This window comes from Zosterops lateralis (assembly GCF_965231275.1).
Source record: "Zosterops lateralis genome assembly, chromosome: 29".
Taxonomy (NCBI): Eukaryota; Metazoa; Chordata; class Aves; order Passeriformes; family Zosteropidae; genus Zosterops; species Zosterops lateralis.
The window spans coordinates 3213430-3346734 of record NC_139789.1 but is presented as its reverse complement, the minus strand read 5'-3'; the positions used below and the strand labels follow the sequence as shown (position 1 = coordinate 3346734).

Genomic DNA, 133305 nt, shown 5'->3' with positions numbered 1-133305 from the left:
GCCGGACAGGCGGGACAGTGATGAGGTCCCTCCCCGGGGTCCCCAAAGGCCGCAGGGCCGGTGTGGCGGAGGGGAGTGGCGCCCCTGTCCCAGCATCTCCCGGTCCTCAGGAGCTCGGCCCGGCCCCCCCGGTGTCCCCCCCGCCCGGTGACGGAGCCGCTCTCGGGATGACTCACGAGCGTCACCCGTCGCGCTCCGGCGACACCCACGCCACGAGCTGTGGGGCGGCCACCTGCCCCCCGTCCCTGCCGGGAGCCCCCGGCGCGGCTCCCCCGGAGCTTCCGCGGGCAGGGGGGCCCGGGCGGCGGGGCTGGGGCGGCGCTCGGTGCCCGGTGTCACCCCGGAGCCGGGGCAGGGACTTCACCCCCCCGGGCCGGCTCTGGCCGCCAGTACCAGCCACCGTTTGGGGGCTCCGGCCCCAGCCGGGCGTGGGGATTGTGGCCGCTCTTCGCGGGGCCGGGGGCTGGGGCTGTGCCCCCGCGAGTCCGGGGGCCGGGCTGGGGTGAGGGGCTCCCTGGGGAGGGGCAGCGGCTCTGCCCCCTCCTCCCCATCCCTCCATCCGTCCATCCCTGCTTCCCTCCTGACCACACCCTCCATCCCTTCATCCTTCCCCTGAGCACACCCTCCCTTCATCTCTCCATCCCGGTCCCTCCCTCCATCTCTCCATCCCGGTCCCTCCCTCCCGGTCCCTCCCGGCAGCTCCGCACCGCGGTGCCGGGCAGGGGCCGGGCAGGAGCCGCCGCCGCCGCCCCCGGCCCGGCCCTGCCGCCCCGGCCGGTGCCTCCCTCTGTCTCCCCCCGCCCCAGGACGCGCTCGGGCCGGGACAGACCATGAGCGATGACCCGACACCCTGGGACAACGCGACCGAGAGCGCCACGGTGAGTCCTGCCTGTCCCTGCCTGTCCCTGCCTGTCCCCGCCTGTCCCCGCCGCCCCTCCCCAGCCGCCAGCCTCGGGGTCCCGCGGGAGGGGGGCGCACGTTGGGAGCTGTGGGGTTCTTGTGGCCGCCGTGGGGCTGGGTGTCTGTGCTCGGGGGGGGGGACGGCAGCAGCGCCGCTGTCACCCCCTGCTCTGCCGGTGCTGGGAGAGGGTGACAGCTCTCAGTGCCCTGTGCAGGGATGCTCTGGGGGCTCAGGGGCTGCTGCCGGATCAGCCCCTCTCCGCCGGGCAGGGGGAGCGAGCACCGACGGCCGCGGTGGGGCAGGGCTGGGGCAGGGCTGGGGGTCCTGTTGCCAAGCCCGTTCCCACTCCCGTTGGGCGCGGGGGCCGCGGGCGGCTCAGCCCCCCCGGCTGCCGTTGCCTTGGTGCAGGCAGGGCCCGGGGGCGGCGGCTCTGGGGAGCAGCGCTGGCGTCAGCGCGGCGGGGGCAGCTTTGGGGTGGGCCGGGGTTCCCCAGCACGGCCCCGCGGCTCAGCTCCTCGGGCCCGGGCAGGCGGTGCCCGGCGAGGTGTCCCCTCAGGATGGGTACGTGCTGCTCCTGGCCCTGCTCTCCATCTTCATCGGGGGCACCCTGGTCCTGCTCTCGGGCATCCTGATCATCTGCCGCCGCTGCTGCGAGGCCGACCGCCGGCACTCCAGGTGGGCGAGGGGTGATGCCGCTGCCCCCGGGGTGTGTGGGGGCAGGGGGCGGGCCCAGGCGGCACCTCTGACCCTCCTCCCTCCGCAGAGCCAGCGATGACCCCGAGAAAACCAACACCACGTACCTGGATGACTCGCAGCAGGCGCAGGGTGAGTGACCCGAGTGCTGCACTGACCCTGCCCCGGTCCCACCCCAAGTTCCGGGGAGGGAGGAGGGTGAGGCAGCTCCTGGGCCCTCCCCTCCCAAGGTGCAACCCCCAGCCCTGAGCAGTGACCACCGCACACCCCCTGTGCCCTCCACTGTCCATCCCTGCCTGTGGAGCGGGACTGGCAGCTGGGAGCAGGGAATTCCAGGCTGGCATTGAGGCCATGAGTGCCGCGAGTTTGCCAAGCCTCAGCTGGCGAAGCTGGGCTGCAGCACAGTGAGGGGAGCTGGTTGCTGACCCCCTTCTCTGCAGATATCACGGGCAAAGCTGAGGACCCCGAGTGCCTGTCGTCCTCCAGCTACCGGGATGCGGAGAGCGAGCGGTTCCTGTCCTCCAGCTCCTCCACCGCCCGGCGCGTCTCCTTCAACGAGGCCGCGCTCTTTGACCAGGGAAAGAAGACCCAGGAGAAGGGGAGGAGGTGAAGCTCTGGCCTGGGGAGGGGACAGGGGGTTGGGGCTGCCCCTCCTGACCCGGCTGTCCCACAGGTACACACTGACAGAGGGGGACTTCCACCACCTGAAGAACGCCCGCCTGACTCACCTGCACCTCCCTCCGCCTGCCCTCAAGATTGTCACCATCCACGAGTGTGAGTCCAGTGAGAACAGCCTGGCCATGACCCCCCGCCTGCCCCCGCCCAAGCCTGGTCTTGCCATCTTCCAGGTGAGCCCCCTGCACCCGAGGGACAGGTGGGACATGAGGCATCCTGCAGCACCCCAGGGAGGCACCGCTGGGCCCAGGGTGGGAGTCTCAGGGCATTGCTGCGAGTAGAGACAGGAGGTCCTGGGGTGCAGGGCCCCTCCTGGTCCCCTCCTCTTGCAGACCCCTGACCATGCTCTGCCTTGCAGCCCCCCGCGGGGGCCCTGCCCCGGCCAGTGATGCCCAGCCACGCCGTGGGCCCCAGCTCTGCCCTGCCCGGGGACACCTACAATTCCACCGTGGACACCAGCTTCACTGAGGCCAGCCCGTCTGCCTCCTCCGACTCCGGGGAGGGCCCCTCGGTGAGTGCTGGGGCAGGGGGCAGGACTGGGCAGGGGAAGGGGCTCCCAGCCTGCACAGCCCAAGGGTCCTATCCTGCTCCCTCCCTGTTCCCCCAGACCCCATCCCTGCCCCCCTGCTCCGTGCCAGGGCTCAGGGAGACTTGTGGGCATCCAGCTAGAAACGGGCTCTGTGCCCCCCCGCCTCGTCCCTGCCCCGGGGGACATTTGTGCATCTGCTGCAGCCCAGCTCTGCGGAGAGGACAAAGGAGCCGAGTGGGATGGGGGGACTGGGGGGGCACGCTGGGGTCTGAGCGGGCACTGACAGCTCCCCCTTACCCCCAGTTCACAGCAACACCCAGGAGCGGGAAGGCAGCTGGGGCGGGCAGTGCCGGCCCCGGGGAGCCCCCCCCGACCCCTCCCCAGGGCACCGTCCTGCAGTTCTTCACCCGCCTGCGTCGCCACGCCAGCCTGGACGGGGCCAGCCCCTACTTCAGGATCAAGAAGTGGAAGCTGGAGAGCACCCAGCGGGCGTCCAGCCTGGACACCAGAGGTGGGGGTCAGCGGGGGCCCCGGGGGCCGGGCAGGGTGGGTGGGGATGTGTGGGTGGGGGGCTGGTGGTGCCGGTTGGGTTTGCCCCCCCAGCCCTGCCCTGCGCCCCCCAGGGTCCCCCAAGCGCCGGCAGTTCCAGAGGCAGCGGGCGGCCAGCGAGAGCATGGACCAGGAGGACCGGGACCCCCACCAGACCGACATCATCCAGTACATTGCCCACACGGATGACGTGGCCTTCCACCCCGCGGGGGGCCCCTTCCTGCCCTCCCCCGCCAGCCCCCCACCCTCTCTCGGCAGGTATTTTTCAGTAGATAAGAGGGGACGGGGCTGGGTGAGCCGGGCGCCGGGAAAGCACCGAGGGACCCCGCGCTGCCCTGGGCATGGGGGGCTCGCACCTCTGCGGCTCCGGTGGGACAACCGGGTCTGGAGTGAGGGGTCTGGGGGGGGGCTGGTGATGGGGAGGTTGGGCTGGGACATGGGCACGGTGGTGGGGACAGCATGGGGGACCGTGTGGAGCCTGCGGGGGCCGGGCCGGCACATCCCCGCCCGCTGCCCGCGGGGTGTGCCCGGTCCCTGCGGTGACACCGGGGGGTGCCCGCAGGCTAGAGCCGGGCGAGGGGGGCGCGGGCAGCCCCGGCGAGTCCGGCGTGGCCGAGCAGCCCAGCGCCTACCACGACATCTGGAGCCTGCGCGCCTCGCTGGAGCAGTACGCGGCCTCCGAGCGCAGCAACGACCAGGACTCGGTGCGCAGCGACGGCGGGGACAGCGTCTCCTCCGCCAGCGGGGTCCCTCCCTGCCCCTCCCCGTCCCTGGACGATGCCGAAGGCCCCGAGGAGAAGTTCTGGGCTCGGCCCAAGCCCGAGGAGTCGGAGCCCGGCACACGGAAGCTGCTGCAGATGGACAGCGGCTACGCCTCCATCGAGGCGCCCAGCCGGGGGGGCGAGGAGGGGCCCCCCAAGGACCAAACGGCCTCCGAGAAGCGAATTTGCTTCACCAGCGCCGGGCGGAAAGGAACCATCTTCGAGAGCTTCGAGGGCCGGGAGCCGGAGGAGGAGGAGGAGGAAGATGAGGAAGAGGAGGAGGGGGGGAGCACAAGCCTGGGCGCCGCGGGTGGGGGGCACCTCCGTCCCCACAGCCCCCTGGCCTGGTCCCCGTACGGGCAGATGTTCCCGGGCCGGGAGGGGCTGCCCCGGCGGGATTACAGCATCGACGAGAAGACGGACGCGCTGTTCAACGCCTTCGTGCGCCACGACCCGCAGTTCGACGAGTCTCCGCTGCGGGGGAAGCACCGCTCCCGCACCCACCTGCGCAAGCAGTGGCAGCACACGAAGCAGTTCAGCGACCCCGGCGTGCGGTACCCGGCGCTGGAGCGGCACCGGACGCCGCTGCGCCGCGGCGACAGCGCCAACTACCCCCTGGACTCGCGGTTCCACAGCCCCCTGCCCCGCATCGTCAGCGCCGGCGACGAGGAGGCGGCCGAGGCGGCCGAGGGGGTCCCGCCTCCCCCGGCGCTGCCTGACCCCGAGATCCAGGTGATCGTGGAGGAGCCCGGAGAGGCGGCCCCCGAGGCCAAGGCTGGCTCCGAGCCCCCTGAGGACGATGACTGCCCCGGCTCCGGGCGGTGCTTGGGGCTGGGCTCCGGCTCGGAGCTGATGGACAAGATCGCGGGCGGCCTGGAGGAGCGGCTCTACGGGCACCTGAGGAAAGCGGCAGAGAGAGACACCCCCGAGTGCAAGGTGGCCGTGGCTGCCAGTGATGCCCCCCCTGACCACAGCACGGTCTAGGCCCAGTGTGAGGGGGAGAGACCCCGGCACGGGGGTCTCAGCCCCCACAGGGTTCGGGACTCCATCCCCTTCTGCTGCCGGCACGGGGTGCCCGGTGCAGGAAGGGTGTCCTGGCCCGTGCAAGGCCAGGAGGGCATTGGGGGCCCCTGGCTGTACCCCCAGAATGGGGGGGGCCGGTAGCGTGGGGTGGCCGAGCCCCCCGGCTCCCGGGAGCGAGGGCCTGGGCTGGGGGAGCCCCGGGGGTCGGGGCACGGAGGAGAAGCCGAGCTTTGGCCGGGGGTCAGCGCTGAGGGACTTTGCTGAAGCCCCCGCCCCGCTGAGCCCCCGCGGCACCTCCGCTGTCCCCTCTCTCTGTGGTTTTACAAGCAATAAGCCTCTCGTCCGGCCGGGGATGTCCCGCCAGGAAGGGGCCGGAGCTGGGGGTCCCCGCGCCGGGGGACGCTGCGGTGCCACCCTGGCCAAGGGGCAGTTTGGGGAGGGGGAGTCTCCTCCTCAATCCCAAATCCCCCCCAAGATCTGCAGGGAGCCTGGGATCTAAACTGGAAACAGGGGGCCTGGAGGAGTCTTAAGAGGCTCAAACACCTCCTGGGGGCCCCAGAGTGGCAGCCTAAGGGCTGGTGGGGCAGGATCGGCCACGGGGACCCCAAAAATACCCCCTGGAGGGGTGGGGGCTGCTCGGTGCCTGCCCCTGGTGCTGCCCCCTGGCCCAGGGTACAGGGTGAGAGCAGAGTGGGGCATCCCCAGCGTGTGCTGTGGGTGACCCCCAGTGTCCCCCACCACCCCAGGAGCTCAGTGGGGGCTCGAGGATATTTATTGATTTTTACAGAGGCGGCTGCTGCTCCAGGAGTTGGGAGGGGGGGTGGTGGTGTTTGCTTTTTATTGGGTTTTTATTTGTGTTTCAAAGGATGGGTGAAAAAGAGAAAAAAAAAGAAACTGCCCCAGCCCAGCCCTGGCTGTGGCTCCTGGACTCGGCAGCGGGGGGGGGACAGGCAGGGCCCCCCCAAACCCCCATTGCATGCGAGTAGAGGCCGGGTTGCCCCTTCCCTCTGCGCAGGCTCTGCCCAAAGCCCTCCCTCCATCACCTCTGCGTTTTTAAGTCTATAAACAAAGGAGAAAAACCAAAACCAACCAACTGTGACGTCTCTGAGCTCTTTTCTTACCTTCTGCTCCCCGGGATGGTGTCTGCTGTGGGGTGGGGGGGTCGGGGCCTGGCATTGCCCCACAAGTGTAGAGTTTGCCTGGGGGGCCGTGCCCTTCCAAAAGGAAAAGGAGGAGGAAGGGCTGGGGCTGGTCGTGCCCCCAACCCCACCTGCTGCAGGAGGAAGGACATGAAAGCCACCTGCTGTTTTCACTTTATTTTTTCTTTAAAAAAGGAAAAAGAAGAAAAAAAAAAAAAAAAAAAAAGGAAAAAAAGGGGGGAAAAAAGGAAAAAAAAATCAGAAAAAAAAGCCAAGTGGCTGCCAGTGCCCCGATCCCTTCGGAGCCCAGATTCCTCCCAAGCTCTGAGCCCTTCCTGGGCCCTTGTTCCCTTCCGAGCCCCTCCGAGCCCCCGTGCAGCATGCAGGTGTAATAGAGTTCTGCTTTGTCTTAATACCTGTTTTTGGTTTTTTTTTTCCTCATCTGGTTTATTTTAACACATCACGATGTGTAGGAATCTCTAAATATACCGCAAATATAAACAAAACAAAAAAAAAAAAGAAAAAAAAAGAGGAAAATATATAATATATAACAGTAGTCTAAAACATAAAGTGCACGGCAATGGCTTTGCACGACTCTACACAGCCGGGGGGGGCCCGGCAGGGGGGGAGGGTCCCACTCCCCCCAGACCCCTCATCCCACCCTTCCCATCGCAAAATTAAAAACAGAATCAGTGTCTTGATTGGCAAAGAGTGATCAGGGGGAGGGGAGGGGGGGCAGCGTCCTGTCAGCTGCAGAGTTCAACCTCCAGGTGTCCGGGGGGGAAGGTCTGGTCACTGCAGCTTCGTGTCCTGGCGCTGGCCGGAGCGGGGGGTGCGGGAGGGAGGGAAGGGGGGCTCCTTGGTTGGTTTCCTCTGGTTTCCTTTTGGATCGCAAGCACAGTCCAGTCCCAGGAGAGAGGCAGAGCTGGGGTGAGGAGGGGGACGCAGGCTGGCCCAGGGATGCTGTGGGGAGAACAGAGAGAAGGGGGTTAGGGAGGGTGTGGGGTGCCCAGTTTGGGGTGCTGGCTCTGCTCCTCCACCCTGCCCCGGGGTTCCCTCTGGCACCCTGGGATGGGAGAGAGGAGCCTGAGATCCCTGTGCTATCCCTGGAAGGTTTTGGGGGCTCCCAAAGCACATGCTCCTCTCAGCCAGGCAATCCCAGACCTGCCCAAAGCAAAACCCCGAGGAGAAAACAGCGCCAAGGAATGTCATTTATGCCAAGGAAGGGAGAATTCCCTTCTTTCCAAAGGTTTCTAGGCTAAGGGGGGGGGAGTGACCCAGCTAAGCTCGGGCAGCCCTCGTGGAGCTTCCCCTTCCAGCAGCGGCTGAGCAGGAAGGGGCAGGAGCAGCAGCAGGTCCAGGGGAGCCCCATCCCAGGCTCTGGCTGCACTGACTCCCCGCAGGTGACTCACTGCCCCCATGAATTAAAGATGGAGCTGCCACGGGCCTCTGACAGCTGCAGGGGGAGGATCCGGCTTTTATTTCGGGCTTTTTTCACACCACAAAGCTGGTCGTGATCCAGGAGATAACAGAGCTCAGCCCCAGCAGCGCTGTGACGAGCATGAGGCCGGGGGCGGATGAGGCTGAACATGAGTCACTGCTGGCTCCGTTATGAATGAGGGGTGGGAAGGAGGGGACAGGGCCTGGAGCTGGGGAGGAAGGAGCAGGAAGGAGGGGGGGAAGCAGGGAGTGGGCTCAGCTTCCTCTGGAAGTGGCTTGGGCACAGCAGTGGCCCAGCCATGGGTGACAGGGCCGGGGGCAGGTCCCATGGGGGTCTCTCTGGGGACACCCTGGAGCTCTGTGCTCCCCAAATCCAGGTGGGTGGTGAGGCTGGGAGCAGGGCAGAGGGGCCCTGGTGCCAGGGAAAGGGGGTGTCACGGCACAGCCTGGCCACAGCCCAGGAAGGGAGAGGGATCAGCTCTCACAGGACAGGGCAGAATAGAGCAGAGCCAGGTGGGCAGAGCAGGGCATGGGGGGTCTCCCCTGGGCTCTGCACCCCCCAGCACCACAGGGATCCAGGCCTTGGGTACCAGGGACTCTACAGAGGGATGCTCAGGACCCAGACTACAGAACACCCCTCAACTCCCTCCCTCCCCCTGCCCATGGCTGGGGCAGGCTCGGATGTCCCCCAGCTCCCTCGGGCAGACCCCGGCGTGCCCCTGCAGTACCTGGGCAGAGCTCACTGCTGCTTGCAGGTGGAGAGCTTGCGGATCTTGCTGCTGGCGGAGCAGGCCTTGCGGGAGGGGTTGGAGGAGGCGCTGGCCCGGCGCTCGCCCTTGGCCCTGGCGCTCAGCTGCCCCGGCTCCGTCCCGTTCATGCACACGGCCTTGGGCAGCCCCTTGCCGCGGCTCTGCCCGTTCTGCCCGGCCTCCTCCTCAGGCACCTGTCCTGCAAGGGAACGGCCACAGTGAGGGGTGGCAGCAGACCCTCAAGGAGCAGCCCCTTCCCAGTGATCCGGGATGGATCCTGCTCCTGCGGGAAATCTGAACCTGTTCCTGCAAAGAGGGCAGAGGAGGGATCCCCAGCTTGGGATGTGCAAGGCTGGGAGCCTGAGACTGCACCTCCCTCCCTGCTCCCCTCGAGGACTGGTTTGGCCCCTGTTGCCCCCAGCACAAAGACACAGTGTCCACTCCTCTCTGGACTGTCCGTGTGTCCTGCCTCAGACCTCAGGCAGCAGCCCAGCTCCTCTGGGGAGCTCGAGGTCACTCCTCTTCCTCCTGCCTTCTCTGCAGGTCCCAGACCCAGGTACCAGCTGTGGAATCCCCAGGGGCTGGGTGTGTTTGCAGAACGGGGCAGTGTAGCCTCTCCTGGCAGGGCTTGGGTTCAGGTGTGTCACTGTTCCCCGAGGGAACATCCAATGGGTGTCATCAGCCCCTCTCCCTCCTCAGCTCCCTGTGACTCAGCAGAGCAGGTGAAGAGCCATTTCCAGAGGCATCTCCTGCTGCCACAGCCGGGGCTTGAGTCCCATCTCCTGGCTTGGGGAGTGACAGAAGATGTGGCTGCATCCTGGGGTGCTCCCACTGGGAACACGGCGCAGCCCCCAGCCCAGTGCAGGGCTGAGGAGAGGCTTCATCAGGGCCCTGGCTCCCCCCCACCGGATCCAGCCAAGGCAATTTCCTTCCAGCAGGAACGTCACGCTCCAGGGCCCTTCAGTTATGACTCAGAGGTTTGAGTGGAAGCAAAGGCTGTAAGACGATTATGTATAATTTTCTTTAAAGGATGCTCAATCCTTTCTCCGCCAAGGCCGGGCGGGACGTCAGCTCCGCTTGCGCCAACGATCACCCCACTGCTGGGAGCTGGGGGGACACAGGGGTGGTGGGAGAGCTGCTTCTCCTCTGGGGGAGCACAGTGGGGGTCCCACCTTGGACCCCTGAGCTGTGCTACATCATCCCTGGCAACTGCTGGAGATGGGGAGGGAGAGGTGGATGTATATCCTGGGTTACGCGTGCAATCGATTCCCTCCTGGACCTCCCCCTGTATCCCTCCCAATGGCTCCCAGTGCTGCCACAGCTCCCAATAACTGGCTTGTGGCTGCTTACCTGAGCACTCCTGTCACAAGAACAGACAGGGACTGACTGGCCAGGGCCAGCTCCTGGTTCTGGGCACCCAACCCTGGCACTGCTGGAGCCGGTGGCACCTGCAGTGTCCAGCCTAGCACTTTGGAGCAGCACAGCTCCTGGCCCAGGTTACCACATGGATTGTAGTGATGGGGGTGTTCTGGCCCCCCCTCAGGGTATGTGCCAGTGCCTCTGGCAGTGACTGGTACAGCAGGAGGCTCAGGAGCATGAAGCTCATGGATTCCTCCAGTGCCTGACCCCTCTGGAGCAGTGATGGCTGGCAAGGGCTCAGGGGTCCAAGTTAGAAGAGGGGGACACACTGGCCCCAGAGCCCCCAGGCATGGGGCTCCTTCGGGGGCCCATGTGGGTCAGGCTGCAGCCCCAGCACAGCCCAGCCTGGCTGCAGCACCCCAGAGCTCCAGGTTTTTCCTCCCATCCCTCCATCCCACTGGCAGGACTGCAGAGCCTCAAACAACCTCATTCAGAGCAAAGCTGAACACTTCTCCTTCCCCTCCCTCGGCTGAACTCGGGCCAAGTCAATTAACATTTCTGACTGGGGAGGGAAAAAAGAATCTATCCAAACAGCTCATTTGTCTTTTGTGTGACTCTTCCCTCCTCCCCTCCTTCCCTGCTTCAAAAGCACAGTCCCGGGAGTCTATTATGGATACCAAGGAGGGAGGTGAATCGTGAGCTAATTTTACCTCCTTCACCAATGACAGTTGCTGACGTTCAAATTAATGAAAATAAAAATTCAGCACGGGCTGAAGTCTTGGCAACTGCTGCCCCCGCGGAACCGCTGACCCAGCGCTGTGTCTGCCCGAGCAGCTCCTGCCCACCTCACCCTTACCACGAGCAGGGCTAAAAATAAAATAAATAAAGGGAGGGCTGAGAGAGGAACCAGAAATGTGGCTGCTCATCCCTGCCACCCCTCACATTCTTAATGGCTCCGCATCCAGCTCATTCAGGCACCAAAAAAGGTTTCAAAACAACACTGCAAAGAGCTTTTGAATCGCTGTTTGTCAGACTGAGCACACAGGCATCATGAGCAGCCAGGAATGCACCTTCCTGACAACCAGGCTTGGCTCAGAAGCTTCAGTCCTGGCTGTATTTTCAAGCCTCAGACTGAAAAATGCAGGAGCAGGTGCTGCAGGATGGGGCTGCAGCAGAGGAGGGGTTAATGTAGGACAGGAAAGAGCAGAGCTCAGCCTCCAGACCTGAGGCAGCACAAAAGCACCAAGCAGGACCATCACATCCCTTCACTGCACAAGAGTGGGGAGAGGATTCTGCCTCTTGGCCACAGCCATCCTCTCCTCCATCCTCTGCTAGCACTTCCCTGGATGGGATGTTTAACACCGATTGAACCAGGGGCTTGGAACATTTACATCTCCCCACAGAGCTGCATGAATCTTTAAATAACCCTTTAAAAATGAAAGCACTTCCTCAAAGCCCCTTCTTCCTCTGAAGAACACAGGATTTAATGAGGTTTCCTCTTTCTTCCCCCTCAAACCCAACACCCACCCCCACCCATGAGTCACTCCACACTCCTGCTCTGGCTGCCCAACAGAGCCACAGCTGAACTGATCCCCCATGTACAAGGGGGCTTTTAATTTATATTTTAATATGGGATCACTACTAGAAATGCAGCACTGGGCAGGTTCAAAGGGATGCTGAAGGAAGACTTTGGTGGAAAAATTAACATTTATTCCCTCTGCAGCTGCCCCCACCTCTGCAATGCCTCACAAACCCACTGAGGGTCTGTGCTGGGACCCTCTTCATGCTGCTCCTCCCATGACTGTGTTCCCAGTGTTGAGGGGATTCCTGCCCACCACAAACACTGCACATCCCACTTCACCACCCCCTTCTTCTTTTAGGTCCCTAATCCCTCTGAAACAGCACAAATGACATAGAGAACATGGAAGATCTTCCAATAATCTGCCTGTCATCTGCCATGACAGCTCTGATTTGGGTTTAAACGCAGCAGTTTGTTTGAGGAGGGTGAAATTCCTGGTGTCACTGCTCCCAGTGTGATCCTTAACCTCAGACACCTGCCTGCACAGGGCTCACCCTGCTCAGCTGGGATGGATATGGAGCTGAGGAACACTGGTGGTGGCCAGGCTGGGATGGACATGGAGCTGGGGAAGGCAAGGGCCAGGCTGGGACCACTCTCCCAGCCTTCAAGGGATTCCCCAGGTGTGCCACATACCCTGAAGACAGAGTCATTTCAGGGCTCTGCTCACGAATAACTAATTCTAGCAAAACTGATCCAAAGAATTAACTGTGCTCAACAGCAGAGTCCAGCAGCAGCTGTTCCTGGGAGAAGGGAAGAAGCTGGCACAGGGCTAACACTGGGAGGGGCACCCTGGTTGATCAAATCAAGGACTGAGGAGACTGGAGCATCATGGCTCACTCACACCATTCCACAACCAAGAACCTCCTCCTCTGCTGAAAAGATTATTCAGACCTCGAGGCCTCTCCTAAAAAAAAAGTTCTAAACACAGAAAAATCCCCCACAACCACTTCTCCCCTACCTGGTACTGTGAAGTCCTGAGTGTAGATGATATCATCTTCAATGTCATACAAGTCATCATCCTCTTCCTCATTGTAGCCATGCAGATCCTCCAGGTAAGGCACCGCCGTCATGCTCCTCCACCTGTCCTTCGTCTCGGGGCTGGGAGGGATGGGCACCAGCGCCTCTGCCTGAGCGTGTTTCTTCCTAAACCAGCTGCAGAGAGCCGCAGGGCAGAGCTGGGTCAGTGCACAAGGCATGCAGGAGCCCTCCAATGAGGCTGGCCCCAGCCCACCCCAATATTCCGAGCTGGGAGCTCCACCCACGGCAGGTCAGGAGGAACCAAAAGGTCTGGCCAGGTGTCAGTACTGGAGTGTGCTGAAGGACACAGTGGGAACAGGACAGGAACAGAGGGACAGGCACAGAAGGCAGCTCAGGGCCTGGACATGCAGCTCAGGACCATTCTCTCCATCACCAACTCCAGCCCAAACTACCTGTAAGTCAAAACCTATCAGCAGAGCTGCCAGAGCTCCTGAGTTTTATTATCCAAGCAAGCAGAACAGAAGGAACTTCCCCTATCCTGAAGCTAAGGCTGATCCAGCCCTACAGACACAAGTTTGCAGGATCTCAGCCTGAGGAGAGGGGCAGTTACTGCAGCAGTTTCCTCTAAAAGCCAGTTTGCACTAAGGCCACAGCAGAAACGCTTCTACTTTATCTTTTTATCCCCCCCTGTCCCAAGGGACCCCTATCACCACCAAACCCTGTGCTGCCATCTGGCCAGGAAAGGATATCAGCTCCGAAAGCTGTTCTTAATCAGATCAGGAATCCAGCAGGCTGCTTCCCAACAGCATCCCAGAGCCAGATGGGATAAACCCCTTAGGTTTTCATCGTACTCCCATAGCAGAGCTCTGACTCCAGACTGTCTGGGACATCTCCCACTGCTGCATGTGGGCACCCAAAGTTTCCTGGAAGTGCTGCTGGAGCCTCCACACTCCCAGTGACCCCCTAAATGTGGACTGGAGCAGAGGTTCCTCCAGACCCAGGTACCTCTAACACACCTTTCCAGCCCACACAAGCCTGAGGGACACAAGTGCTCCTACCCTGCAGTTGGCATCCAGTAACTCCTGGCCTCCAACCACAGAGGAGGGCCTGAGCCAGCCCAAGAACTCTCACCAACCTGAGCCATCTGGTTTTTATCACCCCAGTTCCAAATTCCTTTCAGGAAGGAAGGCTGAAGGCACCTCCTGCGCAGAGCTGTAATTATCATTTTGTTCTAGTCTTACACTGCTTTGACAGTCGGCCTAAAAAAAAAGTGGGATTCTAACAAAACTATCAGGAAAAGCGAGGAGTGAGGAGATAAACAAATGGAAATGCAGCTACTGGGACAAATCAGGCAGGATTCAAGGGAGGGGTGAACTCTCATCCAGAAACTGCTTCATCGTCAACATCTTTAAACTGTTTTCTCTGCAGCAATGGAGTTTTGGAGCCAGGCAGCCCCTTGTCTGCAGGGAGGAAAGTGCTGTTTGGGGAGAGGGACAGGAACTGCTGCAGATCTCAGCTGGCAGTTGTCACCTCTGGTCTCTAAAGGAGCACTACAGGAGTTAAACAAAGCCCATCCCAGCTGCTGGAGTGGCAGGAAGGGACCAGGACCAGCATAACTCAATTCTGGCCCAGGGCTCTTCACAGATCCCATGGATGGCTTCCTTGGTGACGTGCATGGCACACTGCTCTCCTAATCAGATCAATCTATTTCCCTTCCTTGGAGACTGTGTTCATGGAGGAAGCGACTGCCAAGACAGCAAATCCAGCCTGGGCTGATCCAGCCTGGCAGGATCAGCAGCACAGGGGCAGAGGAGCCACCAGCTGGTTTTGCCAGGGGCTCTGGGGCTTGAGGGATCCAAATTCAACATCAGAGATCCTGGGAGAAGGGAATATCCAGGACAAATGAGATCAGAGTGACTGCTGTTAAAAGGAGAATTTTAAAGGGAAAAAGCCTGGAAGTCTATGGCAACTGGTGTTTTTATTTTGCTGTATTTCAGCTCTGCCTCACTCTTCCCTCCTGTCCTACTTACCAGGAGAGTAAAAATAGGTTTTTATTAGCAGCAGAAACCTGAATCACTGTACTCCAGTCATTATGCTTCCATCCTCCGGGAGGTGATTTCAAACACTTGCATATGCATATATGGTAATGAGGACAGAGAGTGAGAAGAGAAATCCATTGAAGTTCTAAGAAAAATCAAAGACCTCTTGGAAGGAGCCTCGAGCAATTCTGTATGGAGTAGTGGAGTATTTTCTGGCAAGGATTTTCCAGCAGGGACAGACATTCCGCTTTCTGTGCTGGTGCTGGAGGTTGTCACTGAAGATTTGCTCTTCAGCTGAGGACCACTGGCTCTTGGAACACCCTCATCTGCCTCAGGAAACCACTGCCTGAGCCAGAAAGCAGCACCTCCTGGTCAGCAATGGCCATGAGATAAAGCTCCTCTTCAACCCTGCCCTCAGCACCACCCAAAACACAGGCTGGGTCAGAGCCCTGCTGATGAGTGCCCTGTTCCACCAGTTATTCTCGGTTTCAGGGATGGTTTCTGAGCCAAGTGCACTGGCACACACAGAGTTACCTGGTACTTGTGGCAGCTGCTTTAACCCTGAGGGCGAAGAAAAGATTTTGGCTATCTCAGAAGCAGCCCCTTGTGCAGAACATCCCTCTGCAAGAGGCAGATTCCTCTCTGGTCTCTGTTTCAAAGGGCTGGGAGTGGCTTAGAAACGCTTCAGAGTGAAAGCAGTAGTAAGGGATTATTTCTTCCTATTCCCCAAGCTCATTGAGGCGCCTGCAAAGCTCAGAACCCCCGGCCAGCAGCGACACAAGCGTTAATTGTGATCCTGCCAGGCAGAAGTGGTGCCCAGACAGCTGCTGTCAGCCACAGGGAGATAAGACAGCAAGGGTCAAGGACTGAAGGAAAAGAGGAATCTGGGTTGCCCAGTGCTTAATGAGCTCGTTTGGTTTGCAGCTCCCAAGCTCAGATCTCCTATCACAAGTCCTCCCTCTGCTCTTTTCAAGTCCTGGTATAAGCAAGGTTAAAATAAGAATCTTGTAAGCACAGCTGCAGCTTTCCAACACTCCCAGCTATTCACTTCCCATTTGGGTCACAAACATTGCAGTTGGCTTGGTTTGCACAGGGATGATTTTCTCTGAGAGCAGATGCCAAGCTGCAGATCCCTGCCCTGCCAGCCAGGGTCAGGACGAGCAATTCTCCACCTCCTGTGATGCCATGTAAGGGCCTCAAGCTCCCTGGAAGGTCACTGTCACCACAAGCAGCAATGAACAGGGTTCCAGTTTAGCTCAGCTCCCTCACAGGCAATCGTGGAAGGCACACAATGTCCCAGGGAAAGGCAACACACGCCAGCAGTGTCCCTGCAATCACCACTCCAGCTCTTGTTGGATCAAGAGATGTCCAAGCTCCTCAGGCAGGTTCAGAACAAACAGAAGTATGAAAACAGCAGTTTCTCCCACCTGGTGGCACGACCAAAGGTGGCAGGGATGGCTCAGACTCCTACAAGGAGTTCTGGAGATCCAGTCCTTTAACATACCACGTTACAAAACCGATTTGCAGAATGTGGGTAAAAGAAGCAAAGATCCCTTCCATGTGCTGCCAGAGGGCAGGAAGACTGAGCCAGGTGCCTCAGGAAGGAGAAGGAATGCTTCTTTGTGTCCTGCCGAGGGGAGATCACTGCCTGGCACTACAGAGAAGAGATGGGGAAAGCCCACAAGTGCACAGGCAGCAGCAGAGGCTCAGAGAAGCGCCTCTCCCTCCCTCAAATGCAGCTCAGGAGCACAGTCAGCTCCTGCAAAGGAGCACTCAGCAGCACCACACAGACTTCCAAGGGGTTTGGTACTCAGGCTTGAACAGCACAGCATCCCAGAGCCATACTCCAAACCCTGCAGGTGCTGGGGAAGGCAGCACAGCAGCTCCAGAAGGGCAGGAGAAGACCCCAGCCCTGCAGGTTAATTTGCACCTCCACTAATAAAAGGTGGAAGTGCCTCCCTTCTCGTGCTATGAACTCCTGCAATCGGATCTGCGCCTGAACAAATTAAGTGTGACACTTGTGGAGAGGGAAGGGAAGATGGTTGCCTTGGAAACAAGGGACAGAGGTAGAATTCTGCATCCACTTCATCACTTTAAGTGCTGCAGCAGGTCAGTGAATTAGTAACAAAACGCAGTGTACAAGCAGGAAGCCCTTCAGCAAAAGCACGGGGCAGAGGGGAGGTGGTGGATAATCCATAGGGAGGAGGTTGGAACTCCCTAGCTCTTGGCAGCTTTTCCTCCCTGCCTTACAATCCCCATTCCAGGAGCACCAAATATTCATGAAGTTGAGCTGTGAGCACTGGTTTTCCAGTGAACATCATCCCACTCAGATCCTTCCAGGGAAAGCAGGTTTTCAGGCTCTTCCACTGCTATTCAGGGGTCAGCTTCTGGCAGTTCCTAAGCTCTGAGATGACAGGCTGGGAGAAGTTTAACTCATTTCCATTTCTAGCTCCAGGTTTGCTCTGCATTGACTGGGTTGAACAGAGCAGCATTTTGCTTTGTCCCGCTCCAGTAAAAGTGCAGAGACAGGAGTTTAATGCAGTTCAGCTGCAGGAGTGAGGAAGGCAGCTGGCAGGGATGAAACTCAGCAGACTCTTCCTCCAGCATTCCTCTGCTGCTGCAGGGCAAAAGCATTTGGAATAGCTGACAGGAATAATGGGAGGAATGGCTGGATTATCATTGCTGGGCTGCCTGGATGCCTTCCCTGCCTCCTGCAGCTCTGCTCCCTATGGGATAACACTTTGTGCTCCCTTGGTGCTTTCTCAGTGCCCTGAGCTACTGATTTTATCCCTGATCCCACTGCAAGGGCCTTCACACTTTAGGGAAGGGGAAGTGGGGAAGGATCGATCCTGAGCCTCAACTCTGTGGCTGCAGGACTTGCCCTGTGATGCTTCCCTTGGGATCACTCTTCCCACAGGGCAGGGGAACATTGCCCCTTCCCACCATCCTGAGTGCAAAACTGCTGCCCAGGGGCTGCTCCTGCTGATTTCAGAGCACTTTGATGATCCTGACTGTCCATATGAGTGAGTCCCCGGGAAGAGCAGCTCAAAGACATAAAAGGAGACTTCCAGCAGCATGGAAAGGCACGGGGTGATTCTGGTTTGAGACAGGATCCATCGCAGCAGGGCAGCCTGGGGAAGTCGCTTGATGTTTCTCTGTTTTAGTTCCTGCCCTTAGCACATGCTTTTGAGGGGAGGAGTGTATAGAAAGCCACAATCATTAATGATTTACTCCCTCCAATACATGAAATCTAAGGGTTCTAGAAATCAAACCTCTTCTTACTAAAGTGCTTTCCCAAACCCCTCTGCCAATACCCGAACGGCTGCCTGCTGTGTTCCATTTACAAAAAAAAAACAGGGTCAGGTTAAGCATCAGGGCTAAGCTTCTATTTAAAGAAAAGGCAGGAGAACCAAGCTCTGGATTCTTTAGCACAAAAAGAAGCTGGACAGACACATCCAAGGCCCAGGCCACAAGCTCTGCTGTGCTTGATGTAATTACTAGATGCCACAGCAGGAGGAAGGAGGCAATTACTAATAGGGGAGAAAAGCCTATTAAGAAGCACTGGCTAAGCTCACACAAAACTAATAAGAGCCTAAGCCTTGGAAATGCTCCTGGGTTTGCAGGTAGAGCCTTTCCTCAGCCCCTTTGAGTGCTGTGGGATGAAAAGCATCAGCACAGCAGCTGAGGAGCTCGGTGGCTGCCCTGTGCCAGAGGTGTGCTCCAGTTTCTCCAGCTTTCTAACTACAGGCAGTGTCTCTGGAGACCCCTCTGTGCTTCCAGCTGGGCAACGCTGACACAAAAAATCACTACCACATGGGAGGAGGGCAAAATGGAGTATCTGGAGTTGGGGAACCAGCTCAGTCACCTGGCAGTGACCCATGGAGGGCCCAGGGCAGTTCCTGAGCTCAGGGGTGGCCACTGCAGCCACAGGAAGGGAAGTGCTTTTAGTGCTTTTCTCAACACCTACTGATGACTCCATAGACTTAATTCCTGCTTCTCTGCAGTGCTTCCTGACAGAGCATGGCAAACTGATCCCCTCTGGTCATTGCCACTGGTGCTGGGAGGCACGTGCAGGGAAAGGCAGCTGCAAATAGAAGATGCCTGTGCCCATCAGCACCCAGAGCTCCTGAAACAACCCAGGCACGGGGGCATGACTACTACAAAAGAGTCATCCTTACATTTAATTAATCGCCTGGGCAGCTCCATAAACCCTGCCCCCCCAGCCCTGCTTGCACTCTGGTCCCTCCAAGCCCTGTTGGAGCTGGTTCCATTTGCTTCCTGCAGAGCCCCAGTGCACTTCAAGCCTCTCAGGCTCTCCCTGTGCCTGCTTGGGCACCTCCCAAGGACCATCATCTGACAGCACATGGCTTTTCCAAAGACACAAGTGGAAAGCAGCACTGTTCCTGCAGCATGGAGTGGGCTCAGCACCACCCTGGACCACATCCTTGTTTTTACAGCTCCCAGAAGGATCTGGGCAGGCTCACAGGCCAAGCAGCTGCAGTCCAGAGGCAGCTCTGCCTGTCCTCAGAAGCACTTCCCATTCCAAGAGGAGATAAGCTAATGCAGCCTCCGCAGTGAAGCAGCCTCATGATGCTTTTTGTTCTTGTACTTTTATCCGCCCAGGAAATCTCTGCTCGGAGCCAGCATGTTCAAACAGATCCTTAAAAAAAATCCTCAGTGATAACGGGGCATTTCCCCCCCCGCCCCGTGACTATGGCATGGAAAATGGGGGAGGATATGGGGGAGGGAGGACTGTGATATTAAAGGGAAAGAAAGAAAAAAAAATTTCCTATTGTCCTGGAATGCTTTTCCACATACTGACTCCATATGGAGCAAATACCAGGGGATATTTCTGTCCCTAGACTGGCCAGAACTAACACACGTTACTGAACAGCCCTACTTCAATAACACAGCCTTCAGGACCTCCTGTTCTGCTCCATTAGTACTTGCTGGCCTCTGGAAAAAATTATCCAGAACCCTTAATTATCCAGAAGCAGGCACACCACAAACAGACTTCCAACATATTCCTTATTTACTGGTTAGCAATTCCAGTGCTTCACCGGATGCTCTAATAGGAGGAAAAAAAGCCAAGTGGAGGTTGCCAGAGCCCCAGCAGAGCTGGAGGAAGGAGATCTAGTGACTTCCATGTGTCTGCTGTCAAAAGGAAACAGAAGGTGAGAGCAGGAGCACAGGTACAGGAGGAGCAGGAAGAGAAGGACTGGTAACACTCACTTGTGCTGCCTTATCTGCTGTATTGAGAACCTCTTGGCTGGGTCGTATTCAAGCATCCCTGAAAAGAAGGAAAAAAGTCCAGGTGTGATCACAGACACTCTCAGCTGAGTCAAAGCCAGGAAGCACAAAGCTCTGCCCTTCCCTCCCCCTCCCTCCCCGACAGCCATGCTGTGTCCAGTCCTGGCAGCTCCAGGCAGGATTTGCTCCACTGGCCACAGGAAACTCAGCATCAAGTCCCAATTCCATTGCTGACCTGTTCCAGTCTGTTCCTCAGCTTCCCACCAGCAAAGTGGGTACAGCCCTTCCCTCCCTCCCAGTGCAGGATTGAGGCTTGTCCAGCCCTTGATCACAGCTCCAAGGAAGTCTCCAAGCAAAGAACATCAAGATTTTGCATTTCAGAGATAATTCCACTGAACCTCCTCCATGGACAAGCTAAAGCCTCAGGCACAGCATATGTCCACTTGCTCAGTGTCCCAGATCCTCTGGTCTAGTGGAATTCTATTCTGAGGTGCAGCCAGGGAGAACTGACAACAACAACAAAAAAAAAACCCATCCTGCTGCCCATCCCTGTGCCCTGGCCAGCACTTGGATTTCTGAGATCATCTGCTGAGGTAGCTGGGGTGGGTGGTGAGCAGAGTGGGGAGAGGAAAAGCAGCTCATCCTTATTCTCTCTGGGAGAGAGGGAGGTGGATTCCTTAAACAGCCTCCTGGGATGCCCACTCTGCTCCACTGCCTTTCAGAAGCTTCACAACTCAACAGAAGGGAAGGAGCAAATTTTGCCATATTCTTCAGAAATGAGTCAATGGAATCCTGAGAGTTTCATCCAGCAGTATCCAAGATATTCTCCAGTGAAGGTTCCAGGGAAATATTCACCTAATGAATATTAACAAAGCCTCATGGCTGAACACTACAAGGAGTTTTGTTTTTAGTGGATGATCCCCTGTTGCTCCTGAAGCACCTGCACTCTCAAGTCTTGCACAGGTTGCATTATGAGGGTTTGGAGATGGGTTGGAAAAGGAAGAACCCATCTTCAGTAACCAGAAAGGTCTGGGAAGCAGCATTTACTGTCAGACAGGAATTCAGAAAGTCAGGACGGGAGCAAACAGTGCAGAGTGCTGGGGAGAGCCAGGACAAGGGCACATTGAGAACACAGGGGTGGGGGATACATCTGGGAGGACACTTGGGAAGTGAGGGCTGGAAAGACACATCCTAGTACAAGTAGGAAGCTGCAAGGGCCTTGCAGGTGAGATCCTACAATTCAAAGGTCATGAAAGAGATAAATAAATCACCACAGCACATGTGATACCAAAATCTGCTCCAGAACATCTTCCCTGTCAGTCTGTTCATATCTTATCAGATCAGGACATGGGCAAAGAGGGGAGGATAGGACAGTACAGTAGGGCAAGACTCAAGTTATTTTGCCCCCAGAACCCAAAATACACTTTGCCCTGGCAATTTGGGAAGGTTTATCCATGCTGGGGACAGCATTAAGAGCTTTAAGGCAGATGAGATCACTACTGACCCACATGACATCACACGAAGGAGGTTAAAGCAATCCAGGAAGAGCTCTCCAGGTCACAGGTCAGGTTCCTGGCTCAGGAACTCGAGGCACTGGAGTCCTCAGAGTTCTGGATTATTTGTACTGGGTTTTGAAGGTCTCTGAGGATGGAAACTCTACAACAACCCCCCACAACTGCAACCTGCTCCAGAGCTCAATCCTGGCAGCAAAGGAGTTTTCTCACGTTCGGGTGGAATTTCTCGTCACCTTACAGAAAAAGAAATAAGTTCAGAGGAAAAAAAAATCCCACACCTAATTAAAGAACCTATTAATAAGATGATCAGACAGTTTCACAGCTGAGCTGCTCAAATGAGTTGGCTTTTTTTTTCTTTTTAATAAATGGGGCTGCAAAGAGCTTTTACATGAAGTTTAGGGGACAAAAGCAAGTATTGGTCAGGTTCTCTTATTAATGTAGTCAGAAACAGGGAAGTCAGGACACCACCCACTCCCCCCATTGATTTATTTAAAAAACACACTTCAAGGTGTTTTTGAAATTTAAGGCATTTACCAGATGAAACCGGTACAAGCAGGAGAAGAAGTTTAAGGTAAATGATTAAAAGAGGCCCAAGAGCAGTAGTCACAAACAACCACAGCACAGGGAGCTGTTGCTCTCAAGCCATTAAAAAGGCAGAAGGAAAATAATCGAGCAAAAGGAATTTTTACTTCAATGAAAAATGACTGCATTTGGGGCAACATCTGAAAGAAAACGGAAAGTGTCCTCGCTGAAAATGTACATTCATACATTCAGCTCTGAGTCACCCGTGGCAGCTCCGTGGCTCAAGTCCTGCACTGAGGAGAGGTTTCAGCAAGACAAAACATCATGTTCTATTCACCAGGCAAGTCATCTCGGAGCGTCTGCCCACAGCAGCCGCCGCTCGCGGCCATTTAGGGTAAAGACTTCCCTGGAGTTTATCTGCGAGCAGGGATGGGACAGGCTGTGCCAGGGAATGCTTCAGGAGGCCCAACTCCAGCCTCTGCTCCCCAGTATTCCAGAGGATTTGCTGCGCCCATACAGGGGTGTCACAGAATCACCGAGTCCAACCTGCGACTGATCCCCAATTTGTCACCCAGAGCAGAGCACTGAGTGTCATGTCCAGCTGTTCCTTGGAGACCTCCAGGGATGGGGGCTCCAAACCTCACTGGGCAGCTCATTCAGTGCCTGACAACCCTTTCCATGAGGAAATGATTCCTAAAATATGAAGTCCTCTCATCAAGAATTATCAGGTATTAAATTGATAAGAACAGACACCACACAGTCATGCCCAGACAGGGAAATCGTGTCCTCTGCAGCTCATCAACAGTTTCAAAACCCTTTCAAATCACATCAAGTGACAACCCAGAAACTGGAGATCATGGATCTGCCCTGAGCTCCTCACAACCCCCAGCCCACACACTCAGTGATCCTGCACAGGCACAGCTCCAGGGCAGAATTCCTGGAGTTCAGAACACAGGACAGTCTCACGTGTGGGACTGGAGAGCAGGAAGAAATCCGACAGCAAGGTTAATGAACTCAACCTGAATTCCACTTCAGTCTCCAACTTGGATCAACATTTAACAACCACTATAAAAGCAGTGTGAGGCCAATCTGTACGTGAGGCAGGACCTTCTCCCTCTCTCTGCACTCAGCCGGCTGCTCTGGCCACAAACTCCCTCTGCAGGCAAATCTCGAGCCTGTGATCCAGGACAGGCCTCTGGATGGGCACAGACAGCCCTGGGGGCTCCTGCCACAGCAGAATTAAGGCATCCCACTGTCATCAGGACACATCCTCTCACTGTCCCAGCCAGGAAAGGTCATGGAAGTGAGAAAACAAACTCCTGAGGATCCAACCACCAAATCCCAGGGCCTGGAAATCAATCCAGATGCTGATTAATGCAGAGCTGCAGCCTCAGAGCTTCCTCTTCCAGTAAAAGTCTATTAGACCAGGAGGAGGAAAGCTGACCTTGTGCATTTTTCTGGTCCAGAAGCAAAGTGCACAGGAGTTGATAAGCCATGGGCAGATGCTGCCAGAAGAACCTTAAGGCTATTTATAAACTCTTCCACTCTGACACATCTCTCCTGACTGCACACACAAAACAGCACCAGCCCTTCTTTCCATCCCTGAAGAGTATAAATAAAGCTTCATCCCCGATTAGGGAGACAAAACGAGGAGCAGCATCCCAACTAATCTGGAGGATATACTGTCATGAGAGTCTCTTTACAAGCCAAATACCACTGAAGCTTTAAGTCCTCTAAACTCTGCTGTTCTGGAAAAGGGGAATGAAGATAAGAACAAGCTCAAGGGGAAGAAAAAGTAAAGATGCACTACAAAAGTAGTCAACAGAAGAACAAAAAAACCTTACAAAGTGTGTTTGTGTTTGCTTCACAGCCCGGCTGTGGGGCCTGTGGTCAGCACAGCCCTGGCAGACAGAGGAAATGAGCACTTTGCTGCACTGAATTCTGCATCACTCAAACCCAGACCAGGCGCTCTCAGCCCTGAGAGGGCTTTTAGATCCTTTCAAAGCAACACAAAGATGAGACAAAACCGCCAGAGCTGAGCTGGGGGTGTCTGTGCTGCTGACACAAACAGCCATTGACAGTATCTGATCCACAGGCAATGGATTCAGCTCCAGCCTGCTGCAGGAGGAGCGGGCACCAACCAGGAAATGCAGATGTTCTGGAGGAAAAGCAGGAACTAAATAAAGCATCCAGGTTTGTCACCATAGCTACGTGGTGCCACCACTGCACAGCTCAGCCCTGGGCCTCAGCAGATGCTGGGGAGCTGCTCAGGCCTCCAAAGCAGGCAGAGCTGGGGCAATCCCACCTCAAAATTAATCCCCCTTGAGGCCACCTGGCTTGCTGACCACTGGAAAATGTGTCTCACACCAAGCAAGGGGAGTATCAGAAGGTTTTGCCAGCTTTTGCGACATAGCAGCTTGTACATAACAAGATGAGGAGTGGGAGATTGTTCTCAGGTGGGAGAGAGGACAGGAAAAGGGATCCTTAGGGCTTCCCACTGCCCTGAAAGAAAGGGGTGTAGCCACCTCCTCCCAGACAAGCTCCTCTCCTTGCCAAACCCACTCAACTCCCACCTCTGTGGTGCACAGGCACAGAAGGGAGGGAGACAGACAAACTGGCAGCAGCAAGGATGCAAGAGGAGACTCAGGCTGTAAGAGATGGACAAGGGGCACCGGATTCAAGGCTCTTCCATGTAAAATCAGGCAGAGGGAAAAGTAGGTAATTCTGGCTCCAGATCTCACGCAGGGGTGGGAAGAGAACAAGGAGGGGAGTTATTGTGCTAATGAAGCACAAGATTTTAAGCTGTCAATATACTCAGCACAGGAAAAGAGAAAACTGCCACGCTCCTTTTCCCTGGGGGAAGCACTAAGTGCAGCTGAGAGGCTGATCACAAACCTCCAAGGAGTTCTGCTCGATGCTTTAGGAAAACTGCTGCTGGACCAACAGGACTGCAGGATTTGCTCCATTTGGGCAACTCCCAGCTCATTAAAAGGCCATGTTTGGAGTCAGCAGTCACAAGCCAGGTGCCACACGGAGCTCAGGCCACTGTTGCCTGGGGCTGACAGGTACAATGCGAGGCACATCAGGCCACGAGCAGCCGCCGTGTCGGGCTCAGTGGAGCAGCCGGATCCCGGCTGTGCCCAGCGCCATTGGAAGCGCTGCCTTATGTAACGCCTTCGGAAAGCTGCTAAAGCTGGCTAATGCTTTTGGAAACACATGGAAATAACTGATTTCATCATTGGCGTGGGGCCAGGGAAGCTAAAACAGCCTCTGAGGGGGGTTGCGGGGGTCTGGCAGCTCCTTGGTGCCGAGGGGCCGGGGGAGCCCCGGCGACGGCAGCGGAAGAACTCGGACTGACAGCACCACCTGCCGCCGGCACGGCCGGCACCGAGCCAGGAGCTGGGGCCCTGCTCCGAGCCTGGAGCTGTGTCCCTGCTCCGAGCCTGGAGCCGTGTCCCTGCACCGAGCCTGGAGCCGTGTCCCTGCACCGAGCCCATTGCCTTGCACCGAGCCAGGAGCTAGGGCCCTGCTCCGAGCCTGGAGCTGTGTCCCTGCACCGAGCCCATCCCCTTGCACTGAGCCTGGAGCCGTGTTCCTGCACCAGGCTCAGAGCTGTGTTCCTGCACTGGGCCCATGTCCCTGCTCCAAGCCTGGAGCTGTGTTCCTGCACTGAGCCCGTCCCCCTGCACCGAGCCTGGAGATGTGTCCCTGCACTGAGCCTGCAGCCATGTCCCTGCACCAGGAGGCCAGAGCCTACAGAGCTGACATGCTGCCAGCAGGGAGACACTCAGTTCCCCCCAGCCCCTCACCAACCCCAGAGAGCACTAGGACCAGGAAAATCAATGTGAAACAAGACCAGGCTGCCTGCTGTGCACAGCACAACTGCTGCCCTCTGACCACTCAGCTTCCACAGGTAGAGACTGTTCAGCAGTAAAACTCAAACTGCTGCAATAAGCAACAGGAACTAAAAAAAAAAAAACAAAAACCTCACAACTTTCTCCCCAGAAAGTGCCATTCCTGGTCCTATCCCAGCCCTGCTGTGAAACTGGCCCCTGTCACTGCTCCAATATCCTGCAGCTCTGAATTTGGGGGGAAGGAGAAAAATGGGACTGAGAAAAGTAAGTCCAGAGCAGAGGTTGATGAGGAGGGATGGCAGACCTTGAGTACTCAGTGTGTGACATTAGGAAAAGCCTGGACACAGCATCCGAGTGCTCTCACTGACCAAATCTGTATCTGCTCTTGTGCGCTTTGTCTTTAGGTGTAAAAGCTTCTCAGAGCACAGGAAACAATGCAAGAACCAACTCCATAGAGTAGTGGCTGTGAGCTGTGCAGGGGGTCGGTGGATCTCAGGAAAACACCAGTGCTGAAGATCTGCCAGAGCCTTGTAAGGCTCTAAGTACAACCTCCCTGAATAACAGGATCCCATGCACTGTGCAAGTTGAGGAGTTGTTGCATCTCTAAATGTTACCCTTTTGGAACCAGCTGGGAAGACTCACCTCTCAATAAGTCTGAGAGTGGAGGACCACAATCCTCTGGAATTGTGTAGTCGCCTTTCCCGATGTTTTCAAATAATTTATAGATATTATCCCCTTCAAAAGGGTACAGACCCGTTGTAATGTTGTATCTGTGAAGGCAGAAGGAGAAGCAGGATGAGAAGCAGCACACACATACTCAGTTCTTTCCTGACTATGTAAGCCAAAAGGAAACCAAAAGAGGAATATTTGGCAGTATGTGCAAAACCTCTTTAAGCTTAGCCTGCCTTCATCACAGCTTTTCATTCACAGGGGTCAAAACCACCAGGACATCTCCCTGACAGTCTGGGACAGCAAAAAAACTTAAAAATAAATACTAGAGATACTTGTGGTTTCTGTTACTGCCCTGGCTGTGCCTCTAGGGGCTGAGCAACAGCTGCAGAGTCACTCATGGAGAGCAAAGATCCTCTTGTGCAAAATTACAATACTTTGGGGAGCATAAACCCACCCACAGGAGTGAGCAGCACCCCCCACCACACAAGAGTGGTGATGGCAGAGCTGAGCTGTCAGGACTGAGCTATCTGAGGGTGTCATTAGTTATGAAGTTCCTGGGAGCTCCTGGGCACTCACAGCGTCACCCCCGCAGACCAGATGTCGACTTTAAAGCCTGAAAAGGTGTCAAGGCCATTGGCAATTTCTGGGGGCTGGAATGCTGGCGACCCTTGGCTCGTCCTGCACGTGTCGTCCTCCGCAAACGGATGCAATGCCTGTGGCAGGAGAGACCAAACAGTGTCAGGCTTCCAAGGAAAACAAACTGTGACTCTTGGAAAAGTTCCACCTGGGAAACAAAAGGGGAAAACTCCTCTACTGAACATCTACAGAGGATGAGATCACGCCACCACAGCAGCCACACGCCACAGTGATGAGTCTTGCACCTCTCCTACCTAAGACAGTCTCCATATAAAAAGAAGGATAAGGTTATGTAGCTCATCCCCCTTTCCCCCCCATTTTAGGCTCATCCAAGATTGACATCTTCCTTCTCTGTGCTTCCTGAGCAGAAGTTTCATGCTGTTACCAAAAGGGAGTGCTTTGCCAATTGCAATAAATATTCAGAGTCATTTAGAGCACTCTGCAAGTGCAACAGAACAAAAGCCTAAATGCACAATAAATCAATGACACCACAGAGGTGACCTCAATCTAGAATGTCCCATTCTGACTTTGCTGTGCTTCTCACATACCTCTGCTACGCCTAAATCGGATATTTTTAGTGTCCCATTGGTTGTTAGCAGGAGGTTCCCCGGTTTTATATCCTTGTGGACAATCCCTTGGCTGTGCAAGTATTCTAAGCCATCTATAAGCTGACAAAAGTACCTGCAGAGAGAGGCAGAGGGGAAAAATCAAACACTTTTAGCCAGTAGAAAGGAGCTTTTTGCTGTGGTCAGAGGCTGTGGGCCATCATCGTAACCCACACACAGCCTGGCAGTTGTAGAGGAAAGTGTTTCATCTCATAGTACCCAGAAATAATATTAATGTGCCTGAATTTCACTTAGGCTGTCTGCAATCTCAGAAATCTCTTAAAATAAAATTATGTAGTTGCCACAGATTTGCTGCTCTGCCCTGATTTGATCCTGACAATGTTTTTGTATCTATTCCCAGAATTCTCGGGTTTCTTTCCTTGAGGAGTAAAAGGGGCTACAGCTTATCCCAGCTAACTGATCCTGTTGGATATGGCCAATCCCTAATCCACCCCAAGACCTCTTAAAGTCTTTTCTGATGCTGAACTGTGGCTTGACCTCCATTTAGGCAGGAGATTCCCTCCTCACACCCCTTGGCAAGGCAAGAGCACAGAGACCAGGGGGGTGTTGGACATCTCAGGAAGTAAAACACAAATAACAGAAAAATCAATAGAAAGATAGTTTTTCTCCCAAAATCTCAGGGCAATCCCTGCTGTCCACTTCAAGAACTTTTCACTTTTTTTGCATGGGTGTAAAATATGAAATTATTGCACAAGGCCAGGTTTGCTTTCAAACACAGCCTGAGCAGAGCAGAACATACTCTCCACTCAAGGGAACAAGTGGGGAGAGGAACAGAACTTACCCGTGAGCCTGAAACACTGGAAATCTCTTTTCTGGGACACTGTCCAGCATTTCCTGCATCCCACACACACAGTACTCCATCACCATATACGTGAGGGCAGAGTTAAGGAAGCTCCAGGGTTAACATTCCTCAGTGTTAAACATTCCTCAGATGGGCAGCAGCCCCATCCCAGAGGGAATGGCTGCACTCCCCAAGTACTGAGGGATGTTCCTGCAGCTCCCACAGGACAGCAAAGCACCTACAGAAAAATCCTTCTGCCAAATGAGCATCTGCAGCTCCGTGACCAGACCTGGAACAGGATGGGAACTCCACAGAAAATAAGCTGGAGATGTCACAGGCATGACAGAGAACAGGGAAATGCCCTGAAATGGGCACAGAAAGTCAGGAACTCCCTGTCAGAAGAGCTGTGCCCATTCCTCCATCTGCACCTGAGATGAAAATGAGCTCCCACCACCTTCCCCAAAGTTGGTTATTCCTCATTCCCTGTCCCAAACCACCCAGCTGTGTGTGCTCTATGGAACAGCTGCTGATTACCCCCAGCTCCACAGGAGTATTCCATCAGCAGGAAAAAGGATCCTTGGAGAGCTGGGAAGCTTTTTGAAACCACACGGATAAAAACAGTTATAACAGAATGCCAAGAGCTGGTGGCACTTTGCAGCATTTGTTCCCTTGCAGCATATTCCAGTTTTTATCTCTGTATGCTTTAATGTTAGGGCCAAAAAATGGGAACCTGACTGCTTGATGTTGTAATTGCCTGTTTCCTCCTCTCCTTGGGCTTTTGGAGGCAAAGTCTGGCTTGGAGGGGCCTGGGAGAATAGATCCTGGGACACTGGGGAGTGTCCTGACAGAGCAGAGGCTGTCAGGGCTCCTCTGCAATCCCAAGCATGGTCAGTTATTCCTTCAGGCAGGTGCCTTCTTAACCTAAGTCCAAAATAAGTTACTTTTGCCCCAAGAAGCCACCTGAGGTAGAAGAGGCAGAAGGGAGATCTGGGCTGAAGACTCTGCTGCCCCTTTCCAGCAGGTTCCATTTAGCAGCTCCAAACACTGAAAACTCATTAAATTGCTGCTCCATTCCCCATGAGCTGCACTTCAGAGACCCTAAAATACTCTAAATATACCCTAAACAAGATTTTATGATGGGCATGAAGACACTAAACCAATCACACTAAATCAACAAATGCAAGAACAGAAGAAAGAGCTCCCAAAATTCATTCCTACCCTTTCATACTCTGGAAAAAAAAAACCAAACTGTGAACTACTTCTATCAGAGTGATGTGGAAGATATCAACTCTCCCATTGTCAGGAGAATAACAGTGATGGTGGATAATCCAGACCAGCTCCTGGAGAGCAAAGAGGCTCAAGGACAGCCTGATGGGGTGTCATTAACAGCCAGGCTGCTCCTCACCCCTCCCTGGTCACTGATCCACTGCAGGTTGATCACCCAGATTAGAGAACAGACTTCCAGGCTGGAGCAGATCTATTACAGGTGCCCCAAGCTCTCAGTTCTCCTCCTCAAGGGGTTCTGCTCCCACATTCAGCTGTACACACTGGTAACAGGATCTCTGGGATGCTGCTCATGGAACTGGGTTCATTTTCTGCCTGGATGAGCTCTCCATTCACCATCAGCCCTGCACTCCCAGCCACAGCAGGCCAGCAAACAGCCCTTAAATACTAAAAGTCGTTGATATTTTTAATCCAGTTATCACAGCTTTCCCTTTCCCACAGAAAATCACTGAAGGTTTTTATTAGCTGAGTTGCTCAAAGACTGTCTTAACCTGAATGGAGCCTACAAAAAGATGGAGAGGGATTTTTGTACAAGAGCATGCAGTGACAGCACAAGGGGAAATTGCTTCACACTGAGAGGGGGGTTAGATGGGAGATTAGGAAAAAAATCCTCCCTGTGAGGGTGGAGAGGCCCTGGCAGAGGTTTCCCTGAGAAGCTGTGGCTGCCCCTGGATCTCTGGAAATGTCCAAGGCCAGGCTGGATGGGGCTTGGAGCAAAATGGAATAGTGGAAGGTGTCCCTGCCTGTGGCAGGGGGCAGAATGGGAAGAGCTTTCATGTCCTTTTAACCCAAGCCATTCTGTGACTCTATGACAAACATCTCAAGCCTGCAGTGCACTTCCAACAGTAACAGAACACTCAGGTGGGAACAGAATCTTTCCTTCCACAGCTCCAATTTCCAATCCCACAATGCTTGGTCTAGAAATTAGGATTTTTCTTTTTTTAAATTCAACAACCCCAACTCTGCTTCCTGCAAGGAACCAACAGCTCTGTGCATGACTAAGGGCCCTGCCCCCAGGGCAGCCTCAGGGAAACAGTCCTTCTGCTGGATCCATTCCCAAACCTGTTCCCCATGTGGCTGCTCAAGGTCTGCTCTGTCACAGCCCAGGACATGCAGCACAGGCAGTGCCAGCCAGGAGCTGGGGAAGGGTTTGAACAAAACCATGGATGAATTCCTGCTCCCAGTTCCAGTGAAAACAAATTCCCCCAGTTATTGCCAGAATCAGCACAGGGAGAAACAAACTTTGTGAGAGTGTAGGAGCAGATAAAGATAAAAATAACGAAGTCAATCTGTCCTTGCAAGAGAAAAGCACTGAAAATCAACTTTGGACCAGCACTGTTCAGAAAGTCCAGCAAGGAGCATCCTTGGAGAGATCCCATTTCTCAGTGATGTTTTGGGTTGTCATCACCTGGTACCAACACACGATGTCTCTCTCGGGCTCCTTTTCCCTCACGCTGCCTCCCCCCTTCTACCTAATTAAACAGGATCTCTCTTTCAGTAATTGACTTGCAGTCCCCTTGCTCTGTAGAGGCCACAGCACAAGCAGAAGTTGTCACACTGCTTTATCCTAATGATCTGGTGGCAGAGTGTTTGATCTAATTAACGCACACAATTAAATTACTCCTTTTCTGGAGTACTGTAGTAAGAAGACGGTAGTTAGAAAACACTGTCAAAAATAAAAACATCCATTTATAACACATGCTACAAGGGATCAGCTCCAGGAACTTCCAAACTGGTTCCAGGCAAAGTGCTGTCAGTGTGGCAAAGTCACACAAAATCCAGCAAAGTGATGATAAAATTGCCTTGATCAGTGCCTGTGTGAATTTGTGTTTGTGTGGAAAGTCTGCCAGGCGGGCAGGATGGTTAATAGCAGTGAAAGCAATCTAGCTGCAAAAATTTAAGCTTAAGAAACATCCAAAAGGGCCTTCCCAAAAGCAGAATTACAGCAGGGAACAGTGGGAGTTCAAACCTGATCAACAGCCCTGTGCAAAAGGATATATTTTCTGCTTCTCCTCGTTGTACAACACATCTACCAGCTGGATGACGTTTTTGTGCCGTAATCGTCGCAGGAGCTGGATTTCCCTGCAGGAAGAGACAAGGAAAAAGTTGTTTAAAAAGCTTATTCTCAACTCCATTTCACCCAAACTTAACTTGAATGAATGGCTCAGAGACCTGAACTGAATCCTGTGTTTGTGGGGAATAAATAAGGTAAAACAGTGAGGAGCTATCATCCCTTGGCTCAGAGAACAGCCCCTTGAGTGTCACCTCCTGTCAGCTGTTCTGATCTTTGTCTCCAGGGATTTTGTACCTGCCCCAAACCACAGTTTAGTCTCTTTTGCATTAAACTCATCCTGCAAAATCCCACTGGATGCCAGCTGTGGGGAAACAGGCAGAGCAGGACAGTCAGGTCAGGGTGGTTCTGTTGGTGCCTGGCAGTGCAGGTCCTGCTTTTCACTTTGTTCTGCTGCTGCTCCATCCTGGGCTGCGCTGAGCTCCCAAATTCTACTTCCCAGCTCCCTTTCAGAGCAATGTGGTGAGTGCTTTAAGCAGTGTGGTCACACTTCATCAGCTCAGCCTCTGGGAAGCAGCATTACAAGGAATTCTGAGCACAGCTTTGGAAGTGAGAACCCCTGCCCAAAGACAGCTCAGAGCCCCTCATGGGCACAATTAGCAGCTCCAGTAATGAGCTGAGGCCAGCACAAAGGCCAAGCAACAACCAGGAGCTGCTCCTTGGAAAGGTTTCTCAATGCAGGAGTGCAAGGAGAACCCCTACTGATCTTTTAAGGATGCCTGAGCAGTATGAATTATTTCACTACCAAAGTTAAGGCCAGAGATTCCTTTCTCAGCTCTGGATTTACAAGAAGCCACCAAGAGCTGAGCAGAGACCCAGGATACCACAGCAAAGCTCCCAAGTGTTCTGTGGACACGGCAGACAAGTCTAATTATAGGAATGACCAAAGGGCTGAAGTGGATTAAATTAGCACAGGAACTGCAGCCAGTGTCAGAGTGGGGCTGAGGAGATCCTGCAGCATGGAGAGAGAGGGCTGAGGGCTCCAACCAGGGCTGCCAGGGGGGAGCAAACACACTCAAACACAACTGCTTTAAGGCTCAAATGTTGGGAATATATTTAAAATCCTGATCCCAACAGTTCATTCCCTGTAATACAGCTCGGAAGCACAAACACTAATTCCTCCCACCTTGAACGGACTAATAAATATCTCATATTTCTGTAACAACTTCCCCCCCCCCCCAGGAGGACTTTGCGAACCAATCCAAAATGCCAGGGCAGTGCCCCCACCCCTGGGGCAGAGGCCAAGCCGCCCTTTTCCCAGAGGAAAGATTACTTCTATTTTTAGTCCCTCTTTTGCTCTGGAATGCCTGAGGAGCAGGGACAGCCAGCCCAGTCACCTCCCATCCCATTTCACTTTGCAAACCCTTCGAGCAGCAGAACACAGGTCTCATCTCTTTGGAACAGGCCTTAATTTGAATTTTTTCTTCCAAAACTAACAACAAAACCCCACCACAGCCCACTGCAAGTGTGTGACCAGATAGACTGCCAGAGGGCAAGGTCTTCTTCCAAGTACAACCCCCTTGGAGAGACCAGGAGGGAAAAGACCTTCTAACTCGAGCTCTGTCAGATCCATTAAGCTCATCCTTGTAGATTAAGACTTATCCCCTGCAAGGTACCTGCCCTTGCAAATAACAGGGGGTGTTATTGCTCAGAACTGTAAATAGCAAAGCTGTCCCCTTGTTCCATGTGCCACACCATTTTGGAAGATGCCAAAGGCAGCCTGGAAAGCAGACTCTCCTTCCTGGACATCTCCACTGAGAGATCCAGTGTTCTTCCGGCAGCTTGTTCCCAGCCATTTCTGCCTTAACAAAACCCAGCAACACAGCCAAAAGATTAATTCCCTTCCTTTGGTTCACAAGGTTCTTCCCACAACATCCTGAAAGCTTAGGAAGTGCAGCACCTGCTCCAAGACTGTGTGAGCCCAAGGGCTGAAGTGCCAGGAAGATCTTGGTGTCGTTTTTTCTCTTTCCTAGTCCCAAGGGTCCATCCACATCCTCCTCCTGCAGGGATGTCTGGCATTCTGAGCTCTATATCCATCACAACCTGTGCTCTCCCATGGAGTACAGGTCCCAGCATTTCACCTCTCAACCCAAGCAATCATCCAGCTCAGCAGAGGAAGTCTTTGAGCCACGCAGCTCCATGGGGAACATGTGTCTGGGGAGATGGGATCAACCCATTCCCACCTGGGCTCACACCTCCAGGACTTCCAGCAAGTCCTTCCCCAGCAGAGCTGCCCCTGTTTGGAGGTTCCAGCCTGGGACTTGCAGACCCCAGGAACAAACTGTCACAGCACAGGCCCATAACCCAAGTTAACCCTCCGAGGAATTCCAAGGAGCACAAATTCCAACCTGAGCAATTGCCGAGGTGGTAAGTACAGCACAGGGCACTTGGGATCCCACAGAGGCCCAAACACTTAATTAACGTGTCAGGCTATTAGCACACGGCATTATTAAACCTCTGCTGCTGCAGCCACAGGCTGACAGGTTTTCCTGCCTCTTTTTTGGCAATCCCACTAAACTCCTTATTTTTTTTGCAGGGATGAGATCCAGCAATGTCTGCCTGACTGAGCCACCTCCACCTGCTCTAAAGAGAAATGAAGAGTCTCCCAATAGATTTAAGGAAACTGTGTCTTAAAAGTTTAAGCTCTCAATATCCTCTCCAGGACTCAGAGAGCCCTTCAGGGCTCATTTTCCTGAGGCAGAAATGGAGTATTTTGGGGTAGAGAAAAATAATTGGATTAGACGTAAGTCCCAAACACAATTTAGCTGTAATTTCTGGGTCTCCAGAACACCAAGAGACAGGGCTGGGATGAGGCTGTGGCCTGGGATATCAGCAAGGAGTGACCCAAGGATGGCATTTACATCCTATTTCCAGCCCAACATCTCCAGGTGCCCAAGGCCCAGCTTAGACCTGTATGATCCTTCACAGGTCATTACCGCACTCTCATTACTCCCTCTGTGTTCCTGCTTGTGGAATTACCCAAGGACCACAGTCTAGGAACTGTTTTCCAGGGAATTCTTTGGATGACAAGCTATCAGCACAGCTGGGAGGGGGCAGAGGCAGGAGCCCACCACAGTAACTCAATCACCTCTGCCCAACAACCCAGGCCTCAGATGCAGCTTTTCCCTGTGTGGTAGGAAACACTGAGAACCACTTCAATAACCAGATTCCAAGACAGAAAGCAGGACCTCACGGTGTGATCCAACCCACAAACTGCTTTCCTGCTGTTCTGTGCACAGGAGCAGTTTTTGGGCACAAACTCCTCCAAGCTGCTCCAACACAGCTGCCCAGAGTAGGGTTCTAGTGCAGCCTGGCCATGTTGACATTAAAACACTGTGTCAGTGTCCTGCCCAGCACTACATGGAGACCCCACAGTACTTTGTTCCTCCCACATTGACCACTCAGACACCTGGGTTTGGTCACGTATCTCCACACCCAGAGCAGACACAGCTTTCACTCCCTCTCACAGCAGTGCTGAAGGGTTCTGATAAGCTCAGAGTACTGGGAGACCACAAAATATAACAGTTTGCCTGAAAATTCCCCACTGAAGCAGCAGATAAAGCACATGGATAGGTGGGCAGAGGGAAAAGGATGAGGGAACAGAAATAGGAACGTGAACTAAAGTAAACCCCTGGGTACAAGGCAAGACCTAAAATCTGCCTCAGTGTTTTGGAGCAGGTGGGACTGAGCCAGGAAACGTCCACAGAAAACCCCTTTTAATAACTTTCTTAAATGACCCATCTGATACTCACAGCCCCACTCTGGGCATGAATAAAACTTGCACGGAGTTCACCTCAGGACACAGGAGCATTCCCATGGCTCTGAGAGCAGACAACTCTCCTGATGTGGGCAAGCTCTTTTTACCTAATTTACATTAAAAGCTTCCCTAAGGAGGAAACTATCTCCACATTCCCCAGTGGCAGCTCTGGATGTGCCCATGGAGGGACCCAGGGACGGGGCACTCAGCCTCCACCAGAAAAACAAGAAACATTTTATTACACATTAACCAAGTTTGCTGGATCCTGAACCAGAGCCAGGAAGGGAGAGACGGGGAGGTCCCAGCCTTGGGATGTGACTATCCCACAGCCAAGGCTGTCAAGAAAGGTTGGAAGGCAAAGTGAGAGAGTTCCCTGACAGCAGCGCTGGGACAGGATGTGAAATATCTCACAGCTAAACTGGGAAATCAAACTGAGGGACAGACACAGGACTCTGCAGGTCAGGGCTCACCCGCAGCAGAACACAAGAGTCTCCTCGACCTCTCGGAGCTCTCCCTCCCAGCCTAGATAAACCCTCATGGGTTGTTTGGGCTGCAGAGGCTCCTGCACGGCTGATAAGCAGCTCCTGGCAGGGCTGGGACACAGCTGCTGTGAGGTCCAGGGAAAGGAAAGTTCCCACACCAGCCCCACGGATCCAGCCCCACATCCGGCTTCTCTTCCATGAGGGCTTTGTGCCCTGAGTAACCAGGTGTGTCAGGCACAGAGAGCTGACAACCCTTGGCCCCATTTTACAGCCACAGAAATCAGCTGGGGAGAGCCTTGAGTTACCTCCCAAGGATCTTAGAAATGAAGCCAAGGAAAAAACCCCAAACTTCCTGGGCCCATGGGGTGCCCCATAGATTGGATCCTGTTCCAGGCACCTTGCACATGGGTGGGAGAAGGAATTGCCACTACAGAGAGCTCCAGGGCCTTTGGAACACAGTGGGGCAGGTACAGGAATAACCCCGACTGTGAGGACACCAGGTGTGTTTGTGTCCCCTCACCTTTCCCAGCCAGCAGCACCTGGGCAAGAGTGAGACCTTACAGAGGAATTGCTTTAAGAAACACTATTTTACCCATTAAATGGCACCAAAGTGGTGTATTCCAGACTGTCCCAGCCCTTGGAAACCTGTGCCCAGCCTCACCCAGAGCACTGGCTGCTGTTCAGAGGAAAGAGATTCCTAAATACCTGTGGATTAGGAACCACTTCCACAGCAGAGCCACGCTGTCAGCTAAAACAACACAAGAGCCCAGCTGCTAAACAAGGACCAAGCTCACCCCCTTCAGCTCCCAGAACTCTTTACTCACTTTTTCACATTGGCCTCCCCGTTGGGGATCCGGCGCAGCTTCTTCTTCTTCAGGATCTTCACAGCTCTCCTGCACAGGGTCTCAGAGTCCAGCATCTCCTTGACTTTGCCGTAGGAGCCCTCTCCCAGCAGGTCTCCCATGAGGTACTTGCCGATGAGCTTGGCCCGTTTGCGCCGGGGCTGGTAAATGACCTCGGTGGAGTCGATGCGGTGGATGAAGGTGTCCATGCCCACCGACATCAGCTCGCTCTCTGCAAACATTCCCAGCTGCTGGGGCTCCGGCAGATCCATCCTGGATTAAGTTCCTTAACCTGTTTTTTTGTTGTTGTTGTTGTTGTTTTTGTTTTTTTGTTTTTTTTTCCTTAAGCGCTCAGGGCTTTAATCCTGTTTGTTAGTTTCCAACACTCCCTTTTACTCCTTCTTGGAAAAAAAATATCCAGAAGATTGTACAAACATGAATAATAATAATTAAAAAAAAAAACCAAACAAAAAAAGAAAAAGAAAAAGAAGGGTGGGGAAAAAAAAAAAGAAATAAGAAAACCAAACCTAAGAGCTGCTTCCAGGTCAGTTGGATGCCAAAAGATCCCGGCCTGGCTCCAGAATGTCTTTGAAAAAGAACATAAATCTGTGACGGGACACACTCAGTTTGGGGACTCACTTTGCTTCCAACCCGGTCCCGCTGCCGGGGGCTCTTCCCAGTCAACTGGCCTTGACTGGGCCCAGTTTGATCCTGCAGAGTTAGGTCATCTCCGGGCCGTCAGGCCACCCCGCGGAACCAGAGCAGCTCCCAGTCCCTCTCGTGACTTTCCATCCCTAGGAGCTCATGATTCCGGCCGGGGTGGGAAGGGGTGTCCCCGCCGCCCTCCCGGGAGCACGGGCCGAGCGGGGGGTTCAGCCGTTGGGGAGCTGGAAACAAGTTTCCTTGAAGGAGTTTTCTGAAACAATTCTCGCGTCTTCGCTTTCGCCTACAAAAGTTTGAGGCCTTCGGTGCCTACCGAGAGCTCCCGGGGGCATCCTTCATCCACCGGGATTCCGCCTGGCACATGATGTGTCACCGCCTCTGCTCCGGGTGTCAGCGGTGCAGGACGACACAACCCACCCACCGCGGCCCCGCCGACCCCGGGAGGTCAGGGGGACCCTCTGCCCGGTGCCCCAAAGCCCGGGTGCTCCCGGGGATCGGGGAGACCCTCTGCCCGGTGCGCGGCCCCTCACGGAGCGGGGTCAGGGATGCCCGCCTGGCCCGCACCTCCCACAGGTGTCACCGGGGCAGGGAGGACACAGCGGCGGGGCAGGGAGGGGTGACAGGGGTCAGGACACTTTTAGTGCGACAAAATCGGCGCCGGAGCCGGGACGGGACGGGACGGGGGGATTCGGTGACCTCCGGGCCCTTCCCGGCACGGGCCGGGACCTTCCCCTCAGGCAGCTCCGGCCGCTCCCGCCGGCCCGAACGGTGAACTGGGGGAGGGGGGCGGGCGGCCGAGTCCCCCCTCCCCGCCGCCGGGCGGGGGAGCCGGGCCGGGCCCCGGCGCCGCGCTCCGCCCCGCCGAGCCGCCGCCTCCCGCGTCCCCCCAAGTTGAGGGGCCGCCCCTCAGCCGCTGCCCCCCGGCGCTCTCCCGGCCCCGGTCCCGTTCCGTGTCCCGGTCGCGCCGCCCCGTTACCGCCCGCCCCGCCGCGCGCGCGCCGCCGCCGCCGCTGCCGCCATCTTGTCCCCGCCCGCCCCCGCCGTTCCGTCCCCCCCCCGCCCCGCGCCTCGCGCCGCCTCGGCGCGCTCCCCCATTGGCCTCGCGGCCGGCCCCGTCCCCGAGCGCTCGAGCGCTGATTGGCTGCGACCGCACCACGTCGGGTTTCGGTTGGTTCGTTACGAGCAACCCGCCCACCTACTCCAGCCGGCGGCGGGGCTATATGATAGGCTACATGAGCTGTCCGTCATCTCTGGAGGAGGGGCTTGTGGCGAAAGTCAGATGTGTTAGGCTCTGGGAAATGCCCGTCGCCATTGAAGGCAGGGCTGGCAGCGGATACGGGTTCCCATAGGGCTCGAGAGCTGTCAGTCACTGCTCGGAGGAGGGGCGGTGGGAGGTGTGGAGCGAAGGGCAAAGGGCACGCGGGTGTCATGGAGACGGGGCCCGGCCCAGCGCCGGCCCTGCCCCTCCGCCCTCGCGGTCCGCCCTGCAGCCGCTTCGGGCTTGGGGTGAACCCGCTCCTTCCCAGACCCGCGCGGCTCCTCTCGGCTCCGGCTGCGCCTCATCCCATCCTGCCCAGCGTGGCTGTGTAAGTGCAGCCAAGCAGCTGCGAGGGCATCCCCAGAATAACGGAGGCATCCCCAAAATAACAGGGCTGCCCCCAAATAACGGAGGCATCCCCAGAATAACGGTGTCCGGCTCCGGGTCCCGGCCAGATCCGGCACGGCTCGAGGGAACCGACTCCTCCCGGCGCCGCCTCCCCCTCACGGCCCCGCTTCTCCTGCGGGGACCCTCCGCTGGCTCAGGAGGGTTGGGCTGCTCTGCTCTCCCCGCAGTGGCCTTACAAGGCTCTCCTCCCGGTTTCACCGGGCCCCCTGCCCAGCCCGGAGAGTTGCGGTACGACAGCTCCAGCCTGTGCGGTGCCTGGGAACACCGGGAACCGGTGACAGAACGTCGGGTTTGTGCAGGGCCGGCTCAGAGGAGCCACGATGCCCCTGCAGCCGCCTCCAGCCCCGCTATGCCGGAGGGTCAAACCGTTTGGCAAAGGGGATGGAGCCGGACTCGTCTGGGGTTGCATCGTGGAGCACCAGCTCAGAGAGCTGAGCAGTTATTTTGAGGCAGGGCAGGACAAATCCATAAATTCTTCCTTTCCACGAGAGCCGCTGGCACTGCACGGATCCCAAAGCACAGGTGGGAGAGCCCTGAGCCCGTTTTTGGGGGCCTGAGCAAGGTCAGAGCCCCCTGTGTCCCCAAGGGTCAGAGCACAGCGACAGACACGCTCCAGGGCTGGTTTGATCAAGGAATTTGAGCCTTTGAAGGGTCGGGAGTGTGAAAAACAGAAGGAGGTTTCAAGGGCTCCTAAGAGGGGGTGCAGAGGAGGGGGCTGCCCTGCTGAGCCCTCCACTCCCGCTGGCACCGCCTCTCCCTCCTCCCTCAACGCCTTCTGTCACGACAGCACTTGGCCCCGGGTGATTTAGTTCAGTCTTGGCACCGAGTCCAAAGTGCTGAAACCCATCCCCCAAATTCTGGTAAGTGCTGTGCATCCCCTTCCCGAGGTGTTCCCAGCAGTGGGAGGGCAGGATCGGTGGGAGAAGCTCTGCACTCTGCTCCCTGCCCATCCCACTGCCTGTTCCTTCTTCCTCTTCCAGCAGGGTGGCAGAACAATCCCTCCTGAAAGGCAAAATCCCACTCGACCATCCAGGAATGGGCCACTGGAGTGGGGCAAGCCAGGGGCTCACACAGGGTGTCCCCATGAACACCCAAACACCCCAGCGCTGTCTCCCATGGGGGCTGTGTGTGCATCAGGCAAAGCCAGAGGCTCTTGGGCTTTCCCAAATATTTGCACCAACACTGTCCCCTCCAGTGGGGAGGTCACAAGCCGGGGGAACCAGCTCATGACACATGGGGCACTGCAGGAGCACAGCCCCCGCTGTCCTCTCACCCTCCACAGCCCCACAACCTGGCCAAGGGGTGCACAGAAGGGTCTGTCTGGATACAGGATGGTTTTGTGGGACCCTGGTACCTCAGCACGGCTCCCGTCCCTGCTCCCTGCACAGCCCAGCCCTGCCAGGACCCTGCATGGGGCAGGGTCTGCCCCTGGCTGCCTCTTCCCGCAGCTCCAGGGGCACGGGGCCAGCTGGCGGCAGGGCTCTGCACCTCTCACCCCACGGAAAGTCAGGGGATTTCCAGGCTCTGGGAAAAAAACAGGAACTGGCAGCAGGCGACAGCAGCCGGGCGCACCCTGATGTGGAGCTGCTCCGCTGTGGGGCCTATGGGATGAGGGCCCCAAAACTCCCATCTTTGTCCCCATTTCCTGAGATTGGGTGTCTCACAGGGACCAGCTGCCTGGGAAGGGCTGGTCCTGGAGGAGCCAGGCTGTTTTCCAGGGGCATTGCTCCTGTACAGGGGCAAACAGAGCAGGACACAACTCAGCCATGTCCCCATGCCTCCCACCATGCAGGCACAGGACAGCCCCAGTGCTCCCAGCTCAGCATCACTTCTGCTTCACCCTGTCTTGGGGTTTCCTGTCTGAATTGGGATCCGGGCTGGGATGGGAGGAGATCCTGGTAAGGGAAATCTGGGTTTGGTGATTCTGGGAGGAGGCTGGTTCAGTGCTGGATGGATCCCTGTGTGTTCTCCCGTTTTATTTACTTATTTGTATTTGTGTAACACCAAATAAAGAGCTGGAGGGGATTTAAAGGAAGAATCCCTGTAAGAAGGATATGTTGGAAAGTATGACAGGATTGCCTTGATTAATTACTGTGCGCAAAGGAATGAAGCCTGGGAGTGGCAGGATTAGCAGGGGGAGAAAGGGACTGAACCCCACACGGTTGTTACAGATCTTCCTAGTTCCCCTTTTGCCTCTGGCATGAACCCAGTATTCCCAAGGACCCTTGGTTCCCATCTGCCAGCACTTCCCTTATTGGGGATAAGTCAGTTCCCTGTGGCTGCTGCTGTGCTGGTGTAAAACCAGACGCATCTGGGAGCCTTTTGTGAGACCCCTCAGGATTTTGTTCCTATCCTGGGACTGCAAAGGTGGCATGAATCCAATGCAAGCAATGGGAAATTAAAAATATTAAAAGGCCAGTATAGGGAAAATGAGTGAAGAGCCCAGAGTGGCCAGAGATCATTCTCCAGCCCTGCCATTCATTTAATTCCTACAGCAGGGCTCTTGGCATGGCAATAGGCAGAATCCTTGGAAGCTGCTCAGGGTTTGAGTGTTTCCAGCTCTCCTGTGTCTTCTGTGGCTTGAGCTGCTGCCCTGGTCCTGCAGGGAGGAAAAGTGAGGAATTTCCTTTCCTTTCGAGAGGAAAAGGACTGGACAGACTCCACTCGGGCTGCGGGCAGGTGCTGACAGTGTGTGCAGCCAAGGCTGCTCCATGAGTTTGGTTTGCCTCCCATTTCCATCTCGGGATGGAGGGAGTGAGGGAGTGAGGGAGTGAGGGAGTGAGGGAGTGATGGATGGATGGATGGATGGATGGATGGATGGATGGATGGATGGACGGACGGACGGAGGGATGGATGGATGGATGGATGGATGGATGGATGGATGGATGGACGGACGGACGGACGGATGGATGGATGGAGTGAGGGATGGATGGATGGATGGATGGATGGATGGATGGATGGATGGATGGATGGACGGACGGACGGAGGGATGGATGGATGGATGTGGGACACAAGGCGAACACTCCCCGGGCCGGGTGTGGGCCAGAACCCGCCGCTCCGGGGGCAGCGCCCGCTCCTGAACGGAGGCGAGGGGCCGGGCGGGGGAGAGGCGGCCCCGGAGGCTCCCTCTACCTCAGGGGTTCCTTCGGCCCCGAGCCTTTGCCGGTCTCCGGAGCCGCGGGCCTCGCTGCCCGTTCATCACCCGGGGCCGCCCTGAACTGAGACCGGGTTCCGCGCCCTGCCTCTCCTGCTTCCCGGGCCCGGTTCTCCCGTTCCCCTGCTGCCCCGGCGCCCGGTTCTCCCGCTGCCCCGGGCCGGTTCTCTCGTTCCCCCGCTGCCCACTGTCCCCCGGGCCCGGTTCTCCCGTTCTCCTGCTGCCCACTGTCCCCCGGGCCGGTTCTCCCGCTGCCCGCTCTCCCCCGGGCCGGTTCTCTCGTTCCCCCGCTGCCCGCTCTCCCCCGGGCCGGTTCTCCCGGTCCCCGCGCCCACTCCCGGTTCTGTCCCGCTGCCGCCGCCCCTTTCCCCGGAAGCCCCGTGCGCTCCAAACATGGCGGACCCGGAAGCGCGGCCGGGCGGCGGCGGCCGGGCGGGAGCCTGAGCCCCGGAGCCCCCGGGCCCCCTCGGCAGCGCCCGCGACCCCCGGACACAGGTAAGGGCCGCCCGCTCGCTCTCCTCGGGACCCGCGGGTTCCTCCTCCCCGCCCCGATTGCTCCGTGCGCGGGGGCCGTGGGCCCGCTCGGCCGGGCTGAGGGGTTCGGTGGGGACGGGACTGTCCCGGGAACGGCCGGTCGGTGCCGTGGGGAGCCCGGGGGCTGGGCGGCTCGGGCCGGGCCGGGAGCAGCCTGTGCAGACGGCAGAGCCGGCCCCGCTTCCCCCGCGCTTTACCCGCCCGTGTGCCCCACGCGTGTCCGCCCCGCGTGGGGAGCGGGCCCGGGGGCCCGGCGGGCTCCGCTCGGGGCTGGGCCCGCACCGGCACCGGCACCGCGTGTCTGCACCGGAGACAGCCGGAGACACTGCTGTGACCGCGATCCCGGCAGAGCCAGAGCCCTGCAGCCCTGTCCGAGCCGGGTCCCGACAGGGAATTGCCCCGGCACAGCCCGGGGTGGCCACAGCCAGAGAACACTCCTGTTTCTGACTCCCTCTGCAGCTGCTTCTCCACCGAGCGCTGTGAAATCTGAACAGCGATCACAGAACCACGGAAGGGTTTGGGTTGGAAGGATCTCAAAGCTCATTCAGTTTCATCCCTTGCCATGGGCAGGGACACCTTCCACTATTCCAGGTTTCTCCAAGCCCCGTACAGACTGGCCTTGGACACTTCCAGGGATCCAGGGGCAGCCACAGCTTCTCTGGGCACCCTGTGCCAAAGCCTCACCATCCTTACAGGGATTTTCTAATATCTGATCCAGATTTCCTCTCTGTCAGTGCAGAGCAATGAATCCATCATGCACTGAGCTCCTGCTGTGGTGCAGCCCATACTGGCCCCATTCAGAGCAATATGGAACCGGTGCTGTCAGACCCTTAAATGGGCTGGCACCACCTTATCAAATACTAGTGCCGGGTCTAAAACTTCTCAGAGTAACTGTAAATTCCAATGTAAGACTGTGGCTCCCCCTTAGCAGGCTCAATTTACAGTGAAAATGAGATGGGGCTGGGCAGGGCAAGTCCTGCAGTTTCAGCACTGGCATCCCAAAACTGGGATCCAAACCCCCAGAGGGTTTTCTGATCCCTGCACCAGCCCTGGGGTGAGTCTGGAGGGCAGGAGGGTGTTGGCTGTGGTCGGCTGTGCCTCTTTGGGGCTGTTCCTGCTGCACATCATCCTCGTGTCATTGGAGCATTGAGCTTGTCCTGAACCATGCAGGAATGGCTGAACCAAGAGCAGCTGGTGGTGGGAGTGTTTAAGTGGAAAGTGATGTGCTAATACTGTTGCTGGTGAGTTGGGAGTGCTGTGTGTCCCGTGCAGCACTGCCAGGTTTTGCAGAGCTCCATAAGCTGCCAGCTGGAGCCTTTGGAAGCCCGAGTGAGCTCTGTTATCTCTGCCAAAAGTTCTTTACTTGATGGGGGTCTGTTTGTTGGATGTTTACACCCTGATTTTCATAAAATAAGCCTGTACCTGTCTCGTTCAAACATTGCTGGGATGTCTCTGCACAGGATCAAACCACACTGTGACTTGTCACCACGATAGTCTGGATCCTTCAGGAAAGCCTTCCAGCCCCTAACTGGGAGGTCTGTACTCCCCTGAGACATTTTTATTTTTAAAACTTAAAACTCCAAAGTCATTTTTGGTTACACGATCGAGGTCTGCACGAGTGTGGGTGTGATCAAGGTGAACACACGCCTCTCATGGAGCAGGTGCACGTTGAGTCTGCCTTAAGGCTGCCCTGATCTGTAGAGAAGTTGGCTTTGATGTCCTGAAGTGGTTTTTCCACCGTGAGTGCCTGCGTGTGAAACAGAACGTTGGGACCTGCCCAGGTCCAGAGGGTTTCTCCCAAGTATCTCTTGGGAGAGGAACTGGGGGAAAAGTATAAAGAATTTGGGACCTGCATTTTCTTGGCTTCTGACCTTGCTTAGCCAAGTTCTTTGTGGAAGGGGAGCAGCCCCAGTGCTCCCAGTGCCCTGCTCAGGCTCTTCCGCGTGCTGAGGAGTGTCCAAACCCCTGTTTTTGGGAATATTCCATGCACCCAGTGTCTGAGCCACTGCCTCAGCCCTATCTCTGCCTTGCAGGGAAGCATTTGGGGTTTGGGAATGTTGGTGCTGGATGTGTGAGGGTGATGCTGGGTGGATTTGCACAGGAACATGTTGAGTTCCTTGGCAGAGTGTGGGTAGTGTCTCAGGAGGCGTTTTTGCCCTGTCCAGAAATAGTCCTGTGTGTTCTCCCAGGTGGGAAAGCAGGGACAGGTGGGATCTACCTGTGGAGGGCAGTTAATATTTTCTCCTAAAGGGGACTTTTTCCTCCAAAAAGCTGTATTTCATTGGTTTTCCCTGTATGGTCTAAATGTCAGACAGGGATCAGCAGCAAGTACTGCTTGAAGGATCAAGCCCTTCCTTTTCCCTGTGGAAACTCTGCTGTCCTTGGAGGGCAAGTTTGTTCTTTTGCCTGCATTGCCACAGCTCTTGCAGGAATCTCTGGAAAGATCCAGATTTTTCTTCCCTTTCCTTACAGACTAATTCCCACAGTTAATTGGTGACATGGATTGTTCCATGCTGCAGCTCTGCACTGACTTGCGGTGTCCAGGTGATGCCAGGATTTGCCCTGGAGCCTGGCAGTGCCATGCCCAGCTCCAGGGCTGCAATGCTTGTGTCCCAGGAGCCTTTTCCATGCTCAAAGCATTCAGGAGATCAGGGTGGCTCAAAGTGCTGATTTAGGATGCCCTGAAGTGATTCAGTTTCATCACCCGTAATACGCGTTTTCCGCTCTGGTGATGGGACCGAGTCCTATTCCCATCTGCTTGTTTGGTCTAAACTTCCCAAAACTACATCAAGGAGAAGCATGAAAGAGGAACTTGAAGGTGCCCGGGTGTTTGAGATGTAAAACTGGCTGTTCAGAGTTCCCTAGTGTTGAGTTCCCATTTCTCTGGGGCCGTTACATCCTGACTGTATCCCGCAGAATTCCCTCCAGCCGCTGCTGCAGTGGGTGCCTGTGCTGGGGGCTCACCACTGGTGGAGCAGGGTGGGGACACTTTGGGGCTCCACCTCAGCTCTGTGGGGGTGGGCAGGGTGAGGGGAACTGATCCTTGAGCAGGAGGAAGAACAGGATCACATTCCCAAGGTGTTTTTGTTGCTCCCAGCGCGTGGTAATTCATGATCGGCAGGTTTAGCTCTGGCTGCTCCGGGCATGTCTGTGGGTTCCTGGCTGTCTTCCTTTAATGGAGGCAATTGAAAATACACCAACAAAGGCTAGAACACAACAGGAGGAAGTGCTGGCTGCATTTACTAGGTTGTTTTCACCTCTCCTGATCTCAGTTAGCAGTGATCCGAGCCCTCACTCCTGGCTCTGTCCATCCTGGTTACAGCACAGCAGTTCTTTGTGTGCTCTCAATTGGAATTTTCCTGCTGGAGCGCCGGTCTGAGAAATGCCTAAAAAGCTCAAACTGTTAAAAGCTGAAAGTTGTGCTCTGTAACCTCTAGACATGATGAATTCTGGAGGAATTCCAGGCTGGAGCTGCCCCTTAGTTCCTGTGATGAGAGCAAACCTTTAAGCAAACTGGAATATTGAAACCATTCTGGAGCTCAGTGATAGGATGGAATCACTCAGGGACTTCGTCATCCTGTGCAGGGAGCTGCTTTCACTTTCAAACCTGGGCTGCTGGGCCAGGAAGGAAAATGTCCGGTGGGATTTTTAGCGTCGTGTCCTCCCTCTGGACCTGGGGGATCACTGCCCTTCCATAGCACCACTGCAAGAAAACTTGACTGGAGTGACTGAAACTGGAAACAGTCTCTTTGTGCTGCTGCTGCTGCTGCTGTGGGCTGGGCTTTCCTCTCCCAGCCCTCTCCCAACACGAGTGCTGGGACCAGGAGCCTCGTCTCTGAGGATTTGCCGTAACAGCGGAAGCTGCTGCTCGGTCAGAGTGTGCCTGGTAAGAGAAGTGGTGGAAGGACACTTAAAAAATTTGCTGTAGCAGTTCCCTCGCGTATGTTTGGGCCTGTGTGTTGTCAGTGTTTGCTGTCACAGCAGCAGGATGGGATGTAGAAGTGGAAGCACTTTGGAACTTGCTGATTTTTATGGTTTTCTGTGATGTGGCTGCCTGGAGGATGGTGGGATAGGCACAAACTGGGGGCTGTTCCCACTTCTCTGTTCTCGTGCCGGCTGTTGTCCTGCTGTCCCCAGGCTCACGCAAGTCTCTGACTCTGGATTTAGTGAGTTTTTAATTTAGTTTTTCTTTGGAATTTGGGAGTGTAAGCTGGACAGCAGCCCCTGGCACTGGAGCGTGAGCTCAGAGTGAGAGCTGGGCCAGCCTCTACGTTCACCACCAGGAGCTTGTTTTGCAGCACAAAGATTTGGCAGGTGCAGGTTGGATTTTAGGGTGTCCAGCAAGTGCTGGTGCCGTTCTCCTGGGGTGAGGAGTTCCCTCAGCATCCTCCAGGATTGAGGCATGGCTGGAATGGTGCCAGCTGTAGAGTGGTCTCTTGGTGCCTCTTTTTCCCCCTGTCTTAATGCTTGGATGTATTTTGCACTTCCACTACAGCCCCCACAAACCAAGGCCCAGAGTGTTCCAGCTTTCTTGCTAAGCAGTTTTCTTTCGTTTTGCCAGTGGGGTGATCTATTGTGCAGTTTTCCTGGGGAATTAATGCTGCTTTAAAGGCAGCCTCTGCTCTGCAGGGTCCACCAGTGAGATCTGGTGCTGTGAGACACAAGCTAATGCAGAGCAGGCATGGAGGGATTCTGATATTGATTTTACCCTTCCTAAGTTCCTTTGGATATGTAAGTAAAGCTGTATATTTGCTGTGGCTCTTACGGGAAGCACTGCTACTGATTTCCTCTCAAAAGCTGTTGCAAGTAGGGGAAAGAAAAAACAGAAAAGCAGCAACACCCTTGAAGTCTGATGTGAGGAAGAGTCACAGAGTTTTATAGATACCAGAGCACTTGGTGACACTGACCCTGAGATCAGTAAATCTCAGCCCTGATTGGGTACAGTTGAGTAGAAGTTGAAGGGAATCTTTGCAAAATAGAAAAGGAAGACCTTCTCCCTACAGAAAAAAACCCCAAACCCAAACAATCCCTTTAGGAATGCTACACAGCATTCCATAGGTGAGATGTGAATATTGAATTCTGCTTTTCATACAGAAGGTCCTTGGCACATGAGGGCTTTGCCTGTGACTCCACCACGGGATTGGTGTCAGTGGTCCTGGCTGGGGGGTCCTGGCTGGTCCCTGTGGGCTCTGCAGCCCCCACAGAGCCCTGCCCAGAGGACACTGCTGGCACAGCTGTGGCACCATGAGAAGGCAGAAAGAGTCACTTTAATTTCACTTTCCATTGCAAATGCTGCAGTCATTTTGTCCACCGCAAGGTCACTTTTATTTTTAAAAAGTCTCGGAGTCAGAAATGGCTTTTCAAAAATATTCCTTGTAGCAAATAGTGTCTCCCGAATGATCAGAGGTGGCTTTTTTAAATTACAGCTTTGGTCTGTGCTCTGTAGGTGTTGTGTGTGGCTGGATTGCTCCATCCAAAGGTTTTGGCCACTTTGATTTACTCGGCTTCTGGGCAGGGTCAGGGAAGGCAGGAAGGAACAAAGAAAGATTTGGTGGAAGTAAAGACATCGCTGATGCTTTTCTCTGCTCCTCTGGTTGTGTAGGTTGCTTTCACAATCTCTTTTTATTTTAATCCATTAAATCCAGTTGGAAATTGGTTTCCTGTGGGATTATGGAGAATTTTGAAGAAAATTAATCAGTTTGGAGGTTTTGACTGAGAAGCTGCACTGGGGGCAGGGTGTTACTGTGGGGTTAATCCTGCCAGGACAATGCTCCTGCCTTGGATCCTCTTTTGCTGGCAAAAGGGAAAGTGCCAGAAGCTGATAAATTCAGGAATTTGTGGCATTAATACTATTAATTTCAAATTAGTAACAAGATATGGTTGGATTTGAGTGGTGTGAGAATGGTCTTGGTGCACAGAAACATCTGCCTTGGAGCTGGGGAGACCCCAGTGTGCCACTGGGGGTGGGAGATGAGGGTTCACTGCTGGCTCAGCAGTATCCCACCTCCAGAGCATATTTTCAGGAAAACAGATAATTTGGGGGAGTTGATTACCATGAGTTTACACATGAGTGCAGAGTCTTCTTCTACATTAGATAAGCAAATTCCTCAGGCTGAGTCCAGCTGTGTGCAGCCAGATCTTAGGGACCAGTGGGGCTTCTGCAGTGGGAAAGGCAGGAGAGGTGTGTTCCAGTTCCAGCCTGGGTGAATTCCAGGTGTGGTGGTAATGGAGAGCTCTGTTTCCCATAAAACCCTCTCTTTTCTGAAGAGGCAGCAGCATTTCACAGGCTGGTGGCTGTTTGCTCATCTCTCAGCTATGTTTAAGCTTACAAGTGTGGTTTGTTTTTTTTTTTTTTTTTTGTCCCCACCTCCCCTTTCACAAAACCTAAACGTGCCTTTCTTTCCCAGCCCAGGACATGGTGCAGGGTGAAGAGCACAGATAAAGACGCTCCCACCACTCACTCCACAGCCTGTCCCACCCTCCTGAGGACTCCATGAGGCAGGACACGGGCTGATGCCCTCAGCTCACCCCACCATGGATGGGGGGAACAGCTTCCCCCAGCACCAGCAGCCGGGCGATGCCCTCCACAGCATCCCCGGCCTCCACTCCCAGCTCGCCGTGCCGGACATGGAGGTGAGACCCTGCAGGTCCTGGGGAGGGGGAGGCTGTGCCCAGGAGGGGTCTGGGCAGAGCAGTCTGGCCTGGGAGATCCTGGGAGTCCTGGTCTGTGTTTACAGCAGCGATTTCCAGATTTCCCAGGTGGCTGTGCAGGATTGGTAGGTGGGGTTGAGGTTGAAGTGAGGAGGGAAAAGCAGAGCTGTGATTAAAACAAAGCCTCTCTGAAAGCTGCTGGGTAGCAGCTCCTTAAGGAAGGACTGAAGAGATGGAGAGAATCTGGCCAGGATTGCAGACCTTTTTTCCTACCCCAGCACATCTTTACCACACGTGTGAATCTATGCCTGGGTCCAGCTGTCCTTGTTTCCAGAGCAGCAGAGATAAATAAGTTTTATTTGTCCTGATATAGCTGCTAAAACCAGACCAGGTCCCTGATGCATTTGTCCAACAGGGCAAAAAGCAAACCCTGTCCCAAAATAGCAGACGTGTTCCTGGAGTTTTCTCTTTCTGTTTCAAACTCTGGAATGTGTCACATGCATGGACACAGAGGTTCAAGCAAGGCCCAAGTTCCTGTTGCTTCAAGTACAAGGTTTCATTGCTTTGGGCACACAAAAAAAAAAAAGATTAAAGGCTGCTGTGGAGCTGAGTAAGGAGATACTGTGTTCTCTCCCTGATTTTATTGGTATGAGCTGAGCTAAGAGCTTCCCGTTAATTGGAGACTGTTCAGGGAAGTGGGAAGACAAAAGGCACAGAAGGACATTTTTGGATGTGACCTCTGCCAGCCAATTTTAAGTTATTGGGTTGGTGCTGACATCCCACAGAGACTGAATCATAGAATCATGGAATCACTGTGGAAAAGACCTTCAAGGTCATCAGGTTCAGTCTGTGCTGATCCTCACCTTGTCACCACACCACAGCATTGAGTGCCACATCCAGTCCTTCCCTGGACACCTCCAGGGAATGGGACTCTACCACCTCCCTGGGCAGCCCCTGCCAGTGCCTGACCACCCATTCCACAAAGAAATTCCTCCTGATGTCCAGCCTGAACATCACTTGGCACTGCTTGATGCCATTTCCTCTTGTCCCTTCAGAGTGTCCTGTGAAAGGGCTGGGGAAGGGGACTGACCCTTGTGACCATCTGGAGACAGTGGTCGGGAGGCAGGTTCCAAAGCTGAGACTGGAGTTCCTGCTCGAGAGATGAGGAGCCACCTCTGCCTCTGGGAAGCACTGAGGGAGGGAAGCCATGGGCCTGTCCTCAGATCTGCAGCCCCAGGTAACAGTTCCAGGCCTCTGCTGCTCTAACTGTTGTGCTTTCTGCTTGCAGAATTCCATGCTGGCCGCCGACCCGTGGAGCTGCTACCCAGTCTCTTTCCCAACCTCATCTTTCCCAAGTGAAAACCAGTGAGTGCTGTTCTCCTTTGTCTAATCCCCTCTGCTCTTGCACACCCCATGATTCAACTGTTTCTTTACTGTTTTCCATGTTTACTTTATTTCGTGATCTGATGGGGAAATAATTGCATCACTCACTGATCTTGTGGCATTTCAGACACTGCTGCAGCTTGGAAACAGCAGCAAACAGCTTTTTGTTTTTAAAAATAGGAAAAAACCTTTGTTTTCTGGTAAACCTTTGTGCTGCAGTAAGGGAGGAGCAGCCTTGATTTACCCTGGATTTGTAACACTAATGGAATTTTTAACAGATCTGACTGAGCAAACACAGGGCAGTCTCTAGCTTTGCACAGATGTGAAGGAAGTTGTTACCTGTACCAGGTGTCAGGTTTTGGGAGAAGTTAAAATCCTTTGCCATGTCACTGCAAATGACTGACACTAACAGCCATGTCATGTCCATACTGAAAAATATTGTTTTCCATTTTCCCTCTTTACAATGGACCTTCATCACAAGGTGGGATATGACAAATGTTTGCACAACATGAAGTGGCTTGTGCCATCACTGGGTGACTTGGGTGGGGATTCTGGTGGGGCAGGGGGTTTGGAGGCAGATCCATGGCTTCTTTGGTCTCTGTGGATCCAGGGAGTGGCACAGATACACAGGATGTGTTCTTTATCTAGGTCAGAGGTGGGAGGAAGGAGAATTGAAAGAAGCAGGATTTGACATCCTGAGCTAACAACTGTGTTTCAGGTGCCTGGAATTAAAATGGGGATTTAATGTAGCCTCCTTCCTAATGGGATTTTGGCATCTTGATGGAGGGATTCTTTCCTGTGAGGGTGTGAGTTCCTGGCAGGTGGGCACAGTGAGGATCAGCCCCTGTGTCAGGGGGATGTGGGGACTTGTGTCCCTGTTGGTTCTGCTGCCCTGGTGGCCCCGGTCCCCTCTGGCCACAGCAGGAGCTGCTCTGCAGCATGGGCTGGATGGGCAGGGCACTTCCCCATGAGAGGGTACCAGAAGCTGCCCCACAGGTGCTGAGGGAGCTGGGCTGTGCCAGCTCCTCCCCACAGGAGAACAGGAGACTTCTCAGATCCATTCAAGCCCTTTGCTCTCGGCCAGCCTGGCTGATTGGAAGGGGCTGTGCTTTTTGAGCAGGATTCCTGTAAATTACACGTTGTGAATCCTCTGGAGAGCTATAACAGAATTTCTGTTTTGCTGCATTGAACCACAAGATTAGATTGTGTTTATCTATTGTGTTGGGGTCTTTTTTTTCTTCTCTCTCTCTTGACCATTTGTTCTGGTTTTGCCCCTCACTCTCTTCCTGTTCGGTGCCGCTCGTATCAGCGCTGCCGGGAACAGCCTGATCCTGCAAGGACATGCCTGTATCTGACACAAACCTGGACTTGCTGCCTTTGCTTGAGTTACTTCTGGAAATGAGGCTCATTGTAGTAATGATTTGCTAGGGAATGATTTAGCCAAGGCTGCACCTTTAGCTTCCTATTCTTCATACTCCAGGAGCTGTAAAAATCACCTTTCCGATGAGATTTTCCATATCTGCATTTCACGTAAAAAAACCCAAAACCTCTCTGCTTTTTCTATTTGCAAATGGCACTGACTCTGTTTTAGGTGGATTTAGAGTGAGGGGGTTACAGGTAGGAATCCTGGAAGGAATGGAAACATTGAAAAGTGGGATTTTCAAGGCAGCTGTAATTTTACCCCATGCTGTAACACGGAAAAATGCAGCTGGCATTAGAGGTGGTGCACGTTTTTCTTCAGAATCCTTGCAGAGAAATCTCATTTGCAAGTGGCTGTGTTTGGACAGGGCTTATTCTCATAGCAACACCTTTATCCTGAAGCAGGTTTTTCCTGTTTCTTTTCAGGAGTTCACTTTCATGCTAGAGAATTTCTTTAGGAGACCCCCAAATGTGGCCTCTTGGGTTCAGATTTTCTTAACCTGACAAATGTCAACAGTGTATTAAACCTCCCTGAAAGAACCAGGGAGATTCAGGGCTCTGAAGAGCAGCAGATCAGCTCTTTTCTGAGGAAATTATCCCTGCATTTTCCCTTGCTGCTGGAGTTCAGCACATTCCTGGCTGGGGGTGATGTGGGGCAGCCCAGTTGTGCTGTTGGATGAAGGCACACAGCTGCAGCAGAGCTTTGTCCCCAGTTTCCAAAACACACAACCACTTTTCTTGCTGTTTTTATGCCCTTTTTCACCTCTGCATGGAGCATTGCTTGCTGAAATAGGAAAGCAGGCTCTGAAAAACATGGATTGGTGTCTGATGAGGAAGGAAAGTGCCAGGCTGGTGCTGAGGCAGCCCGTGGCCTCTCAGCTCTCCCTGATCTTCCACTGCCTTGAGATGTGAAGTTTGTGTCTCTGCGTGGAGGATAGAGGATGGAGCCTGGCCAAAACACACATGGGAGGTCTCAGAGAAGTGGCACTGTGGGCCCACAAGGGCTTTGGATGCATTGGGTCGCAGATGAGCAGCTGGAATGCAGCGGGATTGCAACGGAGCATTCCTTTTCGGGCAGCTGGTGTGATTAAACCAGCATAAATGCCCTTTCTGGAATGGTTTTTGGTTGTCCAGTGAACCCCCTCAGCCTCTGAGGGAAGCTGCTGACCCCAGGAGCAGTTTTCCAGGAGCTGAGCCCTGGAGAGGCTGAGCAGGTGGGGACAGGGCAGTTTGCTGCGGGCTGTGTTCACACCTTGGCTCTGGCAGGTCACTGACCTCATTCTTCCACTTAAAGCATTTTTGTCCCAGTTTAATTCAAGCGAACTTGTCAATGGCTCCGTGCCAGCTCAGCAAATGAGGGAGAATAGCTTTGAATTCTGACTCAAGGGAAGGTAAAGCCCAGCTCCAAAGGCACTGAAAGGATTTGGGGGGTTTCCAAGGAGGATCTCAGAGTGGTGCCTGGAGCTGCTGTGGGCTCTCCCTGCAAGCTGCAGGAACCTAGTGCATCTCACATGGACAGATTGGAAGACCAAGATTAAGAGTAACAAAATACCAGCCAGAGCTGGTCATTCCACAGCAGGCCAGGGAGGTTGGACCTCTCTTGGTCTCCTTCTCGTTACCTTGACTGACCCTTGTCCAGGCCACAAAGTGCCAGGGAAACAGGAGGGGGTGTTCACTTTTCCAGTAAAAATAGTTTTCCTATTCCTTGGTTAGTTCTTTGACGCTGGCCAAGCTGTGTCCTCGTGTGAGAGACAGCGAGACCACAGCGGCCTCAACTTGAAAGCCTTTTAAACCAGCCTTTTCCTGTGTGGAAATACATTCATTCCCAGAATTTATGCCCAGATTTTAATTGCCTTGGATGGATTATGAGAAACTGTCAGGGCTGGACTGTGGGAGCTGGGATGTGCAGGTGTGTTCACACAGGGTCTCTCAGCAGGTAAAGCCATGGCAGCACAGAAAAAAAGGAAAAAAGGAAAGGAGGAAGGAGCTGTTCGTTTTTCAGGCTATTATCTTTAAGTGATGGGAAATGAGCAGGAAAAATGTATTTATCAGAAGAGATAACTGTGTTTGCTCATAAATCCACATGTAAATGTTCACCGGGCATGTTAACGAGCTGCTGGCCACAGACAGCACCTTAATTGCTTAGTAATCCTTTGGCAGCTTGGCATTCCCAGCTCCTGGGCAGGAGTTCTGTTCAAACTCTGTTTCTCCCTCCCTCAGCGCCCTATTCAGGTTTTCAGCCGTGGGTTCTTTGGGTATCAGGGAGAATCTCCAGCTGTCCAAGAAGAAGCCAGTCCAGCCAGGGAGATGTCCCGCGGCTCCAGCACTGAAGGTGTCGGTGGCAATTGCCCAAACAGGAGCACGGCCCCTTACGGGAAGGATTACGAAGCACATTCCTTGCTCCTGCAGGAGAGAGAAAGGGCTTGTGCAAACCAGGAGGTGGCGTGGAGCAGAGCCCAGCGGCTGCTCCTGGGCAGAAGGAAGGAAATTGGCTGCCCTTGTGCAGATTTTGCCTCTGAGTGCCCGGAGGAAGCAGATGCTGGGCTCAGGGAGCAGGAGGAAGCTGGCATGGCCCTGCCCAGGAGGAGCAGGCAGGATCTTTGCTTTGTTCCCTTGTTAGCTGAACAGAGATCTTGCCTTTGAAGTCACACCAGTCACATCCCTAGTTCCTCTCTCTGGGTAACAGTTCTGTCTGTGTTTCCCAGTCACCAGCCCTTCCATTCTGACCTGCCTTTGGGGTCTGTGAGTGGTGAACCCCCTGTCCGGGTGGGTTAACAGGGGTGTTTCCCCATCAGAGCTGGTTTGTGAGGCTGTTTTGGGGGTTTTGTGGCCCAAACTGGCATTCAGGTGTGATGCTTCCCTGCACCTCATGTCCTTACGTGGTGTGACTGGTCCACTACACTCATCACACTGGGATGTCCCAGGGCTTTGTTCTGCTTTGCCATCAGGGCTGAAATACTGAGTACTGCAGACCATTGTTATCTATTAAATCCTTCCTGCTTTGGACAAATTGCCAAGAATTATATTCTTAATTCAGTGTTCTCACACTGCTGAGTTTGAGAAGTGGGATAGAAGTGATAGAGATATTATTTTGCCATCTCTCTTCTGGATAATATCCAATCATATCCCTCTCCTATATGTGACATCCTGAAGTTTCAGCTTCACTGCTGCCAGAGGCTGAAGTGACCTGAGAAGTGCTGAGGACTGACAGGGAGTAACTGTTTCTCCTGTTTCTTTACAGGCAATATTTTAACTCCCCTCAGGATTTTTGTATGGATTCCATCAGCACATCACATTACCCAGATACAAACTATGCAACTGTGGACCCCAGTGACTTCTTTCCAAAAAATGGGGGTTTTCCTCAGGTAAGTGCAGAGTTCCTGATGTCTTTGGGGAAAAATGGGCCTTTGGAGTGCTGGGGGTTATTTTTCAGTGTTGTCTTACTGAGAGAAAAGGAAGAAGTGGGTGATAAATTTGTCCAGCCCTGGAGAAGAATTGTGTGCAGTTGGGATCAGTCCTCTGACACCAGGATTTTGAAAGGTGTCCATGGTTTGATAGGAGCTTCTCTATGGTAAAACTGCTTTTATCTTTTAAAGGGGTGTTTGGCCTAAACACTGGGGGTGGTCCTGGCTGCAGGAGGGTCCCAGAGTGTGAATTGAACACGCTTCAGACTCTTCAGTTGTTTCCCTCCCAGAATGCTCTTGTGCTTCATATTCCTCCTCACTGGTTACAAATGGTGGATTCCTGTGTAGTGAATATTTAGGGATTACATCAACCCAGTGCCCAGCATTCCAAGAGTGGAGCCAGATGAGTTTTTGCAGAACTGAAGTGTGGGAGGAGTGAACAGTGACCCAAAGTCACTCAGTGTCTCTGGGGACCCAGAGCTCCCTCACCTTGGGGACCTCTCTGGGTGGGAAGGGCTCTTTCCATGGATGTTCAGGAATGCTGCACTGGCTTTTGGCAACATCTTACGGTAAGATTAGTCAGTAAAAACTACAAGTGGTTGATGTGACAGAGCTGACTTTGCAATAAAGAAGGGACAGGCTATATCCTTTCTAGGAATTAATACAGACATTGGTGCCTGCCTGTGTATGTGTAAATTCCTCCTCATTGTGTTTTGGCTTTGGCATGGCCGAAGAGAGGTTTTGACCCTTCTTAGGACTCTGATTTCTACAGATTTGCAGGATGAGGAGGTCTTGGGGATTTGTGCTTTTTGAGGTGGCCACTGGTGTGGTCCCCCCATCCAGCTCCCCGTGCCTCATGTCAGGGACCCACATGGGCAGCCACTGGGCAGCTGCTTCTCAGGGTTTTCTGGCTAGATTAAACCAGATAAATAATTGAATCACAGGAGCATTGATGTCTGCCTCCTGCAGAATTAATTGTGGGAGGAACAAGGCAGAAAGGTGATCTCATCAACTCATGAGACCATTTACCAGGCTGCAATGGGAAGGGGAAAGGGGTCCCCACCATAGGTCTCACCTCCAGGTCTGGTGGGGTTTGGCTGATGGGTTCAACGGGAAAATGGCTTAATTATTTCTTAAACTTATGTATTTTCTAGTATCTCAGTGGTCAGTCAGCTTCCTTCCCTGCTGCATCACAGAAATTGATCTCAGCCAGCTTGGAGGAGTAGAGTTTTGGAGGTTCTTTGTGAAAGGAGATGCTTTGTGTTGGCTGGGTGAGAAAAGAGCAGGAAGCTGTGAGACAAAGCAAGAGTGAATGACCTCAAATAATTCCCAGAGCAAGAAATAATTCATGTGCTGCTCTTATCCTTTGGGAAAGGAAGCCATGGATGGGAGTGAGGTGATTTTAGGCAAATGGGCTTTTGTTTGGACTCTTCCTTTCTGTAGCGATACTGCACCTATTGCAACGTGCCTGCAGGTGTTCTGCCTCCAGTATGGACACAGCAAAGTGTCCTCTGAACCTAACACAGCCAAACCAGTTCCTTCACTGGGGTATTGTACCACCAGGTAGTGCCATGTGCTCCCATGAGGAGCAGAGCAGCTTTTTGGTGCTCTCCTGTCCTGTTCCATGGATTGTCTGTGAGCCTGTGCTCTGGTCCCTGCAGATCCCACAGGTAACAGAACAGGGCAGTGATCAGGCTTTGTTAGAGCTCTGTTTTCCAAGCTGAAGTTCCCTGCTGGAGATGGTAACTCCCAGGGCTGGGGCGTGTCTGGAGCTCCCTGCAGTCAAGGAACTTGGTTATTTCACCTGTGGGGCTGTCTCTGCAAGAGGAATTTCAGGCTCCAGTCATCCTCTAACAGCTCATTCTGCAGCATGGAGCCAGGTCAGCATTCTTGAACACTCAGCTTTGGACTTCCAAGCCCCCTGCATGGTCTCTTCTGGTGCTCTCCAAGATGAGGATGCACTAAGCACTGACATGGAAATCATGGATAAAGCCCAGGGGTCTCTGAGCCACCAGATATTGCTCATCCAGAGAAAAGCTGCAGATCTGCTCACAGGAGGCAGAGTTGGAGCCTGGCTGTGGTGGAGCAGCAGGCCCTGAACTGGAAACAGTGGTATCAGTCTGGACCCATCCGGGAGTTTCCTGAAGCTTTTCCAGCCCTTTCTTCAGCAATGTTTTCTACTTTACTGATTTCTCATTGTCCCAGACGCCAAATTGTTAAATATTAACATTTGGCTTGGAAAGCTGAAAAATGCCATCCAGGAGGGGTGGGAGCAGCTGGGTGGTTCCATCTTTCCAGGTGGCTGTACAGGAAAGTACCTGTCTTTTCCAAACTTTACTGCTGCCATGGTAGGAGTGGCAAGGGCTGATCCAGCCATGCCAGATGGAGCAGTGGAGCCCAAGGGGCAGCATGAGGAGTCTGCTGCAGATGCTGGTAAGAGATTCCTGATCCAATCTGTGGCCCTTGGGCAGGCAAAATGGATCAGTTGCTTGTGTGAAGACTTGTGTTGCCTCCACACATGGATACAGGCTGTTCTCTTGGCTTTGTTCCTGTAGCAGAATCCAGAATTTTGGAGAATAATGAAGAAAGATTTGAAAGATCTAAAGAGCAACTGATTGAGGCATTTGTGTAGCAGACTATTTCTGCTGGTGGCAGTGATTTTCCATGTGCTGTAGAGTTTGGAGAGTTCTGGTGCTTTTTCCTCTGGCATTGGCATTTCCTCTCCTCATCCTTCCATGTTTTGTTTTGGGAGTCCTGGTCCTGCAGAATGCAAAGGCTTTGCTGACCTGGGAGTGCTGAGAGTGGGAATTGCCACATTTTCTAGTGGCTCTGGGAGTTTTTCTGCAGCTGAACCATTCACCTTGCTGAGCAGCCATTGCATGGCCAGAACAGCCTGATGTGAACTTGAACTTGTTTCCTCCACAATATTCTTGGGTTCTGGCTTGCTCCTGAGTGATTCATCCTTGCCGATCTGTTGGCATGTTTTATATAAACAAGTGGCTTCAGCAGAGGTTCAGAAAATAGTTCTGGGAGGCCACGTTGGGTCTGACAGTGTTTCTGGTCTTGGGAACTGTTGTCTTCAGCCAAAGTCTCATCCCAACCACATGGTGCCATCTCCTTATGGAAAAGTCCACAGACTGCCCACCAAAATCACAGTCCTGAGAGAAGCAGGGTTTAGTTTCTATTGCTTCCCTCCCTTCCTGCTGGTTATTCCTGCAGCCTCAGGTTATTCCTGCTGTTGAGCTGGGAGCTGGCACTCGTGGGCAGCAGTTCTGCAAAGGCACTGTGACCATGGTGGTGTTGTCCTGTGACACTGGTGAGAGCTGTTAATTGCCATAATAAAACATTGAATCCAGGAGGATTTAATTTATCCTCTGGCCTGTGCTGTCCCTGTGAGCTGTGCCTGTCCCCAGAGCCTTGTAGAGTCAAAGCATCCTGCTCTAGAAGAGCACTCCTGCTATGTAATACCTGCTCCTCTTGGCCACCACAGATTTTTTTTTTTTTGAACTTCACTGCTGTGGTCAGTTTAGAATTAGTTAAAACACAGACTCTGCCTATTTTCCTTGAGCTCTCTGTTATCTTTGATGGCCTTTGCTGGCAGTGTTCCCTTTGCCTAATTTTGTGCGACTTGTGGCTCCAGAACAGGACTTTGCTGACTTTGTGTGCCCTGAGGTCCACTGGGAAATAAACCTGGGAAGGGGAGCAGCTCCAGGGGAAGGTGGAGCTGGAGACATGGTGGGTGTGCAGGGGACTCTGCAGATCCCCCTTCTCCCCTCAGTGAAGCAGCTCTGGGTGTAAATGCTTTGGGAGGAACTCTGGTCCCCTTCTTAAAACGGGGGTTGTGCTTGGGCTGGAAGGAGGAGGTCAGGCCAGATGGATTTATCTTGTGGGCCAGGAGGAATTGGCTGCTCCCGGGCAAAGTCACCTTCAGTAACACTGTAAAGATGCAGTTACAGCCTTGTTTGATCTGCTGTGCTGGATGGGGGCTCCTGACCACACGTGTTAATCATAAACCAGCCCTCCCCTCACCACCAGCCCCTTTCAATCTCCTGTTAATCTTCCTTGTTAAAGCAGGAGGAGAAATTAACCTGCTCTTAAAAAAAGTATTAATTTTTAGAAGTGCTGCAGCGCACAGAGCTGTGGTGATTTAGGAGAAATCAATGCAACAGTTATTAAATTATATGGAACACTTGGTTGTGGCTGAAACAAAGAGTTTCCTGGAATAAGAAACGTCCTGGAACTTCTGTTGCTGTCTTGGAGTCATGTCTACAGGGAACACAGACATTAAAATCCATTTGCAGGCAGTTACCTGGCTCTTGGCCTTGGGAGAACAAGTGGCTTTGCGTGCTCGTGTCTTTGTTTCTACACTGCAGGTTTGGGGTTTGGGCTGATGTAATAACACTTTATAACCCCTCTGGGTGAGATACCTGACACATCCTGCAGGCCTGGGGTAAGGAAAGTGAAGGCTGTGGTTATAACAACTCACTGTGCACTGACAAATGCTTGGGGTGCTCCAGTTGAGGCACCCTGAGCTGGTTCCCAGGAGGAAGGGAGGTATAAGTCAGCTTTTGAGGTGTCATTTGTTGTCAGTGGATTGCAGGAGCCCCCTCTGATGCCTGTGGCTCTGGGGAAAGGGGTAAAAGAACCTGGAGGGCTCAGATATCCCCCCCATTCCACTCTTGATAGTTTTCATCTGTGTTGGTGCCTCCAAGCAGCGATGTCCACACTGGGCAGGAGGGATGAAGATCTGCCTTCTGAGGTTCTTGGCAGGCACCATTCCCTGCCTCCTCTCTTCCCAAAGCCAACAAAAGCGGGAAAAGCCAGTCTGAAACGCTCAGTGCTCTTAAAAGAGCTGGTAATAGAATCCAACAGCAGACCATGGGGACGTGGTTGAAAATAGATGCTTTAATTCAAAGCAGAGTTGGTCTGAGTCAGGGGGTGCAGAAAGTTCCCCAGCACAGCGACTCCCAGGACTTGGCTGGAAGAGGATAAATCAGATGTGAGTGCTGGATTAATTCTGCTTTCCTTGTCCCTGTCTGTCAGCACACGTGTTCTTGGGTGAATTGTGGGGAGCAGGATTGCCTCTCCCCTTGGACAGGCTGGGAACATTCCAGGTGGTGGTTCCACAGTGGTTTATCTTCCCCGTGGTGATTACACTGCTGTGGTCTTGCAAAATCAATGCAGCAGCCCTGGGTGTCTGTGCTGTGTTCCCACTTCCTTGGGCAGCGCAGGTCTCTCTTGTCTGCATTTTGCCTCACTGACAGAACAGGAAGAGGAAATAATCCACCTGCCCTTCCAAAGGTTGCACAAATTGCGAGACCTCGATTGGCTCGGGCAGGACATAGTGGTTCACTCAAGGTCACACAGCAAGCTGCTAATTAAGACATTACAGAAATTAATTTGGCCTCTTCACTCCACACATGTCATTAAAGCACCTGCCCCATGGGCCAGCAGAGCCTGCACTTAAAAATACAGTAAATTCAGAGAAAAGCAGCCTTGAGAACCCTCAGCCTTTCTACACCCTGAGCTTGCTGCCCACAGAAACCAAATTCTGTTGTCACTGTAGTCCTGCAGGACGTTCTGCTGGCTCTTGGGAAGGTGCTGCTTGCAGCCTCCTTTGGAGGTGAGATGGGTCCTGGGAACAGGGAGAGTCCAGCAGATTCTCCACCTCCTCCTGGGAGCCCCATCTGTGACTGCAGACCCTGCCATAGCTGCAGTTGTGCCAAGGAAAAGGTGTTTTTCTTTCCCATTTGCTTACTGAGAAAACCCCCTAGGCTAGGCATGTTGAGGGTGGAATGTGGATCCTCACTGTTGGTGTCTCAGTCCCTGTGGAGCCACAGTGCTGCAGAGTGTTCTGCCCTTGGAAACAAGCCCTGCTGCAGACTTTTGCCCTGTGGGTGGTTTTCCAGCCTCAATACCTGGCGAGGTTTCCTTGGAGGGGCCCATCCTCCTTCCTCATCTGATGGCACAAAGCAGAATTCACTCACTCCACTCTCTCCCTGGAGGGCTTGGTCTACTCACCTCTCTTGTGAGCCTGCTGGGACTTCGTGCCTTCTTTCACTCCAAAGTTCTGTTTTTTTGAGGAATGCCTGATAAAGACGGGATTTTCCAGCTGTTCCCGGCAGGAGGCCCCGGGAGGAGTTGCCTCAGCAGTGACAGCCACAGCAGCAGGCACCAAATGCTGGCTCTAACACGGAATAGGGACGAGCTGTGCATGCCATGGGTGCCTGGAAGGACCGGCAGCAGGGATGGGGAGACTCAGGACAGGGATGGGGAGACTCAGAGCAGGGATGGGGAGACTCAGGACAGGGATGGGGAGACTCAGAGCAGGGATGGGGAGGCTCAGAGCAGGGATGGGGAGACTCAGGGCAGGGATGGGGAGACTCAGGGCAGGGATGGGGACACTCAGGGCAGGGATGGGGAGACTCAGAGCAGTCAGGGCTCCTCTCCCTCCCCATTCCCAGCACATGCACTGCTGGGTTTGCTGGGCAAACTGGGACTGACCCCGCGGACAGAGCCCGGCTCCCGGGCTGCCACCAGCCCTGCCAGGGAAGAGCAAACAGGAGCCTCTTGCAGCCAGAGCAAACACAACAGTTCCCAGGGATTTTCCGGAAGGTGGGGGGTTCTTTGGGTGATTCCTTTAATCTCCAGTTACACCGGAGGAGACTTTCATTAAGTTTATATCCCTTTCAGACGCCTCTTTTTCTCTTCCCCACCAGAAATTTTGCTTATTTCTGTTATCTAAACTGTTAAAGTTAAAAAGGGACAGCCTTGGAAAGAGAAAGCAACGGTCCCTGGGAAATAACAGCGATCCGGGGAGGAAAGGGAAGAGAACGGGGCCACTCCTTTGGATTTCTAAAGGCTGGATTTGGGGTGGGGCAGACACCAAAGACAAAGAGAGCACACGGCTCTTGGGGGGGCACCGACGTGGGAACACTCCTCATGAGCTTTGTCACTTCGGCCACTTTACCTGAGCCCTGAAATTAGAGGAGGGGGCCAGGAGGGCAGGACCCCCAGCCCAGAGCAGGGGCTACCAGGGGTGTCAAAGTCTGGCTTTGGGTGGCCGGGAAGGGGAGCAGAGGGAGCCCGGAGCCCTCTGGCTCTGCAGAGCCTGGCGCTGTTTACTGTGCTCTGTGGTTGGATTACACCACGTACAGTAATTCTCCTCGCACTGCCAGTAATTTCACTGACTTACCAAGCAGGCATCATTTCCTGAAAGTCAGCCCTGGACTTAGAGGAAGTAAGAGCCCTCTCGTCGTGACTAAACAGTCTATGCAAATCTCCGGGCGCAGGACAGCTCTGCCGGGGCCTGAGTCTCCATTTTCCCTCCTCTGGCTGCTGCATATGTTGGCTTTTAAAGCCCCCCGATGAGCCCGGGCCGTGAATGGACCTTTCTCCACTTTCCGCTGAGCACCCTCCCCCTGCCGCTGCTTCCCTCGCCGACAGCCCCCCGAATGCTGCTCTAAAATGTCCCAAATGCAATTCTGGCTGAAGTTCCCGTCTCTTTTCAAGGTAAAACCTCATTTTTTTCTGGGTTTTTCCTCCTCCTCCTCCTCCTCGGTGAAGTTCCTCGTGCATTTGGACGCTCCCAGTTGTGCAGTGGCTGCAGAGTTTTGGGAGTGACACCTCTCCACGTTTGGTACCGGGAATAGATTTTATTTTTTTTAATTTTTTTAAATTTTTTTTTTTTTTTTTTTTTGTCCCGAAGATGTGATTTCTGTTTTGCTGGACCCTGCATTCCTGTCAGTCAGAACTCCGTCGCTGAGTGTGGAATTTGGAGGGAAAGGAGCTCTGTCTGAGTGTTGATCTGTGTGTTTGTGTAGGTGTGATGGCTTTGAGGGGTTTTGTTTCCAAAGTTGATGCGGGGTGGAGGATGTGAGGGGAGAACCATCCAGCCAGAGCTAAAACCTCCACACTGCCAGTTTATTCCCCCAAATTTAGACAGACTTTGGGGTTTGTCAGCTAAAAGATTTTATAGTGACCATCTGCAGCTGCTGATTTGGTCATTCCTGAATAATAATTTGCTTTTAATCTGTGACTTCTGAGGTGCCAAATCTCTCTTGGCTGGAAGCGTGGCTGTGGTTGTGGGTGTGTATTTGGGTATAGAGAGAGGGTTTTTAATAAACCCCCTCTTCACTTGGGTGCTCTGCAGTGCAGTCATCCAGAGCTGCTCTGCAGACACTGTTTCCTCACTGTCTGGATTGTGAGAAAATAAACCATTTCTATTGATGGCTTGATGGAAAAAAATATTTTTAGGATGCTTGTTCTGTCTGTATTTAGACTTCACCTGTTCTTTCATTATTTTTAACATTTTGTTTTGACTGAGGGAGCTGAGCTGTTCCCAGAGGCTTGGAGAAAGATTAAGTGTCTGGGCTGGGGTACCCTGATTTTTTTCCGATCTTTTCTAGGGAGATCATTGTTTCATAATCTCAGTTTTGGGATAATGACAGAAGTACCATGTGCCACAGTAGCATCAGGTCATCCTCTGCTCTGAGATCCACCTGCAGCTCTGGGTCCTTGGCTCAGAAGAGGCCTGGACCTGCTGGGCCAGTCCAGGGGATGCCACTGAGATGCTGAATTCCAGGAATTTATTTATGTAAAAAACTGTTGCAGAAAAGTATCTGAAATAAAGATTCTGCCTGTCAGGACAACTTCCATCTGGTGCAGAAATTTGACTTCCACTGAAACAGAAGTGCTATTACTGTAGAACCTGAAGCTTCTAATGAGAAAAACTTTAAATTCTGGTAATCCATCTGATACAGGGACAAAATTACATGTTTCAAACCCAAGTGCCTGAGCTGACCCTGAGCTTTTGGTTGAGGTGATGGTCCTTCCTTTTCCCTGAGGTCACCAAGGCAGCTGCTCCCATTTGCAGCAGATAAACCAGTGGTGTGATTAGTCCAGCCATGGTTTGTACTGGTTGTGGTTATTTATCCGTGGTCTTGTGTTAAACAGTTACCCTGAGTTTGATAAATTCACAGAGGTGGTGGTGGAAATTCTTGGGGCAGGGAAGCTGGCAGGTGATTAACTTTAGTGCTCTTTAGTTAATGCAATTAGTTAAGACAAATGAGAGACTCTGGAAGTTTGTGACTAATGCCTCGTAATGCTGGCAGAGGATGGGATTACTGCATCACTTCCAAGAGGGGTATTGTCCTCCCTCTGCCTTGGAGGCTGGTTTCCTCTCCCCAGTTCAGCCCAGTGGTGGGGCTGGAGTCTTCCCTGAGGGTGCAAGGGGCTGGGTGACGTTTGCTGGAATGTCTCAGGTTGGGTCATGAGGCTTTCCCATATCCTGTTGCTATTCCAGCCCAGCCCTTGCCTATTGTTGGGACCCTGATGGCCACTCTGTGCTGCCCCACAGCCTCCCCTGCCACGACACAGATGTTTCCTCCTTCCCCAGCCTCTGCCAGTGCCCTTTGCTGGTGAACAAACCCTGCTTGGATCCCACCCAGCAATGGGACCGGGTGGGATCTGAGACCATCTGGCCCCTGCACAGGCCACTCACTCTGGCCACGGCCAGACCCATCCAAGTGTTGTTTTGCTTTCTTGAGTGTGAAGGAAAGTCCAGAGGTCCCGTAATTCCAAGGTGATAAATCCATGTGCCTTGATTTCTGGGTAATCCTAAAATAGCCACAGAAATATCAAGAGCAGGAGCTGCCCAGAACGTGCTGCCCTCGCTCCCTGAGTCTTTAGATCCACCAGTTGGTAATTGAGGAATCCACACTCCCCACATCACACCTGCCATTGCTGGAGTGCTTCCAGCACTTGCACTGATGGCTTCAGGGCACACTCTGGCCAAACAGAGACATCCCCGGGCAGAAGGGGAAGGGCACGTTTCCCAGTGGTTTAAACACTACAAGCCCATAACTTTTGATAGCAGTCGGGGGAGTCTGACCCAGCTCTTGGCCTGAAGCCCTCAGGAACAGCAGGGCCAGGCTCAGCTGCTCGTGAGTTTATGTCAGGCAGGGCTGAGTGACTTTTAAGAGTCTTTGGCTGCCTTTCTGCCTGTAGTGGGAAATTGGCCCTTTACTGGAAGTGAGCAGCGACTCCTCTTGTAGCAGCCCCTGGCTCTGCTGGCAGCAGCCTGGTGGGTTACCCTGGTGCTCTGGCTGTGACACGGCTGTGAGCAACCACAGACCCACCCATGCTGGGAGCATCTGTGGGGCCACCAAGACAGACCTGTTGGTCCATTTGCCCTTCCCTCAAGGAGAGAGGTTCATCTCCAGCCAGACCTGAGTGCTGGAGTTTGGTGCTGGAAGTATGTTGGTTTTAATTAACAGCAAGTTTTTTCTGCTTTAACAAAATTTGAAAATGCCATTTGGCGTGGGAGGAGGGCTGAGTTGATGGGATGGTGTTGGGGAAGGGGCAGGGTCTGTGCCACAGTGAAGAATGCAGAGCAAGAAGTGCTTATCAACTCTTGGGTCTTGCCCCCAGAAACAGGGAAACCAGGCCTGGGCTTGATGTCAGGGAGGGGATTAAAGGCTCTTTCTGAGCCAAAGTCTTTGTGACTCAAACCAAGAGCATCACTGGGCTGGCACCAAATAAAAGAGTTGCAAAGCATCCAGCCCAGTCACCAGAAAAAAGAACAAGAGCAGAGGCTGGTCCCTGTTGCTGAAGCATGTTTCTTGTCCAGGCTGGGGCTGGCCCTTGGGAAGAGGATTGGTACATCTGTCTGGATTTACGTAGATTCAAATCCAGGTGACACCAGCACTCCTTCCCCTGCTCCTGGCAGCCTCATGTGCTCACAACCTGCCAGGAGGAGAGGGATATTTCCCACAGGCTCCAGGTAGTGCCATGTTGGAAATTGCAGTGAAATAGCTGCACTGTGATCTGGTGTAGCTGGGTCTCTGAGGGCTCCTGCACATGAGTGAAATCTGCAAGTCCTTTGGGGTCAAGCTGAAGCCTTTGCACCCCTCAGCAACGTTTTATAATCAAGCACACAGTGGAGTCGAGCAATGCCTCGTTAGATGCTCCTCTCTCTCCCTGTCCATGGTCCAGGGATGTGCACAGGCCAAGTCAGCCTTGACCGTGTACCCACACTCCTGGCCAGGGCTTTTCCTGCCTTTTCAAGAAACAGATTTTCAAGCAGTCCCACAGAGCGTGTCCTCAGTTCCAGGTTAATTTCTGGGATCTGTGGGGTGCAAAGTAGCAGAGCTGACATTGAACTGCAAGAATTTAGATCTTGCTGGCTGAATGAGGAAGGAGCTCTCTGGTCTCATCCTGCCTCCTCCAACCATGGCCATGCCTCTGTTCCAGGATTCTTCGTACCTCGATGAGCTCCCCAACAGCAACTCCATCTTCTCGTCCCCTCCGGATTCCCTCTCGGACATCGCAGATCCCAAGGACTTCCTGCCCACTGACAGCCTGAACCACGTGCCAACACTATGGGATGTGAACACGCCGCAGCAGAACCAGATCGAGGTAGGGGCTGCTCCTTTCCTGTCCTCCCAGCAGGCAGGAGGTACCTCAGGCTTCATCCCATGGGGGTTTTACCGAGGAGTTAAAAAACCAACCCAGTTCTTTAGGGTGAAGTTTGAGATGTGGTGATGTTATTCCTCTCTTCCCAACTTCACTGGAGGAGGGAAGGGGTGAAGTGGTGCTCAGTCTCCTGGAAGCAGGAGGGAATCCTCTCTCAGAGGGGTTCATGCACTCTTCCAGAGTGTAGTGCAGGCAGTGGCTCTTTCTCCTGGCAGCTGTGGCAGGTAGATGCATCCTGAGGAGGATCTATCCCTCAACAGCAGGTCCAGGGTCCTCAGGAGTGCTGAAGGACTCCAGGAAAACCACCCTGACATTGATCATTAACTTCCCCCCACAGCAGCACTTTTTGTTTGTTCACCAGGGCAAATAGTTCACTAACAATGACTAAATAACTGTCTCAACTTAAGACTCACCATTTGTGTTTACTTTGTGAGTCCAAGTCCCTGCAAGCTTTTACATCCCGGAGTCTTGTGGGGTGTGGGAGCTCCCTGCAGTCCTTCAGCATCAGCTGATTGTGGGCATTTTGGGGCATTTTCACCAGCTTTCTGCTCTCTGCTCTGCCTCATCTGGGGGTCTGACAGGGGCACCACAGGCACCAACTGGCTCTGGAGGTTGTTGGAGCCACATCCACTGGATCTGGGTCTCAGCTCTTGCAGTGCCTGTCCATCTGTGCCTCACATTTCCATTGTAGGTCACTCTCTTAGGAGGAAGGAGGGAAAAACACCCAAAGTGGCTACTCCAGGAGGTGACTGGGGTGGTCACTGCTACATTTTGAGGTTCTGCTGTGCTCAGTGTCTGACTGTGCTTCCCTGAGCGGTCTGCAAGCCTTGGACCAGTTGGAACTTGTCAGTTTGGGGCAACAGGAAGACAGCTGAGCTATTGGAATGCAAGAAATGGCTGCAGACTTTAATCCCAGGCTTGCAAATTGGATGGTTAAAAATGCTGGAGAGCAAATACATCCCCCAGGACAGAGGAGCCACATTGCTCTGGTTCTCATGTTATTGTTGGGTTTTTATGTAGCAGCCCAAATCCCTGCAGAAATCATTCTGTGGTGGCCTCTTTCCAAACATGTGAACTCTGTTTGAGACCTTCAATGCCTAGGAAATCCCGGAGTTCTGTGTCTGTGGAGTGCACAACAAAAACTTACTGGCAAATGTTGTTCTAAATCCAGCGTGAAGAAAACAAGGGAGAAATAAAGGTTGTGTAAGTGTGAGACTGACTTGTGTGAGCACAGCAGGATCTCCAGCAGAGTCCCTGTCTCTGTGATGTTCCCTGTCTCTTGTGTCCCATGCTGTTCCTCACGTCCTGCCCTTGCCCCTTGTGTCCTGCTGAGCTCTTGGGCTCAGATAAGGCCAATTAACTCCTTGGAATTCCGTTTATAAACGACTTCCTTTGGAAAGGAATCACCAGCTAATTTTAAATGTTGTCTTATCTGTGTTTGCTGAGGCAGTTGGGGTGGGGTTGCTGCCTTTTTGGGCTGTTTTTTAACTGAGTAACATTTCCTGAGGTGGTGTCAGTGAGGTGCATCCTGGACAGGAGATTTTGGTTTCATTTTTTTGCATGAAAGTGGCACCATGTACCAGGACACTGGGTGAAAGAACTGCCAAATTGATTCACCACTGGCCTCTGTACATGGGTATTAGCAGCTTACATTTGTCTCTCCCCACGTCACCACACCATTGTAGTTTTCCATAGAACTGCAGGAATTTTGTCTTTTGAGCAGCCAGAGCAGTCACTAAGCTACAGTGGTGGAACATCAGTCACGTTACATCCTGATTCCTGTGATCCAGGACATCCTTCAGCTGTGGCTGTGCAGCCAGCTCTGACCCACAGCCCGCTGCTGGGTTATCAGGAGTGTAATTTTTCCAGAACTTTTGTCTCAGGGACCCAGACAGAGCAGGAACACCAGTTTCTCATGTGTGGGACATCCCAGGAGCCAAGCTGGGTGCATCCTGGGGGTGACCCACCTGTAGATCCCAGGTACAGGAACAGCCTTGTGCTTTGTGCTCTTTAAAAATAAACATTTCTGGGTCGCTGAGAATCCCTGCATTGAGATGCCCAGTGCTGAAGCTGGAGGTGGTTTGGGATCAAAGTGGAAAGGGCTGGACACAGAAGTGCTTCCATGTGCCTGTGGGGAGGGCTGTTATCCCAAGGAAAGGAGCTGTATCCGATATGTTGGCTCTGTTTATCACTCAGGAACGGGCAGAGAGGGAAGAGCTGCCACCCTCTGAAATATTTGCAGAAGCAGCAGACAAAACAGCTTTGATTGTAATGGAGTTGTGAAATAACCTTTTAAAAATAGTCCCTGTCATACATTGTATTTTCTGTCATCCATCTCACACTTTCCCAGTGTTTTTAAGGCTGGGAAACACAGCCCAGCCTTGGAAGTCTGTGACTGGAATCTGTGAGCTGCTGATGCAGTTTTTTGTTGCTCATTCACAGTATGTTAAAGATGTGAGCAGCCTTCTCCCAGCTCAGAACCCAGGGAAGGGATTTACACAGAGGGAGGTTGGCTTGGCAGCCACATGGGACTGATTCCCTTCCCAGGGAACTCACGGCAAGGTGGGACAAAATGGAGAATAATGCAGAGAGGAAAGCAGGAGTAAGAGCGAGGCTGTGATTGTGCAATTGTCAGTCTTTCTCCTGCTTCCAGCCCTGTGCTCTCATGGATCTGTGTTCCTCTTCTCTGGATGCCCTTAGCGCAGAAGGAGGAGAAAATCAAACCAGGAGGTGAAGGAGGGTAGGGAAAGTCAGGAATTGTACAGGTGGATGCCCCATCTCCCACTGCAGCTCCTGCTCCCACCTGCTTTGGCCCTCACAGCACATTCTCACCTGTGTGGGTGGTTTGGAAATGCTCCTTACAGCCAAGGTTGTTCCTGTTGCTTCCTCTGTGATTCCCGAGGTGGAATGCTGAGTGCCAAAGCTGGGTCGGGGTAGCAAAGGTTTGTGCTTTGGGGATTTTTGTGATGCAAACTCAGCCTTGCATTCGCTTCCTGCTGCTGGAGCTGCGAGAACACATCCTGCCCTTCCAGCAGCTCCTGGCCTTTCTCCTGTCCAAGACCAAACTGAGCTTGGATTTGTAGGTGGGGATGTTTCACCTGCACTCCAGATTTGCTGGCACAGAAAAGAGTTCTTCTGTCCAGCTTCCTTCTGGTAATTCTGACTCAGGCTTCCAGGAATGGAGGGTGGGTTTTTTCTTTCTTCTTTTTATTTTTCTTAAATTTTGTTTAAAAATAGGAGTGTTTATGCCTAAGAACTTCCCATCTTTCTCTGGTGGAGCATGGGTCTGTCATTGAGCCTGGCGCTCTGCACAGGCTGTAAACTTGGAGTAGTGCTGCTCCTGGAGTTGCTGATTGCTTTGAGTGCCATGAGCTGCTGGCCTGACCTTGCTCTCTGTCGGGAAATTCCAGGGTGAATTTGTTTGTGTGGGAGCAAAGGATCTCCTCAGCCCGGAGTATCCTGGGAGCTCTCTCCTTGTGGAGTGTCTTGGGTACTCTGTCCTGGCAAGCTGTGTGGTCCAGGGATCACAGTGTCCAAGGATCTTTGTTGGTGCCTCTCTATGTTTGCCCTTCCTCACCTGCACCCTCTGTGTTCCAGCTGTTCTCTCCCAGCACACCGTTCCCTGGCCTGAACAGCTCCAGTGACCACGTTTCTGCTGTCCCCAACACCCCACTCCTCAGTAGTTACCAGGTGAGAGCCATGGTGACATCCCAGTGCTGGAGGGAGCAGTGCTGACCTTTTTCCCTTCAGAGGGAGTGAGGCAAGACAGGCACAAGTCCCTGCCCTTTCCCAGAAATGTGTTACATTTCCCAGAGGGGAAGCTTTCTGTGTTCAGGAACACTCGGGGCTCTCAGGACTTTGCTCTCTGCTGTGGGCACAAGTGCTGGGTGTAAATCTGGGCCAGCTGCCTGCTCAAGGCAGGTTGGGCAGGGTTCACATGACCCTACAGCCCATGCCAAAAGTGGTGCAAACATCTTTCCCCAGTTTGGTGAGAACCAGACATTTGGGCAGCTCTTGGAGCCCCTGGGGTGGGCTCCCACTGCTTCTGGATGGCTTTCCTTAGTCTGGGAATGAGATGGATTGTGTTTAGGGGGGTTGTGGCTTTGGGGCATGGTTTCAGTGGCAGTTTGAGGCCAGGCACAGCACCACACATGTCTGTAGCTCAGCAAGAACATTAACATTGGGTCAATGCTGTTTTCTTCAGTCTCAGGCTCCTGCAGAGGAGGAAGATGAAGGTGAGGAGGAGGAAACAGAAGAGTTGGGGCAGACAGAGACCTATGCAGAATATATCCCTTCAAAGTGTGAGTGTTGCCTTGGGAAGTTCTGTTCACTTCATTGTGGACCAACCTAATTTAATTGTGTGTTTGCTGTGGCACCTCCCAGGCTTGTGGTTTTCTAGGAGAACTCTGCAGTGCCGTGAGCTCTGGCTGGATGATGAGCTCTGGAGGTGCCCCTGGGAGGAAAGACCTCGACTGACCTGTGTTCTCTTGTCATGTAGCCAAGATTGGGAAGCACCATCCTGACCTGGTGGTTGAGACGAGCACCCTGTCCAGTGTCCCCCCACCTGACATCACCTACAGCCTTTCCCTGCCCCACTCTGTGGCTGACAAAGGCTCCCTGTCTGCACTACAGCTGGAAGCCATCATCTACGCCTGCCAGGTACCTCCTACACCTCAGGTGTCCCACACCTGAAGGAAAGTGCCTCTTGCAGGGACAGGTGTTCACATGTATTTTAAACTGACTGGAATTTGGGTGATGGAACTCCTTTGGCATTTTAAATGCCTTTTGAGAGATTGTTTGAGGCCAGGGACTTCTATGGTGTCTGTTTCCATAAGAGGCAAGAACCCTGAACTTTTCTTGCAGAGGGCTTTACATTCTGGGGGGCCTTTCCCATGAACTGCCACTTGCGAGCTTGACCATGACCCCTGACCTTTCCTGTTGTCATTTGGCTGAGCAGTGCACATGCATCTGTGAGATATGTGAAAGGATTAAGTGCTGCTCACATCAAAGCTCTTAGCAAAGGCAAATCTCGTTTAATTTTCAGTTTTGTTCTTGTTTTTGCAGCAACATGAAGTTTTATTGCCTAATGGACAGCGAGCTGGGTTCCTGATTGGGGACGGTGCTGGAGTCGGGAAGGGCAGGACTGTTGCAGGCATTATATTCGAAAATTTTCTTAAAGGGAGGAAAAAAGCTCTGTGGTAAGTTGTTGGGTTTTTTTTTTTCTCTTTTCCCGTAAGACCTTGGAGTTAGTTTGGATCTGGAAGTAAGGAATTCTTTAGTGCTGATGTTGGCTTTAGAGTTGAGTCATGCTGTGGCCTTGGGTAAGTCGTTTCCACCTCTTAGTGACTGACTGCTGCCTGTGAAATGGGAATATTCCCCCTGCAGCAAGGATGGAGAGTGAGTCACTGTGAAATAGCAGGTTTTGTGCTCCTTGGGGTGAGATGTCAAGCCTGGCTCTGCTCTCCCTGGAGTCGTGGAGGGTTGTTCCTGGGTTTCCCGGGTGCAAAGCCAGGAATATGGGGCTTTGCTGCAGTTCACAGGCTGTGCTGGGGGGCAGACAGGCTGTCAGATCTCACATTGGGGTGTGTGGGCAGTGGGAGATGTGAGAGCTCTGCACAGCTCCTCCTGCTTTAGTCAGAGCTGTTAATCACCGTGGCTGTTAATCACCGTGTGCCCTGGCTCCCCGGGGACATACCCAGCCCCAACTGCTGGGGGAGATAACCAGCCCCAGGAGGAGATAACCATCCCACATCTCCTTCACAGGTTCAGCGTATCCAATGATCTCAAGTACGATGCTGAGAGAGACCTGAAGGACATCGAGGCCTCCCACATCCCTGTGCATGCTCTGAACAAGGTAGGAGAAGAGCTGCTCCGGGAATCAGCCCCCGGGAGCAGTTGGAGGCTGTGCTTGAGCACATGGAGCAGGACGAGGCTCAGGCAGCAACAGAGCCTCTGTTCCCCCTCCCAGCCAGCTCTTCCCACTCGGGGCTCCAGCTATTTTTATTGTGGAGCTGCACAGGGAGCACAGAGCTGTTCCCTGCAGGGAGTGGGAAGTGTCTGCAGGCAAGTGAAAGTACATCAGAGCTGGAACCTTCTTCACCATTCCTAAGGAATCCTGTGGAGAGAGCATCTCTGTGAGACATGCTCTGCTCTCCCGGGCCGGCCTTTCCCAGTGCTGGTCATGGAATCACTTCTCAGAGCTGTAGGGAGCACAGAGATGCCCAGACTGGTGTCTGTTGTGGCCTGGGGTTGAGGCTCTGTCCAGTGTCTCCCAGTTCACTTAAATTCTCTCCTCTGGTTCTAATGGTATTGAACAACCAGCTCTTACAAAGTCCATAGAAATCTCAGTGTTTGACACCTCTGAACATGCTCCATTAAGAGATTGAAAGAGATTTTGTTTTCAGCCCAAAAAAAACTTCAAATGGAACTTTCTTCAGCTTGGGACCAGGGTTTTTCCCCCTACCTTGTATTTCATTACACGTGGGACCCATGGTAGCGAGACAGGCAACAATCTCACCTGGTCAAAGAGAAAATTATTTTCTAGAGGAATGGTCAAAGCAATGAAAGACTCTAAACTGTTGCTTAAAAAAAAGGAAGCATTTTTTTTGCCAGAAAATTTACATCCTTGCACGGTCCCCACAGTTCACTGCAGGCTTCCAGATGTGCTGACACATTGGCTGGGGCACTTCTCCAGGCATTTACAGTCCCTGTCATCACCATATTTCAGTGCCAAACACAAATACTGAAGACATCAGCTACCGACAGCTTTTTTGCCTGCCCTGAGCTCGGATTGGGATTTGTTCTCAGCACAGGAATGTGTGTCCTGCACGGCTGTGGCACGGAATGTGGGCGGGGATGGGTGTGATATGCTGGGGACAGCAATCAAGCAATCACAGTGTGTGTGTGTGTGTGTGTTCCTGCTCTTCTTCCTGCAGATTAAATATGGTGACACAGCTACCTCAGAAGGAGTCCTCTTTGCCACCTACTCGGCGCTGATCGGTGAAAGCCAGGCCGGGGGACAGCACAGGACACGCTTAAAACAGATTTTGGAGTGGTGCAGGGAAAACTTTGAGGGAGTTGTATCCTTAAAAAAACCAGGAGACAAAAACTGGAGAGAGAGAGAGAGAGAGAGGAACTGCTGCTTGTGACTGTGCTTCAGCAGGGAACAAAGAGCTCGGGGCCATGTGAAGTCACGGGGAGCAGCCCAGTGCCTGTGGGAGACAGGAATCCCCCACACTCAGATCTCCTCCTCCTCCCAGGATGTAGCTAAGAGGAGGAGGGGAAGAAGCAGCTGGGATTAACCTTTTCAGCATTCCTCTTCCTCAGTATTACAAGACACACCTTGGAGGTGAAGGGAGAGGGAGGGGTGGATGACTTAGGGTCTGAAGAGCACAGGGCTGGGCAAACCCAGCAGATTCCATGTGTGGGCCATGAGTCAGTCCTGTTGATACTGGGACAGGCTGTTCAGTGAGGAGACTGGGCTCTATTGTCTGTATGCTCCCATCCTCGGGATGAAAATAAATCCTTTTTCCTTGACTGACACTCCCTTCCAGATTGTATTTGATGAATGCCACAAAGCCAAAAACGCCAGCTCTACCAAAATGGGCAAAGCAGTGCTGGACCTGCAGAACAAGCTGCCTCGAGCAAGGGTTGTCTATGCCAGTGCCACAGGTGAGCTGCTCTGCCCACGGTGTGGGTGTGAGAGTGGCAGAGGTCCTCTCTGACCTGAAGGGGCACCCTGAGGTGTGAGTGTGTGTGGAATCCTGTAAGGAGAGGCCAGTGGTGGTGCAAGGCTAGAGAGGAGCTCAGCATGCTTAGATCTGCCCCAAGCCCCATCATTGATGTTACTTGTAACTTTCTGGTGGGTCAGATTAATTTCTTTCCAGTTTAACTTGTTGCTGGCCAGCTGTTCCAGCTGCTTGGTGATGTTTACCCACTGAATGTAGGCAGGCCAATGTTTGGAAAGGTCTCCAAAGGCACAATGGCAAATGACAACCTCTTCAGAGTTCTCTTCACTTGAGTCACAACTATTCCCAAGTGCTGTGGCTTTGCTGACAGTGATTTCTGTCCCAACAGGTGCCTCGGAGCCAAAAAACATGATTTACATGAGCCGCCTGGGGATCTGGGGAGAGGGAACCCCATTCCGAGCCTTCGATGAGTTCCTGCATGCAATTGAGAAGAGGTGAGTCCTGTCCAGCCCTGTGCAGGTGAGGAAGTGGTGCAGTGCCCGAGGATGGTGTGGGCAGCATGAGCTGAGGTGAGGCTGGTTCTGGAGAGGCACTTGCATTGTGCTGCCCTGGAGCAGAGGGAGGGTCCCACAGTTGGGGCTCAGAGCTGAGGCTCAAAACTGGGGCTCCACAGCTGGGATTTCACAGCTGAGGTTCACAGCTGGGGTTCAAAGCTGGGCTTCAGAGCTGGTATTCAACACTGGGGTTACACAGGTGGGGTTCAGAGCTAAGGTTCATGGCTGGGGTTCATGGCTGGGGCTCTGAATTGGGTGCCACAACTGTCGTCCTCTCCCAGGGGAGTCGGTGCGATGGAGATCGTGGCCATGGACATGAAGGTCAGTGGGATGTACATTGCTCGGCAGCTCAGCTTCACTGGGGTGACCTTCAGGATTGAGGAGATCCCTCTGGACGAGCAGTACAAGATTGTCTATGACAAGGCAGCCAAGCTGGTGAGCTGGGCCCCTTGTAGTGGGAGGCTGAGGTCTGACCATGCTTTGGGCACAGCCGCTGGTATCTGGGAGAGTGGGAGGCCCCTAAATTTGGCCGTGACCTCGAACATAGGAAGGAAAAGAGGTACAGAATGCTCAGCTGATGTAATAAAAGAACTTAGACTTTTGTGCTTCTATTAGGAAGTTCCACATTTGCAAAGCAGAACTGCATTGTGCTGATAGAAGGGATGACCAGTGTTGATTCAGCCCAATGCGCACTGATTCCAAATCAGATTATCAACCCTCAGACTTTCCTGATCACCTCCCGCATGGCAGGAATAACAATGGGAATTATATTAACTCATTCTTCTTGGTATTATCTGCAGTGGGCAGAGGCCTTGATGGTGTTCCAGCAGGCAGCCGACTGCATCGGGCTGGAGTCTCGGAAGTCGCTGTGGGGTCAGTTCTGGTCGGCTCACCAGCGCTTCTTCAAGTACCTCTGCATCGCCGCCAAGGTGCGGCGGCTGGTGGAGCTGGCCCGGGAGGAGCTGGCCAGGGACAAGGTATGGGAGCAGCACCCACCAGCCTCATCCGGGGTTTTTTGTAGTCTGTGACCAAAGGAAGTTAATTATTGCTTGGCTTGGCAGCCAGTCCGAACCTCTTTAAGCCTGAATTTGTCTCCAGAGTGAAGAGCGGTGTCTGGGTTTCTGAGAGTGAAATTTCCCCAGTGAGTGATGCTGGGGATTTAAGGTGGTCTTGTCTCCTGAGGTGTTGCCTGCTGTTTGTGTGGGCAGGCTGGGCTGGGAGAGGATTGTGGGTCATATTCAAGCTGGAAGTGTTCAAGGCCAGGTTGGATGGGGCTTGGAGCAACTTGGTCTAGTGAAGTTGTCCCTGCCCGTGTCAGGGGGTTGGAATGAGATGAACTTTAAAGTCCTTCCAACCCAAAGCAATCTGTAATTCTACAATTCTAGAAGAGGTACCAAACCCTTCACCTCAAGTACAGCTCTGTCCTTCTTCTGGGTGCACCTTGGAGATTTTAGGCAGAAACTTCCTAGCACAGTCAATGAGGTTTGTGCTCAGAGTCCCCATCTGTGAGGTGAACACAGGGAGGTCTTGATGCTGAAAGATTTGAGAAATGATTCTTCCTCAGGAGCCCTGCTATGGGCCCAGCATGGATTTACCTGGAACAGGGGCCAAGGGGAGATCTGGGAAATGCCTCAAGCCTGTGGCAGTGCAGCTGCCCTGGCACCTCGCTGTGCTATCCCTCATGTCCCCCATCCCTTGTGTCCCCACAGTGCATTGTCATCGGCCTGCAGTCCACGGGGGAGGCTCGCACCAGAGAGGTCCTGGACGAGAACGATGGGCACCTCAACTGCTTTGTCTCTGCTGCAGAGTGAGTTAAAAATCCCTGTCTTCCTTTGTGGGGTGTGTGGGAGGTCGGAGGGGCGGTGGGGAAAGCTTTACCCTGGGGCATGGAACAGTGGCAGGTCTTAAAATGCAGTTTGATATCACCTCCCCCTGTACTGTGGAGGGGACACTCAGGGAGGTCCTTGAGGCACTGTATCTTCAGTGGGACTGTAGGAGCTGCATCCTGGATTTAGAAGTCTCCAACGGACTTACAGGAAGAGCCTGATCTACTCTCTACACACATAAAAGAATTGGCAGAAAGAGAGCCAGAATTGTAGCTCAGAGGTAGTTTGTGTGGATCTGACTCTGGAAAATGAGGCTGTTGACACAGAAGAAATGAGCAAGAGAATTTACTGTGATGGCAGAGGCTGGGATGATGCTGCAAGGTGGTGTCAGTGGAGAAGGGAGAGGGAAGAGTGGTCTGAGGAGTTTAAATCCATCAGAGTTGGCTTTTAGCTCACATTGTTCCTAACTAACAGAAGGCTGTCTGTGTCAGGAGTGAGCCAGCTGCAGGACTTGTGCTACCTGTTCAGCAGAGAGCAAGGCTCCTGCTCCCCCTTCCAAAAACCCAGCCCATCCCTGAATGTGGCTGTTCCAGCATGACGGGGGACAAAAATCTGGGATTGGTTTGAGTTTCCTCTGTTCTGCAGAGCTGTTTTCTTCTAAGTGACTTTTGCTGCAGTTGGGAGCAGTGAGAGATGCCCGAGGCAGCATGAAGTTGGGTTAGGCTGAGCTTTCCTCCCTTGAGGGGGGGTTTGGGTTAATCTTTGTCACTCCTCTGCCTCCAGCCCATTTCTGAAAACCAAATACAGTTTGGTGACTGTGCACTGAGCAGGTCTGGCAGCTCCTTGGGTGATTTGGCCCCTTGGATTGGTCTCCATGTCACAGAAATCCAGTCTAGGGGATAGCCTGGCCCCTGGATGAGCAGTGCAGGAGGAGGGGTCTGTCAGGGGTCCCCCTCTGTGTGAATTGTTCCCACTCCTGTCCCTACAGGGGCAGGAGCTCTGTGTTCACAGCCCTGGCCAGATCACCAAGTGTCTCCTGGCAGCTGCTCAGCCTCCAAATGTGTGTCCTGGTGTTCCAGCACTTCGGGGGATTTCTGGAGGGGAGTGTGCTGGGAAGGAGCAGTTTAAAGATGCTGGGAAATGGGGTTAAAAATAAACATAGTCCTGTGAGTGGATTCCAGCCCAGGGCTCTGTTTTCAGGGAGATGGGGAGGGCGAGTGTGGGAAATGAGGGAATTTCACAGCCAGGAGGCTCCAGAGTGAGTGGCCATTGGGTCACCCCAGCACACAGGACAAGGGTTCCTGGTGTTACATAACTGCAGTCACAGAGCTCTGTCCCTCTGGAGAGCAGTGTGGTCACTGTACCCTTCAGCCCCTCGTGCAAGGGTCCTGGAGCTCCCTCCCCAGTTCTCCCAGCTCCCTTTTCTCACCCAGGGAAGTTGTCATGGCCATCCTCTCACCTGTTGCTTACAACATTTGGTTTGAGGTTTTTTTGTTGTTTCGTTTTTTTTTTTTTTTAAGCAGAGCTCAATCAGCACCACCCCATTGCCCTGGGGGCTCATCCATACAATCAACATTTAAACATTGGCTCTTTGATTTGCAGAACAGCCTACAGAAATCTTTGATTTTCACTTTTCCTGACTTTTTTTTTTCTTACATTGACTTGGAACCCATACAGATGCATGTTCTGTCCCTTGGTTTTGTGGGAAGCAGGCCCACAGCCAGGGAGTTGGAGGACTTTGGAGGAGAACATTTGTTGGATGTCCTGACAGTGGTCTGTGCTCTCAGGGCATAGAGAGGGGCTGGGGCACTGGGGCTTACTGGATTTTTGGTGTAACAGTTTCCCAGTGTAGTGTTTCCCATTTGAAACTCCTTCTTGGTTGCTACATAAATGACCTGCAGGTCCAAGAGCCACCTTGTACCAAGGGCTGGCTGAGCCCAAGCTGGTGGCCATGGATGGGGTGGATTGACCTCTCTTCCATGGAATGTGAGGCTATCCCAAACACACGTTGGTATGTGACAACCAGCACATGTTGCTGGTAGCTGGAATAAATTTTGCATCTTACTTTCAGAGGCGTCTTTCTATCACTAATTCAGAAGCACTTTCCTTCAACCAAAAGAAAGAGAGAAAAAGGAACTGGCAATAAAAGAAAACGTAAGAGCTCCCTCACTCCCAGCCCAGCCCCTGCCTCCTGCCTTGCTGCTCCCCATCAGCCACTCAGCTTCTCTGCCTTTTGCCCTTCTCCCCAATTCATGCATTTTGCTGCTCTGCCTGGTTTTGGTTTGCCCTCCTGCATATCTCTCATTGCTCCCTCATTCAGAGGACGGCAGCTCTGGATCATCCCAGCTTTTCTTCCCTCTGCCCCACTGGCCCTGCTCTGACCCTTCCCCTCAGTTCACACTGGGGACAGATGGCACAAGGCCTGGCTGGTCTGAACCCCTCCTGCAGCAGAGAGGGTCCTCCACAACCCCTCACTTAGAGCATAGAAGGTGTCCTGAGGAAAAAAAAAATCCCAGCTGAATTATTTGTTGTGGTTGCAGGTAAGAAGAGTATTGGGATTTCTCCTCCAGTGGGATGTGGAACTGGGGGAAGAGGGGACAGCAGCACTGGCAGGTTGTGCAGCAGCCTGTGTGAGCTGATCAATGAACCCTCTTGTGTAGCGAGGGCATGTTTTGCTGTGTCTGCAAGTGAACAGTGTCCCAAAACAGCAGCACCTTCCTATGTCCTGCACACCCTCTGGAGATTCCTTCCTTGAGGAGCTGGCACTGCTTAGAGCCAGCCATGTGCCCATCCTGAGATGTGCAGCCAACTTCAGCCCTGCTCAGGAGTGCCTTGTTCTTCCTTTCTCTCTCTTCCTTTCTCCTTCCTGCTCTCCCTCCCTCTCTAATTCCCACCCCCACCTCAGAGTCTCTGTCTTTCTGAGGTCAGACTGTCATTTGGGGCAGGTTCAGCTCTTTTGGGATTCCTCCTCTTCCTCTCTCTGAGCTGTCCCTCTGTCCTGCACTGGTGCCCTGCTGGGGCTGGGGCTGTGACAGCACTCCCTCTCTGGTGCAGGGCGGCCGAGGGGCCGCTACCCCAAGGCTCTGCGGGGCCCGTGTGACCAAGGGATCATCAAGATCAGTGATGACAGCAGCACTGAGTCTGACATGGGGCTGGACAGCGACTTCACCTCCTCCCCAGAGTCCGTGTTAGAGACAGATGATGTCATCTTCGTGGATCACACCTTTGGCTGCACTGGCGAGGACAGGGGTGAGCAGGGCAGTGACATTGGGACAGCTGGGGAGGGGGGCACTGGGTCCTGCAGGGTCACCCTCAGACTTGGGACAGCCTTGTGATCCTGGCTGGATTTTATCCTGGGGTCACACTTGGGCTTGTGAGGTGGATCCATGTTCACCTGCTGTGATCAGTGAGCAGGAGGGATCTGTCTTGTGTGCTCCTTCCCCCAGTAGAAAGGGGAAGACTGAAGGGAATTCACTCTGTTCTCAGCATTGCAGGTCATAGTGTCTTTGTCCAGCAACAGTGCCCCCAAAAACCCTCTGGGATAACTTTTTCCCCTTCTCTGATGTCCAGTTACCAGGGAACTCTAAACTTCTGCATTTTACATTGCAGGTAGTTTTCACATGCTGCCTTCCCAGAAAGAGCTGCAGGGCCTGAGGGAGATGAAGGTTGAAAAGATGAAACAGGACCTCCTAGCAAAAGTGAAAGCACTGGGCAAAGAGCTACCTCTCAACACCTTGGATGAACTGATCGATCATTTTGGGGGCCCAGAGAAGGTGGCCGAGGTACTCCTACTGTCAGTGTGTTTTGGTGGCACTGGGTGACAGGGAAAGGAGCCAGCAAAGAATCATAGAATCATGGAATAGTTTGGGTGGGATGAGACCTTAAAGACCATCTTGTTCCATCCCTCTGCCCTGGGCAGGGACACCTTCCACTACCCCAGTTGTCCAAGCTCCATCCAGCCTGGCCTTGGACACTTCCAGGCATAGGGCAGCCACAGCTTCTCTGGACAACCTGTGCCCATATAAGGAAAAATTTTTATTCTATAAAAAAAGAAGAAGGTTCTTGCTGGCAGAGGGTTTCCTCTCCATGGCAATGTGAAAAGGCAGTTGGGAGATGACTGGAAGGCCTTGCTGGGCCGTGTAGGTCCCCGTGCTGCAGCAGCCCCTCTCCTCGTGCAGATGACGGGCCGGAAGGGACGGGTGGTTCGCAGGCCCGACGGCTCCGTCATGTTCGAGTCCCGCGCCGAGCAAGGGCTCTCCATAGACCACGTCAACCTGAAGGAGAAGGAGCGTTTCATGCAGGGGGAAAAGGTGAGCTGGGCTCGAGCTCCAAAAACCTGCATGGGGCTGAGTGTGCTGAGAGGGGGAGGGCAGGGAGGGTGTCTGTGCCTCCCTGTGCCCTGCCAGCCTCAGGCCAGCAACTCTCCATGGGTTTCACCTGCTAGAATGTGACAAAGCTTCCCAGGTCTCTTCATGGACTGGGGTTGCTGCAGTGCCTGGGGCTATTTCTTGAAGCTGTTTAACACATGTCCAGAACCTCATTCTGTTCTCACTCGTCTCTCCTGTAGCTCGTAGCGATAATCTCGGAGGCCTCCAGCTCAGGGATCTCCCTCCAGGCAGACAGACGGGTGAAGAACCAGAAGCGCCGAGTGCACATGACCCTGGAGCTGCCCTGGAGTGCAGACCGGGCCATCCAGCAGTTTGGTGAGGGATGGGTGTCCCTGAGCACTGTCACCTCCTCTGAGCGTGGGCCAGGCTGTGGGATGGGCCCTGGGAGGGTCAGGTGTGGTGGCAACCCAGAGTGCATTTAGGAGATGTCTCTGTGGGGAAAAGTACAGAGGCACAGTCAGTGGTGCTGCTGAGACCTGGCAGAGCTGGGTTTATAGCCCTGAGCTCTGGGCTCACCCCAGGGTGAGAAAGATGGGCATTATGTGGCTTTTCTGGTTGCATTCCCATTCCAGACATCCCATCCCAACCTCCTGTTCCATCCCTGTTCCCATGTCCCCATAGGCCGAACGCACCGATCCAACCAGGTCTCTGCTCCTGAGTACGTGTTCCTCATCTCAGAGCTGGCAGGGGAGAGGAGGTTTGCATCCATCGTGGCAAAACGCCTGGAGAGCCTGGTGAGTGCCCACAGCAGAGATCAGCTGTGATCCCAACACGGCTCTGATTTCTTCAGAGGAGATTGCGGGTCAGAGCTCCCACCAGCGTGGCCACTGTAACTGGGGGGATTGTGTCACCCCTGGCTGAGGCATTGCAGTCATGGAATGCAGAGAGCCTTTAGTATCTAGGGATTTGGGAAAGGAAGTGAGAATACGTAACGGAGACATTGGGAGGAATTTCAGGGAAGCAGGAACCCACTTCCAGATGGTGCAATTTCCCCACTATTACTGGAGCATGCACGCATTATTCCCAAAAAGCTGACGAAATAATTAATGGAGTAATTAGTTTGCCTCTGTTTCATTTTCTTCACTTCTGATAAATCCCCAAATCCTTTGGTAAAGTCTCAGTATTCCAGAGGAACAGTGCCTCCCCATGGTACATTCCCAGACATGCCTTTGGCCATCCTTCCCTGGTGTTTTGCAACAGCTCAGAGTAAGAACATTTTGCTCCATCTGCCTTCCCAGGGTGCCTTAACTCACGGAGACCGACGGGCCACTGAATCCCGGGACCTCAGCAAGTACAACTTCGAGAACAAGGTGACAGGGCCGGGCTGGGGCAGCGTGGCTGAGAGGGGGTTGGAGGAGCTGGGAGAGGGAGCTGGAGCCAGAGCCAGGAGGATCATTGCTAGGCAGGCCCCAGCCTAGCTCCCAGCTCCTGTGAGCTCAGAGTCATGGTCACACTGAGGCCTTTGCTTCCACTGGGAGCTGGGAAGGGAAGCTGGGAAGGGCACCCAGTGCTCTACCCCCAGGGAGGGGCCTGTACTGCACTCCTCTGGGCACATGGGAGGCACTGACACTGCTTCCCTCTTGCCTTGTCCGTGGTCTTCCTGGGGCCACGGTGTTCTCTGTAGTGTGTGACACCCTCAGCCGTGTCACCCTCCACTGTGTGTGACACCCTTAGCAGCGTATGTCCCCTCAGCAGTGTCACCCTCAGCAGTGTGTGACACCCTCAGCCCCAGCTTGGCTGCCCGTGTCCGTTCCTCTCATGTGTGACTCTGGTCTCCTCCTGCAGTACGGGGCCAAAGCCCTGGACAGGGTCCTGTCCACGATCCTCAGCCACACAGAAAACAGGGTTCCTGTGCCCAGGAGCTACGGGAGAGGGGAGGATGCCTTTTTCCATGGTAAGAACATGACCAGCTCCAGGGTTTCTGCTGGATGGGTGGGTCTCAGGTTTGGGATGCTGGAAGAATCAAGCAGGAGGTCAGAGGGAGAAAACAGAGGAGAAAGTGTTGCTGGCTTATGAAGTCACCATGCCAGGCATGGGGAGGGGCTGAGTTCCTGGAGGGGAAGCAGTCCTGCAGGAATGCTGATGGGAGGCTTAACCTCAAAATGCAAATGATATCTTCTGCCATTCCAGAAATGAAGCAAGGGCTCATCTCCGTGGGGATCTGCTGCAGCCAGATGAAATATGGCACTGTCTCTGTGGAGAAGGGTATGTGTGGAGCTGCTCCTGCCCAAGGCAGGGGGCAGATAGAAAAGATGGGGGTGTCATGGCCCACTTGACCTCATGGAGTTTGCTGGGCACCTGGGCAGGATTGAGGGGAAGGTCCTGTGGGAACAGCCTGTGCTGCAGATCCATGGCCCTCCAGCTTCCTCACAGGAACAGCCCTTGGACTGGGCTGCTGTCAGAAGGGACATGGTGGGGCTGCTGGGGGGGCTCTTTGGGAGGGGTCTGGTGGGTTCCAGCTGCACCACATACCCTGACCCACTGTGCTCTTGCAGACTGCTCCATCACCAAATTCCTGAACCGCATCCTGGGCTTGGAGGTGGACAAGCAGAACATGCTCTTCCAGTATTTTTCCGACACCTTTGACTACCTGATTGAGAAGGACAAGAAGGAGGGCAAATACGACATGGGCATCCTTGGTATGGAAAAGGAGGAGTGGCCACAGATCTGTCTCCTGCATCCCAGTTCCTCCTAGTGCAGTGTCCCCACCCAGCACAGATCCTGACACCCACGGAGGTGCATTTGGGAGGATGTTCTTTACAACAGCCTTTTCTCCTTCCACAGATTTAGCCCCAGGAGTGGATGAGATCTACGAGGAGAGCAAGGAGGTTTTCCTGACCCCAGGGCACCCGCAGGACGGGCAGGTCGTGTTCTACAAGGTGGGCACCTGTCTCTGCCTGGTTCTAGGCTGTGCTGAGGGGAGATTTCTGAGGCAGACTTGTCCTGCATCTGGAATTACAAATCCCTCTGTGTGTCCCTGTTCAGATCAGCGTTGACAGAGGCTTAAAGTGGGAGGAAGCCTACGAGAAGTCGCTCAAATTGACAGGAACCTACGATGGGTTCTACCTCTCCTACAAGGTATGTCCCTGGGCTCTGCCAGGATGGCATCTCAGCTCAGGGGTGATTCCAGCAGGAAATCTGCCATGGTTGTATGATTTCACTCTTCTTGAGGGCTGGAAAATGCCTCCAAGGATCTCCATCCTGGCAGGAAAGGGTTAATTTGGAAAAATCTGGGGAGGGAGGCTGTGCCTGTGACCATCAGCTGTACCCCACAGGTTCGAGGCAACAAACACACCTGTCTGCTGGCAGAGCAGAGCCGTGGGAAGAACTTCATCCTCTACAAGCCAAATATTGGGAAGCAAAGCCAGCCTGAGAGCCTGGACAGTCTGCAGAAGAAATACCGGCGGGTAGGTGGGACCTGCAGCCTCCAGTGTGAGGGCTGGGGGAGGTTGGAAAGGCATTCACTGTAACCCTGTCACAGCTCCTGGTGGCTCTGTTGTGGATGGGCAGGGATGGTGGTAGCACTGGGTGTCCTGACTCCCAGCCCTGGATTTCACATCTCTTCATCCTGGACAGTGGAAAATTCCTAATGCTGAGTGTTCCGCTGCAGGTGGTGCCTGAGGAAGCCAAGGAGCACTGGGAGAGCAGCTACCACTTCTCCTTGAAGAACTGTAACCATGCTGTGTGGTAAGGCAGCTGCAGCCCCAGCCTGCCACAGAATCTCAGATGGTTTGGGTTGGAAGGGACCTTAAATGAAGCCTATTCAGTTCCATGCCGGTGATGGGCAGGGACACCTTCCACCAGGTTGCTTCATCCAGCTTGGCCTTGAACACTTCAGAAATGGGGCAACCTTCTCTGGGCAGCCTGTGCCAGGCCCTCACCCCCTTCACTGGGAGGCATTCCTTCCCAAAATCCAATTTAAATCTCCCCACTTTCAGCTTAAAGCCACATCCTCCCTCCCTAGGCAGAACCCTGCACCCTGGAGTCCCCGACTGTGGCACTGGGGGGAGGCTGTGGGGAGGTGAATCCCACTCAGCTCCAGGAACCTGTGCTAATTCCAGTGGTTTTCTCCCATGGTCCCTGAAGGAACAAGAGCTGCAAGCTGATCCAGGAGGGGAAGGAATGCTTCCAGGGCATGCGCCTGAGGCACTATTACATGCTGTGCGGGGCCCTGCTGCGCGTGTGGAGCAGGATCGCCGGCGTCATGGCAGACATCACCAGCAGCAGCTACCTGCAGATCGTGCGCCTCAAGACCAAGGAGAAGAAGAAACAAGTCGGTGGGTGAAGTGCTGGAAAGGGGAGCAGAGCAGGGGGAAGGGGTCCAGCTGCCCAGCACCAAGATTCCCTTCTTAAAAGGGGCATGTTCCAGCATGAGGGGTAGGAGCAGCCACTGCTGAGGTGACCCTGTGGGAAAGAGGGGAGTTGGATGTGTTGGGGCAGAGGGGGTGAGCCAGGCCCATCATCCTCCTGAACACCCTCAGTGCTGCTGCCCTTTCCCTCTGTCCCCACAGTGCTCCATCCCTTCACAGAGTGCTGTGGGCATGTTATGAGTGGAGAGGGGAGAGCTTAGACAAGCCCTGCCTCTGACAGGTTTCTGGCAGTAGACAGCACCCCAAAATCCACTCTCACTTGGAAGTTCTTAATAATGACCAATCAGGCCATGAATTATTTATTTGAATAGGCCAAGGAAAACAGACATAAACAGATTTACTTACTACACAGGATAAACAAAAGAAACACTGCTAGTAGATAAAGGTACTTATGCTATAGCTGGCAAAGTAATAGTATAAATTAGGAGTTAATGTTGCTTACCAACAAATGATAGTGGTGTGCAGAGAATCTCCTTAATTTCTCTCAATCCTCAGGGGAAGTAACTTGATGCCCATGTCTTGGTCATTGAGGAGAACTCCCCACACACTCAGAGAGTGTGTAAGAGATTTCTGATTTCATGAAAATCATAGTGGTCTTTTATAGTTGTAAAAATGCTTGTGTTCTGCAGTCACTAATTTTCCTTTCTCACACCAAGACAGAATGTTTATTGCTGGCTAAGGAGGTTTTCAGAGATAATTAACCACATGACAAGTCTGGTCTGACTTAGCCACAGGTGATGGGGAGATAAGGTTTTCCTGTATCAGGGGTTGAAAGGTTGTGCCTCAGGAGACTGATGTCTGTTCCTCTCCCAGGGATAAAGATTCCCGAGAGCTGACAGATGTCTGTTCCTCCCCCAGGGATAAAGATTCCCGAGAGCTGTGTCCACAGGGTGCGGGAGGAGCTGAAGCAGATGGATGAGGACGTGAAGCGGAAGCACAGCCGGCTGCTCCAGGCCCAGGAGCAGAGCTCACCCTTCTCCCTGCCACTGCGCATGCTGCCAGGGCCTGGGCTGCCCCTGCCCTCTCTAGTCCAGGACGAGATCCTGGACTTGACCTACAGCCCTCCCAACAACAGCATTCCCGACGTGGTGTTGAACCCAGAGACCAGAGTGTTCTGCTTCTCAGAGCCCGCCCTGCAGCCCCAGCAGCAGCACAGATTTTCCTTGAGCTATGCTCCTGGCCTGGAGGGCAGCACAGCCCCCAGCCCCTCGCTGCACCAGCCCCCCGCCCTGCCCCCTCCGGTCTCCCTGCAGCAGCCACAGGAGGATTTTCTCCTGCAAGATGCGAATATTAATTATCAAGAGATCCTGCAGGACATGCTGCTCAACGAGCCCTCCCAGGAGCGCAAGAGCGTGATCCAATTCAGTGGGCCTTTCCCAGAGTTCTGAATGCCAGCTGGGAATGCTGCTGTGGATCCATGTCCTCTGGTGCAGAGGTGAGAGCTGAGGAGTCCTAACTTTTCTGCTGGTTTGGACTAACCCTGCTCTGGTTTTGAGGGAAGGAAAAAGCCTGGAGTTCCTTAAAGGGAATTTTATTTATATATAATATTCAGTCAGGCATGTAGAGGTTTGTATGGAACGTGCCCAGGGGGAGCTGAGCGGGTCCCACTGGGCTGAGGGGCTCTGCTGGGTTGAGTCCTGCTCACAGGTCAGTGCCCAAGTGGGACTGAGGGGAGAGCCCTCCTCTGCCCACCCCCTGCAGACTACTGAGTGTCCGAGCCTTCCCCAGCCCTCCACGCCAGCAGGGCCAGGGTCAGGCTCTGGAATGACCCACTGACCACATGCTGGTCAGTTAAGGAAGGGTGGGGGCCCAGGCCCCAGCTTGGGCTGCCCCAGCGCTGCTGTGGATTCTTAGGCTGTGCTGGCAGGCTGGGATGAAGGAGAAGGGAATGTTGTCCCAGAGGAGCTGGGAGATGCTGAGCTCAGGTGTCCTCTGGCAGGGCTGAGCAGGTGTAGTGAGAGATTGGAAACTGCCTGTGCTGCCCTTTCTGTGAAGGGACCTTGGGCTGCCTGAGCTCCGTGGGAGTGGCCAGAGCTGGCTGCACCCCCACCGTGACAGAGCTTGAGTCTGTCAGAGCTCAGCCATGCCAGGACCAGCAGGATTCCCCAGAGCAGAAGGGACACATGTCCCCTTGTCCTGCACTTTAACCTCACCAGGTCACCATGACCAGACGTGCTTTGGCCAGTTTCCTGCTGTCACATGTTGTCCCTTCACCTGGGCATCCCGCTGGTCCTGCCACTGTCCTTGGCTGGGCCATGGACCCCAGTCCAGGAGTCTGGGTCACGGCAGCCCAGCCGGGTTGTGCAGTGTCATTGTCACTGCCCAGGGTGTGCAGAGTCACTGTTCAGGGTGTGCAGCGTCACTGCCACCGCCCGGGATTTGGAGTTTGGCTGCTCCTGCTGTAACTTCTCCTTGGATACCAAAGAACAAAGGCTGCTTTGCAAAGCCCCACTCCCTGCTGCCTCCTCCCCAGGACCGAAGGCATTGAAGCGTTTGCTAAAAGTGGGACTGGGATGATTTCAGGGAAGAACCTGGGACCATCCCTGGCTGACCTGGCCCTTCCTCTGAGAGCCCCTGGGGAAGGGGCTCCTGTGTGCCCTAACAGGGCAGTCTAGAGGGGGCTGGAGCTTCACAGTGCCTGGTGCTGTCACCTCCTCTGGGCAGACACTGTCACCCCCATGTCACCCCAGGGCTCAGGGACTGGCCCAGTGCCCTGTTTAGTGTTGGGAATTGCTCTGGGTCTGTGTCCGGAGCGTTGTGCTCTGGCTGTGCCAGGAGCTGACCCCCGACACCCCGAGGTCACAGACCTTCCCTGGTGCCACACAAGTGGGCTCACTGTGATGCTACTGTGGTCCCTGAATTTTGTTTTGGGGGCCTGTCCTTACCCCCCTCCCCAGCTGGCACCTGCCGCTCAGCACCAGGGCAGGCTCAATCCCTGCGGCTGGGGGCACATTTCACCTCCTTACCTCAAAGTGATCACCAAAGATGGGGGAGCCATCTGTGCCCCCCCAAAGCCCTGCTGCTGCCCCGGGGGCTCCTGTTCTCCCCTAGCTCTGCTTCTCTCAACCCCAGCAGCCTCCCCCGGGCTCAGCCAGAGCCAGGCTCCCTCTCTCCACACCCTCCCCTATTTAAAGCACTGCTCGCTTGGGGCTGAATTCTCAGCTATGAGGGAAAAGGACGCCGGGAAAACCCAGCTCAAAGAGGTTTAAACTCAGGAATAGCAAGGGGGAATTCCCTGCTGGGCACCCTCTGCTGTCACCGGAGCCTTACCTGGTGGCTTTGACCTTAACTTTAAAATATATGCAATCCTCCCTCCCTGGTCTCTGAAAAGACAGAGCACCTTCAAGGAATCCCTTCCCTGCCTCGATCCCACGTTTTGTCAGGGTTAATAATATGTAATGTTATCTTTTAACTAAATTATTCTGCATTTGTCCTACTGATTGTATTTTTAATGAGTCCCTGTTTTCTTCCCTGACACCTTTGTGTTGGCACTTTTTAATCTGCTTGTTGTTTGCCTTTTGTTTCTATGTATATTTATAATTAAGTTGTATATATGTAAAGAGATTTTTTTAGAATATGTGCCTTGGACTAATAATTCCTGAATTTTCTACTTGCCTCAGAAGGATAATTTTTCATTCTGCTCAGTAAAAATGGAACAGAAGCCACATGTGAGGTTTCTGTAACTCCCAGCTCTGTCTCTGTCTGTCGGTCCATCCAACCTGCCCCAGGAGCCCAGCTTGGACCTGGATCAGGAATCCCTGGGCCAGCATCCTGCTGGCAGCTGGACTTTGTAACTCTTGAATCACCAACTCGGTGGTACTGAGGGCTGTCCCAGGCCTCCCCCTCTCCCTGGGAGAAGCCACTGCTTGTGCAGAGGAGGATCCTGCTTGGATCCAGCCTGGGCGCCAGCCTTGGATGACGCAGCTCCCTCCTGGCTTGGCTGGAAAAATACAGATAAAGGAACCTCTGTTCCAGTGTGTTCCCCCAGCAGGAGCTGCCACAGCTCTGGGACATCTCATCCAGGCACTGCTGGCCTGGTTATCCTTTGGGAGGAGGGATGGGGTGACCTCCAGTGAGTGATCCCTAAAAGTGAGCAGGATCCTCCCAGCATCCCTGATGTGCTGGGCTGGAGGCTCTGCAGGGGTGTCAGACTTGGGAGACCCTGGGATTTTTCCTTGGGACAGACTCCCCGAGGGGGCTGTGGATGTGACAGGGAGACCCAGCACTTCCCAGGCCCTGGGAAGAGGTGCAGCAGCATTCCTGCATGGCAGAACCTGAGCTGTCCCTGCCCAGGATGGGACACCAGCCTCCCTGGGCTTGGCTGGGCACAGCTGTGCCAAGACGCTGCCCCGAGGAGGAGGAGGATGATCCTGCTCGCTGTGGTCAGACACATCCCTGGCTGCAGGGGATATTTTGCCATGTCCCAACACGACTGGGTTCTGTTTTGCAGGAGTTTCTCCTGTCCAGGGCTTGCACCACTCCTGGACCCATCCCCTCTGCTGCCCTGCCCTGCCAGGAGGATTCCTGGAGACAGGAAGGATCCCAGAGGGGACAGGAGGGATCCCAGAGGGGACAAACCTTCCCCAGCTCTGCTTTTGCCCAGGGAGCCCCTCAGGAGCACGGATCATGCCGGATTTGCACTTCCTCCTAAGCACTGAGGATTATCCGTGCTTGGCTCAGGAGTTGCGTAAGGTCTTGGCTTCCCAGCAAACTCCAGGTTCTCAGCAGGTGCAGCGCAGCAGCCCCGGCCCCATCCCTGCTCCCTCCCACACCGAACACAGCAGCTCATTCCTAACTCTTTATTGCAAGGGGACTCCAGTGACTGTGAGGGGGCTCTGGCTGCTCCTGCCTGCAGCAGCCACAGCCCCTGGAGCCTCTGTCCAGCAGGTGCACGCCAAAGGTCAGGGCTGCCCCACCAGCAGCTGGATTGGAGGCAGCCCGTCATGGGGCTGGAGGAGGCTCCACGGGCAGCGGGGTCTGGACGGGCAGGGGGACAGCGGAGCGGAGCTACAGGTAGGCAGGCAGGTCCTTCTCGATCACCTGTGGGCAAGAGGGGAGAGTGTTGTACCCCCGGAACATCCCTGGCCTTCCCCTCCTCCTGGGCAGCAGCACTTACATAGGGATCGTCCATCGGGCCGTACCTCTTCACCACTTGACCTTCTCGGTTAATGAGGAACTGTGGGAGTGAAGCAACCCCTGGTGAGCGAGGCCAGGGCTCCCAGGGAGCTGCTGGGGGTGTGGCAGCTCTTGCTCCCACAGACTGGCCTCCCCCTCAGCTGTGCTCTGGGCAGGGCCGGGATTCCTAAGGGTCTCTAGACACAGGAACCCCTTGGGATGCTCCTGCCCTGACACTTGCAGTAACAGCACAGAGCAGAGCCCAGTGTGAGGCTCCCTCCTGCCTCAGGGACCCCACCCAGCTCCCCAGAGGGAGGTGCAGCCCAGAGGAGGCAACAGTGTCCTACCTTGGTGAAGTTCCATTTTATTGCGCTAGGAGAGAAAAAACAGGAGAGTGAGTTTGGGGCAGAAAAGCCCTTCCTCACCCCCAGGCAAGCCCTGAGCCAAGCCCTCCCTGCTGGCTGCAGGGCTGGGAGTCCCCAGGGCTCCCCCTCCCACACTCACTTGCCCAGGGTGCCTCTCCCTTTGGGCTGCTCCTTCATCCACTTCCAGAGGGGGTGAGCATCATCCCCGTTGACGTCGATCTTGCTGTACATGTCGAACTTCACCCCGTAGTTCTCAGCAAATGCTTTGATCTGAGCGTTGTCCCCGGGCTCCTGAGGGGCCACACCGGGACCGTGAGGGTCCCTGCACCGTCCCGACACTCCCGGGGACCCCGAGCCCCAGCCCACGTACCTGCTTCCCAAACTGGTTGCAGGGAAAGCCCAGGATGCGTAAACCCCTCTCAGCGTATCGGGCGTACAAATCGACAAGCTGAGTGTAGTTTACCGGGGTTTTCCCTCATTTGGAGGCCACGTTGGTGATGATACAGACGTAGCCCCTGCAGAGGGGGTGGATGAGTGGCCCTTCCCCGCAGGGCGCGGGCAGAGTCCCCTCACCCGCCCGGGCGAGGCCTGAGGAGTTACGCAAGAGCCCGTGTGGCTCAACCTCGCCCGCTGTCGCATTCCGCCACCCCGGGCCCCCGGCCCTCCGTCCTACCGGTACTTCTCTAGGGACACGTCGTTGCCATCGATGTCAAGGGCGTGAAAGTCGTAGATGGCCTTGGCCGAGCGCCAGTCGTCCGCCTGGGCACACTGCGGGGCGGGGGTGTCACTGGGGAGCCCCGCGGAGGCCCCGCCACCTCCGCCCCCCTTTCCCCAGGGGAGCCTCTCCGCGCCCCCGCCAGGCCAGGCCCGAGCCCCCGCCGCCTGCCCGGGCACCCACAGGAGAGACCCAGAGCCAGCCCCAGGCCCGGCCCCCGTGGCGCAGACCGGTCCCGGGGCGGAGCGGGCCGAGCCGCGCTCCCCGAGCGGCCCCGCACTCACTCACCATGCTCCGCACCGCGCCCAGCCCTGGTCCCAATAGCGCTGCCCGCGCTGCCGCCCGTCCGGACCACAGCGCGCCCCGCACCGCGCCGGCCCAGCCCATCGCGCGCAAACACCGCCCCCTCTGCCGCATCAGCCAATCAGCGCACAGAAATGCAACCTCGGCGGGATGATTGATGCAAAACTGACCAATAGAAGGGCAGGGTGGGCGGGGTGGCCGCGGGGGTGTTTATCGGGGTAGACCACGAGGTCGGGGGGGAGGGACAGACCAAAGGGCGGGGTGTGGAGTCAGGTGCTGCGGGCCGGCCCCTCCTGGGCTGTGATTCCCTCCCAACCGGCCGCAGGTTCCGAAAAGAGCCGCCCCAACCTAGAGACTCACCTCGGCAGCAGCAGAGCGACACCAGTTCCTTCTGAAGCCAGGGGCGGGGGACAGCTGGTGGCGGACCACATCTCCCATGAGGCACCGCGGCTGAGGCCCCCCGTGTGCGCCTCGGCGGCGCCTGTGCGGGCGCGCGGGGCAGGCGGCAGCGCGGGCAGCGCGCGGGGGCCTCAGCGGGAAAGATGGACGACGAGGAGGAGACGTACCGGCTGTGGAAGATCCGCAAGACCATCATGCAGGTCCGGGGGAACGTGGGGACCGGGGGGGCCGAGCCTGGTGTGCGGGGATTTCTGAGGGCGCTGCGGGGCCGCGGGGTGGAGGTGGGGGGACGTGAAGGCCGGTCTGCCCGCCCGTTCCTGAGCCCGGCGCTTCTCCCGCAGCTCTGCCACGACCGCGGGTACCTGGTGACCCAGGACGAGCTGGACCAGACTCTGGAGGAGTTCAAGGCGCAGTTCGGGGACAAGCCCAGCGAGGGCCGCCCCCGTCGCACGGACCTGACCGTGCTGGTGGCTCACAACGATGATCCCACCGACCAGATGTTCGTGTTCTTCCCCGGTGAGCAGCGCCGGGCCGGGCCGGGCTCGCAGCGCGGGGAGGGTCCCGGTGATCCCGGTGTGCCCTCAGGGGGCATTCGGAGCACAGGGGGGCTTTCAGGTGCCCCGGGCCCGGCTGAGCCCTGGGAGAGGCGGGTTCAGAGTGTGGGGTGATCCCGGGTCTGGCTCTTTCCTCAGAGGAGCCCAAGGTGGGGATCAAGACGATCAAGATGTACTGCCAGCGCATGCAGGAGGAGAACATCACCCGGGCACTGATCGTGGTGCAGCAGGGAATGACCCCCTCGGCCAAGCAGGTCTGTGGGGACAGGGCCGTGTCCCACCCCGGGGCTCCTGGGGGGGCCAAGAAGGTTTTCCCTCTCTGTTTCTTAGCGTTGTTGTGGGTAAATAAAAGCCCGGATTTCCCCTCCAGATAAAAGCTTTTGCTGGAGCCTGTTGTACCTTAGCACAGGCTCTTTTTTAGCACCCAAATGATAGAGTTTAACACGTGGCCGGTGTTATGAACCACGTGTGAATGTATCAATCTCTGAGGGTCCAGCCCTTGCGGATTGGCTTTAAATAATTTTAGTGAGACTGCTCTTCAGAGGTGTTTTGAAAAGTAAAAGGTTTAAAAAGTGAAAAATAACAAAATAACAAATGTTACAGAAAAAAAAAAAAAGCCACGCACAGGTGTCCAAGAAAACCTGCTAGAAACACTCTAAAAACCCTCCTAGTTCTTTTGTGCTCCTTCCTAAATACTTAATATTTTAGGGGGGACAGTTTGGCTTGCTGCCAATAGGGAGAGGTGCAGGATTTGAAGAACAGCAAAAAGGTTCAATAGGTGCTTATCTCTTGTAGTGAGCCAATTACTGTCAGAACAGAAAAGAGTTTCTGGGGGTTCTTTACCTTATAAGAAATGCAAGGGGTGAATCTTAAACTTTTCTCTATATGGAAAACACTTGCTGGGTGGGAGAAATGCATTTCTAAACCCAAATGTGTTTAACCAGAGCAGCTGCTCCTGGTGGCAGTGGCACAGCTGAGGGCCCAGGAGCAGTCAGGAGGTTGGGGAGGGAAAAAGAGATGTTTCCCCATTCCAGGAGTTCCATGTGCTCGTTCCCAGCCTGCCTGTGTCTGTGTGAGCCCAGGTGCTTACCCAGGAGCAGCTCTGAGCACTGCCAGGGCTGCCCCAGCCACCTCTGATGGGCCTTTTCCTTCCAGTCCCTGGTTGACATGGCTCCCAAATACATCCTGGAGCAGTTCCTGCAGCAGGAGCTCCTCATCAACATCACAGAGCATGAGGTGAGCAGGGGTGGGGTGGTCCCTCCCTTGTGCTGGTGGCATTCCTGCTGCTCCCAGAGTCCTTCTCCTGGCCTCTGGCTGGGCTGAGGGACACAGTTGTTCCTTTTCCCCTCCCAAAAACATTGTCTCCAATTGCTGCCTCACCTCAGCCTTTCTTGTGTTTGCAGCTGGTGCCAGAGCATGTGGTCATGACAAAGGAGGAAGTAACAGAGCTGCTGGCCCGATAGTATCCTTTGGGTGTCCCTTTGGGTGCCCCTTTGGGTCCCTTTGCATGTCCCTCCTGCTCAGGTGTGATGAAATTTGGGCTGAAAACCTTTCCTCCTGCCGTGGTTCATTTCTCTGTTTCACGAGCTGCCAACGGCCCGTGGTGTGTCCAGAGCTTCTCCTTGACTCCCAGCACAGCAAACTGAGGGAGAACCAGCTCCCCAGGATCCAGGCTGGGGACCCCGTGGCCCGGTACTTTGGGATCAAGCGTGGCCAGGTGAGAGGAGTGTGCTGAGACAGCAGCTCCCTGTGGCAGGGCAGGGAGGGGATGATCCTTGAGGGCATTTTGGAGCAGGAAAAGTGTCTCCTCTTCCTCCTCCTCCTGAGCTCTGTGTCTGCCTTGCAGGTAGTGAAGATCATCAGGCCCAGCGAGACAGCGGGCAGGTACATCACCTACAGGCTGGTGCAGTGACACAGTGGGTAAGGATGAGGGGACCCCCTGCTTGGGGGGGGGGCTCTGGGCAGTGCCAGGGGATGTTCCAAGGTCAGTGTGAAGCAGCTGCTTCCAGGGAAATGTCTCAGTTTTAAATGGCTCATGGAGGGAGTTGTTGGGGAGAGAGCAGGGTGAGGCTCCTCTGTGCCTCTGCTCAGGCTGTGCCCGTTGGGATTTGGGGTGTTCAGAGGGACCTGGGGCAGGATCAAGTCAGGGGCAGGAAGTGATTCTCATCCCTCCTTCTCTTCCAGGTGTGAGGAGGTGGGTGACTCCCACCAGCAGTTCACAGGCACTCGGAGATTCCTGCATTTTAGAGATGGCCAAGGAAATTCTATTCCCACATTGCCTTCTCTGCAGCCTCATCCCTGGGCTCATTCCCTGTCTTCCAGCTTGGACTTTGTGGTGACCCTTCAGTCTCATCCAGGACTCAGCCTTGGAGACCTGAAGCGATGGGAGGAAACAAGTGGGAAAAGCTTTTGCTTCCCTGTTTTGTGGGCTCTTGTTTGAAATAAAGGTTTGTACCCTCAGTGCTGTGGTGCTGCTCAGCCTCTCCCTGTGGCAAAGCCTCGATACTCAGCAAGTTCCTGTATTTCTCATTATGTTTGGAATCTCTTCCTGCTGGGACTCTGCATTGTGGCTGAGCCCTGCAGAGCCTTTACCAGCTGCCCTGGGCAGTTTGGAAGCTGCAGTTCAGATTTACCTCGTTCCTTCCCTGATCTCTTGCCCTGTCCCTTGGTTTGGGACCCTGGTGTTTGGACACTGCAGTGGAGAGTTGCTCATCACCCCCAGTTTGACTCATTCGAATCCATCCCAGGACACTGGGGGGCTTTAAACTTCACATTTTCTGCCAGAAACACTTGGATTTGGCCTCCTGCTGCTGGGGGAGCCTGGAAGACCCTGATCCCCAGGACAAACACAGGTCAGGACACACTGCTTTTATTGGTTTTTTGGGAGCTTGTCAACGGGAACAGAGCAAGGCAGCATCATCCAGCGGCACAGGCTGTATACAAACAGAAAATCAACGCAACCAGGAGGGAGCTGCCACTATGGGAAGCTTAAGCGCAGCTTTAGCCCCTTCTCTCACTCACACTCACCCTCACCCTCATCATCCTCACCCACCCTCACACACACGCGGTACCGCCGTGGCAGCAGCATTCCTACATCCTCCTGCTGCCCTGGAAAAATCCAACCATCCTGTGGAAGAGCTGGAGGGCACAACAAATCCTGGGCGTCTCCAGCGCTTCCCTGGCTCAGTTCCAAACCTGTGAGTTAACCTGGGTTTATGTACCTTTGCTGAGATGGGTTCTCCATCGACTTCAGAGGGCTCAAACCTCCTGTCCATTGCTTGGTTCTGCAGTACCAAGGTGTCTGAGAGCCCCCCCAGCACCACCTGGTCTGTCTCCCACAAGCAGGAGAACAAAAAGAAAGGCTCTCAGCTCATTCCAAGCTAACACTCTACTTGATTCTCTGTACTTCAGTGCAGGAAAGTCTCATAGCTTTAAAAAATACAAAAACCGTATTGGCTTTAGTCCCTTTGCCAGCAGAGGTAGTGGAGTCATGTTGAAGGCGTTGGCTTATATCTTTACGGAAAATGAAGCTCAAAATTACACTGACTGGGGCTGGGGCTGGATCCAGGCCGTGGTGGCCCTAAGGAAGAGGAAAACTTTGTCCCCATGGGGACCTGCCCCTTGCCCAGTTAGTTGCGGACTTGCAGTGCAGCTTTTTGGAGCTGAAATAACTGTACGACCAAACCCTGCGAGTTCAGCAGGGCACAGGATACTGCAGCCAGGCAAATCTGCCCTGAGGCTGTCCACAGCCTGTGGCTGCTCTTTGTATGGCTCCCACCAAGGTGAGAAAATGCCCACCAATCCAAATACCTGTCAATCCAAGCAGCAATGCAGATACCATCAGCTGGGCCAGAACCACACAGTGCTGAAGTTCAGGAAATCCATCCTGAACTCTAGTTCAGTCAGATGCCAGTGAGGGATGTCCCCTGAGATCCTGGCAGATAGCACAGCCCCAAAGCCAAGCCTGGCTTGGGGTGAGATGGTGCAGGGGCTTCACCCCAACCCCAGGGCTGCTCTGGCTGTGTCCCTGTCCCAGTGAGCTGCCTCCAGTTCCGTCTGTCCCTGTGGTGCCATTCTCTTGTCCATCTGGAGTGAGTGTTGTCCTCATGTCACCCCTGGCAGCCTTGGCTCCCTTCCAGCCTCAGCCATCAGGGATGACCAGGTCCTTCGACTCATCCAACCTCAATCTCATAGCACAGGTGTGGGATTCAGGAGCACAGCAAAAATAAAACACCTGGCACAGGCACAGCCCTGGGTTCCTTCCCAATCCTGAAAAAGTGGAGGGTCTGCCCAGACTCAGCTCCCTCCAGGCAAGGTCCTTCATGGCCCTGGCGGAGCCAGGGGTCCCAGCAGGCTGTGACCCCGTTCCCTGGCCGGGCACCAAGGGGCTCAGGGGTTTTGTGTGAAAGCTCCAGCAGGGCTCACCTGCAGCTGACACACCAAACCCTCCCTGGGCTGCCACGTGTCCCTTCCACCCCTCCAAATTCCAGTTTCCAGCGTCTGGGCAGCCTCTGGGATTTGCCCCTTTGTCCATCCCAGTGTCCATAGTGGCTTAGATGAGCCGGGGCTGCAGCTCGTGGCTGCCGCGGCCCCGAGGGCTGCCAGGCTGGTTTGTGGCTGGGCTGTGGCTCTCAGGTTGTTCCTCCCCGTCGCTTTGCTCATCCCCAGGGCTGCTGCAGCGGGGAGCAGAGCCCTCTGCATCCGACTGGCCCACGCTGCAGCTCCGGCTCCGCAGCCCCTCACTCCCCTCATCGTAGAAAGGAACCTCCTCAGTGCTGGTCTCACTCCCCTGCTTGGTCAGGTGTGTCCGTGGCTCTGCGCTGTCCTCCAGCTCTGAGTCAGAGTCCACGGAGCGGTCACCGGACTCTGTGGGACAGAGGAGTTCTGTGCCACCCTCCAGCCCAGCACTGTGGCATCAGCAGGAGCTTCATGCAACAAACCCAGGGTCCCTGGGGCAGGGGATGGGTCTGTGTGCCCTCCGTGCCTCCCAAGGGACCTGCAACCCACCAGGAACCCCCAGAGCCTCTCACTGACCTGCGAGGGAGTCAGCACTGAAAGCCAAATTCCCCTTCTCTGAAGGCAGCTCCAGGTAGGGGCTGGTGCCAAGAGGAGCCACAGTCTGGGAGGGAACAGGAGTGGTGGTGAGGGCACAGAGGAGAGTTCTCACTCCCCCAGAGTTGACTCCAGGGAAGGTTCATGGAACATCTCCTGAGGGCCCCCTCTCCCTGGGTTCCTACCCGCTCAGCACCACTGGCCTCCTCCTCTGTGCTGCCTGAGCCGTGTCTGCCCGGCTCAACCAGTGCCACGTCCTTGTGCTCGAAGATGGTGGGGTAGAAGATGATGAGTGCCTCAATGATCCGAGCTTGGTGGGGATAATCCACCAGTGAGGACAAGGAAATTGTGGCATCTATGGGCCTGGGGCGCATCAGTGTTGGCCCAAAGACAATGCCCAGGTTGCCTGAGGTCATCTTGTTGTCCTGTTCCACTTCCATGATCCTGGATGGGAGGGGGAGGAACAGCTTGTGAGAACAATGAGGGAGAGGAGTGGATGGGCAGGGCTGGGGGAGATGCTGGGCTGGAGCACTTGACCCTCAGGATGGGGAAGAGAAGCAGCTGCAACCATGGACCCTCCTCCTGGAGGCTGCACTCACCTCCCCACCCCAGGGGAGAAAGGGAAGGTGCCCAGCAGCCACACAGGCTCTGGCCATGCCCCTCTCACCTCCTCAGGTGCTGCAGGAGGTACTGGAGCGTGGCCATGTTCTCAGAGGGGAGCTCCTTCAGCAGCTCCCTCAGCTTCAGCACCAGGCTCAGCACCACCTGGTCGGTGTCAGCTCCTCTGTCCACCAGCTCGGGGCCCCCCTTCCCACCCCGGCCCTTGGCCTCTCCGCCCTGCAGGCTCTCCTTGGCCAGCCCCATCAGCTCGTTGTACAGCCTGAAGGGCATGAGGGGCTCTGGCAGCTGCAAGGAAAAGAGAAGAGAAGACGTGATCCTGGTCCTGGGAGCAGCTCCCACCTCCACCAGACCTGGACCTGTGCCGAGCTGCTGAGCTGGCGACACCTGGGGCATTTCTACAGTGAGAAACATCCCTGGAAGTGCTCGAGGCCAGCTTGGAGAGGGCTTGGAGCACTTTTAACATCCATTTCAGAATTCCATCCATTCCAGGTCCAGAGTCTGTGACCTGCAGTGCCTCAAACCTCTCCCCGGAGGGGATATTTATTTATCCATCTCCTGGAGCGTGTCAATCCAGCCTCATTAGCCTCTGGCCAAGGAACACTTGTGAAGTTCAAGCCAAAAGCAGTGTTTGATCCTCCCGGGGTGTTCCCTGCTGGGTTGAGATGTAGGGATTCCCTTTTTTTCCTGGAAAATCCCTGTCTGGAGTGGGCCCAGCTGGAGGTTCCCCAGCGGACATGGGGTGGCTGGAAAGAGGACAGAGATGGGTTGTTCTGGGTGGGGGAGGCAGGATGTGAAGGGCACAGGATGTGAAGGGCTCAGCCTGCAGCAGAGGTGGGGCTGTAGCAGGGGAAGCTCTGCTTTGAAGTTTGTGTGAAGCAGACAGAGCTGGTGTTGACTGCTGGGTGTTTCACAGGCTGGGGATTCTTTCAGAGCGCCCTCAACGGATGTTTTGGGGGCTGGCTGCTCTCAGCAGAGCAGGTTCCCTCCATCCACCCCTTTATAGAAGAAGTTTAACCCTTTTCTCTGCGGCAAGGTTGGGGGCAGGTTGGGGCTCAGCACTGATTCCCCCTCTCTTTCCACTCCACTTGTCTTTGGAGAAACCATGGAGGCCACTGAGGGTCCTTGACTCCTGATGTGCAGGAGCCCAAGGACATCCCTGTGAGGTAACACAGAGCTGCCCTTCAGGGGGCGCTACAGAAAAAAGGCAGCACAAAGAGTTAAACCCACAGCTGCCTGTGAAGCAGAAGCAGCTTCCTCTGTGCTCTGCCTTGCGGTGGTAGTTGTGGGAGGATGTGGGTGACAGTATTTTCAACGACAGTTTGAGTACTCGGTGAGGAGTTCTGAGGCTGAGCACATCCTGGGGTGGCCCGAGAGGCAGAGACCTTACTGAGCCCACCCCAGGGTGATCCCAGGGGCAGAGACCCTCCTGAGCCCACTTCAAGGTGACCTCAGGGGCAGAGACCCCCCCCTAAACCCACCTCAGGGTGATCCAAGGGACAGAGACCCCACTGAGCCCACCATGGGGTGACCCCAGGGGCAGGAACCCTACTGAGCCCACCATGGGGTGACCTCAGGGGTAGAGACCCCACTAAACCCACCCCAGGATGACTCCAGGGGCAGAGCCCACCCCATGGGGATGTGACTCAACCCCCTACAGGGTGACCTTTGCTGGCCCCTTCCCTTTTTGGGTAGCCAGTTCCCCAATTGGAAGGGGTGGAGCGTTCCTTGTTTGGTGCCTGGTTATGTTGCTGTTCTGTGGCTGTGACCGCAGTGACGTGTGTGGGATGAGCTGGGGGGGGTCACTGTGGCCCCATCTGCAGTCACTGAGCCCAACTTGTGCAGAATTCTTGCTGCCAGGTTGATTCCTCTGCCCAACTCTGTAGACTCAATATTTTCTGAGATTGTGAAGAGCTAGCTCCTCTCAAGCTCAGAAAATATTGAGTATACACAACTCCCCTCCTTCCCCTGCCATGAGGCACCACCAGCACCTCACCTGTCTCAGGTAGAGCTTCAGGACATTGCTGATGTCATGGGGGGAGGCCTGAGACAGCTCCACCAGCTCCTTCCCATTCTCAAAGGCCTGGCAAAGCTTCTCCACGCGGGTCTTGACACCGTTAACTCGGTAGATGCCCTGTGAAAGACAGAAAAGCGGAGCTGAAGAGAGGGGAGAGGTTCCTCTTCATGTTTGCATGGGACAGTGAGCTGTGTACTCCCGCCCTCTCCTTTTGGAGTGGCAAATCCCTCTGGGAAATCATTTTGGGAGATCTCCTTCCAGCTCAGTCATTCCTGCTTCATAGGAAAGCAGGAGAGGTGATTTTCCAAAGGCAGAGTTTGGGGTATCTGTGCCAAACTCATCCCTGGCTCCCTGCCCTATGGAAATCTGAAGTTGAGCCTGTTGGTTTTCCAGAGGATCCTTCCAAGGGCCTGCAGCTCAGCCAGCTGAGGAGGAGGAGAGGGAAGTGTCAGTCACCTTTGTTTTCAGGGCCCGCTTCTCGATCTCCGAAATGCATTTCTTGACAATGAAGGGGATCCCATCCGGGCTGCCCCGAGATGCCTTCGTGAAGTCCTGCCCAAAGAGCTGCAGCTTCCCTTGGAGCTTCTTGTGCCCACACTGGATGGCCAAGGTCTCCAGGCACTTCTTGTGGCAGGCCAGGTAGCACTGGAAGAGAAGAGGGGAACACGTGGAGGTGAGGGGCAGCTACAGAGACACCAGGCACTGCTCAGAGCATGGTGGGAGACAGGAAAAATACCCTGGGGATGCTGCAGCACCAAGGAAAAGCACCATTTTTCACCAGGAACCCTCCCCACAGAAGTAATGCCCTCCTGACCATGGTCAGAGCTGGATTCCACCCCCAGTTCTCCCAGCTCACCTCCTCACACTCAGCTCCTTGGAAGTACACGTAGCTGTTGCACTCCCGACATTTGGAAGGGGCACGGAGCTTCCTCAGCCGATGGGTCTGGGCAGCCTTGGACAAACCAACATTCCGGAAGGGCCCTGTGGGAGCTGCCAGCTCCGGGGTGATCCCATTGATGCCTATGGAAAAGGACATGTGAGGTCAGGCACAGCTTGAGCAGGACTGTCACTGTCACTGGTCTAAGCAGGGCTCATCCCTCAGGAAAGGCGGGGCAGCTGGGGACACCTCCAGCAATTGTTGGGTTTGCCTGCAGAACTACTGAATTTAGGGAAAACAGCCTGCAGGGAGCTCTGCTGTGGTGGGGGCTGTGGCAGCAGCACTGTCCCCTCCACCCTGTCACCTACTCTGCTCAAAGGGAGTGGTGGTCCCTTCCTTCTCCTCCACCTCCTCACTGGAGGATGCAGTGCCGTTGGATGACAGCCTCTGGAGCTTGAATTCACCTGTCCAAGGAGAACCCACAGAGCAGTCAATCACCTGCAAAGCTGCTTCTCTTCTGAGAGCTCACCCCATTCCATCAAATCCCACCCAGTCCCACTGGAGACTGGGCTCAGCACGGTCATTTACAACAGTGTTCTCACAAGGCAGGTGAAACAGGGGATGGTTCTGCCTAACTGGGAACCTCTGGGTTTAGATGGGCTGTGCTGGGAGGGGCTCCTGGGCTGCTCCCATATCTACCTGCATTGGAATCCAGGCTGCTGTCAGCATCAGCGACAGTGGTTGGCCAGGATTTATGGACCTGGTGTCCCCTCCCACCTGCAGAGAGAACACACAGTCCGTTGGGATTGCTCTCTGTGTTCGGGAGGGAACGGCTGGAGAACAGCCTGGATGCCAGGAGAAACTGGAATGACTTTGGGAAGCTGCTGGTGGGGTTTGGTGCCTCCAGCAAGGAAAGGGGAGATGGGAAGATGGGCAATGGTTTGTTAGGGAGCAAAATGCCATGGATCTGATTTAGTGTCCTTCAGGAAATCCAGTTTTGGGAGGTTCCCAGCCTGTCCTGCTCCTGCCAGCAAAGCCCCTCGTACCCTGGGGGTCCCACTCTGCTCCTGCCTGGGGGGACATGGGGCAGAACTCTGGGTCTCCAGACTCACCTCTTCTCTCAGCCCCTCCAGCCCCACTTGGCGACTCCTTGGCTCCTGCTGCTCCCTCCGAGCCAGCCCCAGCCCCCTCTGCACTCGAGAACTCGCTGGCATTGAAGCTGCCCTTCCGTGCCCGAGTAAAGGGAGACCTGGAGGGGAACAGGGAATGTGGATGGGAAAGAAGGAAGGACACTCAGAAACTTTATCCACAACTGCCATCCACCACTCTTGGGAATCACAGTCTCCTAAATACCCAACAGCCTGTCTCATCCACTGAAGGACAAGAGAGCAGTTCCCAGCAGGAGCTGCCTTCAGGAATGCTGAAAGCATCCTGCCTCCTGCAGGAGAGCGTGGGTGGCGGGAGATAATGAAGTGAACACGACTGAACTGGAGCATTACCCAGGAGTGAACCCTCTTCTCCCTTACCAGGCACTGTGGGACACGTAGGGCTCGAAGTCGTACTGGACGTCGGGCTCGTCGCCGCGCTGCAGCTGCCGGACGTGGGACGCGTACTGCTGGCCCGGGTCGTACAGCTTGCTGCTCTCACACAGAGTCTGGTAGTTCACAGGCAGCGGTGCTGTCTGCATGTGCATGAGCTGGTAGAAGGAGATGGTGACCTAAAAGTGACGTGGAGAGGGACAGATGTGAGCTTGGCGGGCTGGCATGTGAGGAGTGCCAGGTTAGGTGGGAAATCAGGAGAACAAAGCAGCGCTTTTCTGAGTATGAGGGAGAGGGGAGCTCTGCATCCACCTAAATGCCCTCTGGAATAGGGGCAGCTCTGCTGGAAGGCAGCTCTGAGCTCTCCAGGGCAGGGCACAGCCACCTCCTGCCCTGGGGACACCCCAGCCCAGCCCTAACTCACCGACTTGATGACCTGGTCAGTCTGTTTGATCACTTCATGGATCTGCCGCAGGCAATTCACCTTGGTGTCCTCCAGCTCCTGCTTCTGTGTGTTTGCATCGGCCACACAGGTGCGATACGTGGCCATGGCCTCCTCTGCCTGAGAGTTGGGAGAGCAAGGGATGGGAATAGCTCAGAGGTGAGGAGAATAAGAACAGCCCCTTAGACCCTGTTTGTCCAGGGATTCCTGAGGATTACTTGACCCCATATGGCTCAGGGCACAGCAGAAGCATGGAGGCTCCTCCAGAGCTGTCACCCCCTTACTTTGTTCTTGGCTTCCTCTTCCAACCGCCTCTTCTTGTCCAGGGTTTTGGTGGTGATGCTGCTGGTTGTATTTTGCTGCTGCTCCTCCTCTGCTTTCACTGCCACTTGTTTGGCCTTGTCGTGCTCCTCGCTGCGCTGCATGTACGTCTGCTTGGCCTTGCGCAGGTTCGCCTCCGCCTCTTGCTGCCAGAGGGAGAGCCAGGGTGAGGATGGAGCCCAACAAGGGGGTCACCAGCTTCTGCCAGGGTCCCCCAGCACAGCAGAGGCATCCAACACAGTTCTGGAGAAGGGCAGGGTGCCCAGCACCCTCAGAGGAGCTGTCACGAGTTGCTCCAGGCTGTGGTTGGGAGCACAAACCCAGTCACTCACCAGTTTCCTCTGTGCCCGGTGCCACTGCTCCTTGATCTCCTTCCTGCGTTTCTCGTGTTCCAGGCGTCTCAGCACCAGTGGCTGCATGGGGAGGAACAGCCCCATGATGAGCTGAGCACTCCTGCTCTGCCCTGGCCAAGACTTTGCATGGAGAAGTGCCCTGTGGTGGTCACTATCACTCCCAGGACAGGTCACAGGCACTGTTTTGTGCCAGGGATGAAAATCCACAGCCTGGATTGTGCTGGATGCAGTTTCCCTCTGGACTGAGCTAAAGAAGAGCCACCTCTGCAACACCAGGACCTCCAGCCCCGGGAAGGACCTCCTGTCCCCTCACCTGGAGGATGGTTTGTTGCTGCAGGGTGTTGGCTGCCTGCAGAACTGAGGAGCTGTGGTCCATGTCCTGATCCAGGGCCAGCAGATAGATGGACAGGAAGGGCATGTTGGTCTGGGGAGAGGGAAAACACATCTCCCTGAGTCCCAGCACCCAGGGTGAGCCCAAGGAGATGCATCCTTCACAGAGGAAGAGCCAGAGGCAAGGTAAGGCTGAATATCCTGAATTTCTCCAGATAGAGCTCTGGAGAGGTCCCCCCATGTCTTCTCAAGCTGGGGCATATGGAATGGGCTCTCCAGGGCTGCTGGCTCCCAATCCAGCCTGGCACTGGGGGCTTCAGGTACCTGGAGACTTACCTCCTGACTGATGGTTTGCTTGCAGCTGTTTGCCATCTTCTGGAGCATTTTGGCAAAGTCCGCCTCTGGAAGGAAAAGGTTGAAAGTGAAAAGACACACGAGACACCGGGATTTCCCTGGTGGAACCCAATCTCCTTATGAAAAATTAATCAGGAACTTGAGGAGTGAGGTTCCCACTGCCCTGGCAGCATCGGCCTCCTCCAGGAGGGACCTCAACTTGTCCTTTAGCTCAGCCCTGCTCCAGAAGGGACCCAACTGCTGTCCCCCCACTCACCCAGCGTGGTCTTTTTCTCCATGTATCCACTCAGGTCCTTCATGTACTTGGAGATGGTTTTGGCGTACTGGAGGGCAGCGTCCATGCCCCCCTCACAGCGCTGCAGCATCACATCCACTTCCTCTGCTGGAGGACGGGCTGTGGAGGGATGGACACCCCGTGAGCTTCCAGTGCAAACACCCCCACCTCTGTGCCAGCCCCAGTGCCACCAGCTCTGCTGCCTTTCCCCAGCTAAGGAGTCAGGTGTGGCTCAGGATGGCAGCGATGACGGGGAAGGTGCAAGTTCCTGCACAGACCCCAAACCCTGCACCCAAACTCATCCTGCCTACCTGTGTCGTAGCTGTCCATGCCTGAGGGCACTCCATCTCCTCCAGACCCAGGAGTCCCCCCGTAGAGGCTCTCCATAGTCTGGGAATTAGGAAAGAAGGAACTGGTCAGCCAAGAGGATGGGGAGCAGCTGGAGCTGCTGGAGCCTTTTGGCCCCTGCTGGAAGTCAGCTGTGCCCAGGAGCTAATGGTACTGTCACTGGAGCAACAACACCGTCCCCTGGGCTCACACCAGAGCTGAGGGGAGCAGCCAGAGCCCTGTGTGATCCTGAGCCCCACGTGGTGAGAGCATCCAGGTATCCGGGCATCGCTCACCTGGTTCTGATCGCTGGGTGGAATGGAGAGGATGGTGCTGCTGTCCACCTCCCCCATGAGGAACTCGGACACCCTGTGGGGAGAGGAGCACGGCTGGGTTCAGCACAGGGACAGTGACACAGGCTGTCCCCAGGGGATGGCTGCCCAAACTCCCTTACGTGCTGCTGAAGGACACGGCGATGGTCTCCACGGCCTTCTCAAACTCCCGCCTGTCCGCCTCATTGCTGGATTCGTAGTTGAAACCTGGAGGTGAGGAAATGTGGGAGCCCTGTTGCCACAAGCAGCCGGCCCTGTCTCAGCAGAAAGATGTGCCAGTTCATGCTGGTACCAGGTGGGGCTTTAGGGCTGGGGAAGGGGCTGGGGTGAATCAAGGGAGCAGTGGGAAGGATCGTCCCTATGGATGATGGATTTTTCCAGCACTGTCGTTTCCCCCTCCTTCTTCCCAGGACTGACGTTCCTGACAGCATCCCTTGGCTCCTGTTTCTGTTTATTCCCGTTACTCAGGGCTGCTGGAAAAGTGCTGCTGGACCTGTTCCACTGCCTGCCCTGCCTCATGGCTCCTCCAGAGCCCTCTCCAAACAGGATGAACTCCTCCAGGAGGGCTTTTACCGCAGTCAAACAAGAAACCACCACCACCAGCAGGAACTGGGGCCAAGAGCACTTGGCAGGTTCCCACACTGTGGGACACCAGCAGCCAGGGCTCCTGGGCACACCCCGTGTCAGCTCTTTGGGATGGGGAGGGGTCTGCTCCAAGCCCACTCCCTCCCAACCCCATGTGGGACCAGCCTCATGGCAGCTCTCCTGCCATCCTGTCCCCTGTGGTTGCTCTTGGGTCCAACAGCAGGAAGCTGTGGGTGACTCAGAAGGTTGTGCTATGCCTGTGGTAGGTGCAGCCACCTCCTAGCCGTGGGTGACAGCAGTGGGAGGTGGTGCCCAGCTGGGATTTGACCTCCCAGACCCCACTCCATAAACAGAGAGGCTGCCAGGAGCAGGATCTGATTATTTCAGTGTTTTTCCTGTGGCTGTGCCTGGAAACCCCCAGGCAGGATCTGTAATTTCTGAACACTACATCACCCTTAAAGCTGAACCACAACCAAGAGGCAGATGATCCTTTTGCCCTCTCCACCAGTCCATGGGGCAGCTCCACTCCTGGCAGCCCCTGCATGGGCTCCCCAATTCCCCCCCATCCCACCATGGGGCAGGAAGGGAGCAGGACAGAGCTCCCAGCCCCACTGTCTCACCCTTGACTTTGGAGATGAGGGTCCCAGCAGCTGTCAGGGTTTCCAGGGTGTTGAGCAGTGGGTACTTGATGATGACCTGGCGCAGGATGCGCAGGGTTTCACCCAGGCACTCGTGGGCCAGCGACTGCTGCTGGGGCTCCTTGGGGTCTGCAAGAGAGGGGGGCTGAGATGCTGCATCCTCATCCCACGTCCCTGCCCTGTGTCCCTCCACTGTTTACCTCCCAGCCACCCCCTGCCAGCCACCTCCCAGGCAGGGACCTGCCATCTCCCAGACCACGCAGCAAACCCCCCCTGGCCTCGGGGTTTCCCAGGACTGGCATGGTCACATCCTGCTTGTCCATCACCTCCCCACAGCCGTGGTGTCTCCTGCCCAGCCTGTTGTTGGCCAGGGGGCAGTCTGACCTTTGAGGCATTTTTTCCTCCGTAGTAACTTTTTCCCTTGAAAGCAGTTCGGGAATTTCCTCCATTTCCTTCCCTCCCTCCTGCCGGATGGACGCTCCCAGCCGGGAGGGATGGGCCTGGTCCAGCCAGGCTTGCTGCATCCCATAGGTTACCCCCAGGACCCTCCCTTCTGCGGGCTCCAGTCGCCAGCCCAGGGGTCTGGTCAGGACCCCACAGTGCAGGGCTAGGGCTGCAGACTGACAGCCTGGTTAGGAAGTGAGGAACCTCCCTCAAGGAAGCACAGGGATGGGGCATCAACACCACTGCCCAGCCAGGCAAAGCCCCTTCCCCATCCCAGCCCTCAGCTCAGGGTTGGGAAGGGGTTTCTGCAAAACCAGGACATGATGTCATATACCCCCAGACCACGGGATAGATGCATTCCCTGTGTTCCCTCGGGCAAGGAGAGCCACTTGTGAATCTGCAGACCACCCAGCCCCTCCTGCTGGCCGCCCTGGTGGGCTGGGGGGCCATGCCAGGCACCCTGCGGGGATTGGGGAGCCCTGGCAGTCGGCTGGCACCGCTGTGCTGTAAACAGGAAAACGGGCGGATGAAAATAGCTCGCGCAGGAAGCCGCGTTATCCTGGCTCTGAGCTCCACTCACCCACCATTCACCCACCACCTCTGACTGTGGCTGCACCGTCCCCTGGGGGTCCTGGTGTCCTCTGGCCCAGGCAGAGACCCCCACCCACGGGTGTGTCTGTGCCAGGGTGCTGTGGTGTCTGGCACAGGGTGGGCACTCACCATCACGCAGCACCATGTCCCGCAGCTTCTCCAGGGCATCAGCAAAGCGAGCGACGTCCGCCAGCAGCTGGGAGATGTCCTCGGGGTCGATGAAGGGACTGTCCCCACCCTCCATGGGGCTGTAGGACATGGGGGTCTTGTGGCCCTTGGTCCCGGCGCGGGGTGGGGCGGGCAGGGAGAAGCCGGCGGCGCTGGCATGGCGGCTCAGGCTGGTGGGGCGCTTCAGGGTGCCCACGGCGCTGGGGCTGCTGCTGAGCTTGGCACTGGCTGCGGGCAGCTCCCCCACGCTGGAGCCCGGTGCCTCCAGGCAATCCTTGCGGGAGAGGTCCTGGGGAGGAGGGTGAGTGTGAGGGCACAGCGTGGAAGGGAGGGAAGCACCCCAGGAGCCTCCATACCGCCATGCTGAGGAACAAGCTGTTTTGCCTCGGGGGGCTGGTGCCAGACCCTGCTGCTGTGTCGTGCCTCAGTTTCCCCAGCTATGGGTCCCCTTTGGGGACCATCTTGGGAGAGTGGGCAGGGTCTGGGCGCTCACTGGCTGCCCCCACCAGCCCCTGCCAGCTCCTGTGGGTCCGTGTTTGTCATGAGGGGCACACAGTGATGGTGTGGGTGACACGTTCACCCCAGAACCAAAGTGATGGGACTGCCCATCCCAGGGGGCTGGGGACCCAAACACTGCAAAATGGCAGCAGGATCCGGCCCGCCTATCTCTTCCTCTTTTTCAGCTGCTCCCCTGCTGGGGGAGGAGGCAGAGACAGGGACACCTCCCAGGCTGTTTTGGGGGCTTTGCAGGTATTTTACAGATGGAGGAAGCCCCAAATTTCTTGCGCTAAAATTGCACTGAGAGAGGGGCTGGTACTGGAACTGTTCAGAGCTGTGCACGGCTTGAGAGCCACACACCCAGCGAGAGTCCCTGGGCTGGGGAGGGGACCCTGCAGCCCCTCAACCCCCCCATCAGCTCCCACCAGAGACCCCCGGGAAACACCGCGACACGAACGCGCGGGGTCTGAGCATCCCCGGCCGGGCGAGGCCGGAAGTGTTTTCAGCACCAGCAGCGCAGCCACGGAGCGCTGAGAGAGAGCACGAGGCTTCCGCGGGCGAGGGCGAACGGGGGAACCGTCCCCACGGGGGGCCAAACCACCGCGGGGCTGCGATGAGGCAGAACAACCTCCACCCCAAAACTCCTGTGGCCACCCCAGCCCTGTCTCGGTCCTCCCGAGTTGCAGCGGCCCCGGCACCCCCATCCCTCCCTCCGGGCGCCCCGGGGTGCCCCCGGCCGTACCGTCAGCCTCACTGCGGGCGTGCGGGGCAGCGAGTCCAGGGAGCGCTGGGGCGGGTGGGCTCTGCCCGCCGCCGCCGCCGAGGGGCTGTAGCTTTTCCTGCCCGCAGCCCGGCCAAGCATCCCGCTGGCCGCCACCCATGGGCCCCTCTCCCGGGAGGTCGGGACGGGGATGGGGACGGGTGTCCCCCGCTAAGGAGCCGCGGGTGGGCTCCGGGTCGCCGTCGGGCGCATCGCGCCAGCCCCGGTGTGGCCCCGGCCCCGGGAGTGGGGCGCAGGCGCGGGGCGGGCAGTGCGGGGTGCGCCGGGGAGCCCCGGCCGGTGGCGTTTCCTCCTGGCCCCTCCGGCACCGGAGGAGGGGAGGAGGAGGGGGGTCCACACGTCAATAAATAAATATTCGGCAGAGCCGAGGCACCGCGGTTGGCCGAGCCTCCTGCGGTCGCCCCGCTCTCATCCTGGTCCCCAGGGATGTTTGTGATCTCTCTGTCCTTCCCAAAGCCTCGGCCAGAGCCCCCCCATTTCCTCTGTTTCCCTTCCTGCCCTCCCGCCACCCTCGGCGGCTGCTCCGTCACCTTCATCCGAACTAAATTTCCCCCGCCGCCCCAGCCCCGTGAGTGGGGCTCTTTCTCGTTTCTCTCCTCTCCCACAGAGCTCCTGGACGTCTCCAGGGCCCCATTGCCGCCCTGTGGCTCTAGAGCCGTTCCCTGGGCGCTGCTGCCCCTACACCCCCCCTCACCGGGGTCTCACTCACCGGCAGGGTCTGCGGGACGGGGCTGCCCGCCCGGCTCTTCTTGGAGATGGAGGGGGTTTTTATCAGCTCCCGCTTCTTCCGGGAGAACATTGTTCCCGGGGCCCGAGGCGCTGCCCTCAGCCCCTCTCTCGGCCCGGTTCCTCCCGGCGCCGGTCACATTCGCGGGGCGCAGTGTCAGGAGGGCGCGTGTGACGCCGCCTCGTTTCCTCAATCGCCTTCGGAGCCCGACGTGAAACAGGAAAAGCCGAACGCGCACCCAGGCGCGAGGCCGGGCCGGGGGGCACCCTGCCTGCCCTGCGGGGTTACGGGGGGCAGCGGGACCCCGGCATTTATGGGATGTTTGAGAGGTGTCAGTGCTGCAGTCCGGGCTTAACTTAGCCCGGAGGGGTGGGGGCTGAGCCCCACTCGGTGCTGTCCCCCGGGACTCCACCCTCGGGAGTTCAGCCTGTTTGGGGGGGTCCATCCGTCCAGCGAGGACAAGCTCCACCCCCCTGGGGGCCCCAGGTGTGGGGTTCAGTGTGATGGGGGCTCTGGGCTCCCACTCTTGGGGTGCCCCTGCCATTGCCCATCCGTGGGCTCGGTGCTGTGCGGGGCCCTGCCCTCTGGGGTCACAGCCCTGTCCTCTGTCCCCCCACCCCTCCCCACAGTCCCACCCGGGACTCTCCCACCCACGGGGCATCGCGACCTCACAAGGGGATTATCCGGGGGACACCGGGATAAACAAACCCCTGGTGAGGGCCGGGCCGGGCCGGGCTCTGCGGGGAGACCCCCGGGCGCTGCCCACGGGCTGCTCGGGCCGGCTGCCAGCGCCAAGGGCAATCGGGGGGTGATGGGGTCCCCTCCGCTTCACCCGGGACCTCCCTGCGGGGCCGGGCCGGGCCGGGCCCTCTGGCGTGGAACTTATGGCGGCCCCGTGGGGACACGGGCACGGGGAGAGGCGGGGCAAGGGGAATGGGACGGGGATGGTGGAGGTCTGTGAGGTGCGGGGACGAGGGAAGGCGTACGTGTGTGCCCTGCGTGTGTGCGTGACCGTGCGTGCACGCGGGCAGGTGCGAGTGAATGTGTGAGTGAGTGAAAGTGTGAGTGAAAATGTGAGTGCGTGTGCAAGATAGCGCCCGTGGGTCGGGGGTGCGTGTGGGGCGTGTGTGTGTGTGTTTGTGTGTGTGTTTTGTGTGTGTGGGGGGTGCCCACAGCCATGTACAGGGATGCACACGCGTGTGCCCTGTGTGTGTCTGTGCCCGGGACGTGTGTGTGCCCTGTGCCCCCGTGCCCGGGACGGCTCCAGTCCCACCCCTCGCTCCCCTGACTCCGGCGCCCCTCGGTGTTTCCCAGGTCCCACTGTCGGGGTTCGGGACCCTCCCCTCGATCCGGCCGCTCCTGCCCTTATTTGGACATTTTGCCCCGTCCAATCAAGGCGGGGGGGCCGGGCCGGGACCCGCCCCCGCCCCGCCCGAGCCCTCTCCGGTACCGGCCCCGCTCCCCGCTCCGGTACCGGCCCCGCTGCCGCTCCCCGCTCCGGTACCGGCCCCGCTCCCCGCCATGAGCAGCTGCCAGTTCAACAAGGGCCCGTCCTACGGCCTCTCCGCCGAAGTCAAGAACCGGGTGAGCCGCGGCGGGGCCGGGCGGTACCGGGACATCCTGACGGGGGTGCAGAGGGGGCTGGGGGGTACCGGGGCCGCCGGGCGCTGTGGCTGCTGGAGGCCCGGGAGAACCGAACATCCCGGCGCTGCTGAGGTGTCCCGGTTGCATCTCGGGTTCTGGAGAGCCGGGATTTTTCCGGTGTGCCCCAGGAATGCAGAGCCGGCCGGGAGGGGAGAAGTTGGGGGATTCCGGGAGGATGGAAAGCCGGGGCTTCCCGGGAGGATGCGGAACTGAAGCGCCCGGTGTACCGAGGTCTCTGAGGGCTGGGGATACCGAACCTCGGCTCTCACTCTCGGGGTGCCCTGAGCCTGCCTAGAGGGTCCCCGGGCGGTGTCTTGGGGCCCGGGGCTGGGTGTCTCCGTGCGGTGCCCGCTGTGGCTCCGGCTGCCCCCGGCAAACCGCGGGGGACCTTCCCGTCACACCCGGGGCTGGGGGCGATCCCCTCGGTCCTCCCTGGCTCCGGAGCAGCTCCACGAAGCTTCTCCACTTTCTGCTTCCCCGCAGCTCCGCATAACTCCGCGGGATGCTCAGACCTGGCAGCGTCCCCGCCGCCGTCTCTGGGGATGCGGCTTTTGGCCCCGGTGACGCTCCTGCTGAAATGCCGCGGGGCCGGAAGGGGAAAGAGGGATAGGAGCCTCTGGCTGAGCTCTTTGCACCCCTAGGAGGGATCTGGGTGCAGCTGCCGGCCCCTCCTGCCCCCTGGACAGCACACGGGGGTCCTGCCTGGCCGGGGGGGCACAGGGGACACAGCAGCCCTGGGTGGAGGGGACACAGCAGCCCTGGGTGGAGGGGACACAGCAGCCCCGGGTGGTCGGTGACTGTGCCCGGCCCCAGGCGAGCAGAGATTGAGCCCTGGTCACCCCGGGGCAGGTGGCTGGTGGTTTGAGTGTGTTCTGCCCGGGGACACCTGGGTGAGGCCAGGGCAGGCAGGAGAAGGGACAAGTGGTGACAGGCACGTGGTTGCCATGGCATGGTGGCATGATGCGGTGGCCGTGGCTGGATGCTCCTTACCTGCCCTCGCAGGGGATTTGCATTTCGTAACGGGAAACCGGCGGGCCCCGGCCTGCCTGGGCTGGGCTGCCCCAGTTGTGAGAGGGTGACACGAGCCAGGGCCTCGCCGCCGCGTGCTCTTGGTGCCTCGTGTTGATTCAGCAAGACATGAGCCAGTCTGACCACCCCCGTGTGTCTGGTGGAGGTGACATCACCCACTGAGAACCAGTTAAACCAGTGACATGCTCCCAGTCTGTGCAAGCCCTTGCAGACTGGGCTGTGGTGGGATCTCTCTGGGGATGCTGCACTGTGCATCCCCCGTGCCCTGGGAAATCCTCAAGCTGGCTGTGAGAAGGGAAGAGGAACTGGTTCAGCTGCTCACGTTCCAGAAAATCAGCTGGTGGGACTGTAGAGTCCTGCAGCCAGGACGCACGTGGTGTCATGAGGGTGATCTGTGTCCTGCCTCGGTCAAGCTTCCATTTGGGATGGGAGTGTCTCCCCACCACAGAGCAGGGCTGGACTGTGCCCATCCCAGTGTCTCTGTGTGTCCAGGATCCCTAGGGACTCTTGACCTCAGCACATAACGGGACCAGGAAGGGACAGGATGGGCAAGAGGTTGGTGGCTGCCCTGGGGCCACCCCCAGGTGCCAGCTGAGCATCAGAGGTGCTGGGCTGGGGCAGGACAGCACTCAGGGTTTCCAGGCCATTCCCTCCCCAGGCCAGGAGAACTTTCCCTTCCCTTGTGGGCCGGGGCGAGACGACGCTGCCGGAGATGCTGCCGGCCCTGGCAGCTGGTCTCCATTTGGGAGGAGGCGTCCACATTCCTGGCATAGCCGCGGTGACCGAGGAATCTGTGGCGGAGGTTGGGCCTTGCTGGAAGGGAAAGGGAGAGCATCGTGTGGCCAGGACCCCTGGGGCTCAGAGCTGAGCTCCCACGGGCTCCAGGGGACAGATCCGGGGGGGCACTTGCCCCTAACCCCATGAGAAGTTCCTTCTCATATTTTTGGAATGGTTCAGAAGCTGCTGCATCTGCTGGCAACATCATCCTCATGCTCCTGTGCCCATTCCCATCCCAGGGAGGCGGGATCTGTCCCCATGAGGGGTTTGGGGTGCACGCTGGGGCCCTGCCTGAGCTGTCCCCCCACTGCCCCCCCAGCTTGCCCAGAAGTATGACCCACAGAAGGAGGCTGAGCTGCGGACGTGGATCGAGAGCGTCACAGGAAAACAGATCGGGCCCGACTTCCAGAAGGGGCTGAAGGATGGAGTGATCCTCTGCGAGTGAGTCCTGGGGTGATCCTGGGCATGGCCCCCGGCCCCTGCTCCAGCTGGGTGGAGATGGGGGACACCAAACCTCCAGAGGGTCCTCACCAGGCCTTGTGGTGGGAAGGGTGGGCTGGATCCTCGCCAGTGGGACCTGCCAGAGTCACCCCCAAGGCTTCTGTGTCTGGGGGGAGCCCTGAGGACAAACAGGGACCTGGGGGGTAAATGTGCCTCACATGGGGGAGGCCTGGGCTGGACCTTCCTGAAAGGAACCTGTGCCCTGCAGCACCTTGAGGTTTCTTCCTGCCACAGCCTCATGTCCCCCTGCCTCCCTCCAGGCTCATGAACAAGCTGCAGCCCAACTCGGTGAGGAAGATCAACCGCTCGTCTCAGAACTGGCACCAGGTAGGTGCAGCTCTGCTGCCACCCACCTGCTGTTCCTCTGCTGTCACCTGCCAGGGCTCACCCCTCTACCTCTCCACAGCTTGAGAACCTCTCCAACTTCATCAAGGCCATGGCCAGCTATGGCATGAACCCCGTGGACCTCTTTGAAGCCAATGATCTTTTTGAGAGCGGGAACCTGACACAGGTGCAGGTGTCACTGCTGGCGCTGGCAGGAATGGTGAGCACGGGGGGAAGAGCAGCTTGGGAGGGGCTGCAGCCCCATGGGGACCCCCAGTTTGGGGTAATGCCTGTGGGACCCCACAGCTCACCCTGTGCAGGGAGTGGGTGGGGGGTTTGGGACCCCTGTCCTTCCTCACAGCCTCTCCTGGCAGGCCAAGACGAAGGGGCTGCAGAGCGGGGTGGACATCGGCGTGAAGTACTCGGAGAAGCAGCAGAGGAATTTTGACGAGGCCAAGATGAAGGCTGGGCAGTGTGTGATCGGGCTGCAGGTGGGCTGCCCCACAGGGTCCCATGGGTGGGGGGCTGGGCAAAGGGTGCCAAGTTCTATCAAATTCTCAGCACTGTCACAGCTCCAAGCACTGCTGGAGGGACCTGAGGCATGAGGTGCCTCAAGTGTCCTTGGGGTCTGGGACCATCTTGGTTCTATGTCCAGCACTCAATGGCTGGGAGCCTGAGATGGGTTAGGGAGCACTGACTGTGCCCCCCAGGCTGGGGGGACAGGGATGGGGAGAAGGGGCACATGTTGGGCAGCACACATTCCTCACCAGACTCCTTTGTCAGATGGGCACAAACAAGTGTGCCAGCCAGTCTGGCATGACGGCCTATGGCACCCGGAGGCACCTCTATGACCCCAAAAATCAGATCCTGCCACCCATGGACCACTCCACCATCAGCCTCCAGATGGGCACCAACAAGTGTGCCAGTCAGGTGAGCCCCCACGCTGGGCTAGGGAGGGATGGGGGAACCACAGCTGAGCCCTGCTCCATCCTGTCCTTCCTTCCAGGTGGGCATGACGGCTCCCGGCACCAGGAGGCACATCTATGACGCCAAGATGGGGACAGAGAAGTGTGACAACTCCTCCATGTCGCTGCAGATGGGCTCCAACCAGGGCGCCAACCAGAGCGGGCAGGTCTTTGGCCTCGGCCGCCAGATCTACGACCCCAAGTACTGCCCACAGGGCAACCAGGGCGAGGTGGCCAACGCTGCTGGTGACCTGAGCGGGGACCCCCCCGGGTACCACTACTACCGTGAGGAGGAGGAGAGCTACTGAGCGGGAGGGCTCAGCCCCACCCGCACCATCTCATGTACAGCCCCACTGCCAGCCACATTCCAGCCTCCACTTCCATCATTCCTTCTTTTAAAACTCTTTTTTTAACTTTGGAAATGAATCTATTTTTCTGAGCGAGGAAATAAAGGCCCCGTTTCTAGAGAGGAGCCCAGATGGTTCCCCCAGGAGCCCCAAGACCCTGGGGCAGCAGGAAGGTGGCAGATGTTCCAGCACCTGGGAGTGGACAATGTCACCTCTAATGCACCCAGCGCCCACCACACACCCCTGTGGTGCCCCTGGATCCCTCAGCAAGGAGCAGGAGTGGCTGCTCGTGCTACCCCTGGTGCTGCTGCTCATTCCTGTGCTGGCAGGACCCTCCTCAGCCGTGTGGAGGAGAGGGATTGGGGTCAGTGGGACATGGGGGAAACACATCTGGGAGACACTGTGTGGCCTCGGGATTGTGAGTGTATGTTTGAGGGTGAATGTGTGTGTGCTCACAAGTTTACACTCTGGTGTGATCTCGAAATGCTGGAAATGCCTTTTTTAGCAGAACTTGTAGGGACCAAGTTTTCAAGGCCGCGGTGATGGCTGCAGGGCTGGGCCGGGCGCTGGCACACCTGGCACAGCCGGCACACCTGGCACACCCAGCACTGCAGCAACCTGATCGCCCAGGCTGGAGCCAAGGCTGACTCCAACAGCCACATCCTGCACCAGGGCGGTGTCCAAGTGCAGCTGGTGCCCATCGACTTTTCCCCTCCCATGTGGTTTTTAATGCAGATGCTCTCAGACTGAAACCTTTTATTAAAAAAAAAAATCAACAACCCTTTCTATATAATCAGGAGCTGATCTCTGCTGCAGGCGCCTTGTCAGGGCTCAGGCGGGTCTCTCTCTGCCTGGGGGCTGCGAGCTGCTACAGACCCGGGTGAGACCCCGGAGTGCCAGAGCGGTGGGGCGGGATGCTGCGTGTGCCAGGGGGAGGAGCGGGAGCCGGGAACGGGCTGCGGGGTTAATTGATGTGCGGTTGATAGATGAGTCCTTAACAGTGCCAACGGGACAGGACGGGACGTGCCTGTCCGGGAATGGACCCACCTTTTTGGACGAAATTCTGCGTTTCGAAGAGCCGTGGGGCTCCTAAGGGTGGGGTGGGCGAGGCGGGGTCTCCCAAGGGTGGGGTGGGATGGGATGGGATGGGATGGGATGGGATGGGATGGGATGGGATGGGATGGGATGGGATGGGATGGGGCGGGGCGGGGCGGGGCGGGGCGAGACTCCTCGGGCTCCCCGCTGTCCCTGCCCCTTTAAGAGCCGGTTCCCATGACGTCACACCCCGGCTAGTTTGTAGCGCGAGGCGGGGGCGGGGCCTGCGCGCGCCCGGCGGAGCCGCGGGGTCTCTTAAAGAGGCCGCGCAGCCGCATCAGGTAACGGGGGTCCCGGGCCGGGGGCTGCGGGGAGGGAGAGGGGAGGCTGTGTCCCGGTCTCGGCAGGATGCGGCCGCCCAGCGCCCCCCCGAGGCTCTTGGTGCCTCCCCGCCCCCCCGGGGGTATCCCCGTGCCCCCATCATAACCCTGAACTGTCCCCATGCCCCCTCTGGACTGTCCTCATCGTCCCTCCGAGCTGTCCTCATAGTCCCCCTGGGCTGTCCGTGTCTCTCCCGGTCCTTCGCCTCCCGGTGACCCCGCACCCACCCAGAGAGGGGCTCCTCCGGCCGAACCGGGTTGGGGGACGCGAGTTTGGAGGGCGCCGGGGCCGGGAGCTGGAGCTGGCCCGGCGGTTCCCGGAGCCGCGGGGACCACCGAGCTCTCGCTTGCAGCGATGCGGCGTGTTTGTCCACGTGAGATGAGTGAGCACATTCCCACACGAGTCCCCCGGGAGGATCCAGGGATTCTGTGGTTGTTTTGTCCCGAAAGGAGACAGAAAGGGCTCCCCGCGCCCGGCAGTCCCGCAGCACCCTCCTGTTCCAGCAGATGGGGACACTCAGACACCTCTGTCACCCCCATTCCAGCAGCTGCTTCTTTCTCTCGGCGTCACCCCACCTGACTCCGGTGCATCCCCGGAGGAGTCCTGCCCCCGGCCCCACTCGTGTCCGGCCCCGCAGGCGGATTAGGCGGATTTCCTAATCCCGCTGCCCCGTGCCCGCTTATCCCGGCTGCTCCCGGGACCCGGCTTAGCCCCGGGCGCGGGCGGTGGCGGCGGGTGTGGGGCGGAGGGTGAGTGCGCGGCTCCCTCGGCCCGGGGGGAACGGGGGGCAAGTCTGGGGTGGTGGGGGGGGGGTGTCCCCGGCTCGGTCCTCCCGGGGCGCGGGGGGTGCAGCGGGCAGAACGCTGCGGGTTGGGTTGGGTTGGGTTGGGTTGGGTCGGATCGTGCCGCCGGGACTTGTCTCTGAGCCGCCTCGGCAGAGCTTTGCTGCCGGGCCCCGCAGCTGCTGGCGCCGCTCCAGGGGTGGGTCAGTTCCCAGGAACTGGCACAGACGCGGCTCCAACCCGCGGGATCGGGGTGTCGGAGCTGCCCACTGCACCGGAGCAAGTCCGCTCCTGGGCTGGTGAGAGCCCCACCCACATCCTTCTCTGGGGGAAACTGAGGCACGGACAGGTCTCAGCCTCCCCCGGGCTGCCCAGCTCGGCCGGAGCTGCTCTTGGAGTGCCAGGCTGCTCCCTGCGCCCGGGGTGGGCGTGAATCGCGCTCCTGGCTCCTGGACAGAGCTCGTGCCCAATTCTGGTGCTTTTGGTTTAGGAAAGAATGTGATTTGAGCCTTTAGCTCCGGAAAGGAGCTTTGCTGGAGGAATGCCGTCCGGCCCCTGCCGGCCCCGGAGCTCAGCGCTGTGCCCGGCACTGTGCCCGGGCTGTGATAAGCCCCGAAGCAGAAGGCAGTGAGAGCCCAGCCGTGGCCCTCAGCTTGGGGCTGCCCCCCCTATTCTCACCCGCAGCCGGAGCCGAGGGGGGCCCACGACCCCCGCGATGGCCGTGGGCACCCAGCTGGGGCTGCTGCTCTGGAAGAATTTCACCTACCGCCGGCGGCAGCGGGTAAGGGGGCGATTGGGATGGGGCTGCCCAGAGCCGCTGGTTCCTGGCAAAGGGGCGGGCAGAGCCCTGGACACTGATGGGAAGCGGGACCCCCACCAACCTTGCGTCTCCCCCAGATCCAGCTGGCTATCGAGATCCTGTGGCCCCTCTTCCTCTTCCTTATCCTGATCTCAGTGCGGCGATCCCACCCGCCCTTCAAGCAGCACGAATGTGAGTGTCCCGGGCAGGACCCCTGAGGCAGCCGAGCCCCCTCTGTGTGCCCCTGTGCGGGAGCCCTTGGGGGTGACACCAGGGGGACAAACACAGGGGTGGTCTCAGGGTGGGGGCTGTCTGGGATCTCCCTGCTCGGGTGGGTGTGGGGTGCCTGGGGGTCCTGTATTTTCCCACTGAACTGCCTCCCTTTCCCTCAGGCCACTTTCCCAACAAGGCGCTGCCCTCGGCGGGGACCCTGCCCTGGCTGCAGGGCATCATCTGCAACATGAACAACCCCTGTTTCCGGCACCCCACGGCGGGAGAGGCCCCAGGCGTGGTGGGCAACTTCGATGGCTCCATGTGAGCGGCGGGCCCGGGGAGCTGCGGGGCAGAGCGGGGCCGGCCCGGGGTCTCACTGCCCGCCCCGTGTCCCATGTCGCAGCCTCTCCCGCCTCCTGAGCGAAGCGCGGCAGGTCCTGCTCCGCGGCCACGGGCAGCGGCTCCTGCACGGCTTTGCCCGGCTCCTGCCCGCCCTGCGCCGGCTCCGGGACAGCGGGAACCAGCGCAGGGGTGAGCACCGGGGGCGGGGGGTGCCGGGGGAGCGAGACCCTTTGTCTGACTCTGCTCCCCCAGCTCTGCCGGTGAGGGAATACTTGAGAGAGGACGAGACCTTCTCCCGGTTCCTGCGGACCAACACATCTCTGCCCCCGGCGCTGGTGGATGAGCTGATGGGGGCTCGGCTCAACCCCCGCATCGTGAGTGTCAGAGCGGGGCCCGCTCCCGGCGCCCACTCCCGGTGACCGCATCACGACTGTCCTCTCCTCGCAGTTCTCCCTGGCGAGCGTTCGCCTCCCGCTAAAGGCCCTGGTCTGCAACGCCTCGGTCCTGGGGGGCTTCCTGCTGGGCGGTAACGCCGCCTCCACCCAGAGCCTGCAGCGGGAACTCTGCGCGCTGCCCAGCTCCCAGCTCCGTGCCATGGAGGGCTCCTTCCTCTCCCAGATAGACTTCCCACGACTCCTGATGGTGAGCCCTCAGGGTAGTCGGGTGCTGGAAGGCACCGAGGCAGAGACCCCTGGCCTCCCCAGCAGGGCTGTGACCCCCTTTTCACGCCCCCTTTTGTAGGAACAGCTGAGCTCAGAGTTGGGCGGCATCACCAGCACGGTGGAAGCTTTGGGCAGCTTCCTGCGTGATGCAGCATCCCTGATGGAGGAGGTACACCCCTCACTCCCCTGCTCCCTCCCCACCCCTACAGTGTCCCTGGGTGCCCCACTGCCCCTCTCCACTCTCACCCCACTCTCCCCAGGTCTCCTCCATGAGCAGCCTGGCTGAGCTGCGCCAGGAGCTTGTGGGGCTGAGGGCCCCCAACACCAGCACAGGTGCCTTCACAGCCCTGTCACGCATCGCCTGTGGACACCCTGAGGGCGGGGGGCTCAGGATCCCCTCCCTCAATTGGTATGAGGACAATGATGTCAAAGCCTTCCTGGACAGGAACAGCTCTGAGCAGAGACCTGTGGCCTCAGGCAGCACCAGTGAGTGGGGGGCTGTGGAGGCTCAGCTGGGGGCTGCGGGGGGCAGTGGGGGCTGGTGGTGTGGGGCTGGTGGTGAGGGCTCAACTCTGCACCCCCAGGTCCCTTCTGCCGGGAGCTGCTCCACAGCCTGGAGTCCAGCCCCCTCTCACAGATCTTCTGGCGGGGGATCAAGCCCCTCTTTGTGGGGAAGATCCTGTACACACCCCCTGGACCTGGCCCTGACAGTGTCATGGCTGAGGTGAGTGGGGGCTGTGGGGGGCCTGGAGGGGTTTGGGAGCATCCCTTCCCGGACCTGCCTCACCTCCCTCACACAGGTGAATCGGACCTTCCGGGAGCTGGCGGTGCTGGGGGAGTTGGGGGGTGCCTGGCAGGAGCTGGGACCCCGAATCTACACCCTCCTCAACAGCAGCCTGGAGATGCAGATGCTCCAGGTGTGTGGCCCCAGACTCCTCCCATTGGGAACAGGGTTGCTGTGGGGTGCAAAATGGGGTGTGCTGGGGTGCAGCTGTCGAGGAGAGGGGCAGGATGCAGCTGGACCAGGGTGGGCTGCATAGCCTCCCATATCCTGGTGCTTTGCAGGACCTGCTGCTGGCCCCAAGCACAGCCCAGCTCCTGGACGGGTTCCTCAATGGCACTTCCTGGAAGCTGCCAGAGCTGGCCACATTCCTGGCAGGGCCAGCGGGGGGACCAGGCCTCACCTGGCACCAGGTGTACGCTGATGTGGACGCAGTCCTGAGGACGCTGTCACAGTTCATGGAGGTGTGTGTCACCCTGCTGTGGGTGGGCTGTCCCCTTCCACCACCCGTGCCTGCTGAGCCCTACCTGCCCTCCCACAGTGTGTCTGCCTGGACAAGATTGAGGCAGTGGCCACTGAGGAGCAGCTGGTAGCCCGAGCCCTGGAGCTGCTGGAGGAGCAGCAGTTTTGGGCAGCAGTGGTCTTCCAGCCCCCCATCAATGCCACAGCCCCCGGACTGCCACCCCACGTCCGCTACAAGATCCGCATGGACATTGACGACGTCACCAGGACCAACAAGATCAAGGACAGGTTGGGGGATGCTCACCTTGTCTCCATGGCCAGCCAAGCAGCCTGTGCTTGTTGCTGAGAGATCTCTGGTTCCAGCACCGTGCTCTGTCCCCAGGTTTTGGGACCCAGGCCCCGCAGCTGACCCCTTCAGTGACTTGCGCTACGTCTGGGGGGGCTTCGTCTACATTCAGGACCTGGTGGAGCAGGCGGTGGTGCGGGTGCAGACTGGGGCTGCCCCACGGACTGGGGTCTACATCCAGCAGATGCCCTACCCCTGCTATGTGGATGATGTGTAAGTGGGCAGGGGCAGCCCCAGACCGTGGGACTGCTGAATGACCCCCCTGCTGCCATGGGGGACACATCCAGGCATCCTGCAGCATCGCTGCACTGGGGAGGTGGCACAGCGCTGGTTGTGCCCTGGTGTCTCTGGCCCAACAGTGGCCCAGGAGTGTTGAGCTAAGGGTGGAATGTCTGGGGGTATCTCCCCAGGTTCCTGAGGGTCCTGAACCGCTCTCTGCCTCTCTTCATGACGCTGGCCTGGATCTACTCAGTGGCCATGATCATCAAGGGGGTGGTGCACGAGAAGGAAACACGTCTCAAGGAGACCATGAAGACCATGGGGCTGAGTAGTGGAATTCTCTGGCTCAGCTGGTTCCTCAGCAGCTTCATCCCCTTCCTCCTCAGCTCTGCCCTTCTTGTCCTCATCCTGAAGGCAGGTTGCAGGTCTCAGGGGACACGTTGGGTGACACAGGGGACATCAGGGCTGGGAGCCAGCATGGGAGGCTCCATAGGCTCCAACCTACCTCCATCCACAGCTGGGAAACATCCTGCCCTACAGCAACCCAGGAGTCATCTTCCTCTTCCTTGGCACCTTCTCAGTGGCCACCATCAGCCAGTGCTTCCTCATCAGCACCTTCTTCCCCCGTGCCAACCTGGCCTCGGCGTGTGGTGGCATCATTTACTTCTCGCTGTACCTGCCCTACGTGCTGTGCGTCGCCTGGCGTGACTACCTCACCTTCCCAATCCGTGTCCTTGTGGTGAGCACCTGCAGCTGCCCCTCTGCAATGCCCCTGGTGCTCTGGGGTGGGGGGCTTTGGGCTGCACCCTCAGGCCAATCTTTGCCCATATTGCCATTCTCACTGTCCTCAGAGCCTGCTGTCCCCCGTGGCCTTTGGATTCGGCTGCGATTACTTCTCCCTCTATGAGGAGCAGGGAGTGGGCATCCAGTGGTACAACCTGGCTGCCAGCCCCGTGCCAGGAGACCCGTACAGCTTTGCTGCAGCCATGGGACTGCTGCTGCTGGATGCTGTCCTCTATGGCCTGGCCACCTGGTACATCGAGGGTGTCTTCCCAGGTGAGTGCACCTCCCCTGACCCCCAGCTGCCACTCAGCTCCAGCCCCACTCTGCCCCTTCTACTGCAGGTCAGTACGGGATCCCCAAGCCCTGGAATTTCCCCTTCCTGAAGAGCTACTGGTTTGGAGAGTCATCCTCATCTGGGCCCTCCCTGTACCATGCTGCACCCCACACTGCACCCCAAGGTGAGTCCCTGCCCACCTTGGAGCTGTATGGCTGAGGGCAGTGGCTGTGGAGCAGCCCTGGAGCCCTCCAGCCTGGATATTGCTCCCCAGTGGAGTGCCCTGCACCCCATGGCGAGGGGTCCTGCTCCCAGCAAGGGGTTCTGGCCAGGGATGTGACCCCTTGGTGATTTCCAGTGCTGGTGGAGGAGCCGCCTGCCGAACTCCAGCCTGGTGTCTCCATCCGCAACCTGGTGAAGGTCTATGGCAGCAGCGGCCGTGCAGCTGTCAACGGGCTGTGCCTGGACTTCTACGAGGGGCAGATCACCTCCTTCCTGGGCCACAACGGGGCTGGAAAGACCACCACCATGTAAGCCACAGAGGGGCTGCATGGCCATGGCTGAGCCCAGGAGCTGAGCCTGACCCTGTCCCCAGCTGGTCCCCACATAGGACAGGGTACCCTGGCCCCAAGCCCTGATGCTCCTGTGCTCCATGACCTGTTTTCCTCACCACTTCCAGGTCCATCCTGACTGGCCTCCTGCCCCCCACCTCGGGCACTGCCTATATCCTGGGCTGGGACATCCGCTCCGATATCGACAGCATCCGCAAATCCATGGGGATGTGTCCCCAGCACAACGTGCTCTTCGACATGTAGGCGGGGATGGGGAGGTGTGGGGAGTGATGCAGGGCTGTCCCCCTCAATCTCTGTGCCCCTGACCCTGCCTTGCCCCCCGTCCCCACAGCCTGACGGTGGAGGAGCACATCTGGTTCTACGGGCGGCTGAAGGGGCTCTCGGAGCAGCAGGTGCAGGAGGAGATGGAGCAGCTGCTCCAGGACACGGGGCTGCCGCACAAGCGCCGGGAGCAGACCAGGAACCTCTCGGGTGCGTGCGGGGGTCAGGCTGGGTGCCTGAGTGGGGCTGGGTGGCTCCGAGCCTCCCCAACGCTGTCCCTCTGCAGGCGGGATGCAGCGGAAGCTCTCGGTGGCCATCGCCTTTGTGGGTGGCTCCCGGGTTGTCATCCTGGACGAGCCCACGGCTGGCGTCGACCCCTTCTCCCGCCGCAGCATCTGGGAGCTGCTGCTCAAATACCGCAAAGGTCAGGGCTGGGGACCCCCACTTCACCCTCTGAGCCCTGTGGGGGAGCAGGGGGATGTGCTGGTGGGGAGAACCTGCAATGGAGGGGTTTGGGGTCAAGCCCGTTCCTGGTCCCCAGGCCGCACCATCATCCTGTCCACCCACTACATGGACGAGGCGGAGCTGCTGGGGGACCGCACCGCCATCATCTCACAGGGCCGGCTCTGCTGCTGCGGGTCCCCCCTCTTCCTCAAAGCCAGGCTTGGCACCGGCTACCACCTCACCCTGGTGAAGCGGGAGAGGAGCGGGACAGCCGGCAACGCTGGCACTGTCCCCGGTGTCACCAAAAAGGTGGGTCCCTCGGCCCTGATGATCATCCCTCAAAGGGCAGCCAGTGTCTCCATCCCGGGTACTGGTGGGCACTGGGGGCCAGGTCCTGCTGTGGGGTACCAGGCTCCAGCCACCCTTTCCTGCAGGATGGCAGTGACTCAGAGCACAGCAGTGACACAGGCCTGGGCAGTGAGCGGGGCAGTGATGCCAGTGCCGTGGGTGAGTGTTTTGTCCCCTCACAGTGTCACCCCCAGCTGTTCCTCATACAACCCCCTTCAGCCAGGGGGCTGGGGGTGCACAGCCCTGCATCTGGCCCCTCTCCTCCTTTCACTGGAGGTGCAGAAGGGGATCTCCCTTCCCTCCATCTCCCCTGGGGACCTCAGGCTGGGATGCCAGGCACATGGAGCTGTGGCCAGCTGTGCCAGCCAGCAGCTCCTGGCCTGGGTTTCCAGCCCTCCCCATCCCTCCAGATGTGGCCCAGCTGTCGGCGCTGATTCAGAAGCTGGTCCCTGGCTCCCGGCTGGTGGAGGACATCGGGCACGAGGTGCTCTTTGTCCTGCCCTACAGTGGGGCCAGGGATGGGGCCTTTGGGGAGCTGTTCCGGGAGCTGGATGCACACCTGGGGGAACTGGGAGTCTCCAGCTATGGCATCTCTGACACCACCCTGGAAGAGGTACCCAGGGGGGCTGTGGCCAAGGGGCTCCTGGGGTGCCTGTGACCAGGGGGTTTTCCTCACTGGGCTGTGGGTGCTGGTGTGTGTTTAACACCAGCCCTCCCACACCCCCAGATCTTCCTGAAGGTGGCCAAGGACACAGGGCTGGACACTGACACCACAGGTAAAACTCCTCAGTCCTGGCTGGAGCTGAGCTCTGGAATACAGGGGGGGAGGGCTGGGGAGGTGCTCAGCAGTCCAGAGCAGAGGGGTGGGGTGTCCCCAGCACCCTGTGTGTCCCTGCCAGGGCTGGGGTCCCTGCTGGGAGCACCTGTGGGTGCAGAGAGGTGTGGCCTTGGTCCTGCCCTGGCATCTTGTCCTCATTTTGTCAGGCACCATGAAAGGAGCAGTCCCTGGCGAGACGGGGGATGGGGATGTGGCTGATGGAGAGATGGGTAAGGATGGGAGAGGTGGGACCCCTGAGCTGCTGCTGAGTGCTCTCCACCGAGCCCCTGGGCTGTCCATCTGGGCAGCTGTCCATCCGAGCCGGCATCCCTTCAGGCACGTGTCCCTTCAGGCAGGGGGATACTCAGGGACCTTTGTACAGCACAGCTACCTCCCAGTTTTGGGGTGTCCCCAAAGCAAAGGTCTGGGATGAGGATGGATTTGAGGGAGCCCAGCTCTGTGCAGGATGGGATATGAAATCCCAGGGGGCAGATCCAGCATATCCTGGAGGGAGAACTGGCGTGGGGACAGCCATGGGAGTCTGGGGGGCTGTGATGGTTTGGGGCACCAGCTCTGCCCTGGGTGGGGGCTGATCCCCGCGTGACTGTAACCCCTCTCTCCTCTCCTTTACATTGAGCCAAAGGAGCCCGGCGAGGTAGGAGCTGGGGGCTGTGTGGGGAGGGGGCTGGGGGCTCCTGCACGCAGCATCCCATCCCTTTTGGGTTGGGGGGATGCCCCTGCCCGCACCCTGTCCCCCCACGCCCCGCCTGCCACGAGCCCCTTGGCAGACCCCTCTGTGCCCCGGCAGCGGAGGAGCCCCGGGAGACGGACCTGCTGCGGGGGGCGGCGGGGCAGGCCTGCGGCAGGGTCAGGGGCTGGGCGCTCACCTGCCGCCAGCTCCGCGCTCTCTTCACCAAGAGGATGCTCCACGCTCGGCGCAGCACCCGCGGCTTCTTCGCGCAGGTGGGGCCGCGGGGAGGGGATGGGGCAGGGCACGGGGCAGGGTGGGGCAGAGCCAACCCTGATTCCCCCTCCCCCGGCCTCCTCAGATCGTCCTCCCCGCCGTCTTCGTCTGCATCGCGCTGCTCTTCAGCCTCATCGTGCCGCCCTTCGGGAAGTACCCACCCCTGCAGCTCCAGCCCTGGATGTACGGGCAGCAGTTCACCTTTTTCAGGTGTGTCCCCAGCCCTGTGCCCGCCGTGTCCCTTGTCTCCCAGTGCCACCAGCTCACTCCTTTGTCTCCCGGCAGCAACGACGCCCCGGGAGACCCCGACACTGCCCGGCTGCTGGAGGCGCTCCTGGCTGAGCCCGGCTTTGGCACCAAGTGCATGAAGGAAGAGGGGAAGGAGTGAGTCTCCACGGGGCGGGGCTGGGGGGGCAGCCGGGGCTTGGCCCCCACCTCAGTGCCCACCTGCCCACGGAGCAGCTCTGCCACCTGCTGTGATGCTGTGGGACCCCCAACATCCCCATGGTGGGTCCCGGTGCCCCTGGCTCACACCAGGCTGGTAATGGGAGTCTCTCTCTCTCTCTCTCTCTGGGTGCCCAGGACAGGGCTGTGCCCACCAGCTTCCCATCCCGATGGCTTCTCTGCCCCCTCAGCCCCCCCATCCCTGCTGGAAGTGCTGCAGCGCGGGAACTGGACACAGGCCAAGCCATCCCCCCCGTGTCAGTGCAGTGGGCCAGGGGCTCACAGGATGCTGCCTGAGTGTCCTGAGGGGGCTGGGGGGCTCCCACCACCCCAGGTAACCCCCAGCCTAGCAGGGGCAGCCCCAGGGCTCCATCACTGCTGGCTGTGGGGGCAGGTGATACTCCAGGGATGCCACAGAGCTGGGTGCCCACCCAGCCCATCTGTTCATCCCACAGGTGCAGAGGGGCACAGGGGACATCCTTCAGAACCTGACGGGCAGGAACATCTCTGACTACCTGGTGAAGACCTATCCACAGATCATCCGTCAGGAGTGAGTGCTGGGGCTGGGAACACCGGGGACACTGCAGGGGCACTGTGGGGACACCAAGGGAACACCCCAGGGACACCCGGGGGAAGGGGACACTGCTGGGGACATGTGGTTGGGTGGGCAGGTGCTGCCCTAATGTCCCCTTGGGGGGTTTCTCTCTCCTCTGTCTCCCCTCACCTCATTTCTTTCAGGCTGAGGAACAAGAAGTGGGTGAATGAGCAGAGGTGAGCTGGGCAGTGGTTGGGGCCTGGTGCAGCCAGGGGTAGAGGGAGACTGGAGATCCCTGGTGGGTTTGGGGAGAGCCTGAGTGGTCCCTGGGCAGAGCCATCACCCAGGTGCCTTCAGCCCTCTGCTGTGTGTCCCTTACTCTGGCATCTGGGCGAGCGGAGGGTTGAGTTTGCACAAGGGTGGCAATGGGGAATGGTTGGCTGGTTTTACAGAATTGTGGGATTGTAGAATTGTAAACTCCCACAATTGTAGAATCTCCTGGGGTGGAAGGGATCCATGTGGATCCTCAAGCCCAGTTCCTGGCAGGCTGGCAGTGGGAATGTCTCCGACAAATTTGGGAGCCCCATTTCTCCTGCAGGTACGGTGGCTTCTCCCTGGGCGCCGGCAGCTCCCAGGCCCTGCCGTCGGCAGCAGAGGTGGATCAGGCAGTGCTGGAGCTCCGGGTGCTGCTCAACATCACCCCGGTACAGCTGGACTCAGCCCCTGGCTCAGCTCTGGTGTCCCAGTGCTGGGGGACCCCTCCTCACCCTGTGTTTCTGTACCCAGGGCAGCCCCTCGGATCGGCTCCTGGCCAACATCAGCCGCTTCATTGAGGGTTTGGATGCCCGCAGGAACATCAAGGTGTGCCCATGGCTGGGGGTCTCTCAGGGGTGAGAGCTGGGGGGCAGCAGGGATGTGACAGTGGTGTCCCCTCAAGAGGTGGAGCAGCCCAAGAAGGACTGAGAGTAGCTGGGGCTGGAGGAGAGCAGGAGGCTGGTGGGGAGTGGGGGATGTTCCTGGTGGGGCTGGGTGCTGCAGGCACAGCCAGGGGCAGAGCCAGGTTGGGTGGGGGGCTCTGAGCTGCCTGGCCCTCTCCATCCTGCAGGTCTGGTTCAACAACAAGGGCTGGCACGCCATGGTCTCCTTCCTCAATGTGGCCAGCAATGGGCTGCTGCGAGCCCGGCTGCCCCCCGGCACCGACCCCACACGCTTCGGCATCACGGCCACCAACCACCCCCTCAACCTCACCAAGGAGCAGCTCTCTGAGGCCGCCCTGTGAGTGCTGGGGATTGGGGTCCTGCAGCACCCTCTGGCCCTTGCTGAGCTCTCCCCTCCTCGGCAGGATGGCCACCTCTGTGGACGTGCTGGTCTCCATCTGCGTGATCTTCGCCATGTCCTTCATCCCGGCCAGCTTTGTTGTCTTCCTCATTGAGGAGCGGGTCAGCAAGGCCAAGCACCTTCAGTTTGTCAGTGGGATGAAGCCCATCACCTACTGGCTGGGCAACTTCGCCTGGGACATGGTGGGCATAGGGATGGGGACAAGGACCAGTTCCAAGGGGTCTGGTCCCACCCCTGACCCCTTTCCTGGCTTTTCCATCCCCACAGTGCAACTACCTGGTCCCCGCGCTGCTGGTCATCCTCATCTTCCTCTGCTTCCAGCAGGAATCCTACGTGTCCTCGGCCAACCTGCCCTCCCTGGTGCTGCTGCTGCTGCTCTACGGGTGACGGGGCAGCAGAGCCCAGCAGGGGCGAGGGAGTTGTGGGGCTGGGGGCAGCTGGGGCGAGGGGGTTGTGGGGCTTGGGAGGGTTGGTGCTGTCTCAAGCCCCCCAGGTTGGGAGGTACACCTCAGCCAGCCCCTGCCTCTCCCCCCTGCAGATGGTCCATCACCCCCCTGATGTATCCAGCCTCCTTCCTCTTCAGCATCCCCAGCACTGCCTACGTGGCCCTGACCTGCATCAACCTCTTCATCGGCATCAATGGCAGCGTGGCCACCTTTGTGCTGGAGCTGTTTGTGGACAAGGTGAGCCTTGGGATGCCCTGGACCCTCCATCCCTTCCCTGCAGGGCCAGTGCCAGCTTCCCCACCCATCTCTTGCTGCTCCATCAGAACCTCAATGACATCAACCGCGTCCTGAAGAAGGTTTTCCTCATCTTCCCCCACTTCTGCTTGGGCCGAGGCCTCATTGACATGGTGAAGAACCAGGCAATGGCTGATGCCTTTGAGAGGTTTGGTGAGTCTGGGGGTGTCAGGGCTGCTCACCTTCCCCAAAGCCCAGCAAAGGGGTCCCCTATTCCTACAGCCCCTCTCGCTGCTTGCAGGGGACAAGCGCTTTGTGTCCCCCCTCTCCTGGGACCTGGCGGGGAAGAACATGTTTGCCATGGCCATCGAGGGCATCGTCTTCTTCCTCTTCACCCTCCTGCTGCAGTACCACCGCTTCTTCCTGCGCCTGGGGTGAGCACTGGCTGGGGGTACAGAATCACAGAATCACAGAATCACTAGGTGGGAAGAGATCTTTAAGATCATTGAGTCCAACCCAGCCCTAACACCTCAACACTGAGTGCCCCATCCAGTCTTTTTTAAAACACACTCAGGGATGGTTACTCTACCGCCTCCCTGGGTAGATGATTCCAGCACTTTATCACCCTTTCAATAAAAAAACTTTTCCCTAATATCTAACCTAAATTTCCCTTGGCACAGTTTAAGACTGTGTCCTTTCGTTCTGTCAGTTGTTGCCTGGAGAAAGAGACCAACCCCCACCTGATTAAACCACCTTTCAGAGAGTTGTAGAGAGTGATAAGGTCACCTCTGAGTCTCCTTTTTTCCAGGCTAAACAACCCCAGCTCCCTCATTCATTCCTCACAGGGTTTGTGTTCCAAGCCTCTCACCAGCCTTGTTGCCCTCCTCTGGACATGTTCAAGTGTCTCAACAACCTTCCTAAACTGAGGGGCCGAGAACTGGACACTGTACCCTGGAGGTGCTTTAGGGGGTGGACAGCCCTGAATGTGCCCTTGCCACTGTTTCCACAGGCCACGAGCTCTGGAGCTGCCCTCGCTGGGGGATGAGGACCGGGACGTGGCCAGGGAACGGGCGAGGGTGGGCAGCATCCCCCCGCATGGCTACCTCCTGCTGCTGAAGAACCTGACCAAGGTGGGTGCATGGAGCTGGACCCTGCAGTGAGCGCCAGCCCACCCATAACCCCTGGCCCCACTGGCAGTGACAGGAGGGAGCACTCAGTGCCACCTCTCCTCCATGCAGGTGTACCGGCGAAGGAAGGCTCCGGCTGTGGACAGGCTCTGTGTGGCCATTCCCCCCGGGGAGGTGAGGGACAGATGGACAGACAGAAAGCTCTGTGGGCAGGGCCAGGACTACCAGTGACCCTGCTCTGCCCTCACAGTGCTTTGGCCTCCTGGGGGTGAATGGTGCTGGGAAAACATCCACCTTCAAGATGCTGACAGGGGACACAGAGGTGACGCTGGGAGAGGCCTGGCTGAAGGGGCACAGGTGGGTGAATGAAGGGACTCCATGGCTTGGATCCCTGTCCATGTCCCCAGAGAACCCATGCCATCATCTCTGTCCCTACTGTGTGCTCTTCCTGGCCCTTTGCCCTGCAGTCTGCTTCATCCTCATCCCTGCAGCTGCTTGTCCCTCTTCCCACAGTATCCCTGGCACATGTCCCCATCCCGCAGTGTGGTCACCTCTCTCTGTCCCATGCTCACCTACCCCCATCCTGGGCATGTTCACCTCTCCCTGTCCCATGGTCACCTGTCCCCATCCTGTGCTTACCTCTCCCCATCCTGCAGTGTGCTCACCGACCTCCAGTCTGTCCACCAGCACATGGGTTACTGTCCCCAGTTTGATGCCATCACAGACCTGCTGACAGGGCGGGAGCACCTGGAGTTCTACAGCCGCCTGCGCGGGGTCCCAGAGGAGGAGACCCCCAGGGTAGGGCCTGTACCCTGTCCTCCCCAGCCCCTGGGGAGCCCCCACCCTCACCCCCTCTGTCTTTTGCAGGTGGCTCAGTGGGGCATCACTGCTCTGGGGCTGGGCCCCCACGCAGACCGGCCGGCGGGCAAGTACAGCGGGGGCAACAAGCGCAAGCTCTCCACGGCCATCGCCCTCCTTGGCTGCCCCCCTGTCGTCTTCCTGGTGAGGGGGGCATTGAGAGGCCCCACGGCAGCACCAGGGTCCTGCCCAGGCTGACCCTGGGCTGGGATCATTGCAGGATGAGCCCACAACGGGGATGGATCCACAAGCCCGGAGGTTCCTGTGGGAACGCATCCTTGGCGTTATCCGGGATGGCCGGTCCGTGGTGCTCACATCCCACAGGTGAGTCCCCACCTGGGGCCTGCAGCCCCCTCAAAGGGAAGCACCTCTGGAACCCCCTGGACAGGAGTGTCCCTCTGCCCTGGGGGAGCTCACACATGCCCCCCCAGCATGGAGGAGTGCGAGGCGCTCTGCACCAGGATGGCCATCATGGTCAACGGCCGGTTCCGCTGCCTGGGCAGCGTCCAGCACCTTAAGAACAGGTACCAGGCTGGGGGGCTGAGGGGGTTTCCTGAGAGTGGTGGCTGTGGCCAGTCCTCACAGCAGTGTCCCCTCTCTCTCTCCCTGCAGGTTTGGGGACGGGTACACAGTGGTGGTGCGGGCGGGGGGCTCTGGCCCAGCAGCAGTGCAGACTCTGTTGCAGCAGCACTTCCCTGGCATTGTGCTGCGGGAGCAGCACGGGGGGCTGCTGCAGTACCACCTGCCTGCCCATGTCACCTCCCTGGCCACCGTCTTCAGCCTTCTGGCCGCCAACCGCGGCCCCTGCCACATAGAGGACTACTCCGTGTCACAGACCACACTGGACCAGGTGACAGGGGAGGCAGGTGTGTGAGGGCATGGTGGCCCTGTCCCATGGTGCTGTCTCTCATCATGCTGTTCCTGCAGGTCTTCGTGCACTTTGCCCAGGAGCAGAGTGATGGCGACATTGGGGAGGTCACAGCCCCAGGACAGGATGCAGCCCCCAGCCCCGGGAGGAGGCTGAGCACGTTCCTGCAGGATGACAACTACCACGAGAGTGCTGTCTGAGCAGGCCATGGTGTCCCATGGACCCCACAGATCCCTCCCTGGTTGTCACGGCAGCACAAGCCAGGGGCACAGGGCTTTGGGGTACTGCAGACCCCCAGAGCTGCACAGAAGAGGCCTGGGCACATCCTGCCCACTGGCATAGTGTCACCATCCCAGGGGATAGTGAGTGCTGGGGAGGGTCAGAGTGCCAGGACAGGGCTGGCCCCGGCTCCCTGCAGTGGGGTTGATGCCCTGCGGGGGGCTGAGCTGGATGGGGGGTCTGGGGCTGGCCTTGGGACCCCGCTGCTCCCCATCGGAGCCGAGCTTGCTGTAACAGAACAATTCAATAAAAACACACGGTACTGCCGGGGACTCGATTGCTCTCACCACAACGCGACCGCAGTGAGGGGCAGAGTGGGGGCACAGCGGGACAGGGGCAGCAGAGTGGCCCTGACACAGGCAAAACCGAACATCAACCCTGCGGTGGGGGTCTGGGGCTCCCCTAACCTCGCGGGGGGCTGGAACACTCCGTGCCTCGTCTCGGGAGGACAAAAAGGGTCGTCTCGGGGAGGGGGTTTGAGACCCTACAGGGGAAAAAAATATGGA

General features: G+C 56.5%; 8 protein-coding genes across 12 annotated transcripts; 5 read left to right on the top strand and 3 right to left on the bottom strand.

Annotated features, from left to right (window-relative positions):
* The first annotated feature begins 810 nt into the window (after positions 1-810).
* On the top strand, positions 811-5181 carry CBARP (CACN subunit beta associated regulatory protein). The gene is made up of 9 exons (XM_083880071.1): positions 811-878; positions 1431-1576; positions 1665-1726; positions 2035-2200; positions 2268-2442; positions 2628-2780; positions 3102-3309; positions 3422-3605; positions 3910-5181. The coding sequence occupies exons 1-9, from the start codon at positions 831-833 to the stop codon at positions 5090-5092; spliced, it is 2325 nt and encodes a 774-aa protein (XP_083736197.1). The 5' UTR covers positions 811-830; the 3' UTR covers positions 5093-5181.
* A 330-nt stretch (positions 5182-5511) lies between these two features.
* On the bottom strand, positions 5512-38115 carry STK11 (serine/threonine kinase 11). Of its 2 annotated transcripts, none has more exons than XM_083880048.1 (11): positions 37233-38115; positions 36688-37103; positions 31552-31635; positions 28270-28359; positions 27411-27543; positions 26803-26939; positions 26197-26324; positions 19647-19704; positions 12356-12549; positions 8439-8658; positions 5512-7233 (listed from the first exon to the last, which is right to left on the bottom strand). In XM_083880048.1, the coding sequence occupies exons 2-10, from the start codon at positions 36975-36977 to the stop codon at positions 8450-8452; spliced, it is 1323 nt and encodes a 440-aa protein (XP_083736174.1). In that variant the 5' UTR covers positions 36978-37103; positions 37233-38115; the 3' UTR covers positions 5512-7233; positions 8439-8449. The 2 variants fall into 2 exon arrangements, with proteins under 2 accessions (XP_083736174.1, XP_083736175.1); XM_083880049.1 differs by having other exon boundaries at positions 37345-38115.
* Positions 38116-46490: 8375 nt separating this feature from the next.
* SBNO2 (strawberry notch homolog 2) lies at positions 46491-89577 on the top strand. Of its 3 annotated transcripts, XM_083880002.1 has the most exons (32): positions 46491-46608; positions 49130-49355; positions 50662-50738; positions 55417-55540; positions 66833-66997; positions 70652-70744; positions 71259-71355; positions 71553-71713; positions 72119-72252; positions 72818-72908; positions 73990-74133; positions 74608-74725; positions 75131-75236; positions 75578-75731; positions 76097-76273; positions 77006-77103; positions 79194-79276; positions 80177-80371; positions 80732-80904; positions 81301-81432; positions 81690-81825; positions 82132-82244; positions 82749-82820; positions 83296-83404; positions 83641-83715; positions 84006-84149; positions 84295-84389; positions 84496-84588; positions 84786-84917; positions 85121-85197; positions 85597-85787; positions 86739-89577. In XM_083880002.1, exons 2-32 carry the CDS (start codon positions 49236-49238, stop codon positions 87266-87268), a joined length of 4209 nt encoding a protein of 1402 aa, XP_083736128.1. In that variant the 5' UTR covers positions 46491-46608; positions 49130-49235; the 3' UTR covers positions 87269-89577. The 3 variants fall into 3 exon arrangements, with proteins under 3 accessions (XP_083736128.1, XP_083736129.1, XP_083736130.1); XM_083880003.1 differs by lacking the exons at positions 46491-46608; positions 49130-49355; positions 50662-50738; positions 55417-55540 and adding an exon at positions 57974-58012; XM_083880004.1 differs by lacking the exons at positions 46491-46608; positions 49130-49355; positions 50662-50738; positions 55417-55540 and adding an exon at positions 62843-63091.
* A 1088-nt stretch (positions 89578-90665) lies between these two features.
* Positions 90666-92462, bottom strand: GPX4 (glutathione peroxidase 4; the record flags this gene model as incomplete). Its single annotated transcript, XM_083880203.1, has 7 exons — positions 90666-90920; positions 90997-91056; positions 91343-91367; positions 91500-91651; positions 91731-91875; positions 92034-92128; positions 92364-92462. 7 exons carry the CDS (start codon positions 92460-92462, stop codon positions 90888-90890), a joined length of 609 nt encoding a protein of 202 aa, XP_083736329.1. The 3' UTR covers positions 90666-90887.
* A 389-nt stretch (positions 92463-92851) lies between these two features.
* POLR2E (RNA polymerase II, I and III subunit E) lies at positions 92852-95791 on the top strand. Its single transcript, XM_083880172.1, has 8 exons — positions 92852-92977; positions 93119-93293; positions 93470-93585; positions 94487-94567; positions 94735-94793; positions 94970-95048; positions 95178-95251; positions 95516-95791. The coding sequence occupies exons 1-7, from the start codon at positions 92921-92923 to the stop codon at positions 95241-95243; spliced, it is 633 nt and encodes a 210-aa protein (XP_083736298.1). The 5' UTR covers positions 92852-92920; the 3' UTR covers positions 95244-95251; positions 95516-95791.
* Positions 95792-96193: 402 nt separating this feature from the next.
* ARHGAP45 (Rho GTPase activating protein 45) lies at positions 96194-110733 on the bottom strand. 2 transcript variants are annotated; one of them, XM_083879879.1, is made up of 23 exons: positions 110581-110733; positions 108554-108881; positions 107372-107518; positions 106289-106373; positions 106131-106203; positions 105819-105897; positions 105490-105627; positions 105216-105280; positions 104863-104973; positions 104529-104609; positions 104160-104342; positions 103858-103995; positions 103422-103612; positions 103008-103144; positions 102595-102672; positions 102264-102359; positions 101875-102038; positions 101475-101663; positions 100998-101135; positions 99051-99289; positions 98569-98827; positions 98366-98450; positions 96194-98197 (listed from the first exon to the last, which is right to left on the bottom strand). In XM_083879879.1, the coding sequence occupies exons 1-23, from the start codon at positions 110668-110670 to the stop codon at positions 97884-97886; spliced, it is 3408 nt and encodes a 1135-aa protein (XP_083736005.1). In that variant the 5' UTR covers positions 110671-110733; the 3' UTR covers positions 96194-97883. The 2 variants fall into 2 exon arrangements, with proteins under 2 accessions (XP_083736005.1, XP_083736004.1); XM_083879878.1 differs by lacking the exon at positions 110581-110733 and adding an exon at positions 109833-110002.
* A 1332-nt stretch (positions 110734-112065) lies between these two features.
* On the top strand, positions 112066-116933 carry CNN2 (calponin 2). The gene is made up of 7 exons (XM_083880060.1): positions 112066-112182; positions 114368-114489; positions 114810-114876; positions 114956-115093; positions 115248-115364; positions 115657-115803; positions 115880-116933. Exons 1-7 carry the CDS (start codon positions 112120-112122, stop codon positions 116144-116146), a joined length of 921 nt encoding a protein of 306 aa, XP_083736186.1. The 5' UTR covers positions 112066-112119; the 3' UTR covers positions 116147-116933.
* Positions 116934-119076: 2143 nt separating this feature from the next.
* Positions 119077-133025, top strand: ABCA7 (ATP binding cassette subfamily A member 7). The gene is made up of 49 exons (XM_083880186.1): positions 119077-119164; positions 119281-119374; positions 119575-119716; positions 119799-119926; positions 119990-120111; positions 120185-120379; positions 120479-120568; positions 120660-120885; positions 120984-121123; positions 121200-121316; positions 121465-121644; positions 121722-121930; positions 122025-122201; positions 122399-122621; positions 122725-122946; positions 123059-123263; positions 123332-123448; positions 123623-123794; positions 123944-124075; positions 124168-124307; positions 124384-124521; positions 124639-124850; positions 124976-125048; positions 125300-125502; positions 125617-125665; positions 125874-125951; positions 126515-126669; positions 126756-126880; positions 126956-127054; positions 127253-127448; positions 127570-127664; positions 127853-127885; positions 128248-128353; positions 128436-128510; positions 128755-128924; positions 128992-129169; positions 129255-129370; positions 129526-129670; positions 129757-129880; positions 129969-130101; positions 130677-130797; positions 130906-130968; positions 131045-131151; positions 131451-131592; positions 131662-131796; positions 131873-131976; positions 132084-132176; positions 132265-132502; positions 132580-133025. Exons 1-49 carry the CDS (start codon positions 119099-119101, stop codon positions 132718-132720), a joined length of 6744 nt encoding a protein of 2247 aa, XP_083736312.1. The 5' UTR covers positions 119077-119098; the 3' UTR covers positions 132721-133025.
* The last annotated feature ends 280 nt before the right edge of the window (positions 133026-133305 follow it).

What these genes read in the sequence shown, in the direction of transcription:
- STK11 (XM_083880048.1), bottom strand. Translation starts at nt 36,977, where the DNA reads ATGGATCTGCCGGAGCCCCAGCAGCTGGGAATGTTTGCAGAGAGCGAG. An exon ending in GGGGAGGCCAATGTGAAAAA is followed by an intron (nt 31,636 to 36,687) that starts GTGAGTAAAGAG and finishes CTCTTCCTGCAG; the next exon opens with GGAAATCCAGCTCCTGCGAC. An exon ending in AACGAGGAGAAGCAGAAAAT is followed by an intron (nt 28,360 to 31,551) that starts ATATCCTTTTGC and finishes CTCTGCCCTCAC; the next exon opens with GTATATGGTGATGGAGTACT.
- POLR2E (XM_083880172.1), top strand. Translation starts at nt 92,921, where the DNA reads ATGGACGACGAGGAGGAGACGTACCGGCTGTGGAAGATCCGCAAGACC. An exon ending in TCCGCAAGACCATCATGCAG is followed by an intron (nt 92,978 to 93,118) that starts GTCCGGGGGAAC and finishes CTTCTCCCGCAG; the next exon opens with CTCTGCCACGACCGCGGGTA. An exon ending in TTGGGATCAAGCGTGGCCAG is followed by an intron (nt 95,049 to 95,177) that starts GTGAGAGGAGTG and finishes TCTGCCTTGCAG; the next exon opens with GTAGTGAAGATCATCAGGCC.
- CNN2 (XM_083880060.1), top strand. Translation starts at nt 112,120, where the DNA reads ATGAGCAGCTGCCAGTTCAACAAGGGCCCGTCCTACGGCCTCTCCGCC. An exon ending in CCGCCGAAGTCAAGAACCGG is followed by an intron (nt 112,183 to 114,367) that starts GTGAGCCGCGGC and finishes CTGCCCCCCCAG; the next exon opens with CTTGCCCAGAAGTATGACCC. An exon ending in AGTGTGTGATCGGGCTGCAG is followed by an intron (nt 115,365 to 115,656) that starts GTGGGCTGCCCC and finishes CTCCTTTGTCAG; the next exon opens with ATGGGCACAAACAAGTGTGC.
- CBARP (XM_083880071.1), top strand. Translation starts at nt 831, where the DNA reads ATGAGCGATGACCCGACACCCTGGGACAACGCGACCGAGAGCGCCACG. An exon ending in ACTCCGGGGAGGGCCCCTCG is followed by an intron (nt 2,781 to 3,101) that starts GTGAGTGCTGGG and finishes CCTTACCCCCAG; the next exon opens with TTCACAGCAACACCCAGGAG. An exon ending in GTCCAGCCTGGACACCAGAG is followed by an intron (nt 3,310 to 3,421) that starts GTGGGGGTCAGC and finishes TGCGCCCCCCAG; the next exon opens with GGTCCCCCAAGCGCCGGCAG.
- ABCA7 (XM_083880186.1), top strand. Translation starts at nt 119,099, where the DNA reads ATGGCCGTGGGCACCCAGCTGGGGCTGCTGCTCTGGAAGAATTTCACC. An exon ending in TGGAGCTGTTTGTGGACAAG is followed by an intron (nt 129,671 to 129,756) that starts GTGAGCCTTGGG and finishes CTGCTCCATCAG; the next exon opens with AACCTCAATGACATCAACCG. An exon ending in TGATGCCTTTGAGAGGTTTG is followed by an intron (nt 129,881 to 129,968) that starts GTGAGTCTGGGG and finishes CGCTGCTTGCAG; the next exon opens with GGGACAAGCGCTTTGTGTCC.
- SBNO2 (XM_083880002.1), top strand. Translation starts at nt 49,236, where the DNA reads ATGCCCTCAGCTCACCCCACCATGGATGGGGGGAACAGCTTCCCCCAG. An exon ending in GGGAAAACTTTGAGGGAGTT is followed by an intron (nt 74,134 to 74,607) that starts GTATCCTTAAAA and finishes ACTCCCTTCCAG; the next exon opens with ATTGTATTTGATGAATGCCA. An exon ending in CTGCACTGGCGAGGACAGGG is followed by an intron (nt 80,372 to 80,731) that starts GTGAGCAGGGCA and finishes TTTACATTGCAG; the next exon opens with GTAGTTTTCACATGCTGCCT.
- ARHGAP45 (XM_083879878.1), bottom strand. Translation starts at nt 109,952, where the DNA reads ATGCTTGGCCGGGCTGCGGGCAGGAAAAGCTACAGCCCCTCGGCGGCG. An exon ending in CACCCAGCGATCAGAACCAG is followed by an intron (nt 105,898 to 106,130) that starts GTGAGCGATGCC and finishes CCTAATTCCCAG; the next exon opens with ACTATGGAGAGCCTCTACGG. An exon ending in CAGCCTGGATTCCAATGCAG is followed by an intron (nt 102,360 to 102,594) that starts GTAGATATGGGA and finishes CTCCTTGGACAG; the next exon opens with GTGAATTCAAGCTCCAGAGG.